General features: G+C 36.8%; 1 protein-coding gene and 1 long non-coding RNA gene across 2 annotated transcripts; one reads left to right on the top strand and one right to left on the bottom strand.

The window, feature by feature from the left end:
- The first annotated feature begins 25,328 nt into the window (after positions 1 to 25,328).
- LOC113066444 (uncharacterized) lies at positions 25,329 to 27,182 on the top strand. Its single transcript, XR_003279167.1, has 4 exons — positions 25,329 to 25,574; positions 25,661 to 25,816; positions 26,444 to 26,525; positions 26,629 to 27,182. It is a non-coding gene; the product is annotated as an uncharacterized LOC113066444 (long non-coding RNA).
- Positions 27,183 to 32,816: 5,634 nt separating this feature from the next.
- On the bottom strand, positions 32,817 to 102,660 carry LOC113066839 (leucine-rich repeat-containing protein 4C-like). Its single transcript, XM_026238903.1, is given in 4 exon segments — positions 32,817 to 36,976; positions 36,978 to 37,772; positions 58,478 to 58,547; positions 101,887 to 102,660. Coding segments are annotated over 2 exon segments (1,944 nt in total). The 5' UTR covers positions 37,719 to 37,772; positions 58,478 to 58,547; positions 101,887 to 102,660; the 3' UTR covers positions 32,817 to 35,773.
- Positions 102,661 to 144,179: the final 41,519 nt, after the last annotated feature.

The following is a 144,179-nucleotide window of genomic DNA, read 5'->3' as shown; positions in this document are numbered from 1 at the left end:
TGCTCAGAGAACATACCCTACTCCCCAAAAACATCATTTCCATCTGAGCGAAGATGCATATGAATTGATAACAGGATTCTGCGCCTCAAATAAGCACTTTATCTTCTTCAGTGCAGAACTCCAGCATACAGGAGAACATGGGAACATTCATTATTTCAACATCCAGCTTGCTAACACCTTTGATCCTTATTAATAATACGGGCTAAGAGAGTGCTATATTACAATCACCCTTCTCATCTCCACAGTCTGAGAGATGTAAACAGTAGGACACAGCGCAGATCTTTGAGATCTGTGCACATGAATAATAGAGAACCCAGAGCTGTATTTTCTGAAAGTATATGAATAAATCAGAAACTTTTAATGTGGCAGCTTTGTATTTTTCATACTTTAAAATGCCCAGAGTTGCCCTTCATTTGACTGTAGTTTACTTTCTTTGTGGATATAATAGCATAGCTCAAACATCTGCTCATTGTTTGGTCATTATAATTTCAAGCTTTTCGTTTTTTTTCTTACATTAATTTAGCGCCTCTGAATGCTTTTGCATTGCAATGCTTCATTAGCTAAATTATTGGCACCCAGGTATTTCAGCAGAATGTCCCCGTTTTTGAAGGTCAACAATATACAGTACAGGCTATTAAAAATAAATAAAAAAAAAAAAGTTCAAAATCAAACAGTTATTAACAAATATTTTTGACAATTACATAGGCTATAATTACTGGACACGATGCATGTTTACTCCAGTTACTTAATGATTCCTGTAATTCACTGAGCGTTTGGTCCATGATTGACAGCGGCAGTAAGAAAACGTGACAGAAGGCTTTAGCTAATTGCCATTTCCATGCATTCTGTGAACACAACGATATTGGTTTCACAAAATTTAAGTATTCAAAACTTCCTTCATTTTTAAAAGAACCTCACTAAAAATAACAAGCCACTCACTCTGGATCCAGGTCACTGGTAAAGGATTATCACATCAATTCCATGATTCTTTTTGAATGTTTAATTAAAAGAACCAACTCATAAGAGTCGTTTGTTCATTGGATCATTAAAAATAGATTGTTCCTGCATTTTGACTCTTCATTCAAATGGATTTTAGGCTACATCACGAACATTAGGAAATTTAGCTGATTAATAAATCAAAAGTAGGACTGTACAGTTAGTATTGGCAGCTTATATGCATACTTTTTCTTTAAAGTGTTTTACGGATTTTACAAAATGCAGTTTCATAACAAGGTTCGGGAGGAGCACGTCAGATACTTAGCCTAATTAGCACAGGTGGAGCCACTTAAGATAATCAGCCTTATGGTATAAATACAGCTGAATTAGCCTACCTGTCTCCATTGACGGTTTATCAGCATCCCTCCTCCACCCCATCTCCTCCACTAGAGTTCATTTTACATTTTTACATATACGGGGGGGTACTCTAGGTTCGGGCCATTCCCGAGCTCGGAGCACCTTCCCCGGACAGCACGCCAAATATACATTATAATACTTCAGCTAATTATATGTAAGTGTGAACTCGTGAATTTGTATATTACATTTTAATTATAACTTTTCTTGGAAATAGTTTTAAAAAAATGTTGCTCTTTTTTTCGTTGCATTCATATTGCTTTAACCAATTCTCAAAGTATATAGGAATGATATCAAATTATTTGAAACAAGCAAATCATTTTTGTGAAGCAATTGGTTCAGTTGATTCCCACAAAACTTATTTTCCGTCAGTGCTGCATCTGTAACCGCATTCTCTCTGAGTAGATATAGGCATAATTACTTTGCGATTGGTAACATGGGTGCTTTTTTATTTATTTTTTCTTATGTAATCAGTGTACTTTTTTTATGAATACTATGAATTCGAACACATTACTCTGTTGACATATGCTAGTGTTTTTTGCCTATATATAAGGGAAATAAGCTAATTCGGATGCAGCCGTTATGTACTGGATGCTAGCATAGCATGCATGTATAGCTCTAGTACCCTTATGGAGTCCATGGTGTAATCTATCACGCTTGGGGGAGACAAACAAAATACACTACTCATGCAAATTAAAATCGCAAGAGCTCTGGGCAAATCACTTTATTCTCTTATTCATTTATGTTTTTCCAGCCTATCATGGAAATCTCTTCCTCACTTCGCCGCCCATAATAAGCCAAGGGAAGATGCTGATTCAATGCTTTGCAATGAAGATTAGATCAGACATGCTTTGATATTCCCTCTGAAATATATCGACTTTTATGGCCCCCTCTGAGTGAATTCCATGCCATCTGGTAAATGCAGTTGAAGCATGTCGGTCAGTGTATTCTGTCGCCAACAAGGCAATAAAAGCACCACTCAGAGTCATGTAATGTGATGTATGAAGTGCAATAAGTCATCTTCCTGTCTCACGTGGCTCTGAGCTGCTGTGAAGCTCATCTTGATAGGTGTAATAGGCTAAAATGTGACTTAGATTACATACTTAAATAGTTTGCTTGTTTCTTTACAACAGTAAAATCTGCATTTGCCTAAATGTTGCAAGATGGGGAGAAGTAAAGAAATTGAGATTGAGTTATGTTAAGCTGTTTAAATCTTGATAATTATTATAATTTTTGTTAGTAACATATTCATACAAGCTGTATCCAAGCTGTTGCCTGTTTTTGTCTGATCCATAGGTTTAAAAAAAAAAAAAAACTCCAAGAGATGCACAGCATGTTGGAAGCCTTTCTAAAAGTGATTTTGTTTGGTTAAACAGTTCGATTCAGAAGATCACATATCTTTATTAAATACAAAAAATAATTAATAAAAGAGAGAGAGAGAGAGAGAGAGAGAGAGAGAGAGAGAGAGAGAGAGAGAGAGAATTTGAATTTTAACACACCTTTATTACAACTACCCTAAACTAATACAATCAGTTCCTACCTACAGGAGTACAAAATACATACACATTCAAATATATCAAATATACAAAAAAAATCCATAAAAAAACTCATTCCAAAATACATGCAAACTGTAAACTCTCATTAATTATTTCACACAGAGCCCCCTTATAACACCAAATCAATTCAAAAGACATAAGATCCCCCATAGCATTATAATACCGAAAATCTATTAAAATTCTGGATTTTACTAGGTTAAGAAACACAATTTGCAAATTAACACTTGAGTTACGTTCAATTCTTATTTTTCTAGTGTCATATATTGCCTTCTTCGCTTGACCCAATAAAAAGTTCAGTAATTGACAACAAACTCGGCGTCTCCGGATGTATTTAAATCCACAAATAAACATTTCCATAGAAAAAATCTCGTCAAAGCGACCAAATAAATTCTCTAAAACCTGAAACAATGGTACAAGCCTGATACAATGCACAAAAGCATGAAAAATGTTCTCCTTTTGAAAACAAAAAGGGCATTCATCGCTAGTATCATGGTTTATAACTGAAACAAAAGCGTTCACAGCAATCGCTCCATGAAGGATCCTCCATTGTAAGTCACCCACTTTTTTTGACACAGGTGATTTATATAATGCTCGCCATTCTGGCTTGACATCCTCCCCTAGATGGAGGGCAGAACGCCAAGGCGTATCAATTCTTTTATGCAAAAACTTCTTATTCAGAGTTTTGACACAGTTTTTGTAGTACATTTTTCCAGACACTGGATTAGGACCATTTAACATCATCAAACTGGGTTGTAAGAAAACACCTTCACATTCTTCAAAATCAGTCAACAGATACAAATCAGGAAAAGGGTCATTACAATCTGGAGTAATTGACCCTTCAGAATAATCTTCCAACAGTTTAACTTCTTCCGACGTAAGTGCTAACTTCCATTTTTCAAGTAATTTGGCTGTTATGCGTTTCGATTTTAACCCCAAATGTCTGACGACTGCATCAACATTCTCAAAGTCCAGTCCAGCCAGTTTAAATAAATGTCCAAGTGTTAAAACTCCAGCATTAAGAAGAATATCACAAATTCCAGGGAGTATTTTTTCATCTGATATGTCCAAGCGCGATCCATAAACCAGAGGTTCTTGTAGCAGCCAATGAAGAGAAGTCACAGAGCTGGGTCTCTGCACCTTGAACAAAGTCCAAACTTTAAATAGGTTCCGATAAAAAATTGGCAACTTAGACAAGTCCATCTTATGCGGATTTAACCAGAACAAAGATCTCTCAAAGTTTAGACCTCTGAAATCTCGCAAAATAACACAAGCAGCTTGTTTCCAGTTTGAGTCCACTGGTCCAGTCAACAACCTTTGAGCAAACTGAAGTCTAAAGGCTGCTATTCTGCTTTGTATGTGCATTAAACCATGTCCTCCTTCTTCTTTGGGTAAATATAGAACGGATTTCGGCACCCAATGCATCCTATCCCAAAAAAAATCAACTAAAATAGATTGTAATCTTGGCAGTAAATCTCGGGGAGGATCCACACAATTAAAACGATGCCATAGAGCAGATGCAATTAAATTGTTTATGATCAATACTCGACCTTTATATGACGTTTTAGGGAGCAAAAATTTCCATTTATTAAGGCGACCTTTAAACTTCTCCACAATCCCTTCAAAATTATTTTTCATAAACATTTCATCCCCTAAAAACACTCCCAAATATTGTAAACCTTCCTTGGTCCAGGATAAACCTTCTGGAAGTTTTGGTTCCATATTGACCCAGCTTCCAACCAATATTGCTTTACTCTTGGACCAATTTACTTTGGTAGCAGAAATGTTTTGAAACTTTTTCAGGATCTCCAACAGCACATTTACATCTCTCTGTCCATTAACTAAAATAGCAACGTCATCAGCATATGCTGATAACTTAAAATCATTTTTACAACATGGGACATGTACTCCAGACACTTGTGCTCTTAATTTATTTAAGAGGGGCTCTATAGCCAAAGTATACAGCATTCCAGACAAAGCACAGCCTTGCCTGATACCTCTCAACACTTTAAAAGGGGCACACAAATTTCCATTAATTTTTAGAATACTCTCAACATCATTGTACAACACTTTTATCAAAGAAATAAAATCATTACTAAAACCAAAAGCTGTTAAAACATTCCATAAGTACAAGTGTTCCACTCTGTCAAATGCTTTTTCTTGGTCGATGGACACAAGGCCAAAGTTAAGTTTTAGGTTTTTACCTATATCTAAAATATCCCTAATAAAGGAAATATTTTGAAAAATTTGTCTCCCTGGAACACAGTACGTCTGATCAGGATGAATAATTTGACTTATAACTTCACTTAATCTACTAGCCAAAACTTTGGAAAGTAATTTATAATCTGTACATAACAAGCTCACAGGTCTCCAATTTTTTATCTCATTTAGATCACCTTTCTTTGGCAATAATGTGAGAATACTTCTTCTACAACTTAAAGGTAGTTGTCCATTGACCAAACTATCATTTATTACGTGCAATAAATCTGGGCTTACCTCGGTCCAAAACGCCTTATAGAATTCTACTGGTAGCCCATCTATTCCAGGTACTTTACCACCTTCCATACTTTGAAGCGCCTTTTCTAGTTCCTCTAAAGTGACAGCTTTACTAAGTTCAACATTTACTTCTTCAGATACTTGAGGCAGATTTTCAAAAAAATTATCATCCTGCATTTCATCAAGTATTAAGTCACTCTCATATAATTTTCCATAAAAACTAACTGCCCGGTTTCTGATTTCAATAGGATCTGACAACACATCTCCGGTGTCGGAACGTAAAGTATGTATAAGCCTTTTTTGCCCATTTTTCTTTTCTAAATTGAAGAAGAACTTGGAAGGTGCATCCATCAACTCAATATTCTGAAATCTTGACCTGACGAGAGCTCCTTGTGCAGATACATCTAACAAGTCATTTAAAACATTCTTTTTCTCTTTAAAACTCTTGATAGCGGTCAACTCTCCAGTGACGTCAGCAAGTTCTTGTAACTCTTTTAGTTCTTTTTCTAACATTTCAATTGCACCTTTTCTTTCACGTGTGGCATTAAAGGTGTAATGCTGGCATAACTGTCTCACTTGGGTTTTTGCAAAATCCCACCACTGCTGTACAGATTGAAAGGAAGTTTTTTTTGATCTGAAATCAATCCAGAAATCTTTAAAAATACCTTTAAAAAAAAGATCACATAACAGATTTTTATTCAAGTGCCAATAAGCACTTTTTGGCTTAATAGACCCCACTGTCACATCACATTTTACTAGACTATGGTCAGAAAAACCAATTGGGATAATAGAACATCCCCTAAAAAGATTAAGTTGGTGTTTATATCCATAGAATCTATCCAACCTCGCTAGAGATACCAGATTATCTCGAACGTGTGTCCAAGTATACTGCTTTTGGGTAGAATGAAAATTTTTCCACACATCAACAATCTCATTAGACTTCATCAATTCAATGAGTCTCTTTCGTGATGGCATATGAGGCTCTACATGATTTCTATCTGTGAAGTTTTCCGTGCAATTAAAATCCCCCCCCAAAATTAAAACATCCTCTGTGTTACAATTAGCTAATACATGACTCAAAGTGTCTAAAAAACACATTCTTTCAATTGCTCTGGTAGGAACATACACAGAAATAAATACAAAAAAACAATTCTCAAACTGGGCTCTGACTTTTAGCAGTCTACCCTTTAAAACCTCTTCTACTTGATATGAACAAGGAATAAAACTATTTGAAAATAAAATAGCAACCCCTCCACTGGTAGAACTCAAATGACTTAAAATAGTCAATCCATCAAACTCTCTTGCCCAATCACTCTCATTTATCTCATCACTATGAGTCTCTTGAGCAAATAAAACATGCACATTTTTCTGTCTAATTGTTTCAAAAAGATGAAACCGCTTTTTCCCTTCTCTTGCCCCATTCATATTCAGAGAAGCAATACATATTTCTCCCATAAATGAGGAAAGAAAAAAACTAATTAGACTAAAACACAAAGCCCCATAAATGTACTTTTCATTTTTCATTACAACTATTGGACTCTGGTTGGGCATTAAGCTTGGCAAGTATTTTCTTCAGACGATATATTTCTTGGTTGTTAAAACAACCTTCACTCCTATATATTTTTGCTTTTTCAATGAACTGCAACACATCTGGAAAATGCTCTTCAATACGAACTTTTCTCGCATTCTTAGTTGCTTTCAAAAAAGATTTAATGTCATCTGAACTATAACTTTTATTGGAAAAGCCACTTAGCGGAACACTGCACTCCACACTACATTCCGAGAAATCACTTTCACTTTCTGTGTCCGTTTGACTTACATCGCAAACTAACCCTTTTTTCGCTTGCTGATCAGAAGGACGCTGCTCTAGCCTTCGCTTCAGTGGCGTTTTAAAAGCACAATCGTCTAACTCGGTCTCCGTCACACTTTCAAGAATAACAGGAGGTTTGTCTACAGTGTCCACAACACAGCCTCTATTCTCCACCTCCTTATCTTCACCCACAGTAACCATCATCCCATCATCTTCCTCAGAACTAACTGCCCGCTCCTCGTCCACTGTTACTGTGACAGCCGCTGCCACCACTGTCTGCACTGAACTCGGTCCAGGCACCTCAGCATCCGCGACTAACACAGCGGCATTCCGATTTACATTTTCATTTACCATGTTCCCGTCCTTTAAAACATGTGAAGGTCTCTCATTTGACTTATCCTGTCTACCTGGACACGCACGGACCATATGCCCAAAAATGCCGCAATTAAAACACTTCATGTTATTTGTAGTGGCAAAAATGACGTAATTAAATTCCTCATGTCGAAAACTTAAGGACAAATCCAGTTCATCAATATTATCTTGCAGGATCATATAAACATAACGTCTAAATGACACTACATGTTTCAAAAGAGGAGACTTGGTGCCAATCGGAATCATCTTTATAGGTGAAACTGTTTTGCCATAACGAGCAAGTAATCCAATCAACACTTCATTTGGAATAAATGGGGGCACATTTGATAACGTCACCTTTTTAGAAGGTGTAGACAAGGGAAGCACTGGTATAAAAATACCATTAATTACTATACCGTTTTCTACTAACTGATTGGCTAAATCCACTGTTTTCATAAATACAACAACAGCGCTGTTCATACGGGAGGCTGATACAATATTCTCGTGTCCGACCGCTTCACCCACCGCTAAACTGCATTCCTCCACACCAGCGACTGAGTCTATCTTTACACCATGACGCCTTGTCAGAGAATTAAAACTCCCGCCGCTGCCTGGGGTGGCCATGCTCCCAGCACGTGGAAGCCGACACCCCGTCTGACACAACACTCACTTCCCTCCTTCACAAATTAATTATACAAAATAGAAACGAATAAACAACTAACCAAAATCAAACAACAGAAAAAACAGTAAGAAAAAGATAGAGAAGTATAGACCACTCGTACCTCACACAGCAGCCAAACGCTCGCTCACAATCGCTCCGCCCACTCAACCGGCACATGCGCACAGAGAGAGAGAGAGAGAGAGAGAGAGAGAGAGAGTCCAAGTGTTACAATCATTTTAGCATTGTTTGGCATGACGCCGAGTAAGACAACAGTTTAATTATTCATAATAGTAATACAGATTATTAGCCCGAGTGTGGTATGTATCTGTATTTAAACAATTTATATACTTGGTGAAACTTGATGACTTAAGTTAAGTAACCTTGCCTGGTATTTCTCCAAAGAGACTCAAAGAGCTCTTCCAAAAAATATATACAAGATCACTGAACAAATGTTGGCCTTTCGAGTATAATGGGGCACGTTGCTACTCTGGGAATCCCATTGTAACGGTGTAGAGTCAGAGACGTTCAGATCCAATTGCAGCATTTATTAAACAGAATGGTCAGACAGGCAGAAACCAGGAATGACGTCATTTGTGTCAGGGATAACCAGAATCGAGACCAGAAAAAAGCAGAGATCGGGGCAGGCAGCAGAGAATCAGAGTCGGAATACACAGTCCAAAGGTCGAACATGGGAATAACAAACATAGGGAAAACACTCGGAAATGTTAGACGGGGCTAAACAAGACTTTGCAGTGAGTGAGAGTAGGGCTGTAGCTATCGAATATTTTAGTAATCGAGTATTCTACCAAAAATTCCATCAATTAATCAAGTTGTTACGACCGCAGCCATAACACACGAGAGGACATAGACAACACAGCTCGTACAATAGGGAATTTATTAACAAAATGGCAGACATAACAATAGGAAAATTAAGGGGAATAAGGACACGACAATAAGGCACACAGAGCCGCCGCCGAACACCTCGCCTGCCGCACAGATCTGGCTGCTCGAACTTCTTATGCCAAACATACAGCATCCACAGGTGCCGGCAATCAGTCCCTAATAAAACAAAGACAGAACACACTCGCCCTCTAGAGGACAAACAGATCAAAACTTAAAACAAATCACAAATACATGAATATGTAACACAAGTAATCTGATAAAATGTGTTTTTGCTTAAAGTGCAATATTAATTTTGCAAGAGCAAATAAGACTCCTGGGTCTCTTAAAATTAACAACTAAGTTTCCTTTTTTAGAAAAAAAAAAAATCTTATTTTTTAAATGCACAGAATGCAATGCATACACCAAAAATAAACATTTAATTAGTATCCATTGTTCCTCTGTCTGTACTTGTACTGTGAACAATGACAATAAAGTTGACAGATGAATTTAGTGCATTTAAGTGCCATTCAGTTGGGGTTTTAAATAAAGCATTTTCTGAGATGCACATTAAACACATAAAACATTAATTTAATTTCTCTTTTAATTATTGAAATCTGAACTTTTTGGTAAACTAAGGGGATTTACGATTAAAAATAAAACATGGAAGAAATATTGTGTGATTAAACCTTAAAAAAAAAAAATTATGTTTGATTTTATTTATTTTTTTGTAGTAGTAGTAGGCTATGTACATTCTGCTGAACAATAGTCTTTAACCGGACTTTTATTTTGACGGGTTGACGTACCTTTACAGTTTTGAGTACGAGATGTGACACTAGTTTTACTCAAATCAAATGGTCAAATGCTCATGAAGTGACTGTCAGAGCACTTCTGGAGATGTTGTTCATTTGTTCACATCCTTATTTAGTTCACATCCTTATTTAGTGAGACGCTGAAATCACCGGAGTGTCACGTGCGCTTCAGTGTTTATAATAAAGGAAGACGTGCTTCTGCTCCATTCATTAACAGAGACACGTAGAACATACAGGATTCCTATTTAAATAGACTGTTCTGGCTTAATATTTACAGATATTAGTCCATATCGTGATTTGATGCAATTCCAATGACCTATTTTGGATTAATTCATTAAAAATTTGGCAAATTCCGTGCCATTCCACGTTAAACTGTAAATTCTGTTTTTATGACTGGATTCCACGATTCTGTCCGCGTTTTCTGCATCACGGAAATCATAGGGCTCTAGTTGTGGTATGCCAGCTCTATCTTGCAATGGACACACACCACAACATATTTTTTTACGTTTGCCGGCACCCTCAAATCAAAACACTGCTAACTCCTTGCAGTTTGTGATTTCGGACGCAGAGCTTGTGTCTCCTTACGCTTTGTGGGTGACGTACACGCATTGTGTCACATTAAAAAAAATAAATAAATCATCGCAAAAGAACCTGACGTGAGATTTAAAATAAATAAAAAAGAGGCTTCGAGGCAGAGGAATTTGCCTCAATCATTTTTTGTAATCGAGTTACTCAAGGAATCGTTTCAACCCTAAGTGAGAGCGATTGTGCTGCTTGTATGTGTGTGTAAGTAAGGTGCAGGTGTAGCAAGGAAATTGGCTGATGAATGAGGTGCAGGTGTGGCAAGGTGATTGTGATGCAGTGACTCATGGGAAATGTAGTTCAGGTGTGGTGCAAAAGAATGAAAGGTGCTAGTGTCCAAGTGATGATATGGTGACATCTGGTGGTTGATGTAAATTGAAGATGCCAGAGTCCTTAGTGGACTGCCCTCTGTAGGAGTTAATGGGCACTCCAGCTGATGATCGTAACACCCATATTGTCAACGATTTGAGAAACAAAAAAAAATAAATAAATAAATGAATTCTCTTTTGAGATAGGTCAAGTATCTAATTGTAAACAAAAACATAGTCTGATTATATGACCTTATTCATTCCACATTGTGTGTGTGTCTGTGTGTTTGTATGTGCATAAGCAATTCATGAAGGAGTATTTGTGTAACTGTATTCTGGACTCAAAACCTGGTCATCAAATGCAGCTCCTGTATCCTTATATAGTAAGACTGTTGAGTTAACTTGACTGCACTGAGCCATGATTTTCAAATATATGGATGGTGTCTGCTGTCACATGAATTCTCTCAAGAGACTAACAAAATATATCTACCTCTATATCTGTTTATTTTGCAGATGCTGTTTATCTTGTGCACACAGTGAGAAATATTTACAGTCAAGATAATGTCTGGAGCATGCAGATAGAAATGTAAGCAGAACAAATAACTTTTCATAACACAGCATATGCATACATATCAATCATAGAGTTGATTTGTTTGTTTTTTATTTTTATTTTTTTATGTTGCTAAAATATTTGAAAGCGTGCTGCATACGGCTGTTTTTGTTTCCTCATGCTGTGTGTGTCATTGTCAGCATTGAACGTATGTAAAAGGTTATGATATGACCCCTGGCCTAGAGTTTTGAGTTGTGTGAATAAATAATGTAAATCCTTTAGGAGTAACAAAGGGGGAAGATACATGACAAAGTTCTGCTTGCTCACCTCCAAAATTTCACATATGGTGTCTCACCAAGAAATATGCTGAAATGGACAATGAATTAGTAAATAATGTGCTTGTTTTCTTGGGATGAATCAAAGATATTGCATCACATGGAATCACAACAGTTTTTGCAGCTGGGGACCATCTTTTCAGCTGTAGCCCAGACCAAAAAAATCTGGGCAAATAGAGCAAATAGAAAACAAAGTATCATGGGAAATTATCAAAGTACACAAACAGCAGACTTTATACAATAATAATGATGGAGAAACGATACAGGATTAGGCATGGAAAATAAATGTACTGTATTTTCTTTTTCTTTTCTTTTTTCTTTTTATAAAAATGGGATTATAGACATGCAAATGTGGTTTATTTCTTTATATATTTATTTATTAATTACAAAAAAGATAAGATATCGAATTTGAATGAACATAAATAAATGAAATTAATATACAGGATTGGCTTGATTATTATTATTTTTATTTTTCATTTAAATGATGAAATATGAAATATATTACATGGGATGATTTATTTATTTAAAGATAAAATATGAGATTAGACATGTTAAATACATGTATTTATTTATTTAACTAAAGATGGAATTACAAGCTTGGAATTTTGGTTTATTTCTTTACATTTATTAATTATTAATAATACAAATTTATTATACGGAATTGTATATTATATGAGATTGAATTATTTATTTCTTTAAATATATGCTACAGTATTATATTGGCATGAAAACCTAATGCCTATATGACTAAATTAAATAGACCTAACTAAATAGACTTTACCGTATATATATATATTATAGTTTTTATGTAATTTTATAAATAAATAAACCGATACAGGGTTAGGCATGAAAAACTAACACTTATTTTATATATTTATTTATTTATTTATTTATTTATTTATTTATTTATTTAGTGAGTGAGTGAGTGAGTGGTTTGTTGTAAGATTAAACAGACAAATTCACACATCATTTTGACTTGACATGTTCAATTGCCAATCTATCATGTCACTGGATAAACCGAGTCTCCTGTCAGTCAAAACTGGCCCTCTCTCTCTCCACATCTTTTTGGCAGCCAGACAGACATCTCAATTCTCCAAAAGTTATATAATAGATAATTTGTGTATACAAATGTCAAAATGTCAATAGATGTAATCCTTTCAAGAGGTGCTGGGGTATGTCCATTGACTTTTTGGCTGCTTTCCTTAATCCAATACCAGCTGAGTGTTTTTCACAAGCTGCTGTGAGGAAAGGGAGGGCTCTGTTCTGTGGAGATGGCTTTTCTGATGGGATTTCTCATCCCTGGTGGAACTGATAGCGTTCCAATGTGGATATCATATCAAGTGGACGCTGACATTTAGCCATTTCCTATGAAAACCTTAGATGGCTCATGAACTATTATCATTTCATTTCATTTCATTTATCTATCAAAATCTAAAGAAAATACATTCACTACTAACTGTGTGACGTCTGTAAAGTGTTATTTTTTATTATTATTTTGGAAAGAAATTTTTTGTTTTTTTCAGCAATGATGCATAAATTTGAAAAAAAAATATTTTAGATGGATTACATTTGAGAATTAAATGGATTGACTGAACTGACACTGAACTAACACGTTTTATAAAATCTCTGTATAAGTATGCATTATAAAAAGCAAGATGTCAGTTATGTAATGTATTATGTATATTGTATAATGCATTATGTATTTTAGAAAGAGGTTTGCTTACATTCAAAAACAACTAACAAAGTTTTACAGAAGAAAAAGTGTGTGGTTCTGGCACGCTGCTGTGGGTGTTTGCCAGCGCACTGCTATCTGCTTGCTAAGGTGTTCTGGTAGGTCGCATACTGGCCAAAGTCAAAAAGAGTCCACCCCCAAGAATCTTTGATATTTTGAATTTAGTTCACCGTAAGTCAGTGGGATTTCTTTCTCCCATTTGATCAGCTTTCAGGCAAAAATCTAAAAAGTATTAGCAGATTGCATTGCATTACAACTGATGTTGATAAATGATGATGATGATGATAATTATTATTATCATGTGACAGTTTGAAAGGTTCAAGAATAATACTTAAACTACAACAAAACTCTATTGTGAACATTTATTTTTAAATACAAATAGTGATTTAGGATTCATTTCAGACATAACCGAGAAAAAAAAGAAAAAAAAGAAAAGAAAACACCTCACAGCAGGGATGCAGCCAGTTGCAAACTCCATAACGAGTTTGAATCATTGAATCTCATTTAAACATATGCTAACTTACAAACGAGTTCAAGTTTAGTGAATCATATCGTTTTACTCAATAAAAACCTGGCTCATAACACCGGATGCATCAGTTTGAGGCTGTCTACCCTGAACGTGACAAAGCGACCACTGCAAATCATTTGAATTTTGTGTCAGCACGTCATAAATAGAAGGATGCATCAGTTTACTGTTGGAGATTTGACGTGTCGTGTCATGTTGCACCACGCTGCATCCAGTGTCAGCAGCATCACTGATTATAATGGGTTCTATAGTATTTTGTCAAGAGTCATTTGTTTGCAAACAATCATGACTCGCGCCATTTGGAACATCGCCGGCACATTCAATTCAATTCAATTCAATTCAAGTTTATTTGTATAGCGCTTTTTACAAAACAAATCGTTACAAAGCAACTTTACAGAAAATTATGTTTCTACAATATTTAGTAGTAGCTAGTAGTTTGTGCACATTTGACAGGATTTTAGAAAAAATAAATAAAAATAAAATAATAATAATACAAGACGTAGTCAGCTAGACGATGAACTATCAATATTATTAATTAAGTTATTATATGATTCAGTCACACATTTAGCAATAATTGTTAGTTCTGTTTGTTGATTCAGGGTTAGCATCATCTGAGGTCCTCTGAGGGTCAGCATCATCTCTTCTCAGGTGTTCTGGATCCAGACTGGAGCTTGTGTAAATCCTAGTTACCACGGGATGGCGAAACATAGAAACAGAATACAGACATCATTAGCATAGCTGCTGATCCATCAAAGTAAGATTAGTTTAACCCAAGCTAATGAATAAAAATGCACCTTTGATCAGATGCAACTACACTCACAATTAAAAAGATACATTATTCGAATGCTTGGCGAAAGAGATGTGTTTTTAATCTAGATTTAAACAGAGACAGTGTGTCTGAACCCCGAACATTATCAGGAAGGCTATTCCAGAGTTTGGGAGCCAAATGTGAGAAAGCTCTACCTCCTTTAGTGGACTTTGCTATCCTAGGAACGACCAAAAGTCCAGCGTTTTGTGACCTTAGGGTGCGTGATGGGTTGTAGCGTGGTAGAAGGCTAGTTAGGTACGCAGGAGCTAAACCATTTAGGGCCTTATAGGTAAGTAATGATAATTTGTAACTGATACGGAACTTAATAGGCAGCCAGTGCAGAGACTGTAAAATTGGGGTAGTATGATCATATTTTCTTGACCTGGTAAGGACTCTAGCTGCTGCATTTTGGACTACCTGTAGCTTGTTTATTGACGAAGCAGGACAACCACCTAGAAGTGCATTACAATAGTCCAGTCTAGAGGTCATAAATGCATGAACTAGCTTTTCTGCATCAGAAACAGATAACATGTTTCGTAGCTTGGCAATGTTTCTAAGATGGAAGAATGCAGTTTTTGTAACATTGGAAATATGATTTTCAAAAGACAAATTGCTGTCTAATATAACACCCAGATTTCTGACTGTAGAGGAAGTAACAGTACATCCGTCTAGTTGCAGATTGTAATCTACAAGATTCTGTGTAGTGTTTTTTGGTCCAATAATTAGTATCTCTGTCTTATCTGAATTTAATTGGAGAAAATTATTTGTCATCCAATCTTTTACATTTTTAACACACTCTGTTAGCTTAGATAATTGGGAAGTTTCATCTGGTCTCGTTGAGATATATAGCTGAGTATCATCAGCATAACAGTGGAAGCTAATTCCGTATTTTCTAATAATATTACCAAGGGGCAACATGTATATTGAAAATAGAAGGGGACCTAGGACGGATCCTTGTGGCACTCCATATTTTACTGGTGATAAATGAGATGACTCCCCATTTAAGTAAACAAAATGGTAGCGATCGTACAGGTAGGATCTAAACCATCTTAGAGCCTGCCCTTGAATACCTGTATAGTTTTGTAATCGATCTATGAGTATGTCATGATCTATGGTGTCGAACGCAGCACTAAGATCAAGTAAGACTAGAAATGAGATGCAGCCTTGGTCTGACGCAAGGAGCAGGTCATTTGTAATTTTAACAAGTGCAGTTTCTGTGCTATGGTGCGGCCTAAAACCTGACTGAAATTCTTCATACAGATCATTTTTATGCAGGAAGGTGCTCAATTGAGCAGACACAACTTTTTCTAAAATTTTAGACATAAATGGAAGATTTGAAATAGGCCTATAATTTGCCAGTACACTAGGATCTAGTTTTGGTTTCTTAATAAGAGGCTTGATAACCGCCAGCTTGAATGGTTTTGGGACGTGACCTAAAGATAACGACGAGTTAATGATATTGAGAAGCGGTTCTTCTGCTACAGGTAACAGCTCTTTCAGTAATTTACTGGGTACAGGATCTAATAAACATGTTGTTGGTTTAGATACAGTGATAAGTTTATTTAGTTCTTCCTGTCCTATGGTTGTAAAGCACTGCAGTTTATCTTTGGGTGCGATGGATGAAACTGAAGTATTAGATGCTGTAGAATCTACATTCGCTATTGTATTTCTAATGTTATCTATTTTATCAGTGAAGAAATTCATAAAGTCATTACTATTTACCGTTGGTGGAATATTTGAATCAGGTGGCATCTGGTAATTTGTTAACTTAGCCACTGTGCTAAATAAAAACCTTGGATTGTTTTGGTTATTTTCAATGAGTTTGTGTATATGCTCTGCCCTAGCAGTTTTTAGAGCCTGTCTATAGCTGGACATACTGTTTTTCCATGCAATTCTAAAAACTTCTAAGTTAGTTTTTCTCCATTTGCGTTCAAGACTACGAGTTACTTTCTTGAGAGAGTGAGTATTACTGTTATACCATGGTACAGTACGTTTTTCTCTAACTTTTTTCAATTTGATCGGGGCAACAGCTTCTAATGTATTAGAGAAAATAGTGCCCATGTTGTCAGTAATTTTGTCTAATTCATGTGTATTTTTGGGTACAAATAGCAGTTGAGATAAATCAGGCAGGTTATTTGCGAATCTTTCTTTAGTGGCTGGAACAATAGTTCTGCCCAGACGGTAACGCTGAGACATATAGTTAATATCAGTTATACGCAGCATGCACGATACAAGGAAATGGTCTGTAATATCATCACTTTGAGGTACAATATCTATAGCAGTAAGATCGATTCCATGCGATATAATTAAATCTAGTGTATGATTAAAACGATGAGTGGGCCCGGTGACATTTTGCTTGACTCCAAAGGAGTTTATTAGGTCAGTAAACGCAAGTCCTAATGTATCATTTGCATTATCAACGTGAATATTAAAATCTCCCATGATTAGCGCCTTATCAACTGTAACTAGAAGGTCTGAGAGGAAATCTGCAAATTCTTTTAGGAATTCTGTATACGGCCCTGGTGGTCTATACACAGTAGCCAGAGCAAGAGATACATTAGATTTCTTTTGCATGTCTGACAGTGTAACATTAAGCAGAAGTATTTCAAAAGAGTTAAACCTGTATCCTGTTTTCTGGGTAACATTGAGAATATCACTATATATTGTTGCAACACCTCCGCCACGACCAGTCTGACGGGGCTCATGCTTGTAACAGTAGTTTGGTGGAGTAGACTCATTTAGACCAAAATAATCATTCGGTTTTAGCCAGGTTTCAGTCAAGCAGAGTAAATCAAAACTATTATCTGTGATCATTTCATTTACAATAACTGCTTTTGGTGTGAGTGATCTAATATTTATGAGCCCAAACTTTACAAAAATTGTTTTTGTTCATTTACTTTACATTTTTCTGGTTTAATTACGATAAGATTTTTTCTAGATCCTACATTATATTTATATTTTGACCTCACTATTCGGGGAACAGACACAGTCTTAATAGTTTTTACAGCGCAAGTACTTTTATCATTTATGCGGGTGGAACAAAACTCATCATAATGGTTATTTGAGAATTGTCTTACTAGTCACATGGAGCGAAGTGTCCTGGAGATGTTGTCAGACAGAAGATCCGCTCCGACTCTACTGGGGTGTAATCCATCAGCGCGAAACAGTCTAGCACGCTCCCAGAAAAGATTCCAGTTGTTAACAAATAGCAGTTTCTGTTCTTTACACCATGACAACAACCATTCATTTAAAGCAAAAAGTCTACTGAACCTTTCGTGTCCTCGTCGGTACGTGGGCAGTGGTCCTGACACGACGATCGTCGCCGCGGGCGTCGTGCTGCGAACCGTCTCGATCAGGCTCCTGAAGTCCCTCTTCAGCGTCTCCGTCTGCCGCAGCGTGGTGTCGTTAACCCCGGCGTGAAGCACGACCGCTCTGGGGCTCTCATCGGCCTTCAGGATCGCGGGTATCTGCGCAGAAACATCGAGAACACGAGCACCAGGCAAACAATGAGTGTGCACTTTACCTTCGGCTAACGTAGCACTTACGTGTCGGACGATGGAGTCTCCGATGATCACAGCGTCGCGTCCTGTCTCGCGGAGGGGAGCGAAGCGGTTCTGGATGGAGATCTCGAAGGCAGGAGGGGGAGAAGCCGTCGCCCGGGACCCGGCTCGTGTCCTCCGCTGTGGATGCACCCAGGGTCCGTGGTGTCCCGGCGTCGCAGTGAAGGACATCTGGGAAGATCGCGTCCTGGGTGCACCGGGCCTGCGCAGAGAAACACACGGATGCAGGTTATACATGCAGGTTTAACAAGATATCTGACAAAACCGCATTTTATAGAGTTTCACGACTGCTATGGCATCTAGATCTTAAATTAGACTTTAATTTATTTTATTTGTTTGCCACATTGTCTCAACTAATTATTTTAGAAGAGCAATAAACAAATGAGACTTATGCAAGTTATGCAAGCAGACTAATTGCTCTTTGCATGACTGTACAAGATGTTCTGTTGACAAATCAATAAACGTGGTGTTGAACGAGGTCAAATGGAGCTTGAAATAATTATGTCATGAGTCATGATCCCTTTCTTCAGATGTCCAACGATTATGTTCAAAGAATTGCTCACTTCCTGTTTGCCCAATGGAGTTATTGATTGAATTTAATTGCTCAGCGATCTCATCAGCTGCCGAGGCTAGGTGGTGACATTTAGTTGTTTATTTTTTTGATTGTTCATGATGCTTTCAAAGAGCTTACCATTTATCATAAGCCACCAATCAAGCTTGTTTTGCATTGATTTTGATTCTGATTAATTTCGCACTGCTTCTCAGTGGACACCAGACACAGATCAATACATGTGGCGTTATCTGAAACAGATGCAGCCAGAGATGATTAAACGGCATGATGTTCTAAATCTCGCTGATGGTGTTTAATATAATGGCGCGCTTCCTGTTTTTCCCTCTGCTGATATCGATTAAGTTTAATATACAGGACGCGAAGTAACAGGAAGACCTTAGGGGTCAATGGCAGGAAGTCTCCAACTTAAACACTTGAAAACCAAGCATTTACCTATGATAGCATGATAGCAAAGTAGTTATATATGATATAGTTATATTTACATTTTTAGACATAGTTTTCATCCTCATGTTGATTATTAATTTGATTCCAGGTGTGTCTTCTTAGTCCCTCATGATCCTGTGTTTAAAAGCCAGTCCTTTCAGTTAGTGTTTGTTGGTTCTAAAACGTCATTCTTCAGTTAGTTGGTATCTCTTTGTGTTAAAAGTGATTAATGCCGTATATTGTAAGTCAATTATTTTAAAGTCACACAATTTCTTTGTGTGAGAATAAGGCTTAAATTATTCACTAGTTACCATCCTTTGATAATTGACAACTCAGTTTATTTCTTTATTGCCAAAAGATTGAGTATTTTGTTTGTTGGCAGTCATCAATGTTTTGAAATACAAGTCTTCTATTCCATTTGAGTGGCCTTTTTGATAAATCATCATGTGGTGGCTTTTTTGTGTTTTTACCATTTACTATTTGGGTTTAACCTTTCCACTTACATAATTGATTTTTAAGAAGTGGATGTATACCTTTGGCCTTAAAAACACTTGATGAAATTGAATGCAATTGAATTAGGGGAAATGCAATTTTCCTAACAAAAGATCTTCAGACTGATTGGCAGGGGAAACATAAGGCCAATATGAGCTCAGATAAAGGAGTAACGTCTACAGCATCAGTAATTTAGGACTGATACTGCAAGAACTTTGTCCAAAAGAGCATGTTTTTCAAAGTGGGTTAAGTGTAAATACTCTTCTAATTTTTGGAAATGAGTAACAGCGATTTCAATGTACAGTATGACAGACTGAAAATTAAAATATGAGGATATCAGAAACTGATGCCAAAAAAAAAAAAAAAAAAAAAAGAAAAACTGTGAACTGTATCTTCAATGAACTCTGGACGGAATGTTCCTAAAACAATTATTTGCTTCCCCCATGAGGTTCAAAACAAATGCTGTAAGGAGGTTGAAGTAGACAGAAAAGAGACACATATGGATTTAGAGAGAGAAATGTTGTTGTGATTGTGGTATTGTTACACAACCGTTTTTTTTTTTTTTTTCTGACTGACTGACTGGAGAGCAAGTACATGCTAAATACATCTTGCATGGCTAATTTTCAACTATTCCTTTAAAATTTAAGCATTATATAAAACTGAGGTTTTCATTCATCATTCATTCAAGTTTTCCAGTAGTACAGTAAAAAGGATCAGGGGAGGTGTTGCCTCTCTTGACATCCTAATCATGTGCAAAGCTAAAGCTGTCACACAATTTACACCAAACACAGATAAGGCAAAAAATATTGCAGCAGTTATCTTCTGAAAGTGGCTCACATGGGCCTGCAGAAATCTATACGTACAGTCTTTTAAAATTCATTGCAACTGAAACTTTTGTGATATATCCATAAAATGGCCCTAAATCCAGTTACAGGCTACATGCGGTGGAGTCAGCTCTTCTCCCGGCATCTCCAGCACTGCAGCTCGATCTTGCAAGGGATATTAATCTAGCAACAGGGTCCTTGTGCCCAACCACTGCTGTCCCCCTGTCTACGATGACTAAATGCTCTTGTGTCGCTAACAGCGGGACCCCCGACATTAGGCCCCAGCACACACCACACACTAATGGAAACTCAAACACTCACCTTGAGAGGAGACTAAGGAGGCTTAAAGTGATAGTTCACCTAAAACTCTGTATTCTGACATAACTCATTCCAAATCTATGTTTTCTTTTCTTCCATTGAAGCACTGTCTAGAAAAAATAGCGAAATGTATTCAGCAAACAATCATGATAAGACATGATCATTGATATGTTAATGATAAGACATGTAGATTATATTCATATAAGAAAAATGCATAGAAAAATTAAAAAAGGTTAAATAAAAGTTATTATATATATATATATATATATATATATATATATATATATATATATATATATATATATATTTGAATCAGTTCAATACATTACATACACATACATTTGAATACACTGAAAAATGCAGTTAAAGAACGCACTCAAAATGCACACCGCAACTCACTAGTATGACTTCATCATGTAACTTTACATTAGCCTAGATGCAGGGCCGGCTCTAGGTTATTTGGTGCCCAAGGCGAAAGAGCACTTTTGCACTGCTACGAACTCACGAACTGATTCAAATGATTCGCGATCCCGCTCCGAACTCCCGAACTGTCTCAAATGATTCACGATCCCCAAACTGATTCAAATAATTCGCGAACCCGCTTTGAACTCCCGAAATGACTCAAATGATTCGCGAACCCGCTCCGAACCCCCGAACTGACTCAAATGATTCGCGATCCCGCTCCGAACTCCCAAACTGACTCAAATGATTCGCGATCCCCAAACTGACTCAAATGATTCGCGATCCCGCTCCGAGCTCCCGAACAGACTCAAATGATTCGCGAACCCGTTCCGAACTTCCGTACAAATTAAAATGATTCACGCTCCGAGCTCCCGAACTGACTCAAATGATTCTCAATCCCCAATCTGACTCAAATGATTCGCGAACCCCAAACTGACTGAAATGATTCGCGATCCCGCTCCGAACTCCCAAACTGACTCAAATGATTCGCGAACCCGCTCCGAAATCCCGAACTGACTCAAATGATTCGCGAACCCGCTCCGAACTCTCGAACTGATTCAAATGATCCGCTAACCCGCTCCGAACTCCCAGACTGACTCAAATGATTCGCGATCCCGCTCCGAGCTCCAGAACAGACTCAAATGATTCGCGAACCCGCTCCGAACTCAAATGATTCACACTCTGAACTTCCAAACTGACTCAAATGATTCATGCTCCAAACTCCCAAACTACAGTATATGTGGTGATTAATACATAAAATTTGCTAAAATATATCAAATAAGACAAAATTGCACAAATACATAAAATTAGATAAAAATCAAATAAGGTTAAACACAAATGTGTTCCCGAGGATTACATTGCAGTGATAAATATTTTATATATAAATATATATGGAGATTTTACCTAAAATATATTGTGCAGTTTTTATATATAACAATAAAAAAGTGCTTTACTGATGATTGCAATGCAGCGAACAATTGATTTTTGACTTATTTTCAACCTTATAAGTTAGTATGCAACAGTTTTATATTTTATACATAAAAAAGAAATTGTATATATATATATATATATATATATATATATATATATATATATATATATATATATATATATATATGTATATATGTATGTGTGTGTGTGTGTGTGTGTGTGTGTAAATGGCCGCTAGCTTTTCATGTAAATATCTGTCTTTAGGGCTCAAACAAAGCCTCTTTACCATTATTTGATTATTTCGTCTTGTAAATTAAACTGACAAATGCTTTTTCCCCCTCATCATGTCTCCATGATCATTTGTCTTCAGGCCCTAGAAGTCACAAATAGTGCAGGACATTCCTCAGAGCCATGCACAGAAGTTCTTCTTCTAATTTAATCACAACGTATAGTCGCTGATATTCAGATCATAGGCGCGCTGGCAAATGTAACTGACATTTGCACTCCACTAGAGGTCTGTTGCTATGTCAGGTTTCACCGGAGAGCAGATGGCCGCAGATGGTTTGTGGAAGCTCTCTCTTGTGCCCTTGAATTTCCTCTTGATCTGCTCGGCTCCAGGATGGAATCGAGCAGCACATAAACCAGATTAAACAAATGTGCATCTGTGTTGCAGGAAATTGTTAATCTGAAATCAAGTATCCCTTCAGAACGTGATTCTGGATGTTGTTTTTTACAGTCACAGCTTAAACATGGCATGTCGGTTTCACTACAGTCTACAGCAGAGTTATATTTCACAGATGTGTCCATAAATTTGTAAAACCTGCATTTCCCTCTTCATTTGTTGGCACAGTTTTCCCAGAAATTCACACATCTGTGCTCACAAATTGCTTTTGTTACTGCCATTATTACAAGTAGCGAATACATTGAAGCGGGATCTGAAGTGGAACCACAAATTTATGACCACGTGACATCCTCAAAGTGAACGCTTTGGGGAATGTGTCACAGTGTATGGAGGCAATAGATTATTTACTGTAGAAGTCATTAAACATGCTCAAAAGCGCTGGTTTTGCCTCATAAAAAGGACATTTATGAAAACCGCTTTGTATTTCCCAGTCGCCTACTTACTAAGTATTATTAACTGGATTCATAAGTTGACACCGAGTTGTCTGGAGAGCTTCAAAGGAGCCATAAAAAGCAGACGTCCTGCTGGTGTGTCATTAAAGAGGTTTGTCTAACAGTGGATACATTGTTCATAGTTAACCCTGTATTGCTCATTGCCTCAGAGTAACAAAGCCATTTTATTACCTTTGTAAGCATGATAAACGATGGCAATAACATTTTTTACAATTAATAAATTAATAAAAAGATATATCTTGCTCTAGATGCACTTTTGTTATTTATTTATTCATTCATTCATAAGTACATACAGTGTTGCTTACAGGTAAAATGCATTAAATGATCGCAAATATTATTATTATTATTATTATTATTATTATTATTATTATTATATTATTTCTTCTTTCCATGTTTTTTTCAAAGTAGGTAGTTCTTGGCCATAATTGAAAGTTTCAGTGTGGACCAGATTTCATTCCGATTCTTAAGTTTATGGATGCCAGACTAGAGTGAATGAAATGTTTTATAAAATTTTGAAGAAACTGAAAATTTCTTTCATGTGTGTGTGTGTGTGTGTGTGAAACTATCTGTTCTGTAGTGTGTGTTCTGGCAATTGCAGAGGCGTGGTGATGCTCTAAATCGGCCAATTGCATTCATTCATCCCTCGTTCATCACTCTGTTTGTCTGTCGAATGTTTGCTGATGGATCAGATCCATGGATCCATTCCAGCACTTTTCCACATGCACTGTAAAAAGTGAACATGGGTCTAAGTTGGATTACTAGAACTATTTGAGTCTATTTACTTCGTATTTCTGCTTTCCTAATCGTAATGGATTATTGTACACTCATTCAACTTGAGCGCATAGAAAATCACAAATACTCAAATATCTCACTTTCACCCAAAGTATAATTTCCCTTTAAAAGAATCTCCGCGTCAGACGTTTTTTTCTGACGTCATGACGCACGAGCCCGATTTCAACTTCTGTTTCTCAACTGACAGCCGCCATTTTTTTCTCTCCGGACTCGGTTGAAAAAGGTAGGTTGGAAGTTTATTTTAATTAATATACGCGACAATTAAACTTTTGGACGTGTGTTTTAGTTGTTTATGAGTTTATCGATGTTGTTTGTGAACATGAATACGAACGTACACTTAATTAACTGAATTTTTGAACATACGTTTGCGATATAGCGTTGCTGAACATGTTCTATGTATACCATATGTTGCATTTACTCGTTTGTTTTATACAAATGTGATCAGTTTGGATCCTTTGAGTGTGTGTATAAAATTATTTTTTTAATTGATGCCTCCTTAAGTTAATGTTAACCGTCTTTGCGCGCAAGATATTGGAAATGCGTTGGGCGGGAAGTGCTTGGAGAGCGGGATAAAATGCTCGAATTTGATTTCCTGCATTAAAGTATTGAGTATGATTTTAATGTAATGTTTGTCTGTTCTTTTATTTTTTCTTTAAAAACGTTAGCTCTGATTCATTCTTCTATACATTTTTTTCGCCCAGAAATATGATGATGAAAGTCATTGGGTTAGGGCGACCATACGGGACTCGTCCCAGCCATGATTTTAATAATGCCTAAAACATCCAGAGCAGTTTGACAAATAACATGCAGGTATTGTACATAATCGACCAATCGTGGTGCTGCGTGTGAGAAGGTGAGATCCAGAGGGGACGTTCAAAGCAATTAAAATATGCGTTTGTTCGTTCTATTGACTTGAAGCGTCGCTGCGAACAAATCCCCCCCCCAAAAAAAACACAGTGCTTCAAGTCAAACGAACGAATAAACACGTGAAAGCGATTAGAAACCATAAGTAGCCGTCTGCTCTGCTCGTTGAAGCTCTCATGTATGTTACACAACGATCAGTCTGCACAGTACAAATAGCCAAAACCTGGATATTTTAGGCAATATTAAAATACTGGATAAAATCCCGGGAGTTAGCCCATTTACTGATTCCCTGATCAGTGCCCTGACTGAAAAAAGGAAAAATGAAAGTGTTGTCAAGGAGAAAATGTCTCTCACGTTTGCTTACAGATGACAGGAGGTAACGTTAATGAACCAGGAGCTCAGTGTCAGGAATTTCAGGGCGAGGTGGCCTGCGCTTTTCAGACATTACGAGGTATTGAAATAAGTTAAAATTCTATAATACAATTTTGCATTTGCAGTTTGACTGTTGTTGACCTTTTTTTTTTTTTTTTTTTTTAGATCAATGCAGAGCTACATAGGCTTATGGATGTTCCACTGGAAGACATGTTCTTTGCACAGTTGGATGTATACATGAGTCAACTAATCAGAGTAATCCGTTCCAAAGGAGGAGCAACCCCTGAGAAGACTGCTGCAATTTTTCACATATTGGATCAGGTACGTCTGTGTTTTTTACATTAATATCAACTACACAATCTTATTTTAGTCACAGTATGTTTTACAGTAACATTTAGTTGTTAAATACTTGTTGCATAGCATGGAAATTTGAAATTGTCATCACCACCCCATCAAAATGGATAATTTAAAAGTGATCGTTCACTCATAAAATAAAAAATGTCTGTTAATTTACCATCCAAGATGTAGGTGACTTTTTTTTCTTCAGTAGAACAGTAAAGTTTTTATTTATTTATTTATTTTTATTTAATTAATTCAAGTAAAAAAAAAAAAAAAAGTAAAACATACAGGCAAAACAAAATTAATACCTGTGGGTCCTGACAATTTATTGAGGTTTTATGAAGTGAAACGATTCGGTCTATGCAAGAATTTTTTTTTTTTTTTTACTCTCAAAGTGACTAGCCATTGACTTGCATTATATAAATCACAGTGGACTACGGTTTCAGCAAAAAAAACTGTTATAATGAAGAAAAAGTCTACATACATCTTGGATGGCCTCTAAATTAACAGCAAATTAGAATGTTTGGGTGAATTACTGTGTCCCTTTAATCAAGAATGATTAAATATATTAGGGTGTAAATCTAATTGTTATCGATTGCTTTATCACAGACTGAAAACATTCACGTGAAAAGAGAGTGTGTCCTGAAGGCCCTCATCGTTTTCCTGGGGGGAAATCCTTAAGGAGTATCTTGTGAGTTGAAAGTACAAATTGTATTTAGATTTTTCAAAAAGTACAAAATGTGTTTTGTAGTTATGAATGAAAAATGTAGTAATAATAATGTCCACTACTTTAGGAGAACCAGCAGATGATTGCGAGGGTGAGCTGGAGCAGCTCACCATGGCGGTGTATGTTATTCGGAAGGAGGAGGGAGAACATCACGAACCACCGGCTGACATGGGTGTCGTCATCAAGGGTGTTAAAGTTCTTAATGAACTGTCTTCGTCCACATCAGCTTGTGCCTTGCTTCACCGGAATGATATACATCATCAATCTGGCTTATCAAAAACCACTTTTTACATTCGAGGTATTCCAGAAAGTTCTCTTGCAGCTCGATCAGCACAAGATGACACCAAAATTTCAAAGTCTTTTCGGGAGACTACAGTTAACTTGCAGTAATGTTTGAATGTGCATGTGTTTGAAACAATGTCTCTATTTTAGTTGAATGGCATGTATTCTTATTGTAAGACTATCTATTTGTTCATTCATATGTCTAGTGTGTAGCTGTTCAAATCTGTAGTTGATTTGTTCCTTTTACATTGGTGAAAGGCTAATTACCTATAACTCTAAGCTGTCAAAACATTTTCCATGAGCTGTTTAAGGTTTTATATATATGTATATGTATGTGTGTGTGTGTATATATATATATATATATATATATATATATATATATATATATATATATAGAAAATATTAGGGCTGCACAATATTGGGAAAAAATTACATTGCGATATTTTATTTTTCTGCGATATATATTGCGATATGAAATCTAATAAAAAATTTTCTTACAAACAAAAATGGGGTGAGCACACTTTCATTCTCATTTTAAATGATTTACACATCGACAACATCGTGTCAATTGATTAATATGCGCGAGGGAGAGAGAGCAAGACGGCGCTCGTGTTGTTTGAAGATGGTGAGCGTGCGGCCGGGGCTCTCGCGCTCTGTCTCTCTCTGTCCTGTTAAACTCACAGGACTTAACATTTTAAAACTGCTGTGAAATTAATCCGCCAATCACATTCGTCAAGGGACATAGAGTTAATGAATAACGGATCAACTACGACAGCCTACATCGCACATCCTGCAATGTGACTATTGTGAATTCGTACATTGCGATATCGATGCTTAAACGACACATCGTGCAGCCCTAATATTATATATATATATATATATATATAAACATGGCTCAGTTTAGGGCACTACCTGTAAGCTGTTCTAAAGCACTTATAAATACACTTATGTGGTTCTATTTTAAGAATATTAAAGGGATAGTTCACCCAAAAATGGTTTAAGTTTTTCCAAACCTGTATGAGTTTCTTTCTTATGCTGAACACAAAAGATGTTGGCAACCAGACAGTTGACTGTACCCATTGACTTTCAATCTTTTATTTTCCTGCTGGAAGTTGATGGGTACGGTTAACTGTCTGGTTACCAACATTTTTCAACACATCATGTTCAGCAGAAGAGAGAAACTCATACAGGTTTGGAACAACTTGAAAATTTTTTGATTGAACAATCCCTTTAATTGTTTTTAGGTGGCTCATTTAAGGGCATAACCACTTTTTATATTTATTTTTATAAAAATATGCAGTGCAAAGACAACGGTTATGGATGTAAAGTGTGGCAGTAAATGAAATGATTTCTCAAAGTTTGTAATATGGAAAACACTGTTAGCGTATAAATGAATTAATGGTAATAAATATCTCCAAAGCAATTTGAGTCTTGTGTGATTGACCTAAATTAAGTTGAGAAAATATAATTATTTAAGTTGAGGAAACATAATTTTTTTAGGTGTTACCAATTGAAGTATTTTTTTTAAGTTGATCTAACTGAAGTAAAAATTAAAATATTTAAGTTGGAATTCAGTGAAATTAAGTTAGACTAATGTAAATAATAGGATTGAATGAACTCAAATAACGTAAGTGTGATTAACCTATTGAAATTAAGTTGATAAAACATGATAATTTAAGTTGAGAAAACTTAATTTCTTTAGGTGTTACCAATTGAAGTAATTTTTTTAAGTTGATCCAACTGTTCACTTTTTACAGTGTGATTAGATGGAACTAATTATTCTCACATCTCACGCTCAGTCTGGAATAAACTAATTACCTTGTCTCTGCTAGAATTCCTGCAAACACCTTTCAAATTCGCTAACATCTACAAATAGAAGTTAATTGGAAGTCCAGAAGATTGAAAAAAACAAAACAAACCTGTAATAACCAATAAAGAAAAAAAGGCATACAAGTTAAATAAATGTGGTGTGAGACATTTGTTTTACCTTAGGGAGCAACACATTGCTGTTAATTGCTCGCTTGATTAATAGATCTGGTTAACCGAGAGCAGTGATTAACGTTTGTGACCAGGGGAGAGGAAGCTCATATTATTATTACACAAATCATTAATGTAAATATGAAAACAGGATTATGTCGGTCATCTAATGGACCAACCAACAACACATATTTAAATATTTTTAATTGTCTACAAACTGTGACCTGCCATATTAAAGCGTTCCTATATATTGTACATTTGCAAAAGCCAGCAAAAATTATAATGTGATAAATACAAAATATAATAATAATAATAATAATAATAATAATAATGTTAAGCATTTATAATTATTAAAATGTATTTTAAATTTACGCCACATATTTAATATTTATATACAAATCTAATATATATTATATAATTAAAAGATAAATGTACATAAAAATGTTTGTGCATATATAAAATATAATAATGCTAAAAAAATGAATCTAATCTATTTTATGTTATATTTTGATTGATAAATGTTACATTTAAATAAAATAAAATATTACACACACACACACACACACACACACACACACACACACACACACACACACACACACACACACACATATATATATATATATATATATATATATATATAGAATAAATATTAAATCTGAATGAAACGGTTTAATTTCTTCCATGTATTTGTATTACATATACATTCATAGTTCATACAATATAATATATATATATATATATATATATATATATATATATATATATATACACATATATATATACACATATATATATATATATATATATACAGTACAGACCAAAAGTTTGGACACACCTTCTCATTCAAAGACTTTTCTTTATTTTCATGACTATGAAAATTGTAGATTCACACTGAAGGCATCAAAACTATAAATTAACACATGTGGAATTATATATATAACAAAAAAGTGTGAAACAACTGAAAATATGTCATATTCTAGGTTCTTCAAAGTAGCCACCTTTTGATTTGATTACTGCTTTGCACACTCTTGGCATTCTCTTGATGAGCTTCAAGAGGTAGTCACCTGAAATGGTCTTCCAACAGTCTTGAAGGAGTTCCCCGAGAGATGCTTAGCACTTGTTGGCCCTCTTGCCTTCTGTCTGCGGTCCAGCTCACCCCTAAACCATCTGGATTGGGTTCAGGTCCGGTGACTGTGGAGGCCAGGTCATCTGCCACAGCTCCCCATCACTCTCCTTCTTGGTCAAATAGCCCTTGATGCCTTCAGTGTGAATCTACAATTTTCATAGTCATGAAAATAAAGAAAACTCTTTGAATGAGAAGATGTGTCCAAACTTTTGGTCTGTACTGTATGTGTGTATATATTGTCACGGGAGGAGCACAAGACAGACACAGTTGGCGTGGCGTCAGGCCTCGGAGAGGCTTTTATTAACAGAAATCATAAATAACACAGGGGATAAAAGTGGCCAAAGGGGGAAAGTGTCCAAAATAACAGGGAATCTGGTGTCCTCGTCGTGCTGCAGGGTTCGTGTGGGTTGGGCAGTGTTCATCGAGGAAGGGTCCAGGTAAGGGGCGGAGTCCGGTGGCCGCACGCGCTCCCCTCTTCGGTCAGGGGCGCGAGGGGCGGCGGCTTCCTCTAGCGGCCGCATCACTCTCATTGGCCGCGGCGCTGGCAGGGGATGGACGGCCCGGCATCCTGGCCCGTCGGCCGTGTAAACGGGTGAGGTTCTCTTCCGGATCGCGGGTCCGGCAGCTCACGTCTCTTGTGGCGCGGGAGTCCCTCAACGCACCCTTCCTGGACCCACGAGGACACCAGCGTGCATGCACGGGGAAGAGACCGGTCTCCCGAGGAGAGGCGCGTTGGGCTTTTAAACAGCGGCGGTGATGAGGCTCCATTCCCTTCAGGTGTGCCCCATCACACGCCGCCAGCCCTGACTCGTCCAGCGCCCCTCCTCTCACACACCCACTCCAGTCGGGAGCCTGGTGAAGGGCGGCGATTTAGGACGGGATGCCGGTGACAATCAGGGAGGAGGCAGCTGACTCGTCACAATATATATATATATATATATATATATATATATATATATTTTTTTTTTTTTAAATTGAACATATCAATTAAATGCAATATAAATAAGGACAATCTCAGTACTCCCTCTAGCCAGTCCACTCGCAATGGGGGCAAAACAGACCTGTCCAGCCTTCAGATCAGCCACCAAAGATCTGGGGCAGTTCTGTCAGGCTGACAAGGGCATGCTGGTAATGTGGTCATAGGCTGTAGGGGCCAAATGTTGCTCACTTTGCCTGGACATATGCGTCCTTCTTTAATCAGCACACATACATAACTGTGACCCACAGACCCAGAGTTATTATTTTTATTATTAAGTGCTACTGTAAGCTATTCACTCCCTGGAGCGTTTTTAAACCACTTTGAGCAAATACAAACAGACATTTTCCATGAGAGGTATCGTGGGACATCCGGTTTCCTTTTTTTTTTTTTTTTTAATGCAGCTATTCAGCATAAAGCTGTGTTCAGGACACAATAGGGAGATGCAGAGCTGAAGTTCACAGACAGGGCTGATAGCGAGCAAGAGAGACAGAAAACTCAAGGGAAGTGTTCAGAGAACAATAACATGCAACGTATGCAGCACTACAAAGGACGCACAGCAGATTTTAATCAAAACAAAAACGCGCGGTTAATTGCTGCCGACTGAATTGTGCAGCTCTGAGTGAATGTGCCTGTTGTCTTTGCAAACATGGCTTTGCTCTCATCAGCCGCTTGACATTGTTAATGAAATGCAAAGATTTGAATGCAAAAATGTGTCAGTCCTTTGCTAGAGTCAATAAACCTTTGAGCCGAACAACAACCCAGGGAATAACGATTAAGTAAGAAACTGCCCAAAACATCTTTCTCTCTCTCTCTCTCTTAAAGCAAAGAAATGTACTCACCCTCATGACGTTCCAAATGCGAATGACCTTTTTTCTTCTGTGGAACACAAAAGCATAACTTTAAGGATATTCAAGAATTAAACACAAACATTGGTATTCAATCTAAACAGTGATTTTGCTTACTTTTCTAAAATGCAGCATTATAAATGGTAGAAACAGACATTTTGGCCTTCTGCTCCATAATTAGGTCAGTTCAGCAGGACATGAGCAATGTGAAGCAGGAAAAAAACAACAACACGTTCCTCAAAAAGGGCTGCAAAATACAGGCCCAAAGCCATATCCAAAAATGTCCTTCCACACTTAAAAAGTCTCTGCTCTGCATTAAACTTACATCCAAGCTTTTCAAGTTTATTCCCAAAACTGGCTATTGCAACATTGCTAATGTTGTTGACTCATGTATAACAAAAACATTATCTGCTAAATGATTAAATACAAAAGTGATTTAATGCTACTTTATTTTAGTGATAAATGTTTGATAAATACTATAATAAAACACTGATAAAATAAATATGAGTAAAATATGTCTGTTTTTGATGTCGATCCAAACAGATATTCCTTCTCTGCTTTTAAATATCGCAATTATATTCATTAAAACAGTCAGGCATGACTAAAATGAGTAGAGCTTCATCTCTTAGGTATTTGTCTCTGAGCACAGCACTGGAAAACAGCACCGTGGTGCTCATCGACGAACACAATGAGGCAGTCAGTGAAATTTATTCATACTGCAACATGCACTACATCCAGCTGCTTTAGATCAGCAAGGAGGAAACATTTCATCTGTCTTTTCTCAATTCACCCATTTCTAATACTGTCTAAAACTAAAAACAACTGGTGGAGCCAGTCACACACTACATACGGCCTATCAATGAAAAACATCCATTCACTCACCGCATGATGTGGTTGTTTCGAAGCACTAAAACATTCACAAATATGTTTTTCCAAAGCTGAAATGTGGAATATAAAATACAAGACAGTGTTATTAATATTGACAGTTATCATTCTCATTTTGACACAATAAACCTTAGTGAAAGAAAACTAATGAGACGATAAAGAAAAGACAATGTTTATTTGTAACCTTATTTCGTGTATGAACTACAAACTCTGATATCTATAATCGATCTCCATCTTTTTTAAAGGTCATGAAATAATGTTTACATGAAAATCAACCCAGTTTTATTTTAAAGCATATCTCGCTCTCTCTCTCGGTCTTGTCTTTTTTTTTTTTTTTTTTTTCATTAGAACAGGTTGGCACATGTAAAATTAAAATTTAAAAAGTTTTTGTTTGTTTTTTTTTAGTTTTATTTTCAAAATTTATTTTTGTAGAAATCTACCACTAGAACAGCATTCCCTCTCAGAGACGAACAGAAAGTATTTACGTGAAACAGAGAGAAAAGCATCTCATTCACTCCTAAACTGAAACCCAAAACACAGATGCATGATGGGACTGAACAAACATACAGAAAAAATAAATAAAATCACAGTAAGTTGAAAAATAACAAAAACTATAATAAAAATTGATAATATTATAAAAAAAACGACACGGACCTTTTCCAAAAATAATGACAGTAAGAGAATGAATAAATTTCTTAAAATAAATAGAATGCAACTTAAAAAAAAAAAAAAACAATGACTTGGTTTACTTTTGTGCTAAACTCCATTTTTCGCTATATGTTGAGGTTGATATCAATTTCAGTTATAATGCAAAATAAATTCAGAAAGACAAGGAAATTAATTAAAATTCGAAAGAGCAGCATATTCAGATGAAGAACAGTCTTTTTTGCACACTTTTATAATTATCTTGATTAGAGAATGTACCAGATGGCCTTTGCTTCTAGTGGGCAGGAGGTACCCTCAAAAACTTTTTTGTAATGATCTGAAATAGCAAAGCTGACAAGCATAATTGCATCAGATCTTTAAAAAAATTAGAGTGCATCTGCTGTGTGATCAAAATATGATACGGAAAAGTTCACCAAATGCCACATGGTATCAGTCGGCATCTGTATTAAGACCAGAAATGCAAGAGAAAAATCTCCTTGACAGTCCCCTGTGTGATTTGCATGAATTATGAACGGCCAAAACAAAATGCAATGAATCTGAATAAAATGTCACAGGTTTATTGGTTTATTTCATATTACCTATAGACCTCTAGACTGCTTAATATTTAAAATGATGCACTTTAAATGAATCTACTTTGGCTCTTTCACCCAGACTCACTCTACTCATATATTTAAAGTGTCAAGCCAATGTCTGTCGTCTACCCCCTGCCCGCACCCCCCACCCTGTCCAAGGTCATTAGTTGCTATAGTGACCGTCTCCGTCCATTCTGATTTCATAAATTAATTCATAATATCAAGTCATTCCCCCTGCAGCCGAAGGCTACTGCGTGTGTAAAGCCAAAGATGGATGCATCATCCTCTGTCTGTAACGAAAATAAACTAAAGTGACTGAATATGATTTAAAAGTTTTATAAGAATTGCATAACTGCCTAAAAAGATTGACAGTGCAGAATGATGGAAGATAGAACATGAAAGAAATCCAGCAAAAAAAGAGAAATAGTGAGAGGGGAAAAACACAATCGGTTCACAATCTATAAAGACACACCTGTGGCATCTTTGGAAGCTTTAGATTTGAGCTGCACCGACTTTGCCCACTTATTTAGGGTTCAATGCCCAGCTTTTAGACCATTCCAGAATGAATTCAGTCAACTGTATCCATGGTGAGCGCCAAGACAAATGGATTGAAATGGAAATGGTGCTACGTAAGTACCAGCTCTATGCTTTTGACACATTTCCACTCTGTCAGCTTTCAAATAAATGACTACAATCTTCATCCCCCTGCCCTTATAGAATAGGATGGCATAGAATGAGTGTGCTGCATCTGCATTATGTGTGCTGCATCTGCATCTGCATCATGAGTATTGGGAAACTTTAGTACGGTATCAAGGATGAAATGCCACAGGAACACACAATGTTATGTTAAATGAGAATGAAAATGAAAATGCAGGAAAAGAAAGAAGAAAAAAACTGTTTTAAGAACAGTTTTGCAATGCCTCAACATGTATTTAAGAGCATGTGGGCCATCCCAAAATGCTAACTTTATCCATAAATCTTCTGGTCCAAGCAAATAAATTATTTGAAATTGCCCTGCATGCATCAAATAGTCAAGTGTTCTTGACATTTGGCCCGGTTTTAAATGGGGACATGTTTCCAGGGCTCCTTGTTCTAAATTTTAGGGTGGGGAAGCCAGGTATACATCTGCATCTAATTTGTAATCCCTGTTAAAAAAGTTCAGTTAAAGTACTCAAAACCACTCTAAAATCAGCCAACAGATGGACCTGACCAGGCTGGGAGGCCTACTATGACCAGAAAACTGGCCTGATATGATTTAAAATCCTCATTTTCAGCAATGATAACTAAATAATTTTATATTGCCTTATACCAGTAATTGAGGAGAGTCAAGAAATTAATTATTTTTGAATGAACATGGTCAATTTAAACAATTATTGCGTGGAAGTTTTCTAATATGACAATCTGTAACCTAAGATTTTAAAAGTATCACCGTTAAATGGGAATCTTGAGATTTCAGAAAGATTGAAAGTTTCATCTGAAAATGACTTGGGTCCTCACATACAGAGCAACAGATTTAAACAGAGTTCAAAAACATATTAGTAAACCAACAACCCTTAAAATAACATTAAAAAACATGGAGAAATAATAGCTGGAAAAAATAATAATTGCAGATTACATCTTTTCTTGATTAAACCACAATAGTTATTTTCCTTAAATAAATAACTTCTGTTATGTAAAGACACTTTTGAAACTGTTGCCGTACACTCAACTCCCAATGTCTTTTTCTACCTGTCCACATCCTTCTCATACGTCTTGCATGGGGCTACTGTGTCTTTGTTTTTGACAATCTTCAAAATCGATATGTCACTTACTGTTCCTTAAGAGTTTTAGAAGTTTTTTTTTTTTTTCTTTGTTTAATCCCCATTATGAAAAACAGTTCAGATCTGGGTTTCTTGTACATTGTCTTTTGAGCTAGCCCGAATTAGTAAAGGTTCGTGGGCAGAGCTGTGTATAGAATTGATGGTGGAGGCATGGCTGTATGCAGTCTTGTAGGCGTTGTAATGATTCAGGTGCTCATGCTCCAGTGGGGCAAGGGTGAGGTGGCCCTCCATTGTAGGTCCACCCGTTACACAATCTTCATCCACGTTGATAATCTCGATGGTTCGTGCCGGTGCATGGTGGTTCTGCTGGTGATGCTGTTTGCGCATTTTATAAAATATGATCAGCATGACAGCCGCCATCAGGGTGATTGCCACAAAGCAACCTATGATGATCTTTGTAGTCTTCATGACTTCATCCAAGGTGTTGAGTGAGCCATCAATCAGGGCTGTGACAGGGATTGTGTAGGTCTTGTCAGTAGCCTTGGTGGACAGTGGTGTCCGTGCTGTTGTGGTGGTGGTGGTGAAGGAAGGTGGTAAAGTGTCCCATATTCCAGAAGAAGGAGTAGGGCCACCCTTTGGTTGTACCGTAGGGTGGCCCTCATCATGTGCCGCTTCTGTGGTCTCCACAGTAACTGTAGTGAAGTAACTGAAGCTGCTGTTCTCTGTTGAGGACACGTTGAGTGTAGCCGAGGCTGTCGTGTTGCCTGCAGAATTGCTCACCATGCAAGTGTAGGTTCCCATGTCCTGCATTGTGACGTTGGTAAAGTTTAAAGTCCCATCATTGAGCACGGATATGCGTACCTTGTACGCCCCGTGCGTCATGATGGACCCATTGGGTGTGATCCAGCTGACTGAGGTCAAAGAATTTGCTCTACATTTGAGTTCTGCTGCCATGCCCTCAGTCACGTTCAGGTCTGCTGGTGGCTCCACGATCACCGGTGCATAACAATGGAAATAGTTCTGGTCGAGTTCGCCAATGTAGCGCCCTTTGTGGCTGGTAGGTGATGCACAGCGGGCACAGCAACTGGTATTGGCAGGTACCATTTCCTTTAGCCACCAACTGAGCCAGAGGATGTCACAGTTGCAGTTCCAGGGGTTGTGATGCAAGTGCACCCTCTCCAAGTGGTGTAGTGGTGTGAAGAGGTCATGGGGCAGAAGGGTAAGGTTATTGTGGGCCAAATTGAGCTCCACAAGGGACTGAAGATCATCAAAGGCATTTCTTTCAATCGTCTGGATCTGCGCATGCATCATCCACAGTTTTTTGTAAGTGGACGAGGCCTTTGAAAGACCCTGGCCTAACTATAGACAGCTGGTTTCCTGACATCTCCAACTCATCCAAACGAACAAGTGGAATGAGGTTGGGGATCTCCTTCAAGTTGCACATGCCCAGGTTCAGGTACCGCAGGTTGCTGAGGCCTTCAAAGGCACCTTCTGAGATATACGTGAGCCTTTTCAGCTCACCCAAGTCCAGCCTTCGCAGAGATGGTACGCGGTTGAAGGCATAAGAGGGTATACTCTCAATAGGGTTATTCCTCAACCAAAGTTCTTTAAGTTTGGACAGGTACTCGAAAGCCCCATTGGGGATTGTGGTTAGACGATTTTCGAAGAGTTCTAGAGTGTTGAGGTTGGCCAGCCCATTGAAAGCGCCGATTTCAATGTTGCGGATGTGGTTCTTGCTGAGCTGCAGGATCTCCAAGTGCCTTAGATGTTTGAAGCTGTCAACCTTGATCACCTGGATGAGGTTCTCCTGAAGGTTCAGGTACCTTGTGTTGGTGGAAATACCATCGGGTACATCTCGAAGGCCACGTCGCGTACAAATTACCTTGCTGAACTGGTTGCTACAAGAGCAGACAGAGGGGCATGTCTGCGCTCGCACCAGGCCAGCCACCACCAGAAGCTGCAGGGCCAGCGACAGCACAAACAATGGGTCGGACAGGGCCCGATTCCACCTAGGACCTCTCATCGTCTGCTGCATCAGGGAGGAGGTCATCTTGTTTATCATTCATAATTCGCTGAGAGGTTCTCCACTCTTTGAGAAGGGTTTTAATAGGCCAAACTGCACAAACAAAAAGAAAGAGAGAGAGAGAGAACCATGTAAGGTTTGGAGTAATACTGTAGACGATACTTTGACTAACACAAATCAATGCTGAAACGTATAGATACAATAGATAATACACACTAAAATGTCATATATATTAAATAGTACTGATTTTCTATTGCTTATTTGCAGATGCTCTTCAGTGCCTGATTCACTAAACAAATTATTCAAATTAGGTAATGCAACAAACACTGCAATAACAGCTGCACTGCAATCGATTTACATGGTGACCTTGGAAGAATTTTTCATATCCATTTATGTATTCATTTATTTATTTTTTGAGTGTGTTAGTCGTCTGTGTGTTCATGTCTTTGCAAGCACAGCAATCTCAATCTAAGTCACATAAAGCTGCACCTCAATACTGGGTTTGGTTTCTCGGTTTCTTCCTCTCCTCAGTCAGGGAGATAAGAACTGCCTTGTCTGTCTGTGTCGGTTTATTTATTCTTGCAGAGGAGGCATGAATAAAAGCACAGCTTCCCACCCACCGATTCTTCAATAAACCCCACATATCAAGTGCGTTCGGCTCTTAAAGGCATGTGTGTGACCAGATTGAGAAAGAAACCTGGGACAGGAAGAGTGTGGACAGACACGTTAGTTTTAGCTTTAGCAGGTCTAATATGAATTTACATATGCATTTATGCATATGACACACGTTTTTATTTAAGAAAATACATTTTACCTAAAACGCAATGTCTATGTAGATTCTTTCAGTTCTTCAATTTCCAAATAATTAGAGCAAGGTCCTTAGCATTTATAGCAGCATGCTAGTATAAAAACACTTCTTTTTTTTCTGAGAGTTTTAGCATGCTGCCAGTTTGTTTTATAAATTTGTATTGAGACCTTTTTGCACTCTGTCCTAACATTTTAAATACAAGAACGAGTCTTTTCTAAACCGCCCCCTACAGAAATCTAGTGTAGTAAACATGAATCAAAATCTCAATTATATAATGCTTCCTCAAGAACGACAAGTCATTTAGACAACTCACTGACAAATTGATTATGAAAATGTGCTGCAAATAAACAGTTCACTTTCTCCTTAGACACTCTGAGCACTAGAAACTTGCAGGATGTGTAGGTGAGATGTGGGCATTAAAACACCACGTTGAAAGCACTGCTAAACTGCTTGCACAACTTTTTCCTCTCTGGTTTGCCTCTCCTCTTCCTCTCGGCAGGGTGCCGGTCTTAATCTAATAGTGACTGCCTTAACAATCAATTCTTTTATAGCAAATCTACTTGAATTGCTGCCCTGAAGTCTTCTTGACTGCTGGTGAGAATCACACAGGAAACATATCAACCGTGTTATCACTAAATGTTTTGAAGGAGAACGAATCAAGGTAGTTAAACGATATGCCCATTTTTACTTCATTTAATTGAATTTCAAGCAGAGATAATTACAATATATATCTTGAGTGTAAATGATCAATTACAAGGAAAGATAAAGCTTTAACAAAAACGGACAATCCCTAATGGTTTCAAGTGAGGGGTCTGGTTTATCTTCTCTGATTTGATTTTACACTAATAAATTTGCATAACACAATCTAGGTTGCTCCAAGACGAGAGAGAGAAAAAGAGGGGAGCAAACAAAAAAGCACTCCACAGAAATCCTGCTGCCTCTCAAACAATGAGCCTGGCAAAATTGGATTTTGTGTGGGAAGGGAATTAGATGAAAAAATGATAAACAAAATATAAGATTATGAAATGAATAGATTTTTAAACTTCTCCCCAGTAAGAGATGATGAAGCAGGCGGTAAACGCTTCAGCAGGGAGGGAGCTAAAGAAGAGGATCAAGCGACGGAGGCCTTGAGATGCGTAAGGTGTAACGAGGTGAAATAATTTTTTCAGATAAGATGAAAGGGAATGCCATTGCTGCTGACAACAAAGTGGTTGTGTGCTTCCCAGTACAGTGCGAGCTCGAAACGCTTCTGTACTTTCTGTCACACGGCGAGGAGAGCAGGGTGAGGTGATTTATATAATAATAATATAAATAATAATTCATTACATTTATATACCGCTTTTCTAAGCACTCAAAGCGCTCTACATTGTGAGGGGGTATCTCCTCTTCCACCACCAGTTCGCAGCATCCACATGGATGATGTGACGGCAGCTATAGTGTGCCAGAACGTTAGGAGGCCATTATGGCCAGAGGCTAATAGTCAAATTTGGCCAGGATGCCGAGGTTGCACCTCTACTCTTTTTGAAAGACATCCTGGGATTTTTAATGACCACAGAGAGTCAGGACCTCAGTTTAACATCTCAGCCAAAGGACGGTGCTTTTTGACAGTATAGTGTCTACAGCATTAGGACCCACACAGACCACAGGGTGAACAACGGAACAGAAGATGAAATGGCAGGGAAAAGGAAGTAGTAGTAAACAGGAAGGGTGAGAAGTGAAGTGGAAGAAGAGAGAAAGAGGAAAGAAAAGGGAAGGGAGTCAGGAAGATAAGGTAGAAAGAAGATTAAGGAAAGAATGAGGGAAGGAGAAAGAAAACAGAATGGGAAGTGAAGAGGAGGAAGAGGAAGTAGAAGGGAAAAGAGCAAATTAAAGAGGAAAGAACTGAAAAGGAAGGAAAGGACAAGACCCAAGAGATAAAAAGGGAATAAGGAAGAAGAGAAGAAGATGGAGTATGAAGATGGAGATGGAGATGAACAAGAGGAAAGGAAGTAGGAGGGAAGAGGAAGGAAAAGAGAAAAGGAGGAAGCAAAGGAGTAGAAAGGAAGTGGGAGAAAATTAAAAGGGAAGAGAAGTAGAAGGGAAGAGGAAGAGGAAAAGAAAGCAAAATTAAAAGAAATTGGAGAGGAAGTCAAAAGGATGCAGAAAATAAGGCAGAAGAGAAGCAGAGTAAGGAAAGTAGGAAGGAAGAGGATAAAAGGATTATCAGTATTTTGCCAAAAAAAAAAAAAAAAAAAAAACTTGCTCAAAGTTAATTCTCCTGTTTTTTTTTCTTTGCTTCTTCAAGCTCCATGTTGCACTTAATCTACTGAATAGTAGGCTACAGCGTGCACAGCAGGTGTGATGCGTCAAAAAAAACTAAGATATAGGGGTATATACTATTTCGTATAATAAATCAATATCACACAAAGAGTGCAGTTTTTTCCTTCAAAAATCAGCATGATTACATACAGTAAAAAGCAAAAAAAAAAAAATAATTAAGTAACTTGTGTTTTAGACACCAGATTGCCGGTTTCGACAACAGAAATAATTCCAAACACAGCCACCACAGCACAGTTTTGTATCTCTGCAGGGTTCCTACAGGTTTCCTCAAGTAAAATTCAAGTCTTTTTAAGACCTTTTTAAGACCATTTATATAAAAAAAATTAATACCTATTTCACGTCCCCACCAGAAAAGAAAAACAAAATCATTGAACATGTTTTCATTTATTTTTCAAATGTGGAATCGGTTAAAGATAAGCCAAGCAGGTGTGAAAAATGAAAACATTTCAGTAGGCCACAAAACAGTTTGCCGAACAATGTTACGTTTTTTTTAACATTAGCTAGCTACTTATTCCATGCTGGGAATATGGGGAACTGAGAGACCCCTGAACAATAAACATTGAAAATGAGAACTCAACAACACATTAAATTAAGAAACAGAGTCAACTCCTTAGCTCTTCACTCAGGACAGCAATCTCTTTATCAATGACAGCCAGTTCCGTCAACTTCTCCTTTATCGTGACCGCAAGTAAATATTTAGCGATGTCGGAGTCAGGGAACATGCATTTGAAAAGCTCTGAGATACCCTCATTTCCATTGTAGGACTGGTGTTTAGCGATTGTGTTAAGAGTCCACAACACCTTGGCTTTCATTGTTGGCGAGGACCCAAAAGCTGTGTGCAGATCCAGAAATAACGAACTTGAGTGCGCAAAAGACGCGATATGTGAACGGCCCTTAACACTAGTTGGTTGAAACACGCAAGCGATGGAAGGAGTTTGTTTTTGTCCATTGCTTGGACAAAATTGCATTGTGCTTGGATGACTTGGCATTAGACTCTGTAATGCCTTCATTCCCCTTTGTACCTAGCTGAATCCTTTTTTTGCATAAGGTGCAAAAATCCTCAAAAACATTGCTGTCCAATGACGAAAATAGTTTTTATCCAGCCACGCTTCATTAAATTTAGATTTCCCCATAACCTCAGAATGAAATTGGTAACGTTATCTAGTTAACGTAAAAACAAACTTTAAAAATATAACGGCGTCAGTCAACCTTTTCCTGTGGAATGCTGAGATTTTCTTTGATTTTTCTCGCTTTTCCTTTGCTTGTTGCAGTCTATGGTTGTGGTGCTGTAGCACATGATCTCCATTTATTGAATGCATCACATGTTCGCAGTATTTTGTACTGTGACCCGTGGCTGCGTTGCGTTCTGAATTATTGATTCCGCCACTCTTTATTTATGCTACGTCATTTAATCAAAATAATCGTGGTTGACAAATGAAACTTTTGAGGAAAATTACAATACATAGAAGTTACATACAGCACAATTTTTAAGACCCAGGCATCAAAATTCAAGACTTTTTAAAGTCTTTTTAAGGTATTATTTCCAAATTAACAAATTCAATGCTTTTAAGGCTTTTTAATGCCCCAGCAGGAACCCTGTCTCTGAGCAATGAGGATGTTTCATTCCTGAAAGAGTTCAACTGTTTGAATGATTCAATCACAATGACTCACTTATTAACAGTGACTTGCTGACACCTACTGGCAGTTTTAATTTCACAGTATCTTTTTTTTTTCAAATTGGTATTCAACACTTTATGTCTTATATATCAAAACATTGTTTCTGCATTTGTCACTGCAAGTTAAATGCATTCATTTCCTGCATTAGCCAGTGTGTAAATGCATCTTAATGCCACTTCAGTTGAAGCCTCTGAGTTTCCTCTGCTTTGCAAAGATGAGTTTGACTTTTTTTCAGGCAGCGTTTTTACATGAAGGCAACTCATGAAAAGATTTCTGAGGCAGCGTAACGTTTCAATGATCTACAACAAAATAGAAAGAGTTTTGGTGATGACTAAACAAACATTTAATTACAGATTTCTCACTAGAATTAACATCAAGAGTGCAAAAGGTTAGTCAGAAAGATATTCTTAAGCACAAACTGACCACCAAACGCAACTTTCAGACGCCATCTTTTTTTTTTTTTTAGCTCAACCATCACGGAATGGAACGCACAGGATTGTGGGATATCAAAGGCAGCGAAGGATACATCTTCACATGCCTTCAAAATACGATCAGAAGAAGGTACCTCCAGAGACAGTAAGTAAAGCAGAATTGGAATTTGAATGTGCCTTGATGCCTTCCTGCCTTGGAATGTTGCCTCCGAAGTCAGCAATTTAGAGTTTTCAGATGCAGCTGCAGTTTTCAAATAAGCCTAAATGATTAGATTAGCTGTGTTTAATTAGGGTTATCTCTAAACTGTGCAGGGCTGTGGCCCTTCAGGAACTGAGTTTGACACTCTTGGCCTATCTTATTTTTGCCTCCCTCCAAATGTAACTTAGCAATTTTTACTCTGAGCTAATTTTAAACGAGCTAATTTTTACTTTAACGAGTTAATTTTTAGACTTTTACTTGTACTTAAATAAAATGTCATTAATGTAATGGTACTTTTACTTGAGAAGAATATTTATGTACTCTTTCCACCTCTGCATGCAGATGACACACATGCTACAGATGCCAGTGATGCTGACAGAAATGGATAATGAGTTGTGAGTAATGCTGTCATTTTACAAACATGGCATAACATAAACTGCTCTATTCAAAAACTTAAGCTATTGAGAAAAATAGATGTTTTCAACACCGTCAGAGACGGAGCGAGGCCCTGAGCCAGGTTTCATTTATCTGCAGGCCTGCAACAGCACAATTCATAGGTATGCTGGAAAGCATCAATAAACTATGATAGTTTAGCCACTGGTTTACAAGACTGGGGATTGCTATATATAAAAGAAAGCAGGATTGGAAGTTCTCAACAGTGTCATCCATCTACAGCCAAATGAACAGCTTATGGGCTGTAGAATCACCAAGTTACCTGCAACAGCTGTGGTAACCTTCAGATATTACGATATAACGTAATATACAAGCCAGAGTACTCTTCCTAATATTTAGTAACTTACATTTTTGTCACAACATCACTAGTTACTTTGTCTATATTTTGCTTCACCTGAGAAAAAACACTGCGGAACCAACCAAATTAATCACATTTTTTTTTTTCACAGTGCTTCAATGACTCACTCTTAGTGTCATTTGCTTCATCCTTCAATCAATGTTTTGAACAAATTGGATGAGTGAATGCATCAGTGACACACTCACAGCCATTTACTTCATTCATTCAGTCATTGACTGAGAATGATTCAATAACTTATAAAGTTGTCCCTTCATTTATTCCTAAATTAATCAGTGTTTTTGAATTAATAATGTGATTGAACGTTTCAGTGGCTCATTTATAAAGAGTCATTTGCTTCATTCCATCAATGTTTTGAACAAACTGGCTGAGAATGATTCAAAGACTCTTAATTTCTGAATGGATCAGAGTTATGATGCAATGACTCACCCAATAAGAGTCATTTACATGCTTTTTGAATGAATTAGTGTTTCGAACATAATTCGGGTGATAATTACTCATTCACAAAAGTCACTTGTTTCATTCCTGAATGAATCAGTGTTTTGGGTGAATTCGTTAATTTCTAAAGCCTTTTTACCACCTAATGGTGTAACAATGCAATTTCAATCACAGACCGATATCAGTGATTTTGAAACAAGGACCAGATTCCAGAACCGTGTTAATGTACACAATAAGCATTTTTTACAAGGTAGTTTATTTCCCATTCTTAGAAAGAAAGCTCTAAATAAGCATCCACCAAGTAAAGAGAGCTTCTCCCGAGGACTCTCAGTAATACTGTGAGTTTTGCAGAGAGAAAGATCTTGGTTCCACTTAAAAACAAAAACAAAAAAAAAACATGAAAAGGAAAAGTCATGCCATGTCAGTAAAAGGCAACTGTTTTATTTGTAGGGCACTACGAAACCGCAGCTCTTTCGAAAATCATGGTGGAAAGGCAGAAAAATGGGGGGAAGGGGTAACTGCATCCATCACTGTACATCATACTTGGGAATGATACAGAATAAAGTATGTTGGCTCTGTCAGACGGTTGCAACTGGAGGTTATGGCAAGGAAATGGGTTTTGGCAACGGCAAAAACAAAAGCAGGCTAGCACCACGCAAGTCCAGACCCCTGCGGCGGTGGCAGGTGGAGATGCACTGGCAGAGAGAGTGGTGGAAAGGCCCCCACAGAGAAAGACGAGGCAAGCACTGTCAGAAAAGCTCGCCTGATGAGTCTGCGACAGAGGAAATGGAAAGAGGTGTCTGGATGGACACAATGACAACAAGGAAATACGTGAAGGCTTTAAAGATAAGGGTGATATAAATACTGGAGCGGGACACAAGCAGGTCAGCTGCATTTTTTTACAGCATGGAAATGAAGGGGAGAACAGTGTGCAATTAAATGGTCGAGATGCCATTAAGCTGGATTCTCTCTCTTCAACATCATTCCCAAGCTGAGCATATCCAGTGCCACAGCGGGATAAAGTACAGCACAGGAAAGCAGATGGATTCTTCTAGGGCTAACGAATGAATATTCATTCAATAACAGCCATGTTTAAGCACAGGTGAATGATGTTAGATTAAGACCAACAGCAAAAAAAAAAAAAAAAGAATACAATTATTTTCAATAAATGTTTCTGGGGTGTCATAAATGAACGTACAAGCAATTTCTTTTTACAATTTAATATTTACAATAACAATTAATATAATTAAAATGTGATTTTCTTTAAAAATAATAAAAAAAAGCTTAACAAAATTTGATAGAGGGAACAGAACAGCTTGAAATTGAAAAATCATCAAGAGAAAAAGAAAGAAGGAAAGAAAAGCTTAGTAAGACTTTAAATGTTTTTAAAGAAGACTCTTATGATCATCAAGGTTGCATTTAGTTGACAAAAAAAAAAAAAAAAATATCAGTAAACTTGCAAATTGTTATTACAATAAAAATACTGGTTTCTATTTTAATATCCTTTAAAATATTATAAATTTCTGTGATGCAAAGCTGAATTTCCATCAGCCATTACTCCAGTATAAAGTGACACATGAACCGTATGAAATTATTCTATTATGCTGATTTATTATTAGAATTATCAATGTTGGCAACAGTTGTGCAGCCAATTTTTATTATTATTATTTTTTTTTTTTTAAACTGTGATACTTTTTACTTTGCTATCACTTCTTGTCGATTTAACACATAGTTGCTGAATAAAAGTTTTTTAAAAAAAAGAATGAATTGAATTGCAAACTTTTGAATTGTAGTGTATATTGTCTGAAAATATTTCCATTTTAAATAAATGCTAATTTGTAACTTTTTATTCATCAAATAATCCTGAAAAAAAAACTATCACAGTTTCCAAAAAGAAAAAAAAAAATATATATATTAAGCAGCACAATCATTCAGCACTGATGATAAATCCTAATATTAGACTGATTTCTGAAGGATCATGTGACACTGAAGACTGGAGGAATGATGCTGAAAATTCAGCTTTGGATTAACAGGGATAAATTAGATTTTAATGTATATTAAAATAGAAAAATGTTATTTTACATCATAATATTTGACAATATAACTTTTCCTGTATTTATGATCAAATAAATGCAGCCTCGATAAACAAAAGAAACTCCTGTAAAAAAAAAAAAAAAAAACAGGTAAAAAAAAAAAAAAAAAAAAAAAAAACTACAAAATTGTTCTGATCCAAATTTTTGACCGGTAGTGTATATAATATGAATAATAATATAATAAATAAATAAATTATATATATATATATATATATATATATATATATATATATATATATATATATATATATATATATATATATATATATATATATATATATATAATTAATTTTATATGGTTTAATTTATTTCATTTTCATTTCATTACAATTTCTGTATTTTTGTTCTTAGGAACAGAATAGCTTTGGGATTTTTGGAAACTCTTTTTGTGTCCCAAGTGAATACTCTGTAAGCAAAAATCTGCAAGTTGTAAGCAACATCACTTTATAAACTTTATAAAAATATATGTTGATGGTGCAAACACAACTAGACTTATCAATTAATGCCCCGTAAAACGTAATTATCAAAGAAGCAAATACATGCTCAAGTAGGGCATTTCTTCTATCAATAGCTTTGTTGGTTCTGGAACAACATCCTTACCAAGATTTTAATAAATTGTGCGCTTGGATTTGAGGCTATGTTGTTGCAGGACCAACACAAGATGCTGACCTAAGATCATGTCAAATTTGAGTAAATCATGTTACGAGATGACTGTTTAAAACTGCAGATTATGTAAACGAAACCGTCAACCTCTATTCCCACTGGCCTTGAAGACACACAACCTCACTAGATGTCTAACAACTTTTGCCTTCATGTTTCCAGCTCAAAACTTGCTAATTGAATTAAGTTCCTATTTTCCAATCGGCACGACTTAGACTGAAGCATCGTAATTCTGCAACAGAACAAGCACTTCAAAAGTAACAAGTGGCCATCTGGCATATTCTGTATTCCAGAACTCCTTTTAGAAACCACACTTTATGCAAATTAGTTATTTAGTCTAATAAGCATCTCTGCAATACATCACTTCCCTGAACACGCCCCCTTATTGCTAGCCCCTCCCCTTTCCCAGGTGCCAGATATCCTTCCCACTTTTTTTAAAAGTTTCAGCTCAATGTCTCCTTGGTGACCACTTTTTCAGCTGGCACTGATTTACTTCCTGTCCTTGGTTGCCATGCAAACTATTGCCGGAGGCGCCTTCACTACAGATGCATGATGGAGACAAACTGTGATCAGAATCATCTCAATAAATAGCAAAATACATCATGACATGAAACAGTGACTAGACATGAATCTAAAATATTTAATGTAGAATAAAAAGACATTGAGCTTAACACATTTCAGATCTATGAATAGAAACTCTTCACATATATTTCTTGCTAGACTCAGATGAAAATACACTTAGGATGGATTTGCATTTTCCTCTCCAAACTTACTCTATTCCTGACACCGAATGGAACGATTCACACCACTAAAGCCCCTTTCACACTGCCATTAAGGCAAATACACGGGTAAAGTTTTCTGGCAATTGTTCCCAGGTCGCTAGATTTTGCACTTTCACACTGCAAGTGATTACCAGGGATATGTGCGTGCTTTCACACACAACCCGTAAAGATCCCGTAACGACACGTGACATCAGGGTGTGAGTGTAAAGTACGAGTCGAAAACGTATACGTTATACTTTCACTGAAGCAAGCGAACGATCTTGGCGTCAGCACGAAAAGTGAGGAACTAACTGATCTCTGCTTCATTAGAGTTTGCACAGATTTTTTCGTCACGAACGTTGATCTTTCTTCAAAACAGCTGTTAAAAGAGTCGTGCAATAACGCGCGTCATCACTTCAACACGGCATTAGATCTGGCTTTTGTTCACACACCGCTCGTCCCGGGTTGAATCTGGCAATGTTACTAGGTCCCCGACCCCGTTCAATGCCGGAATCAATCCCGGGAAATGGTTGCTTTCACACAGAAGGTGACCCGGCAATGTCCCGGCAATATGCCGGGTCCGACGTGCAGTGTGAAAGGGGCTTAAGAGTTTTGCATTGTTAATGTCTTCACAATAAGACACACTGAATGCGTCTCTTCATTGGGCTTTATTAAAATGTCAATAAGAGTACCAATCTTCTCTCTGCCAATCCAACAAACAGACAAAACTCATTGTCTGCTGTGAGACTCCGAGTAAACAACAACTGTTGTGATTGGCTGACATCTTTGCATTTGAAATGCGTATTACATGTGGAACCCCTATCAAATATATATATTTTACTATTACAGCTGTCGAGATTAACGAATCGTGGAAGTGTTGATTATATAATAATTTTTTCGATCTTTTCCCATCACATGAAAGGCTGCAGTGATGAGCATTGAGTAGACAGAGTCTGTTAATCGCGTGAATGCATTGATCTCGTCATTATTGCAACACGTTTTCTCTAACAAAATGCTTTCACCACAACTAACAGCAAAATCATGAATACACCACATGAATAAAGTAAGAGCTCTGTTGTGCAGCATAACAGCGTCATTCATTGTAACGGCAGTTTGGGCAAGTGTGCAGATATACTTGCGATGTGTAACAGCTCCGAAAAAAAGAGAGCGTTCTTTGATCGCTCTCTGTAGTTAAATCACAATTTAAATAACAGATTTGTTTCATGCTACTAAGAGAAACAACGTGAAGTTGATCGTTTAGTCACTGGCTTGATTCACTGATGCATAAACAGTATTAAACGATTTAGAAAGAAAGTCTGTGTGAACTTGAATGATTAGCTACCCATCAGAAATCACGGATCACAGATCAGGCATTAATGAACACTGTTACTCACTGTTTGTGCCGGTGCTGTCGAATCCATATCATAAAAGTCTGTTTGTAACGCCTGTGCTGACATTGCAACTGAATTATATGTAAATATTTGGGCGGGCAAAGCAGAGAAAGGTAACATTTCTCCTTATAACGTCACAACGAGGAGATTCAAGATCAGCCCGTTTGAGCTTCCATTTTCTCTAAGGCAGAGAAAGAGAGGAAAATCTCAATTTACACCGATTAAAAATTCTAGAAACTTGGGGACCATATACAGGCCAGGGGAACTCATTATAATGTTAAAAAACCCCAGAAAGTGAAATTTTCATGTCATAGGACCTTTAAATAAACAGATTCACCACAAATGCCACATGGCCTTTGTTGTTAGCGGAAGAGGGATTTTTTAAGAGACATTAATGTCAGCATTTTGCGCTGCTGAAATGGCTGAGGGATATTTTGGGGATGAATTTCTGTGCTTGTTGGAGCAATAAAGTAGAAGAGAAAGAAAGAGTGTTAAAGAGAACCGGCGCACACACAGCGGGATTGTATGATGTAAGCTGTTCTTATGTAAAAATGCTCCCTAAAAGTTAATTCATGTAAATTGGATAGTAGAGAGCGGCACGTCGTTCATCCATTTGCAGGAATTATCGTGATTATACAAATGGCAGGTCTGTGGGGAGACATTGCTCTGGGACTAAGTATGATATGATTATGCTTTCAAAGAATATTATTATTATTAATAATATTTTATATATAATATATAAAACCCACTGGATGAAGTTGTTTAATAAATAAAGCTTAAAACAGATAATTAAAAAAAACATTGAAAATGGGGTGAAAAATATGTAAAATAATTATCAATTAATTATTAATCACACACACACATATATATATATATATATATATATATATATATATATATATATATATATATATATAGCCAAAGGATATCAATTCAAGATATATTTACACCAAATATATAACTCATTTTAAGGTTTTCCCAACTGAAGTATATTTGAATTGCTTTAAAATTAAGTTCACATATTTTAATTAGAATATAAATTATTCATGTTACTTAGGGTGACCATAAGTCCTCTATTTATGACCTTAAAATGCATCTGGCCAAAAATGTCTGCAATTTAAAAATTTACATTTATTATTTATTTATAATTTAAATAGAATAAAAATAAATATAAACGTGGCACGTTTAAATTACAGCGATTCTTAAGTTTACAGTTTATTCATGTTACTTATTAATTACAAAAATAATTAAGAATTATAATTTGGAATAATATATATAATATTTATATAAATAATCTTTTTTTTTTTGCATATGAACAAATCCGATTCTATACACAGAAAAAAGAAAATTGAATAAACAGCACTGACTAACTCCAGCATTGTTTCCAATTGACTACAACATTATTAAAGTGCTGTATTCTTCAAAAGGTCACATGTTTACATGATACGGTGTAAATCAATCCTGACCCTTTGACCTGCTTATGAACAGCAAGCTGTGAGTAGATGTGTGCATTTAACCATGAGTGGCTGACCAATGCATCCGCAGGCCATCACATTCACAAAATAGTCCAGTCTAAATTATTTCCATGGACTGCTCGGAAGATGGAGAGGGGCATGGGTGGGGGTGCGAGGCCAGGCCTAAGGCAACTCATTCTCCAGACAAATGAGCCGTGCAAATTCTGACTCGCCTCTTCAGACTGCGCTGTTGCACCCCGAACACGTTTTGGACCAGTGGTCCTTCAACTGCAAGCTCGCACATACTTATATATCCAAACAGAGGCTTGGCTAGTGGAGTTGCATATGACACAATATCGTTATTTCACATTTTGATTCAATTGTCTAAGGTTAAGTAACCATTTTAAACAATAAGTCATGAAGAGATGCTTAAACATGTAGATGAAAAAACCCCATTTCACTTTCATAAGGTGTCATATTTCTAATTGAAACGAATACAAGAGTTGATTCACTTGATTAATTTTAATTATTTAAAAGATTTTATGTGGTTCATGTTTGAAGCAAGGTAAAACAGAACTTGGGATAAATATTAAAAATAAAACTATGACATACTGCCTGAAAACAAAAATTTCTTAAGTTTGTCCAACATTTTGAATATTATATGTTTATGTTAGGCTACTCAGTCAGGCGTTCGCTCACTCAGTATGCGCTGAAGGCTCGTTGCAAAATGGCCAATGCGTTTAACAGACCAGAAATAGAAAATCCTCCAATAATCAACATTGGGTTCACTTTGGATACACTGTAAGCTATCCATATAAAAGTTACATCTTTGTATTTGCTCATAACTACTACAACAATATAACATTTTCATTTTTTTTTTTAATAAGGAGCTGTTTTTGTTTTATACAGTATGCTGCTAACAAAACCACATAGAAGATGGATAAAGAATAGCTCCATCAGTTAAATGTAAAAAAAAAAAAAAAAAAAAAAAAAAAAAAAAACCTTTTTAGTTTTAATAAATAAAACATTTTTTAAAAATAAAGGAAATTTATCTGCCAATTTTTTCTTTTTGCTGTATCTAAAACGTACCGAACTGTACCGAACCGAACCGTGACACCAGTGTATCATATTGAACCGAACCGTGAATTTTGTGAATATATATATATATTAGGGCTGTCAAATGATAAAAATTTTAATCAAATTAATCAGAATTTTCAGTGGATTAATCAGGATTAATCACTATTTGCAATTACACCTGAATCCTAACCATTTTTTTTTTCTGAAATGCATACCAAAAGATAAATAACAGGGCACAGATACATAATTTTCATGTATTGATTCATCAATATGTGGTTGTTATTTTTTTCTGAATTTCAAAAGTTTAACATTTACTTAGATCAAATTTACCTAAGCACTATATCAAACCATGCCATTTAACTACAGATAGTGTAAGAGTTTTGGGTGAACCAGTGGTTAAATATAGCCACATATCTATGAAATTATGCATAGAGAAAGTCGAAAGAATGAACTCAGAAACAAACATGCGCCACCATCACATAAGCAGCACTCTGGGCACTCTTGTTTTTGGGAGGTGTTCATTTGCTCTGCCACAATACTTTAGGATCTATATTTTCACGTTCTGAAGGCTTCAAGTGCCAGTAAAGCCAATTAAAAATGAATATGCTTTTCCAAACAGCTGTAATTTTCGCTGCATTGCATGTAGGCGTTCTGCGCATGCGCAGTGTGAAACACAGGACGCTATAACATGAAGAAGCACCAGCGTATCAACTACCAAAGTCGTCTCTGTTTATCGAGCTTGGCATGAATGTATTTGAGAGTAACTGGGGTAAAACCTTAAGCTTCTTTTGTGTTTTTGTCGCGGCGCTCGCCGCTGTTTTTTACTATCTTGAGAATTCAGAGATCGACGAGACTTTCCTGACCTGAATAATTTGTCACACTGCGCAATGCGCATGCGTGAAATGCGTTAAAAAAATTTACATAATTAACAACAAACAACTAATTAACACGCTATTTTTGACAGCCCTAAAATATATATATATATATATATATATATATATATATATATATATATATATATATATATATAATTAAACTATTAATTATTAACATTAAATATTTAAATGTATTAATAATATATCTGTGGTGAGTTGAAAATACATATTTTTTTAAGTTTCTTACAACAGTAGCCTAAAATATTTAAATTATTAATACTTCATACACACACCCACACACACACACATATATATATATATATATATATATATATATATATATATATATATATCCCACTTTGACATCCCTCTCTCTCTATTTCTAAAACAATTACACATTCGGATCCACATATCCCATGAAAACTTGACTAGAAATCGTTAACGCAGATAATCTCCTCACAAATACATACAGACATGATGTTATCTCCTACATTGCTGCCACCTGCTTTGATGTATATCTGTAATTAGGCAGAACTGTGTCTGACACACAGATGCCGTATCGATCGGATCGGGAACGGACGCCGCTGATCTACAGAGCATTATTCGTGCTACTGTACGTATACTTCTTTGCAAGAAATCACATGATGTGCCATCTGTGTGCATGTAACTACGCTTGATTTCTCCAGCCTTGGGTGGTAGGTTGTCTTATTGAGGAAGTATTGATGTATGATGAAGTTTAACCTCTGGTGAAGGCATCTGTGCGTTCGCGACCGATGTTCCTTTCACAGCTGCGTCTGTTCGGCATCAAGGATGGCGGCCGACTGCCAACACATGGCTCGGAGGTACAGGCCACGTCTGGTGGCACATCGTGAGGCACAGCTGTACACCGTCAGAGCTCATCAGGAAGAAAGTTGCCTGGGCAGCACTTAAGGAAATCCACGAAAAAAAAAAAGCTATTGGTTCCTGTCTTCATTTCGAAGATGCCTACAACAAAGCTATATCACCCAAGGTTCTACGTCATCCTGACAACCTGTTCGCACCCTTCAATAATAATAATGGCCTCCCCGGAGTGTCTCTGCTAATGATACCACATTTGTCTTTGTTCCCTGTCATGTTACAAGGTTGTCAAGTGAATGTAGAAGGAGGAATATCTCTTTCAGGATCATAAAGTCAAACGGCAATTCTGAGCCTCTTCAGTCAGTTCATATATATTATTTCTCAACAATTTTATCTTAGATTTTTTTTTGTGCATGTTAAACAAAACTGATGTCCCAATAATGATATCACAAATTACAAATATTTTTTTTAATTTATTTACAATAACTACGTTTACTGAGTGATACTAGCCCACCACTTATTATTATTATTATTATTATTATTATTATTGTTGTTGTTGTTATTATTATCATCACTTGTCTCCCTCTGTCTCTATTAAATAATAAAAAGAAAACAAAATAACCAATACAATATCATATTTTTACATTAATATATGATATGTACTCAGCATAAACTTATTATTCTTAAATTTAGTTTTCGCTTTAAAGGATAATATAATATAATATAATATAATATAATATAATATAATATAATATAATATAATATAATATAATATAAAATAAAGTTAAAAGAAGTGTCTGAATAAGTGTGTTTTTTGTACAACGTTCAGCAAGAATAACAGTGAAAAAGAATAATAAATTAAGGAAGGGATTAAAGATTGGATGTCTGATCTTAAAGCCAGTCTGTCTACCGCATCAAAAGCACGAACTGTAAATGTAGCACTAAAACCCCGTGGTAGCAGGAGATGCAGATCGCACTCGAAATCCCTGCAGGCGTTTCGAGACAAGATATTCTCCTGTTACACTACATTTGTTGAATTACTAACAGATCATTTAGCTGCAGGTGCAGGCACACACTGTGCTCCCCGTGTTAAACCCAGCATCCGGGGTCTCCTCTCAGCAGATCTGTCACTGAACGGACTCCTCGATCAGAATAATAAAGCTGCTACTACACAATCTGTTACTGAGCTTCCCCACTGAAAACAGCACATCTGGGTGTCCTCGACAGGCGTCCGTACTTGGGGTCCCTAGGCGAGTAGGTCTTATTTACTGAGAGCTTTGTACTTTGCCCTACATAGCGTCCGGACAACAACAAAATATGATATGAGACCCAAAAATTATATTATCATTTGCTCTTCATGCCTTTCAAAATCCCCATATGACTTTCTTTTTTTGCGGAACACTGAAGGAGATATGTTGCAGAATGTGCTGGCAGTAAAAGCAGGGGCTGTCTAGAATTTCCGATAAATGAATAAATATATAAAAAAAAATTGTGTTACTTGTTGTTCCTTGGTAATTATTTGTGAAATCAACTAGCAATTTCTGAGTTAAATTTTCTGTACAGAATTATTTCCGTCTACTAGGGATGCGCGGGTCCGCTTTTTTTCCAACCCATGGGTCCCACTTTTCTGAAATTACCTGTAAATTTTATTAGTAAAATTTCTTGAGCCGCCTCGACTCGCCCTGCGCATCGGAGGACATCTCGGAAGTTACGTTGTTGCTTAGAGCTTCGTATTGTGACCTTATCAAAGAACCTAATAAAATATTAAAATAAATATTCCAAATAGTTAATATAGACTATAGGGAATTACACCAGTGATGGTTTGTACATGAACTAATATTTTAGGTGAATGAATCGTTCTCGTTCACCGAATCCATTGACACAGATTTCTCGTTCACTGAAGTTCCTTCCTCCACAGCAGCGTGCGAGCAGCTCGTGAACAGCTCTGTGAACAGTTTCATCCTGTCAAAGAGTTACTCAAGCTGTGACGGAGCATGTGATTTGTTGAATTTAGTGAACGAATACGATCTTCTCGTAGGTGAACGAGTTGAATAAACTGATACATCTCATTCGAGAACAAAATGAATGAGAGTATAGAGGGTCAGTCGGCCAAGCATGTAAATCTCAATCAGCAATCAGCAGATACAAAGCACAGTTATAGGTGCACATACGCTCATTTTCGTATTTAGCATACAGAACATAACTCCAACTTTAATCACCGATTTATTAATGTGAATATATAATATATGAACTGTCTGAAAATGTTTAATTATGCAAGAAAACCTTGTGCTTTGTTCATCGGAACAACTTATTTAGACTATTTATTTAATGCGATCATTCACGCACTTTAATCAAGCCAAATCAGTTTTTGTCACAAGTAAATACGTTCGTTGACTTAAGACATGACACAAGACACTCTTTTTCACGACCTGCTGTGTCGTATTTGTGTAATATGAAGAAATGGTCGCTGAACAAATCAGTGAACAAATCTGAACAAATCATTTTGGTGAACGAACTGAAAATAAACAAATCTCTTGAAAGAATCTAAATTTCCAACACTAAATTCCATGCAACATAAATTGCCCCGCAAATAAAGTGGCAATTTCTTAACCCGCCCTGACCCGCGGGTTATGAGACGACCCGCGCATCACTACCGTCTACAACTACAAAAAAAAGGACCAAAAAGACATATGAGTAAATTAATTTAAGATTTTCATGAAAAATTTAAAAATTAAGAAAACTTATTTTACTTGACATTTATTTGTAATTATTTGTGAAATTCACCAGCAATTTCTGAGTGAAAACTGCTTTAAAATAGAATATTTTCAGTATATTAGAATCCCAAAACAATGACTTGTAATTAAAAATGTAAAATTACATTGTAAGTAAAAATGTAATTAATTGCAAAAAATTTACCAAGAGCACAATGAAGTTTGAGAAAACAAGATGTGGTATCTGAATGAACACAAACCTTTTCAGTACTATCCTTTTAAGAAAGGGTCCATTTTCATTTCCTCTTGTTTTTAAACCACTTCAAAACTTATCAGCCCAGTTCAACTATCGTTCAGGACAATCCAACCAAAGCTTCTGCCACGTGTCGTGTACAAACAAACGCACTCACACAGTCATCCCTTCAATAAAATTTCTCCTGATCAAATGTCGATTTGCATGAGTCAGGACGGCCTTTCTGAAGGAGGCAGGCTCGTGCTTGATGCTTCGGACGCCGTGGGCCTAATAAGTGGTGTTTAATTTAACAAAGCAACAGAAAAGGCTGAGACAACTAAGGCTAGGGAGCAGTTGCCTTCCAATGACACCATCTGTTATTTATACAGTTACCCCCTCCTTCGGGAGACAGCAAAAGGCCACATATTGCAGAAAAAAAACATAAATCTATCACTTCAACTCATTATCTTTTTAATCAGCTGACCCAGGCTCCCTTCTCAGGGGAACGACACAGTCGGGGTATGTTTAGGACAGACCCATAACTCACCAAACACTCCCCTATCCAAAGTAAAAAATAAAAAAAATAAAAGTGTTACAGTGAATGTGAGTGTGAATAATATGAAGTGCACTGGAGAAATGGTATAGAAAAACAATTTGCAAGTCTGGACTGTTAATGCAGGTTTTGATAGCACATACTATATCCATCTTTGTCTGAAAAGGTTATAGATTTATTTATTTATTTTTTTCTCTATTTAGTTCCATTCATACTACTTACAATTTGATTTACATAATGGTCAAGATTTTTAATCTTTTAATCTTTATTAATAGAGTTATTTCAGAACTCTGCGTCGACTTAAATGCTGCATTTATTTAATTCAACATATAATCAAAAACAGTAATACTGTGAAATATTATTCCAGCTTAAAATAACTTTCTACTGTTCATGTGATACTTTTTTTTTCAAGATTCTTTGATGAATAGATTTTATTGTAATATATTGAAAAATTAATTAATGTGGTGGCAAATCTGATGTTTCAGCAACCATAGAACATAATTTCATATTTTATTTTATTAAAATATTATTTAATATTTTTGTGGAAACCATGATAATGGTGACTCCCCCTCAACCTAAATTATTGCTGAGCAGTAAGGTCATAAAACAGAATTTATAATAAAAAAAAATAAAAAAAATAAAAAAAACATTTTATCACATTAAATATATTTACCGTACTGTCATTTTTTTTATGCATTATTTAATGCATCCTTGATTAATAAAAGTGTTATTTATATAAAAATATTATTTCTGACCACAAACTGTTGAATGGCAGTGTCATCAAAATATGTTTTTACGAAATCTAAAACGTTTGAAAAGATCTAATATTATTTTCAAAGAAAATATTTAACATGAGTAAAACATTTCATGCACACAGTTACCATCAAAGGAGATCTCAACTGTTTTGAAAAATATTTTACTCACTCACCAAACTTTTTGTTTTTTTTTCATGTGTTGTTGATCTGCTCTGTTTTGCAAGCCCTACAAACCACTGCATCAGAAAATCTGCATAAATATTTCATGAAAACAATTCCACATGATACGCGCAATTTCACTGCTGATTGGAATCTGAAATTACACTGGTGAAAACGGTGGAGCTTCGCAAACTAAAGTCATAACTAGTCTATTTTTGGTGATTTCAGCACACGACTGGTAAAACAAAAGCAGAATTGAGTACAAAAAGTGTATCTTAACTCAAAATATGCTTAAGGAAATGTTTGAGATGGTTAATATATAAAGATTAGCTTGATAATTAAACTGTTAATTATTTTCCAGACAAAGAAATTAATAAACGCTGGACACATGGAGTAATTGTAAATCAGTCCTGTTTGATCTCATCCATCTTCCTCTCCAATGAGACGGTTCCTACATCAGCTTGTGTATGTCACATAAGATCCCATCTTCAGACAGGGCTCAGTGCCTGATCTCCAATCAGCCAAAGTGTGTAACTCACAACCTGTTCCTGTACACTCACCTGCCAAGTCTTCCACAGTGCCAGCAGCTTCTGGACATCTTCATGCTCGGTCTCGCTAGCTGGCTTCGCCCTGCGCACAAAAATAAATAAATAAATAAATAAAGAGAGAAGAACAGCCAAATTACAATTACAAACCACTTGGATCCTGTTGCTTTCTCCGGCTCCAAATGTTAAAAAATGGAACCTCAGGAAGACAAAGTTTTGTTTGCAAATGCATTAAACTAGAGGCCAAACTGTTCTCTACCTGGTTCTGAATAATAGATGTGATGTGCTTAATAAAAACGCTAATATAAGAAATCCCCACTTGGACTTGGAGTGTTTCCAGAGTAGAGGAGATGACTCAGACGCACAGAACTGCTGCTAAACAAGCAGAGGCATTTCTGTTTGATGCTAACATTTCTGATGTCTAATTGGTTTTGGTACTGTAAGTGTATAGTGTTTTTATTTATTTATTTATTTTTTATTTTTTCTGTATAGTTTGCAAAGAGATATTTTGAGAAACAGAATAAGCTGACCTGATGGTTAAGTTGTATTAACAAAGCTTAAAAAAATGCGGGAAAGACCATTTTAAAAAGCAGTTTTGCTATAGTAAATTAAAGGGACAGTTAAAAAAAAAAAATCTATCTATCTATCTTTGACTAGGACTTTGATGCAATTGTTGCCAAATGCTGATGCTTCTCACATCTCTCATAACCGAACATGTACCAGTTTAAAAATTCAGATTTTTTTTTTTTTTGTCCAGATAATGACATAATCTTATTTTTAGGTGAACTATGGCTTCTATTCAAGTTGGTAGTTCGCTTTAAATTGCCAGAAATCATAATCTTCATCAAATGTAACCACTCACGGTGTGCAGTTTTAGACCCAACAGTAGTGCATGTTCTGCACTCAACTCAAACTGGCTTCACATCAATATGATCAATATGATTATTTTATTGAACATTCTTAGATCAATATAAATTACAGGCAGTTGATCATGAGCACGAATCTGATTCCAGACACATTTGCAACCGCTATGACTATTATTATGCAAACAAATTTAAAGGAAACTAAATATAATGCATAATGCTCTCCTCTTCAAATATAGGTGGGCTTTTTTCTGTCTAAAGTGCAGTAGAATATGTGCTCATCTCCACTAATGTTCCGCTCCTCCTGTCCCGGAAAATGAGGAGGCGTGTCACGAGCTACACTAGATGCTTTTCAGGAAGTCTTATATAATACAGAGAGACTGAGACTAATAATATGGAGAGAAAGAGACGTGATATACACAAATGCACACATAAGCATTACAGGGCATTGTGTTACACTGAATCTCCCATGAGTGCTGCATCTCTCTGCAGTCTTCAGAGAGCGCGGTTCCTCATATTAATGCAACCAAAAGACAACCTACAATCCATTCATTGACCATCGAATGCATATTTAACATAAAACCAGCTGGGACTTTCACAAATCAGCAAGCTCTAATCCGATTGGATGGCATGAAACCACTTATGTGATCTACAGTGGATCGGATTTTAGTGGTCTGATGGGAAATAAAGTTCTTTTTACAAGGTACCCACAGCTAAAATGAGATCTGAGATACCATTTCAGACTCTAACCTCTAAATGTGCCAATCAAAATATCTCTTTCTCTCTAAATAGGCGAGAGCTGCAAAACGGATCAGATTTTAGTCAGTTAGAGACTTTGATGTCATGCATTCTTCCAATAACTCTCCAGATCCTCTCAGCAAATTAATGTGATACCATAAGCATGCATATATACAGTACAAAGCAGCTTGAGTCTTTTTTATGTGCAGCTCTTGCTGAATGCTTTTGTTTCACTGACCCCAGACTGCACTTCCCATGTTCCTGCAGCACTGATGCTAAAAAGAAAAGTGATCCGTATTCCAGCTCCTGCTAATGCTTAGACTCATCATAGCCATCGTGAGCGCCACAGTCCATTCACAGATTCCGCTTTCCCTTGACAGTGCACTATATCGGCTTTTTACTTTTTCCCACCTCATTTGAAAAAGCCACATCTTCCAGGCAGGAAAGTGGCTGACAAATAGGAACAGCCATATTATCATCATAAAGGGCAATCTGAGAAATTGTATTATCACAAATAGTGCTGTGCAAATCGATTCATCGCATTCAAATAATAGTTTGTGTTTATGTATTATATGTGATATATACACACACACACACACACACACATTCTCTGATAGTAATATATAATTTTTAGGTTTTATTTTAAATTATGGGAAATTTATCATAGATTTATAATATTCATATATCTGTATAACCTTCATATGTGGATTTCTGGAGAAAAGGATAAATATACCATGCATATTTTGAATTGGGATAGAGCTTTGAGTTCTCAAAACTACATCAGCCTATTTTTCAAGTACACAATATTTTTTATTTATTTTTTTTTATCTCAAAAGATCTGATGAAATGACCCCTTTAACACCAACTCTGAATAAAAGACACATATCTGATCGATGTTAGCAGAGTCAAACAAATATACAGTTGAGTTGTGATGCACAATGTGTCGGTCTACATCCCACAATCCACCTTCCCTGCCCACACATCCTCTGCCTGCTACCGGCAGCATCAACCCTGACCCGACAATCTATAAATATGTTTCCCATCACGCTCCCGAGGCTGGTTTTTGACGCACTCCACTTTGGAGCCCTTTTATCTTTAAACTGCCGCTATGCGTAGATCAAAACACCAACCGTGCTTGTGAGAATGCAAATGCAGCAGCGTATTTCTGTTGCACCATGGTCAACTTGTTTGATCACCTCTGTTGTCTTGCCCCCCCCCCACCTTTTTTTTTTGTTTGCTCTTTGTTGTTCAGTGTAACCTAGACCCATCCTTTTTTCCCTGAAGCGTAAATCAGCTTTGATTCAAACCCAAGGGTTAGGATGTATCATCCTCGATGAGAAAAAAAAAACAACACATAAATGCATAAGGCCCTCTTCTAGAAACGAATGCCGAGAGAAGCTTGCACTCATACAGGATTGCTGAAACCAGCAAGGTTGTCTGGTCCATTTGTCTTCTTTGAATGGTAAATCTATCTGTGTCTGAACAGGGTCCCACAACGCATGGGAAAAATAATGATGACCCTACGGGAGACATAATGAGGCATCACGTAAAGGTAGAGAAGAGACAGCGTGAGATTGAGAGAGAAGTAAGGCCAACCATAAATCATACCTCAGATCATAGGCTACCTTGACTTCAATATAAATGTACTCTGTAATGCATACTTTTTATAACATTTGCGAATTTTACTGAAACGGGATATTCAACAATGAAAAAGTAGTACACGTTTAGTCAATGCATTATATTTTGCTTACAGTAAGTTGATCAAAAGTGAGAGTAAAACCATTTATATTGTTGCAAAAAAATATATATATATTAAGCAGAAAAGTGTTTTCAGCACTGACAATAATAAGAAATGTTTCTTCTGATGGCTGCTGAAAATTCTTCTCTGCCTCACAGAAATAAACTACAAATATATAATTTTATTCACAATATCAATGTTTTTACTGTATTTTTGATTAATGTATAACAAACCCTGGCCGCAACATTTTACTTCCTTCATCTGACGTATCATTCTGAGTGAAACTGGGCATTCAATGAGAAAAAAAAAAAAAGTTGAAAAAAAAAAAACAAAAGTCTTTTTCATCCATCACTATTGACTGGATCATAAAACGTGGGTGTTACATTCCAGAATCGAGACAGATGGTTGAAGGCTGAAAAAAGAAAAAAAAAAAAAAAAAAAAAACACAAGGAGGGCTTGGTAATGTCAGCCAAAAAGGAAAGTCGTTTCAGAGAAGGAGCAAGTTGTTACATTTTGATAAAATATTGATTCATGCAATCAGTACACTGATAAGTCTTCCTATAAGACTTATCAGTGTCTTATTCCTATAAATCAGTATGAAGTCATTTTTTCTACTTTGTTGTACCAAAAAAAGTATAGCTACATCAGAAACATCAGAAGTTAAATTTAGGGCAGTTTTCCACCCTGTCTTTCGGCTTTCCTGAGCTAAATTGATTTCATTCTTTTTTTCTTTTTCTTTTTTTTCTTTTTTTATTTGGGCTGTTAATGTACTGATACAGCATGCTGATCATTAAAGAATATTAAAAGGGAATTACTGGAAAGCACCCCAGCCATTTTCAATTTGGTCCAACCACATTCATGCTGTGAGGATTTGAGATTCTAATTAATCTATATTCAAATTTATTTTATTAAGGGTGCAGTAATTGTAATTAATGTAATATCACACATGCTGTCCTAACCTGTTACTAGAAGTGCTCTGGATTGCTAATTCCATGTCAGTTTGTACATCGGCAAGAGTGTGTGGCAAAACAACAGTTCAGGCTGTTATAATATGTAATATAAGGGTCTCTCTCTCTCTCTCTCTCTCTCTCTCTCTCTCTCTCTCTATATATATATATATATATATATATATATATATATGCTTTTCAGGAAAATATATTATTTTAACCTTCATATATTTGAAATTTTAAAATATTCTATCGATTCAAAACTATTATTAAATAAAATGACAAAAAAAGATTGAAACCACATTCTAATATTAAAATCATTAAAACAATAATTATCTGAATAAAAATTTAATATTTAATATTTAAAAGAATAATAATACCAATAGTATTATTAATAACACTCACTTAGTTAATATCAAGAAAAAGCAAGGTAAATAAAATGTTTTTTTTTTTTGTTGTTGTTTTTTTGTATAGGTAATTTACAAATCAAACTGCAATTTGGAATTAATTATGCATAAAGAGTAAAAAATGTAGTCTTTTCTGCAAGAGAGTACATAATTTAACTTGTGGGGAAATTACATTTATAAATATATAGAATTAAAAAGTGAAATAGTTATAATGTATGTACTGCATACTGTATATTACATATCATTTTGAATGAAATCAATACTTTATACAGAAAGGACTAATTAAATTGATCAAAAGTTAAAGTGAATACTTAACAGAATATTTATATTTGTAAATGTGTATATATATATATATATATATATATATATATATATATATATATATATATATATATATATATATATATATATATATATATATTAGGGGTGTAAAGGTACGCAAAAATCACGGTTCGGTACATACCTCTGTTTTAAAGTCACGGTTTGGTTCATTTTCGGTACAGTAAGGGAAAGAAATGCAAACATTAAACTGCAGGTTGTTTATTACTATAAACTTTTTCAACAATTTGTTTACACTTTTTAAAAATATTTTTTCATAATATATATATAAAATAAAAAAAAAGGAATAAGAAATAAAATACTGCTGTTCTCCACTAAATAAAATACTCTCAGTCTCAAACCAATATCATATAATAAAATATAATGAAAAATATAAATAAATAACTATGATTACAGTGCAGCATTACCAATACCAGCTTGTAGGCCTGCTCATATTTTAATATATATATATATATAACTTTTCCAAAGTGTGAAGTGCAGCATCAGCAGTTTCAGTTTTGAGACCTGCTCAGATTTCGTTATTGCGTTGGACCGATCAGAATTAAGAGCAAAGGTCTGTTTAAATGCTGACGGGAGCTGCGTTTGAATAACAATCGTTTTTTCCTAGTTGTAGTGATGTTCACACTCGCGTGATGCCTTTTGAAAACCTTAGGCCGGTGACACACTGGCATATTGCACTTGTCAAACATAGTCTATTTTGCCGTCAATACTGTTGACGGTGTCCTTTATCAGTAGGCTTTATATTTATGCTCAACAAGAAGTATAGATATTGTTGTCATGAAAACAAGATCCTGGTCTGTTGGTGGTCTCCCTCTATGTCACCTACAGCAACAGCAGTGTGCCGTCGCCACGTCAGACACGATTCTGGTGTGTTAAGACACAGAAAACGCAAGGCAGCCGACACGCAGAAGAAACGCCACGCTGAAAGCCCTGTACCGAAACGGTCTGGTACGAATACACGTACCGTTACACCCCTAATATATATATTATATATTATATTATATATATATATCAGTTGTGGGCCGTTATCGGCGTTAACGTGCTGCGTTAACGTGAGACTCTTATCGGCCGATAAAAAATATCGCCGTTAATCTATTCTCAAAGTTGGGTTGGGAGCTGGGTCTATACTACGTGAGCTATGATGACTTTCACCTTGATATTTTAGCTCGGATGTATACCTAGCCCTATCTGTAGAGGATAGAACGAGTCTTTAAACCTGTGTGTATGCCTAATGTGAAATCACCACATCAAACGTGACATGCTAACATGGATGCAACTAAGATGCTGCCAGGTTTGCTTCAGGGAATTTTTTTTTTTTTTAAAGAAGCTTCCCAATGGAAACCTCGACAAGACGCACGCCTGTTTCACACATAATCTGTTTGCAGTGTGTATGCAGTCCGTGTGCTTTACGTATGTGGTGCAGAAGCAGCACGGACTCGATGTGCTTTCACAGAGGACACGTTTTGCAGTCTGCACTGCTGCAGTCGCACCGCTCCTGGAACGCACTGACGGACCGCAACCGCGTGAACGCTGGAATCCGTTAACATGGGTGCGTAAAATAATACGCAACGCATACGCACTGCAGACAGATTATGTGTGAAACAGGCGTAAGGTTGTTTGCACCTTGTGCAATGTGGAATTAGTTTATGGCTTTCTCAAGCAGTTTGTGATGCATTTTGGAAACAGGAGATGAGCCCCTGGTCTAATGCACCACCTAGCTTGAGAAACCCATTCTAAAAGACTTACTTTTAGTCATTATTTTATTTGGGAAGCACACATATTCTGAATGCCTTCGGCAGAATTCAAATGAGCCATTTTAATCTAGACTAATCTAGATTAATTCCAAGATTACAGTGAGATTAATCTAGATTTAAAAAATATATCTATGCCCACCACTATTATATATATATATATATATATATATATGTATATGTATATATGTGTGTGTGTGTGTGTGTGTTTACTGTATGATCAGCTAATAAACAGTCTTGAAAGCATTTTTATTTTTATTTTTTTCTGAAAAGCATCTATACTCATTAATGTATGCATAAATTATCATCTCAAAATAGCACCAATTAGATACCACCACTGCTGGATGCAAAGTGAAGGTTAAAGGCAAAGCAACAGCAACCAAAAACTAAAACAAACAAAAAAACAAAGCAATATCTGGTTCTTTATAGTGAAATACACCTTCCTTTAGTACCTCCCTATGAAAGATCACAAAACGGTTTCCAAAATCAGCAAAAAAAAAAAAAGAAGTGTCTTTCCAATGACATGGCATCACAGTAATGGCCTTGACAGATGGTGTGTGAATACCCTGATCAATACCATTCCAGACCTCTTAACCTTCAGTAGCGCAAAGCAAGACTTGAAGAAAATGAGGCTATTGATCAGGGCAATAGAGTGGAAGGATGCGTGCAGCATGCTAGCAACACGCTAACTGCTGCATTTGTACTTCCACTGATATACTAAATCACAACCAATGTGTATCGAAGCAAACTCTGTAATGGAATTAAAAGTGTATGTTTTATATCCACACCACCTACAGGAAAATAACAACTCATGCAATTATATCAGTAGAGCTAGTGTTAACCCCACCAACAAGTTATTTTAATTTTATTTTATTTTTTATTTTTTCTTCTGGCTGTTTAGTCTTGATGCTTGTTCACCAGTTCACCTAAAAATTACAATTTGTCCATTCAATATGTAGATGAGTTTGTTTCTTAATCAGATATAAATATATATATATATATCAGGTGTTGCTCAGATTTTGGGATTCTGGTTTACTTAAGGCTGTATTACTTATTACTATAGCTACAGAGGAAGGAGATACATAATGCCAATGAATACGGTTTGAATTTGGATCTGTACCTCACACCAAGCATCACGTGGATACAGGATTTAAATAAAGATTAAATACTTTCATGATCATTTTATTTAATGCTTGTGCATGACAGCATGCTAATAAAAATGATGCGTCCCCACTCTCTATTATAGATCAGTGTGTGCCCCATGGTAAACCAATAAATATTACATGATAATGGTTAAATGATCTCTCTCTCTCTCACTCTCTCTCTCTCTCTCTCTCTCTCTCTCTCTCTCTTCATGTAAGGATTCTAAGATTATTTGTACCAAGAATAATAATAGGTAATGTTATAAAATTATAATTAAGTGCAGTTTAATGCACTTGACTGATTAGATTAATTTTGAAATGATAATGTTTCATTCTGTTTTGACTTGCGATTTCAAAGACTACATTTTAACAATACTACACTTCATTAAAATGTATGTGATCATTTAACTATTATCATGCACAAAGAAATGTGCACAAAGCATTGTTTACAATTGAAAACAGTCCAAAACAGTTCTTAACAAATATATGAGTGGATTTTTATGTGAGAGAACATCAGGGGATGGACTTTTTCACTGGATGGAGAGTTTTTACTGTATGGGTTATGGACAATTTAAAGTTAAAACATATTAATGTTGGATTTGTTTCTAACAAACGCGCAGCTTGCCACTTCACAAAATGTTAATTGATGGAGTGGAGTGTTGTGGATAACTTGAGGGTTATTGTGATGTTTTTATCAGCTGTTTGGATTCTCTTTCTGACAGCACTTATTCACTGCAGAGGATCCATGTGCGCAAGATATGTAATGGCAAATCTGTTCAATGAACAAACAAGCTTGGATGCCCTGAGGGTGAATACATTTTCAAAAAAGATATATTTTTGGGCATAACCATGTTTGTGTTTACTCTACCTCTAAGATCTGTCCTTGATCTACTAGCAAAAAGTCTCTGGATCCAGACTTCCCACTGCGGTGGGAGCTGATCAGTGCCGTAGTCCGAGAGATTAGCGGCTCCTAGAGCATGTAAGCTTCTATAACCACACAACTGACACAGAACAACAAACACTGAAGTGACTCACTCCACATGCTCAACCAAGGTATTGCACAAAATCAGAAAGCTGGCTCCTCCGAATAAGAGAGAATTCTGTGTATGTGCAAAACCGTCGCTACAACTCGATTTTCTTAAGAGGATTTGGGATATCAGCTAAAAGCAGCGCGCTTATACAGGTATCTGTAGAGTTGATGGCTGGGTTAAGTCGAGTCGTGCTGATGTTGTGCCAAGAAGCAAAATCTACACACTACAATATATCACGAGTAATGCGGTTTGGCTGAATCAAATGTGTTAAGTGTCAGATAAATGTTTGCGCTTGCAAATCTTACATAAATGCAACGCTAGATTGATTGTAGATCATTGCAAGCATTTTAGTAGGTGTTGCTGTTACATTCTGATTTGAAACCAATTTAGATGCTTTCAGTATTGGAAACTGAGATGAGAAAGAACGGAATTGAGAATGTAAAGGTATAGTTCGACCAAAATTGAAAACTCTGTCATCGTTTACTCATTCTCATGTCGTTTTAAGCCTTTATAACTTTCTATCTTCTGTGGAAAAATAACAAAGCTTTATAAAAATAGCATCGGTCTCATACACCGTTTAGTTATTGTTAACTAAAAAAAAGAGTCAGATGAACTGGTGATTTGCAATGACCCAATGAGAGTAGCATTTAGCATAAGCACAGCTGCAACAACTGCGAATACGCCTTAAAGGAAACTAAAGACTAAATAAAAAAAAATTATAAAATATATGAAAACCCATTATCCATTTAACTTAATTATCGCAGTGTAGACTACAACTATCATATATATATATTTTTTTAAATACAATAATGTAGTTACTTTAACAATGACTATAAACTACTAGACAAACTGACACTTGCGTTCTGCCTCGACAATCATGGCCACTTTCCGACCGAAGATTTCAGAGTCAGTCAAGCTAAGCTTCTAGCATTAGCCTGACTCCCACAGCGAGAGCTTCCACATCGGCCAATCACAAAGCCATCAGAGCAGTAAAGCTTCATGACAACACTGATACCATGACAACCCAGAGACCATCCCCTCCATCTGTAAACATAGTCCAAGTCCACTATCACCTGCGCATGAGTTCACAAACAAGCCGCCGGCCGCACTTCGGGCGATAAAAGAGCAGCGGGAAGATGCAGCAATTCCGTTATGGTTCCTGATGGAGACAAAACAAAAGGTGCAGTCTATTCAAGTTAAATTTGCTGGGTTCTTCTGTGTTTGCCCGAGAGTTAATCTGATATATGGCCATAGGCTGAATCTATTTGCGTAAGGTCCTCTGCCCTTGGCTCATAGATCAGTCAAGCAGCCCTTGCTTGCTCTGTACCTTCTGTAATGAATGACTGCAGAAAGAAGCAATGCAGGTGCACCTTAAGAAACCCTAAGCTGGGGAACAAGCCACGGCAGGGAAGTTAGGCCATCAGGCAGGTTATAAATATTTGCTCAGGCCATTCTTCTTTTTCTAGTATCAAAGAGCACCTCCAGCCGGGTTGAGGAAAAATTAGATGCATTCAAATATGAAACATGAGGAAGTGTATTCTTAAAGGGATAGTGTCCTTATATAGCTCTATATCAGATGATGTTTTGTTTTTTTATGCAATTTTATTTTGCAATTCTTGTAAAAATGTGAAAATATGTCATACTTTTTTTAGTTTTAATAATATTACATAGTTCTAAAAGAAACCCAAGAATCTTTTGAGTGTCTTTAATCAGCTCTGACTCTAGCACTCACGTACTCTGGTCTGAACCAGCACAAACACACAGCGGCGAACTCACTACACCTGACAGTTTACAGCCTGTGCTGGAACACATGACAAAACTAGCCTTCCCAATCTTGACGTCCAGCATGTGTCTGGAAAAGAAAGATGGGTTGTGTGTGAGCGACTCTAGATGAGAGCGAGAGCAGGGCTGATACAGATGGAGAGTGATAGTGGTGTACAGGCAAGCAAGGTGGCGGACACCTAGTGAAAGAGAGCAGGTCTTTTTTGTGGCAGCTTTCAGTGCGAGAAGAGGCCTGTCTGAAGAGGTTATTTATTTCCCATCTAGAAATGGAAGGTTGCTGGAATTACACTGGAGACTATAAAGGCGCTGGAGTCTCGCGCTCTCGGCCGTCTTGAGCTTGAGGAGGGAACCGTTGCTCGATGTCTCTCTCAGAGGCTCCTCAATAGGTGTCCTCCTTCTCATTTCCAACTCCATTATAGCAGCAGTGAAAGCATAGTGCTCCATAATCAATCCACAGTCCCATCAGGACTCAGGAACGTGCACTCCGTGGGATGGCTCATTAAGGGCCCACTAGTACACTTTGCCTTATTATGGAAAACCTAGTTTACGTTGCATCCTGCATGGCTCGGTCTCACAGAGCAAAATCTAGCACTTTTCCTGCTTAGTCTCAGTAGTTACTGCTACTTCTGTTTTGAATTAGTAAGGTAAAACAGTGAGGACTTCTGTTGCTCCAAAGTAGACTGAATTCTGCATATTCTACTACGACACATTTCTTCCCTTTTTTGTTACATGAAGATCAAGTCTTTATCTTTTTTTATTTGTTATGTCTTTCAGGTACATATTTGTATTTATTTATTTGTTTGTTTGTTGTGTGCTCTAATCTCAAAATACGATACTGCTCACCAAACATATTTATTAATTATTAAAAGGATTAAAACTATATTCTGCTATAATTTAATTTTTTTTTACAAATTGAAAATCATAATCATTTGAATAAAGAGTGAATTGTACTCAGTTCAGTAAATAAAATATAAATAAAATTAAGTATGAAAATATAGATTAAAATGACTGTCCCTCAGTTGTAAAAAATAAGGAAAATCCAAGGCAAATTTAATTTAAACTCACTTATTTCACAAAAAAAAAAAAAAAAAAAAAAAAAAAAAACAATACATGGTGTGGTGTGAAAAAATTATTATTATTATTATTATTATTATTAATAATAATAATAATAATAATAATAATAATAATAATAATAATAATAATAATAATAATATTGTTGGTGTTTAGGATAATAAAAAGCTAGCAATTAAAAAAATTAGCCTAGCAACATAATACATAAATTGACTTCAGGTTAAAATTACATATATTCAGAACAAAAGTGAAATAATTACCATGTGATGTACATATATAGACTGGCAATCAATAGTTTTACTAAGCTCATTAAGTTTATACATATATATATATTCTTGACTGACGACATCAGCATATTACAATACTTTCTGAAGGATCACGTGACACTGAAAACTGGAAAACAGTTACTTTAAAATGTAATTTTATGTTCTACAAGTCCACAGGATCAAAACTAGAAGAGTAGAAGAAACTCTCCAAAACAAATGGGAAGTCCACTGAATGACACCAGTGGGCTTAACTAGCTTGGTGTCTTTACTCACTACTTTTAATGAGCAAAAATGTCAAATTCTTTTGCAGCAAAGATCTCATCGGGGAGGTTCTGGAGAGTGTCGTAAAAAGTAATATGCTAAAAATAAGCGCCGCTGCACTACCCAGCACAGAGGAACTTTCCCTGTAGTAATCAAGCAAGTTCCGAGCTTAAGTTTACCGAGGGAGAATAATTAAGGTGACACCAGTGCTGCTTTGGTGCATCCTCTTACAAACTCTCACCTGATGATGGTGTTGGGTCCTTTGCTTTCTGAAGGCGATCGTGCCGAATGTACGTCAACACTCAGTTCCCTGTGCACGTAGCCGCCGGAGCCGAGGGGACTCGATATGTAACATGGCCTATTTTTTCTCGTTCGGCAGAGGCTGTGTGGTGCTACACCATGAGGAGCACAGAGCGGGCGGCCTTGATTATTTCCTCAAATAGAAACACGTCCACTGGCCGCGAATCTCCTCGACAGAGCCAGAGCTGGTGTAGGCATTCAGCCCGTGACAATGGAAGTGGGCAAAATCACATTTTCACACCTCTTTTATTCCCTCCTTTCTCTTCCCCACACACTCCTTTTCAAGGAATATTCTGGCTGTAGTACAACTTAAGCTTAATTGACCACTTGTACTGTACCTTCTTTTCTTCAAAAATAAATAAGTACATGTACAATGGAAATCAATGGGGGAAATTTGTCAAGTCAAGAATTATTAATATGCAGTTATTGCATTTATTAATATTTTGAATGATATTTTATTTTTTATGTTTTTGTATATTTCATTTTATATAATTTAGTTTACATTTGTTATTTAATTTTAGTACATTGTTTTTTTTTCATTTTTCATATTTATTTACTTTTAGTTCATTTTAAATGTAAAATTATATGACTTAAGTTAAAAATATTATGTATTTATTTATGTATTCATTTATTTGTTTTAGTTCAGTTAGTAGAGGCATTATTTCAAATTATTTTTTTTTCTTTTAAAATGTATATTTAATTAAAGCCTTACTTCCATTTCATGGAAATCAGTTAAAACATTTTAAAACAGTGTTGCAATTGGTTAAATACTCAGTTTCAATTGTATAGCCATCATATTGAAACAATATGCATGGCAACATGATTTTAGTGCTGAGTTTTATAAAAAAATAAACAACTTCATTACCATGACACCATAGGGCCATAATCATGAAACAAATTAATGAATGAATGAATGCAAGATTTAAACAACTTTACAGCTCATATATATATATATATATATATATATATATATATATATATATATATATATATATATATATATATATATATATATATATATATACTGTAAATATGGTTTTTAGAATAACCCCACCTCACCCTAACTTCTATTTCAACACAAGAGACACATTTATGTATTTATTTACTTTTGTGGTAAGCAATATTATGACACAAATGCTGATGACTGAGCTTGATTTGTACTGAACCTAGAATATAACTTTAATCATCTCTCCACCTGCCGCCACCATCCTCTGTCCAGTGGGCTGAGAAAGGGAACTGCTGAAGAAGCAGTCCATGGCAATTAAGCCTTTGAGTGCACATTACTTTGGTCCTTACTGCCAAATTAGGTTATATAATAAATGAGAAAGAAAGAGTGAGAGAGAGAGAAACAGAAAAATGCCCGATAGAGAACAGATGAAGTCTAAATTTAAACCCCACTCAACGTGAGTCACTGCCCCCAATGCTTTGGGCTAGCCGGGTCTCGCTGCTGTCTTAAAGTTGTTGCAGTGAATGCACTCTCGCCGACACTCACCATAAGTCACACCATACACCATCTCACCTCAGACCACATCTCTGAAAAAATGGGAATTCAGCATTGAGAACGGCTAGATTTAATGTTTTTTTTTGTTTTGTTTTTTTTTTTCTGCCAACAGATGCACAAATGGATCTCAGCTCTACACAACACTTCTAAAAAGGTGTAGAAAAGCCTTCACTAAATAACCACAACATTAACTGAAACCTTTAAAGGTGTGAGCGAAAGGCCACAGGCAGAAAAGAGTTTGATGCAAGCAAGAAAGACTTGATTATATACAAAGCTGTATTCTGATGCACAGTGTATAATACCATGCTTAACACTGCTCTGAATATGTTTCACCCAGCCCATATTTATTTAAATGGAAATTTAATTTTACCATTAACAATTATGCAATGTAAGTAACTTTTGAAGTAAGTTCATAACTTCTTAATAACTTATTGTTGAATTTGATTATTGCATTTACATACTTTAAGAAAGGCTTATCATCAAGTAGGAAGTTCTACCTGAAGAACAAATGATGCAACCAAATAAAGTACAGAATAACTAGCAGCTAAGCCCCTGAACACATCAAAGTTTCATTTTTATGTTAGAGGCTTGTTTAAATCCCAACACTATGTTTGAGCAATAGTAGAAGTGACGCTTGCCTTAGCAAACACCACTAATAAATAAATATTGCAAAGTAAAAGTCATGATGGTTGATTCTAATGAAACTAGAATGTTAACTGAAATGATATGCATCTGGTTCTGGCAGAAAATGAGTTAAACATGGAAATGCATGAAGATAAAATTCAGCTTTACTTTCAAATCAGAGACCTGGCCATGGTGCATTCTGAACTCGGCAGAACCAAATCTTGAATTGGATTTTAATAGATTTTGTGTTTGTTTCCCAGCACTGCAGCATTTTCAATCTCTCCCGTATTTCCCTTCAACCCCTCTATCTCAGTATCGCACAGGTTTGGCCTCTCTATGATGCTTTGGACATTTTATTTAAGACAATAGCAGTCACCCCAACACACTTCCCCCTCATATATAAGCACTCACTTTTACATAACTGTTTTAATAATGGAGCAGATAATCTTGTGCTATGCTTCTCCAATCACCCTGTCAGTCCTGCGTGTGACATCGAAACAATAATAAGCAGGTTTGTGGGGTTATTTTTAGAAATCAGGGGAAGTGGGAGAGGGGATATAAACGAGTCAGAGATGCACACTGCCTCTCCACATGGCTGTATCCAAGAATGGCACGGCCTAAATCCTTGTTATAGTCTTATCGAAAGTTTGCATTTGAATCTCGCACAGGCTAATGAAATGGAAAAGCAGAGCGAATAAACCATCAAATCAGAATATTACTCTTTAAAGTTTGTCCTTTAAACATACGTAATCCTCAGCATCAGAGAAGATAATCCGAGTACGTTTTGTCAGCTAATTAGACAGACCGAGTTAGGCACTACTATTGCAAGAATAAAATAGCTAGACAAGCTGTACATGTTTGGAATCTGTTAGTCTCTACCCTGATCAACAGCCTGAAACCTTAGCAGAAACATATGCTACACAAGAAAGCATGTACAAATACTAACAACACAACAACAAAAAGTTACAGGAACACTTCCTATTATGTGGAATTGCATTGTTATCCACAGTGCAGTTATTCATGCATCATAAACCGAACTATAATAGTGATTTACCCCTAAATTATACATATTAGTACATTAAAAGTTAAAGAAGGTACATATTAGTACTTAAGAACTGAATACTGGCATCTAAAGGTACATATTACTTACAGATATATATATTTCTAATTGTATATATATATATTGTATATAATTCAAATTGTGCCTAGGATAGCAAACGTCAACATCAAAAATTAACATCCAAGCTAATGATATAGCATTTTGGGACTTTAGAAGCTAGTGTAAAAACAACTTTCTACAACATTTTAAAAGTTGGCATAATAACAACATAAGGTATGGTCACTAATGTTTATGTTCAAAATCCAGTCATTTTAATAGGGATCCACACGATTGGGAATTTTGCATGAGGGCGAAACCTTGTGCAAGTTGAAGTTTTCATCACAGAAAAAAAAAAAATAATAATAATAATTTAAAAAAAGAATAATAAATAAATAAAAATTAACAGAACCTATAATTTAACACTTGGTTTATTTCTAGCAAAAATAAACAGGATTTGTTTCCTACAAATAGATTTTTATATTCAATCATTTAGTATAATAAAATATAATAATAATACATTACAAAAAATGTTTTAATATATACTATTGTTAAAATATTTAACTATTTATTATATTAATATAATTAAAAATTTTTTTAATATCAAAATAGTTATTAATTTTAATTGATTGCAATTCATTAATATGATTACATTTTATATGTTTCTTTTTAAAGAGGGATATGTTACCATTTGATTACCAATGAAAAATCTGAGACTTGAAGCAAAACAAGTTGAGATCCTCTGAACTTTTGAAAGTTTTGTAGACTTTTGGTTTGTCTGCACTTGATTTTAAAAGAAAGGAATAAGTAAGTGAGGGATTAACCTGACTATGTATTAGTGTCATTTTCAAGTTGGCACTGCCACTCACAAACAGTTTTTAGCATGATGCCATCATCCGCCTGAGAGGTTGCACTGATCCATGACACCTCTCCCTCATCAAGCAGCCTGTTTGAAAACTAAAAGCGCAGCGCCTCCATTTCACAAATAAAACCTCAGCATCTGCCTCTCAAGTGTTCCAAAAAATCCCTACCCACCTTTCATGCTTATGTTACTCATAAGCGTTCGTTTGCTGGTGTCTCCATCTGTTGAAGCTGCAGTCCTCTGAGACAAGCGCCACCTTTTGCACAACACAAGAGATGCCTGCAGAAGCTGCGGCCAGTGAGCGAGACATCCGTCAATGCTGGGCCAATTCCCCATATGCATGCATATAAATTACAGGAGGCATGAGGATGGAGGAGAGAGATAGAGAGTGCTTATCTTAATGAAAATGGTTGAAAACTGCCCTGACTATTGCTGCACCGAGTGGCCTGAGAAAGGCAGAGGGAAGAGGAAGCAGACAGGATGATTGCACAGGAGGTTCTCGGCCATCCTGTCAGTGGTTTTGTCAAGGGGGTACTTAAGAGTGAGGAATGAATCGTTGTTTTGAGTTGAATCTTTTTAATGAATCAGTTTAAGGAATTCAGAACAGTCTGAAGTAATAGTAGTAGTTAGTAACTCCAGGGCTCACCAACAATAATTGCAGGGACAGTTAATGGAATAGTTTATAGAACAAGAAATCGTACTCGGTTACGAACGTAACCTCGGTTCCCTGAGATACGGAACGAGTACTGCGTATGGGGACCAGAGGATAAGTGAGAGGGCCGGAGCCATCGAACCCTTGACGCTACACAGCTGAGAGGGAGCTAGCTGTCTGAGGTCTAAGATGGGTCTGAGACCGCCATCTTTCTTGGGGACAAGGAAATAACGGCTGTAGAACCCCGACCCGCTGTCTGAGGGAGGAACTATCTCTATGGCTCCCTTCCTTAACAGCGTCATCACTTCGGTGCGGAGGACCTGAGCATCGTCCGGCTCTACCGAGGTGGGAATCACTCCGCGAAAACGCGGGGGTCTTCGGGCGAACTGCAGTGAGTATCCGTGTTTTATTATCCCCAACACCCACTTGGACACTCCGGGGATGGCCTGCCAGGCCTCGGCCCGCGTGACAAGGGGCTGGATAGTGTCGGATGGCAGACCGCTGATCAGGGGCCTGAACACTGACGAGTGTGGAAGAGGAAAATTGCTCTCTTTTTGAAAATGTGAAATATTTATTGTGTTCGCCATAACAACGGCGCTTTGCGTGGACGCAACAACAGTGGGCCCAGTGGAGCGCTTGGGCAGGAAGTGTCGCATGGCTTGGGACGACTTCTGTGCTGCAGTGAAGCGTTCTGTAAACCCTTCTACCGCTGGTCCGAAGAGGCCGCATGGAGAGACTGGGGCATCGAGAAAGGCCACTTTGTCGCTCTCCTTAATCTCTGTTAGGTTGAGCCAGAGGTGGCGCTCCAGCACAACCAGGTTGGCCATGGATCGTCCGATGGCCTGGGCCGTGGCTTTCGTGGCGCGCAGAGCCAAATCAGTGGCGCTGCGGAGGTCACGGAAAGCAGGTTCACTAGAGCTAGACTCATCCAGGGAACGGAGAAGCTTTGCCTGGAACACCTGCAATATGGCCATGGTGTGCAGAGATGAAGCGGCTTGGCCCGCAGAAGTGTAGGCCCTGCCAGCCATGGCAGAGGTCGTCCTGCAGGGCTTGGAAGGAAGGGCTCTCTTATTTTTCCACCCCACAGCCGCGGGGGGACAGAGGTGAGCAGCCACGGCCTCATCCAGGGGCGGCAATTGCTCATAGCCCTTCTCCTGAGAGCCATCTACTGAGCTGAGAGCTGCAGAGGAAGTGCGTAGGCGGGCCGAGTAGGGGGCGCGCCACGACTTTGTCAGCTCGTCATGAACCTCAGGGAAGAATGGGGCAGGTCGCTGGCGGGGGGCCTGGCGGCGTCCTGGCAGGTACCACTCGTCCAGCCTGCTGCGTGTCGGCTCTTCAGGGGGGGCCCACTCCAAATGGAGTTCCTCAACGGCCTTGGAGAGGATGCGGAGAAGCTCGGCATCCATCCCAGCTCTGGCGTCGATGGGCTCCAGTGACGGCAGGTGGGCGGGATCAGAATCGCCGGCCCAGTCCTCCGTTTCAGAAGCCGCGAGTGACATGGAGTCGTCAAGCAGCTCGTCCTCCGATCCGCCAAAAGAGACGAGGTCGCTCGCTTCAGCCGAGGGACGCTGCTCTGGGCGTGAGAAGAGGACAGGGGACGGCTCTCTCATTGGAGAGGGTGAGGCACGCGGGCGCTGAGCCGGCGTGAGCTCACCCAAAACCGGGCGCTGGGCCGCTCTTCCCCGCTGTCTTTTCCTGGCCGGCTCGCGGGAGGAAAAAGACGGGAGGGCGCGAGGGGCGGGATTACTTTCATTAAAGAAAGCAATCCGCGAGCGCAGAGAGGCGAGACTCATGCTTTCACAAAAGCAGCATGAAGTCTCAGTGAGTGCAGCCTCAGCATGGGGTTTACCCAGGCAGAAAACACACTCACCATGGCCGTCGTCCTCATGCAGAGGGGCTCTGCATGTGCCACAGCTGTGGCGCGGCATGGCCGTCGCCGTTAAAACGGCGTTAGAAACGCTCTTTTAGAGCGGTGAAAACCGCTGGAAAAAGCTCTTTTAGGATCGCCGGATGGCGGCAGGAGATCGCTGAGAAGCGGCCGGAAGCGGGCGGCCCGAGATCGGCGCTGAGAGCGGCTGTCTGCGAGTATGCCGGCGCTGCAGGCGGTCGGCGGTCTCAGCTGGTCCGCTGCGGTGCCTCTTCGACGGCGAGAGCTCGTTCCAGGCGAAGGCGTTCAGCAGAGATCCAACGAAGTGAAGTCGTCGCTGAAGGAGTAAGATCTGATTGCCTCTGGCGATTGCCTGCTTATATAGCCATTCGCCCCGCCCCGCTACGCAGCGCTGTCATTGGTTTAAAAAAGTTTACAGATTAAACCAATGGCAGTGCAGTTGCACTGCGTTATTGAAAAAAGGCTTCAGTATCGAGGAAAAAAGGAGCTTTTCCCCATACGCAGTATGAGTGAAGTATCGAAAGGGAACTTATACATACATTATATTACATACAATATTTTGATGATAAATCAGCATAATTTGCTGATGTCAAAATGTATATTTGTTTTATATAAGGCTTTATATATGTATGAATATAATGTATACATAATATAAATACAATGCTGTTGAAAAGTTTGTGGTCAGTAAGATTTATTTATTGACTGATTAATTGATTGACTGAAAAATAATGTATCTTTTATTCAGAAAGGAGGAATTAAACTGATCAAAAGTGACATTAAAGACATTTATGTTACAGGATTTTTTTTTTTTTTTTTTTTTGTAATTGAAAAATTTATCACAGGTTTCACAAAAATATATAGCATACAATTTTAACATTGATAACAATAGGAAGAACCAAGCCAGATAAGCATATTAGAATGATTTCTGAAGGATCATGTGAGACTGAAGATTGAAGACTGTTAATTGGTTTCCAGGTGTGCCTAGTTTCTTCCCCATGTGTTCCATGTCCTCGTCAATTTAGTCATTCCATACACCTGTGTTTCCCCAATTATCCAAAATTTTAAATCCCCAGTCTATTTGTCTACATGTTTTGTAAGTGTGCGTGTGTGTGTGTGTGTGTGCTCTTGTTTTTGTGACATCAGGACACAACTCTGTATAACGACATGGGTATGGCACAGGTATTACAAGGAGAGGGTGACTTATGAGGACATAACCTATGTACACATTTTTCAAAACGCTTATAAATCATACAAAATGAGTTTTTTTGAGAAAGTAAAAATGCACAAAGTTTAATGTGAGGGTTAGGTTTAGGGGTAGGGTTGGTGAAGGGCCATATAATATACAGTTTTTACATTATAAAAACCATTACGCCTATGGGATGTCCCCACTTTTCACAAAAACAAACGTATGTGTGTGTGTGTGTGTCCGTGTCCTGGGCCCGTTTACCCCTTTGGATTACTGAAATTAAAAGAAGGGTTTTGTGCATTCCGTGTTTCTTTGTTTCTCAGAACAACCATATTGTGACTAAATGTGTTTTTTTTTGTTTTTTTTTACGTTAAACACTTAAAAAAATCGTACTGTATGTATATATATATATATATATATATATATAAATATATATATTAGGGGTGTAACGATACACGTATTCGTATTGAACCGTTCGGTACGAGGCTTTCGGTTCGGTACGCGGTACGCATTATGTATACCGAACGGTTCGTTGGACTAATTAATTCTATTTGAAAAAAAAAAAAGTGAAATATAATGATATGCGTTCAACAAGGTAGCCCAATAACCCAAACGACGTAACAGGCAACGCCCCTGACACCCCTGAAGAAGAAAAAAACACCAACTTATATGTTTATGTTAGGCTACTCAGTCAGGCGCTCGCTCACTCAGTACGCGCTAAATGTTAAATGCATTAGACATTTTGCAACGAGCCTTCAGCGCGTGCTGAATGAGCGAGCGCCTTGGGGGCCGTTCACATATCCTGCCTAAAAACGCGTGGAGAACGCTAGTCGGGCCGCTTTCTCCTCCTTTCCAAAACGCTCGGGCTGAAGCGCTCATGAGTCTGTTTTGGCGAAGCAACAATGACGTGCTCTCTCCATGAGACGCGGAAATTTCAGCAAAGGATAAATGGATTTGCAGCTCTAAAAATCGCTTGCAGTAGCTCTGCTACTAAATTTATTTCAAAATTGCAATCCATATTCAACTATGATCAGCTGTTCCTTCATCTTGGCTGAGCTTTCAACATTGTTACGGGAAAGGATGAAGCTGATTGGTTAGTTCTTGTCACATGACCCGCGGTGCGCTTGCGGCTTTCTGAAAAGTTGAGATGTTTTTACATTTTGCTGTATCTAAAACGTACCGTACCGAACCGAACCGAACCGTGACATCAGTGTATCGTATCGAACCGAACCGTGAATTTTGTGAACCGTTACACCCCTAATATATATATATATATATATATATATATATATATATATAATACAATACATTGTGACATTTAAAAAAAAAATCAACCATAAAAAGATATTAAAAAGTTTATCAAACTTATGAACCTAAAATAAACAAGTAAATACTGGACTCGCGTGGAGTACTTTTATTATACTTTTGCATTATTTTTGAAGCTTTACAGCTCTAGCTCTCTTCTATTGTAAAGAGCGGCCAGCACAGTCTTCAAAATGTTCTATAGAAGAAAGTTTAGAAAGACATGAATGTGAGTAAACAATGACCAAATCTCCATTTTTATGTAAACTAATTCTTAACCCCCCTGCCATTTTGATTCTAACAGTGCAATTTTGTGTTGTTGTTGTTTTTTTTTTTCCTCCATAAAGGGTAATGTTGCCATATGGCAAAACTGCACAAACAGGGTTAAAAAGACGGCGGTCTGTTGTGCTCTGACAGTGCACAGCTGCGATGAGATTCTTCGTTGTTGGGCTGAAGTCCTGGCAGACTGATTAGCCCAAAAGATCTTTATATAGACAGCAAAGTAGGGTGGTACAGGGAGAGATAGAGAGAGAGATGGAGGGGGCAAGGAGGGGTCTTAATTTCGGTCCACAGAGACACTTTACCTCACCGCATCCGAGGAGTGAGCGAGCATTTAGCAATCTGTCTCATAATTAATCATGCACCCTAATCAGTCATGGCTGCCGGATCTGCACGTCATAGATTTTATACCCGAGTCCCTCATCAGTGTCTCTGGAAGAAGAAAAAAAATGCTCAAACTCTGCCATGCTGCTATCCTCGCTCACTCGTCCTCTCCTTTTCCATGTCATTATGTCTAACAGTTTGGAATCTGATTCTGGTTACTATCTTTGTGGATGCTGATCTAATCTGATTAAAAGTAGGGAGATTAAAAGCCGCAATACTTTTGCCGCTGTTTTAAAGATGTCCATGACGTTGCAGTGTAAAAATGTATTACTTATCTACCCTGGGGAATGAGATGATATATACAAGATCTAGTCTTTGGGGTCTGTTTTGGGAGTCTGGTGTGATTTAGTCCTGTTGAGATTATATAGGTACTTATCAGATCCTACAATGTCAAGTATAAAAGTACATGAATCCGATTAGCTATCCTGAATAGGGATAAGCATGAGGACGGAACTTGAAAGTAACAACATGACTAACAGTTCACCCCTAAAAAAGAAATTTCTGTCATTTTTTACTCACCCTCATGATGTTCAAAGCTTGAGACTTTCTATTTACTGCAGAGAACAACAACAAAACATATTTAGACAAATGTACTAGCTGTTTTTTTCCACTGAATAAAAATCAGTTGGACCCAAATATTTAAGGCTACAGAAAAGACATGTAATTACTTGGAATCACTTCAAATCAAAACATACCATCTGAACGAACCAATTCACTGAAATGAATCATATCTGTAATAAATGTATGAGAAAAAAAGAAATCATGCAAGAGCATGTGAAACATCTGCACTGTTCACGCTACACAGCTTCTTCTTGGAAGTGTTACACAATTAACAGAAAAAACAAAACAAAAAAACATCATGAATAGCATCACGCAGTTGCTGCAGATTTGTCGGCTACACATCCATGATGCGAATCTCCCGTTCAACCACATCCCAAATCTGCACTATTGGATTGAGATCTGGTGTCTGTGGAGGCCATTTGGGTAAAGTGAACTCATTGTCATGTTCAAGTAACCAGTCTGAGAAGATTTGAGCTTTGTGACATTGTGTATTATCCTGCTGGAAGTATCCATCCGTAGATGGGTACACTGTAGTAATAAAGGGATGGACATGGTCAGCAACAATACTCAGGTAGGCTATGGAATTTAAACGATGTTCAGTTGGTACTAACGGACCCAAAGTGTGCCAAGAAAATAATCCCTACACCATTACACCACCACCACCAGCCTGAACCGTTGAGACAAGGCAGGATAGATCCATGCTTTCATGTTCTTTACACTAAATTCTGACCCTACTGTCTGAATGTTGCAGCAGAAATTGAGACTCATCAGACCAGGCAACATTTTTTTTTTATCTTCAATTGTCCAATTTTGGTGAGCCTGTGTGAATTGTAGCCTCTGTTTCCTGTTCTTATCTGACAGGAGCGGCACCCGTTGTGGTCTTCAGCTGCTGTAGCCCACCTGCTTCAGGGTTCGATGTGTTGTACTTTCAGAGATGGTATTCTGCATACCTTGGTTATATCGAGTGGTTATTTGAGTTACTGTTGCCTTTCTATAATCTCTAACCAGTCTGCCAATTCTCCTCTGACCTCTAACATCAACAAGCCATTTTCGTCCACACAACTGCCGCTAATAATGCATTCAAAAGTAATGTATGGTGCACTTTTTTCATTTAAAAGTAGGCCAACTGCTATATGAACAAAAGTGTAATAACATTTGGTTTGCAAACACTTTAAACAAATAAGGTGCTTTTTTACAGCAGTGTTCCTTTTACATAGTAGCAGTTAAGATATTTATTATCTTATTATAAGATATTTATTATTAACTTGCCCACCCCTAATATAAATATATACATACAGTATATGATATAGGCTACTTATTTTTCTACACTGGCCAAAGTCCAAATGTGAGGGGAAACAGAGATACACAAGTCAAAAATAAAGCCAAAAATGTCATATGAGAGGAAGAAGTAGCGTCACTGTGACTGGCTGATTAACCCGTCAAAGCAATAATTAGCTGCCTCCCTGTTTTCCATATGTAAAACATAGTGCACATGTCACAATATGCAAAAAAGCAGCCGAAGATGTTGATGTATATCTGTGTAGCATCCGATCAATTGAAACAGCATCCCTAATCTTAAATATCAGCATTAGTAACCTTACCACTGAAGCAAACCAAGTTTATCTGGCACAAAACAAGGAGGATCTCAATTAGTACAACATTAAGCTTGAACAGACGATATAGAATCAAGAAAAAACATAATTTCTATAAAACATCAGGAGAGGCAAACATCAACAACAAACGTCAAAAAAACATCAAGAGAGGCACTGAATAATATTTCACTGCCAAATATCTTCTGCACAGGGATGAATCAAATGATTTTGGGAATCACTTCAAATGATCTTATCCGAACGAACAAACACACCAAAATGAAGCAGATTCCCAACACTAAACATATGACGAAAATGAAGACAGTTTAAAAGAGCATATACAGCATCGTTCTTCACATTACAGCTTCTTGTCAAAATGTTGTGCTCGTTACTGGAAAAGCTACACTTCTATGAAACTAACAAGCTGAATCTAACAAACTAACAAGCTAACACTACAAAAAATCTAGATAAGTTCACTACTTCTAGTTACTCAATCACTTTTTTGAGCGTATGTCTACCTATCAGTGCACATGCGTCTAAATATGTGTATATGAATGTTTTTGTCAGTCTATAATTCTGCTTTCCTCTCATCTCACGCTGCATGAGGGACAGAGTAGAGGAACCGAGCGAAACGGGACTTTAATAGAACAGGAACTGTGCTGAGGAGCAAAAAGACCGCCTCACAGGGGGAAGAGTGATGTGCAGACAGAAAAAAAATACAGCTTTGTACAGCCAATTACATGACATCCAACACAAGACACACAGATTACAGACCAGAATATAGCACTGAAGGGGGTAAAAACTGAATACAATTAGACAATGTGAAAAGGAGAAAGAAAGAAAGAAAGAAAGAAAGATTTTCGGAATGGCATATTAATGACATGCTGTTTTTATATGAAAGTAGTATGAAGTATGCATATTTTCGGGAAGCATAGAATACCAAGTGACCTACTACATTTGACACACTGTGTAGATACTATATTCCACAATGCAAAGCACACAACTTCCATAATGTACAAACTGGAAGCCAAATCATTGCTGTGGCACACTGACAGATAGATAGATAGATAGATAGATAGATAGATAGATAGATAGATAGATAGATAGATAGATAGATAGATAGATAGATAGATAGATAGATAGATAGATAGATAGATAGATAGACAGACAGACAGACAGACAGACAGATAGTGTAAATATACATACTACTAATAAAGAAACATATAATTTATAATTATATATAAATATAACTTATATATTTTATTATTAGAAAATATTTATAAAAATAAACCAAATAAAAACAAATAAACAAAAACAAATATTTATAAACATTAAATCTAAAATAAATATTTAAATAAATACTTATAATATTCTAATTATTAAATAATTCTGAATATAAAGAAATACTTATAAATACAATTTATACAATTAGTATTTCAGTAATATAAAAGTTAATAACAAATACAGAAAAAAATCAGTATTTCCAAATTAATTATATTACATACCTGAATACACACAAAATAAATAAATAAAAATGTATTGTACATATAAAAACACATATACTTAATAAACAAATTATAATATTTATAAAAAATACAAATAAAATAGCAAAATAAATATTTATATATCAATAAATATTAAATAATACAGTGAATAAATACATAAATGGGGGGTGGTGCGCAGTGGATAAGACACATGCCTTTGGTGTGAGAGACTCAGGTTCGAATCCACTGTGAAACACCAATGTGTCCCTGACACTTAACCCCTATTTTCTCCAGAGGCGTGCAACCTCTGACATATATAGCAATTGTGAGTCACTTTGGATAAAAGTGTCAGCTAAATAAATAAATGTAAATGTAAATAAATATTTTTTGTTTCCCCCAAGATAACTGGAATTCGCGCAAATATATGAGTACGTGTTACAACAGTGTAGCCTACTACTAATATATAAAACATGAACTGTAACTGTGTACAGGGTACGATTTCACATATAACAACTCACATAATATACATATTTAGCTTTCCATTCCATTGTCAGAAACTGAGAACAAAAAGCAACTGAAAGAGAAAAAGCACAAAGCTGCCACGTCTTTAAGGTCTGGCACTGAGGAAAGAACAGGGATCCTTCCCTTGGCCTGGTCTGAGGTGGCCCAGCATGAAGGCGTGTGTTTGCCTGAGTCTAGCAGAGACCCTGAGGTGAGCGTTACCCTGCACTGGCCTCTCAGACTCGCAGTGGTCCTCTACAGGGAGGTCTTTGAATAGAGAGCCTGCCATTTCCCTCAGTACAAGGGGGTCTTTGATAATGGCACTACGGAAGCCTATAGGGGCCCAAAGGACAAACAGAAACACATGCCAATTATACTCGTTCATTGACTACAAATGAGACCGGTCAGACTACACTCTGTGCTCGTGTATTCAGACTCGCAAAAAAAGAAAATAGAAAAAAAAACGGACTCCCCAAAGGTGGAAAGCCATGCATGAGAGAAGCTAAACATGCTGTTTTTGTAATAGTGTTTCCTGAAAAACGTAATGTGCCTTTTGAGAACGACTGATGAAGCAGCAACAAAGAGCCTTAGGGACGTACAACTTTGTAGCGTTATTGATGCGAAGAAAGACTGCGCGCCTTAGCATCAGATAAAGAACGCTGCTGCATGCCGTACTGAGCGAGGTTCACTATGTGGCCTTACTATGAGAATACAATTGTTTCTGAATGTTTGCCAGAGAAAGACCCACCATAGTTCTGTCGACTCATCGTCTCTGAAGGCAAAGGGCTGTATGGTTTTGGCTTTAACCTCAACCTCCAGAAAAACAACACAACTTTTCCAGCTGACGTAGCAGGATGCGGCCATGCTATAATGCCACTGTAAATCGATATTCAATAGAGCTGCATGATTACTATATGCATCACAATTTGAATGATGAATATTTATCAAATTTTGACAAGCAAGGTTCACCCACCTCAACCTTCATCTTCAATAAGTTGCTTATAGGTGCATTTGTTTCCCAGCATGCATTATAGCTACTGGTTTTGTAATTAGTTTTCTTTTAATGAATAGTGAATATTATATATTAGGGCTGGGCAAGTTAATGCGCTATTATCGCGCCAATGCATTAACTGATTAATGCAGACAATTATTTTATCAGGCATTAATGCAGTTTTTTATTATTATGAAAGTCTGTCGTTTACTGGCTCTGAATATACATACATGCAAACCATGGGTCAGAGGAGGGGTGGAATATTGATCAGTACTGACTTGGGATGGGTGTCATCACACGTCCTCAACTAATGAGAGCATTTGAGGTGTGCCTAAGACAGCAGCGCTCAAATGAAAATTATTTAGGCTAAGCATCAACATTCACAAACCACTGGTATTTTTAACAGAACATAATGCAATGAGCTCATAATCATGGCTTCATAAGTGGAAAATTGGAAGTTTCCGATAGTGCATGAAGACAGCAGAGAAGCGCTATCACTCAGCATAGTGTAGTTCATCGTTTTGTTAACTTTGTGATTTATTATTTTGAGTGGTTTGGGACGCAGTAAGACACGGCCCTCTGACAATAAATTCCTTTACAGATCTATCACTTTTTGACACTCAGAAATGTTAACGCAATCATGCTGCATGTATCAGAAGTTCCACGCTCCAGCGCAGTTAGCGCTCACACTCTCTGATCTATATATAACTGAACTACGATCTGAATCACCTCTTCCAACCAATCCAGGGACAGCTAAATGAACCGGGCTCAAAACGCCTAGTGGGAGCACACCATTATTCTCCCGCATCCCGCACACACACTAGTCTCTACCCGCCAGCACCTGCACTCATCTATCATGTGTTGTTCCACGCCGCACTCAGCCGGTCTCTACTCGGAAGGTGCCTGTTATAATTATATGTTATGATAATGTTATGATCGAGGCTCTGGACTCTGAGCATAACTTGTACAAACTATTAAATATTTTCTATAAAAACGTTATTGCACTGGCAGTGGCAGGGGCAGATAGCTTTGGATTTATATTTAATTTGATTACATTAATGTTAAAGTTGAGATTTACAATACATATTTTGACTGCTACTCTGTAAAGGGAATACCGCTGTAAAAAGCACCTTATTTGTTTAAAGTGTTTGCAAACCAAATGTTATTACACTTTTGTTCATATAGCAGTACTTGAAAAAAGTGAATGAAAAAAGTGCACAATAAACTCCTTTTGAATTTTTTGATGAATTTTGTGCATACCAGTGTGATTAATTGTGATTAATTGCAGAAACTCTCAAAAATTTGAATCATTGCCCAGAACTTTATCACTGCATACTGTATATGTTTCTCACCAAATTAAGTTTAAAAAATTTACACAACCTTGTACTCACAATAGGCTGTGACTACCTTAAAAACTTTGTCCCTACAGTCAAATTCAACACACTTTCTCATGTGATTCTGCTTTAGAATCTTTGACCATTCTGGTATGTCGAATACAGTGTAAGTGAATCCAAAACCACTGGCCCATTTTCCGTCTTCATCAAGTCTTCATCTGCTAACCAATCACAGCCCCCAGACAGCTTCTCCTGCCTGCTTAAATGCATCATTTGCTTCTCTTGGAGATAAAACCGTTTGGGTTAGTCACCAAATTGAGAAAGCGGAAGCAAGTGAGCAAACCGAGATTACAGAACAACAGGGGCGAAGTGGGTTGGCTTGTGTGTTAAAAACAGTTCTGGTATCAGTGAGCCAGATGTTAGCACTCTGTTTGAATAGGTTTTCTTTAATGGTTTGTGTGGTAATTTGTGCAGAGGACCATTCATTTTGCACATAGCCTAGCTTCAGACAGGTGCTTCAGACAGTCCTTTTTTTTCCATTTTCAATATGCAGCCATTATGAATAATTGATCCGTAGTTTAACTGCTTTTGCTTAAGGACCCATATTTAACATTAGGCATCAAGTGCCCTTATAAAAGGGGATAGTTCATTCAAAAATGTATTCAAAAATGTATAATGTGTCATGTTGTTCCAAACCTGTAATTTTTTCTTCTCTGGAGCACAACGGAAGATATTTCGCAGAAAGTTTCAATTATCCAAATAATGAAAGTCATTGAGGTCTAAAACAACACACATTGGACCCCATTGACTTTCATTGTATGGAAGATAATGTGTTAAGTGTTTTACATTTACATTTATGTATTTAGCAGACACTTTTATCCAAAGCGACTTACAGTGAAGTCAGGGTATAATTTTCCCTTGGAATTGAACCCATGACCTTTTGCATTGCTAACACAATGTTACAGGATATATTACAGAGTGTTTTACAGGTTAAATAAAGCCATATAGGTTTGGAATGATAAGTAGGTGATAATGAACTATCCCCTTAAAATTCATTAATCATATTTTTTTGGAGGGTTGCACACCTCAGTAAAATATTTATTTTATTTGTGTACCATCACTTTCAAATGAAGTATTAATTCTAAGAATGCTCTGTTCGTCCTGTCTCTCCTGACCCAGGAAAAATCCAGCCATAAATAGATACCTCTATTCTTATTAATATTTCATCTCAAAATAACTGTCACTCATAGCTCATTATAGTCTATGGGTATGGCCTACATTCAGGATGAGTACAAGATCTCACACTGATCATAGACTGCGCTCGCATCAGAATCAAAATTGGGGTCATTTGCATATAAGGAACATGAATCTAGGAATCGCTCTTTATGCATAAATGTCTCCTTAGCCTCTGTCTTCCCACCTGCAAATTAATTTTATCAAACTGTACAGTCTCAGAGACTGATACACTCAGAATCAGTGAGATGTAAGCCGAGTGCACGTTGCAAGACAAGCTACAGTATTCGCTCTTTCATGTTTTAATTCTGAGGACCAAAAAACCAGACACGGATGCTCTTGTATCGCAGATGCTATGACATATTCCAAACTATGAAGTAAGGTTAACCAGCGTGTGATACGTGCGCTATCATGGAAAAGAGCAGTAGTGAGCAAGAACCGATGAAATCGTGAGAATAATGAAAATGAAGGGCAAGGTAACCAAAATGTTTCCTAGCCCACATCCCACATTCATAATTTTAGGCTGTTTTTCCTGCTCTGTCTATCTTCAATTAGTGAAGCTGACTAGTTTATCAAGATGCTTTCTTATTTAAATTTTGTAAACTGATATTTTTTTTTGCAGAGGTACTTCAGTTACCATGCTAACTCTGTGTAGCACTTCAGTAGTTTGCACAATAAAATATTTTCAGAAGAATAGTACACGCAATCTTTATCTTCCATACTGCAATTGGTCAACTGGTTGTTCAGGCAATCCACTAACTATTCATTGTGTACGCTGTGCTTCATGACATTGATAACATGGCAAGAAAATTTTACTAAACACATCTACGCTGACCAACAAGCTTATTCTAGTCTGCACTTAAAAGTCCTTTTAGGACAAGATGGTTCACTCCAACGCTATCTCACGACCAATTCGTACGTATTTTACGAGGTGGCTTATTCGTACGAATTTGTATTTTATACGATTTGTCTAAACCCCAGTGACGGTTAGGTTTAGGGGCGGGGTTAGGTGTAGGTCATTCGTACAAATTCATACGAATTGTGCAACTCGTAAAATATGTACGATTTGGCAACAATCGTATTAATTTGTACGAGTGTGGTTGTACGAATTCGTACAAATAAGCCACCTTGTGAAAAATGTATGAATTGCAGTGAGATCGGGTTGTTCACTCAGTGGTTTCACCTTCAGGAACCCTTATGAAAAGTAGCCATTGTTTTCCAACAAAAAAACAAAAACAAACAAACAACAACAACAACAAAACATGGTTAAAATAGTTAAACCATGGTAACCACAGGGGTATCTATTTTCTACATAGGTAATACAATTACTTCAGTAGTTAAGTTGGTAAGTCTTTGAAATAAAATAGTCATCCTTTGAGTTTGAGATTTTAAATTAATCTGTGAATAATTTATTGACACATTCACACGTTCACATTTCTCTAGTAATGTTGATGTTTTAAACTGTTTAAACCCTCAAGCTTTTATTTTGTGAGAACTCTGTGTTTAGTTGACAATAAACAAGTAAAATGCTAAAAAAAAATGTATATCAACATAAAATGTTGAAAAGTAAGTAAATGACATTAACCAAGCTTCTTGAGTCACTAAAAACATTTTAAACTACACGTGCAATTGACAGCATTGCCATTACACTGGACTAAATTCCAGCCTTTCCCATTTAAGTATTAATTGTATCAAATTTAACTTCTATAGCTGAAATACTTCTAAAATGTCCACAAGTGCACATTCATAATGTTTCTGGTGCACTAGGCTTTAGTCTAATTTTAATCTACCAACCAAAACATTAATTTTCATATCACTAATATCCCTCACATCATGTAAAACAATTGTGTCCCCCTGAGCTGAAAGGTCTGGCGTGCATCGCAGGGTACACTCCAACATATGCTAACACCTTGGCATCATCCACCCAGACTTTCACCCCCTTCAAACAACTTCATACATCCCAGCCCAGATAGTAGGTATGATGGTGGACAGTGGTAGAAAATGGAACAGAACCTCGAGAGATGTGCCAACAAGGAATCATGGGACAGTCGAAAACAAAGACTGCAGGGTAACGATAAAGAGGGAAACGTGATGAGCAATGACAGGCCAAACCAGGTGAGAGGGAGGAGAAGTGAGGGAGGAAATGTGAAAGACAGAAAGGGAGAGAGAGTGTCAAGGTGAGAACGAAAGAGAATTGGACACAGCGGAGTGTGTCCATAGTTGTAACACATCATATCTCACTCTACATCTCAACAGTTTTTCTCAGACCCAGGGGTACTGAGCCAAAGAGGTGTGTGGTGGGCTTTATTACAGAAAGAGAGAGAGAGCGGGACAGATACTGGACCCTCATACAATGGAGTGGCCAGCTGTTCCTGTAGGAGTGAATGGGTGGTTAAAGGCTGTGCAGATTAGTGAAGGAGAGGATTCTGGATAACAAAATTAGAAGGGTAAAGGAATATCTTACCCAAACATGAAAAATTGCTAAATATGTAATCACTTTCAGGCCATCCAAGATGCAGATGAGTTTGTTGCTTTATCAAAACAGATTTAGACAAATTAGAATTGCATCACTTGCTCACCATTGGATCCTCTGCAGTGAATGGGTGCCGTCAAAATGAGAGTTCAAAAAGCTGATAAAAACATCACAATAATCCACAAGTAACAGACATGTGTTTGGTCCATCAATCTTGAAAAGTGAAAAGCTACATGTTTTTATTAAAACAAATCCATCATTAAAGCATTTTAACTTTTTAATATGTTGCTTCCGGCAATCCATAATAGCGCTTCCTTTCAGCAAAATGTTCATCTATTCTTGTCCTTTTATATCAAAATCCACCAACATATTTGCTTGTTTAACTGATTTGGACTGTTTTCACTTATAAATGGTGCTTGATCAATGCATATTTCTCTCCTGATAAAGACAAGATTGCTTTTTTTTTTTATTTATTTTTTTACTGAATAATGCTATAAAGGTCTTATTTTTAAGACATATTTTAATTTATTTTTTATTTATTACAAACATGCAGCTTTTTGCTTCACAAATAATTACTTGATAGACTGGACTGGTGTTGATAACTTGTGGATTATTGTGATGTTTTTTATCAGCTGTTTGGACTCTCATTCTGACGGCACCCATTCAGTGCAGAGGACCCATTTGTGAACAAGTTATGTGATGCTACATTTCTCCAAATCTGTTCTGATAAAGAGATAAACTTATCTACATTACATCTTGGATGGCCTGAGGGTGAGTAAATGTTTTGAGTGATATTGGAAAAATGAATAATAACAGTAAAAAAAAAAAAAAAAAAAAAAAAAAAAAAAAAATATGATATATATATATAATAGCTTGTTGGCTAATAGTTACAATTTCCTCCCGAGGTGGAACACGCCTGGTCTTTTTCTTCTTTTTAAATAAACTACACTGATGAATTGTGCAAAATGACAGTGTTTCTATTCAAGTCTCTAAGTCTCTAATGACATTCAGAAATAAACTAGATCATGTGACAAAAAAAAAAAAAAAAAGATTAATGACTGGTCTTTACATGTACATGCACAGACTCACGCTTCAGCACAAAACCATTGCACATGCTCGTCTCTCTTACTCCACGACCACCAGGAGAACAAGACTCCAGAGAAGAAGAAATTAGATTAGATTAAATTAGATAGCTATCTATTAAACTGGGACAAATACAGTGCTATTATAAAAGACCTGTTTTATGTATGCTAACCCACTAGAGCTATCATTACATCATAATCTAGCATATACACAACTGACTGGGTCTTTTTAGATCAATTTTATGCTTTGCTTACGAGTTTATCTGATGCATACCAATCAGTCAGAAGAGCAGATTTTGGCAACAGACTGTTTTCCCTTTCAAATTTCTACTTGGGAACTTTTGCCAATTAGCATTCATACGTGAGTACCTAATGCAGCATGCAGCAGATGATGTATGCTAGGCTAATGTTAACATCTGAATATTGAAACGAGCTTTGCTGTGCTTCCGAGTGATGAAGCACTGTGGCTAAAGGGGCTCGCTGTTGTTCTAACTCTATAAAATGTGAAGGGAATCGTCCTTTCCCAGTCTAAACGACTCCAGCTGTGCTTTAATGGACCCGAATGGACACATCTCAGGTGTGGTGGGATACTGTTATTGCCTGGAGCTATGTTTCTCGCTGGATGGATGCCTTTATCTTTAAGCCCATATAAAAACATCGGGGGGAGAAAGTAATCGTATTGTGGCATCAGGAGGATAGCCTGAAAGTTTAAGTCAATGTAATTCAATCAAAATGTCATGAACCTTCCATACTGTATATTGTATCTCTGAGCGGTGAGGAAATGGAATCACCCTTTTCTCAAAAGACTAGTGGTTGACAGATATGGTTTTTGCCAGTAGACGTAAGGTATTTTCTGTGAATGTCTGACTTCTGAATAATAAGCCTCTATAGATAAATAACCAGAAGTAAAAAATATTACATTACAAACCGTTTTGCAGTATCTAGAAGCATAATTGACCAATTTTGTACAGATAAAATGACTAGAAGGTAATAACAATAAAAGCCTTATTAAATATAAAATTACAAATTTAATTCAGCAATGAAATCTTATCCATTTGCAAAATCATTTTTGAATATGAGTCTTTTGTTTATCAATTAACCAAAGAGAAATGGTAATCAGTCAAGGCAAAAAATTCATAAATACTGCTCAATGCTACAAACGTAAACTGTGTATGTTTACAAAAGCAAACTTTTGCTCAAAGTCTCATGATTTGTAGAGACCTGATGTGCACTCACTTGACTCAGCACCCAATTGTTAGAAAATAACTGTGTTCATCAGAGCAGGAGTCCCGAGTTGCCTTCTTGCTGCTTACGATTCGGTTTACAACAGAAACTATTCTCTGAACTCAACCAAACAAACTGTGCACAGAAACATACTGCAGTTTATCTATCTATCTATCTAGTTAAAAAGGTCAAATAACTTATACTTCCTTAAATTCCCATTTGCAACGATTGCTTCAACTCAGATTCAGGAACTCTATTGGAAATCAGAAGCCATTCTCACTTCAGTGCTGAATGGTTTTAGGTCACTTTGTCATTTGACATCTCTCTGACTGTGTGAACGTCCTTTAACACTGGTAGCTGTTCGGGAAGAGACACTTACTCCACTCTATTAAGAATCCCCTTTCGATCGATTGCACAGCCAAACCTTGAAGTGCGACAACCAGGGCGTTTACAACTCTCAGGCGGAATGATGTACTCACAATTAAAGTGTATCAAAACCAAGACAGGCTAGGCGGTGTCCGTAAGAGCCTCTCTATATGTAAATAACTGAAGCCGGCATCGGAGAACGGCAGCAAAAAACCCTTGTCTTCTTCAGCGGTGTAAGGCTGCACAGGCTGATCCAGTCATTATTTGAGCCAAAGAGCTTTTCTGCGCAAGCCTTTTGTGGGAGGAAATTGCGTTAATGAACTCTGATAAGAACAATCAACTCCAGCGGCTCTTATTTTATTCTACTCTCTCAAATAACCTATTAAATGTAGATTCTCCCAAGCTTCACCATTAAAAATGCTCTCTCTCTCTCTCTTTCTTTCTCCTATGACAGGAGGACAACTGAACCTCACCTCAGTTAAACAGGTGCTTTAGTACCAGAGGAACCAGGTGAGCGGCAGTCCGTCACCTCCTCGGCTGCTAGCTTTAACCTTTCAATTTAGCAGCAAAATTAATATGGCCAGTTCCGCACTGCCTTGAACAGATGTCTCACAGGTGCAACCCAGAAAGGGAGAACGTCTCGGGCACAGTTTTCACACACATACACAGACACACCTGTAGGTCACGTTATTGGTAACATGCACGGCTTGTCTCTGCCCAGCTGCAGGCCTCCACAGAGGTCGACTGACGTCAGCCCAGCCGTGACTCGAGTTGCAGGCTGATTCAGGTCATTTTCTTTTAGCTGAGCTTGAATCTGGGTTGGGTGGGGGAGTTTACCCCTCATTAAGTCATTAAGTCATTGGCCAATTTTGCTTAATTATATGAAAAATGATTGTTATTGTTAAAATTAATATCTCTGTGTATACATTTTTGTCTGGCATATTTACATTATTTCAGATGTATAAACCTGAAGAGAAATCGAAAACTAGTTAACAGTAAAATCTAATAATTGTGATTAATTTAAGTATATTTCTTTTTTCTTTTTTTTTTTTTTTAAGGCAAACCGACTATGAACATGAAATTGGCCAGTCATGACTTACATGTAGAATATATAATAAATAAATAAATAAATAAAGAAGAAAGATCTAATTTGGAGATATGTGGTATAAAAAGTATGAAAAATCTATGTTTAGTTATTATATATTATAATTTTGCCCATTTTACCCATGCAGCTAAGGGTGGGGGTAACGGTGTTTATCCAGCACGTCAAGATGGCCATTTTATGATGTTGGCTAGATTATTTCCGGAAGACTGATGTGGCGAGGCAAAGCGTTGATTGATTAAGGCATCGACTGGAGAAATGTGCTGCACTCATCCCATGGGTCTGTGGATGAGGGACCACATGAGAAAAACACACACTCACACTTCGAGACACTCAGGTCAAAGAGAGGGAGATTTATGAAAGGTCAGTGTGAGTGTGTGTGAAAGGGGCTGGGGTGAAACGTGAAACACACCTGAACTATAGAACAGTTTCAAATGAACACTTAACCAAAAAATGTAAAACAAAATAAAAATAAAACAGTCATCATTAACTCACCCTTGTTCAAAACTCTGTGGAACACAATATATATATATATATATATATATATATATATATATATATATATATATATATATATATTGTAAACAAATTATAAAAGTTGTCCATATTAATCCCTCTTCTAAAGCCATATGATTGCTTAGTGGATACTCACTGAATATCTTAGTTTACTTAGAATTGGAGCAGGGAAGGCTATGTTGTAATGTCTAATTGGTGAACAAATCATTACTGTCAGATATTGAACCAATCAATAAATTTGAATGACTAGGCTATTGTCTAACTTCAGAAGACTTTAAATCTAGTTATATTGACAACATTTGTGGTGTTTTAGCGTGTATTTTTAAGCTTGAAAGTTTTAGTACACATACAGTCTTGTTCAAAATAATAGCAGTACAATGTGACTAACCAGAATAATCAAGGTTTTTAGTATATTTTTTATTGCTACGTGGCAAACAAGTTACCAGTAGGTTCAGTAGATTGTCAGAAAACAAACAAGACCCAGCATTCATGATATGCACGCTCTTAAGGCTGTGCAATTGGGCAATTAGTTGAAAGGGGTGTGTTCAAAAAAATAGCAGTGTCTACCTTTGACTGTACAAACTCAAAACTATTTTGTACAAACATTTTTTTTTCTGGGATTTAGCAATCCTGTGAATCACTAAACTAATATTTAGTTGTATGACCACAGTTTTTTAAAACTGCTTGACATCTGTGTGGCATGGAGTCAACCAACTTGTGGCACCTCTCAGCTGTTATTCCACTCCATGATTCTTTAACAACATTCCACAATTCATTCACATTTCTTGGTTTTGCTTCAGAAACAGCATTTTTGATATCACCCCACAAGTTCTCAATTGGATTAAGGTCTGGAGATTGGGCTGGCCACTCCATAACATTAATTTTGTTGGTTTGGAACCAAGACTTTGCCCGTTTACTAGTGTGTTTTGGGTCATTGTCTTGTTGAAACAACCATTTCAAGGGCATGTCCTCTTCAGCATAGGGCAACATGACCTCTTCAAGTATTTTAACATATGCAAACTGATCCATGATCCCTGGTATGCGATAAATAGGCCCAACACCATAGTAGGAGAAACATGCCCATATCATGATGCTTGCACCTCCATGCTTCACTGTCTTCACTGTGTACTGTGGCTTGAATTCAGAGTTTGGGGGTCGTCTCACAAACTGCCTGTGGCCCTTGGACCCAAAAAGAACAATTTTACTCTCATCAGTCCACAAAATGTTCCTCCATTTCTCTTTAGGCCAGTTGATGTGTTCTTTGGCAAATTGTAACCTCTTCTGCACATGCCTTTTTTTTAACAGAGGGACTTTGCGGGGGATTCTTGAAAATAGATTAGCTTCACACAGACGTCTTCTAACTGTCACAGTACTTACAGGTAACTCCAGACTGTCTTTGATCATCCTGGAGGTGATCATTGGCTGAGCCTTTGCCATTCTGGTTATTCTTCTATCCATTTTGATGGTTGTCTTCCGTTTTCTTCCACGTCTCTCTGGTTTTGCTCTCCATTTTAAGGCATTGGAGATCATTTTAGCTGAACAGCCTATCATTTTTTGCACCTCTTTATAGGTTTTCCCCTCTCTAATCAACTTTTTAATCAAAGTACGCTGTTTTTCTGAACAATGTCTTGAACGACCCATTTTCCTCAGCTTTCAAATGCATGTTCAACAAGTGTTGGCTTCATCCTTAAATAGGGGCCACCTGATTCACACCCGTTTCTTCACAAAATTGATGAACTCAGTGATTGAATGCCACACTGCTATTTTTTTGAACACACCCCTTTCAACTAATTCAACTAATTGCCCAATTGCACAGCCTTAAGAGCGTGCATATCATGAATGCTGGGTCTCATTTGTTTTCTGAGAATCTACTGAACCTACTGGTAACTTGTTTGCCACGTAGCAATAAAAAAAATATACGGAAAACCTTGATTATTCTGGTTAGTCACATTGTACTGCTATTATTTTGAACAAGACTGTACATACATGTAATGGTGTCTTATTGGTGAATGAATCATTCTTTTGAGTGAATTCTTCGACTGATCCATTTAAATGACTTAAATCACACTGATCTGGACTCAGAGATCTGGTTCAGTTTTGGTTTGTTCCTCACACAAAGTTTTTTGCCTAACTCCAGAGAACATGGAATATAGTCAGCTATTATTTTATCTAGCATTTATTTTGAAGCTTGAAAGTTTTAGTCCCTGTTCAGTGTAAATACTTGGAAAGGATCTACGAGCCTCACATTCAAAATCTCTCCATTTACGTTCCACGGAAGCTAAAAAGTAATACAATGAAGGATGAAGTCTTTTTTGGATGAACCATCTTTTTAACAATGACCGCATCATAGATATTAACATCTGGTTCATGTCTAAAATGCAGCTAAAGATCTTGAATAGAGTGTTTCACAAGACATCAAATGATTGTTTAAAAGCTCTGAGATGTATTATCGTGTTATATATCGTCATACACTCTCTCTGAAGAAAGGTCGACCGGCCCATTTCCTCACACCAGTGCAGTGAATACAAAATACACAGCATTTGCTGACGGCTGAATTCTGACATAGAAAAAATACACTTGCTTTAAGACAGAAAAAAAAAAGAGACAAAAACTTAAATTCAATGTCATCCTCACCACAACTCCAGCCCATTAATCAATACACACTACCTACATAACCTCCCGGACGTGGCCTTGTAGTTTGACTCCAGGGAGAGAAATCTCTATGCTGTGACATGGAAGATTTAGACAATAGAGTGAGGTTGCTTGACAAGCCGGGTTCTCTCACTTTTTAATCTGCCGTTCACTCTGAACCAAATCCCCCTGAGTGAAACTGTACCTCGGGACAAAAAAAAAAAAAACATTGACACACAGGTTGCGTTTTTGATAACAGTCTCCAGCAGTTTAAGAAATGAATACTAACTCACGCCCAAGCTGGGTTTTACACAAGCTAATCTGCCTGATTTGAAAGTGTTTATTATGTATAGAATGGGGTGTAAATTGCAGAACTGACAGATTTAGCTTGGGAATCACATGGTGGAGAAATACTGTACATACTGCAGATGGGCAAATTCAAAATTAATAACTGGCTTCCTTTTAAGTTCAAGAGTTTGCAAAAAAAACTAAGGAAAATTATTTGGATGGATTAAGTGTTCTTCCACCCTGGAAAATAAAAGTTTCAGCAGTGACACATTTAATTGATCAAAAGTAACGTTTAATTAAATAAGTTCAATTCATAATCTTGAAAATTCCACTTTGCCATCACAGGGACAAATTCAAATTTGAAATATAGAAAGTTCTACAGTTCTATGATTTTTTAAAAAATCCACTTACACTGTTATATTCAAATTCACATAATGTGCACATAATGTATGTTACATCTCTAGAGCTTTATTTATTAATTTTATTTATTGCTGGAGTTATGTTCATCTTCCCACGAAGGTGATTCTCAATGGAAAAGGACAAAAGAAGACTTGATTTACACCTTAAAGAAGTGGCTTTATTTTAACTGTGATTAATTGCTGTTCATGCCCACATAAGCTCACTTTGTAGAAGCCACTCGAGAGGCTCATGGGACTGTCACACTCGAACAGTAAAATAAACCAGCCCTAAGTTGCTTGTGTTTCCAGAAATCCATCAGTATGCCCCATAAATACTACGAATATGAAACCCAGATTTTGCTTTGTGCTTGAAAAACAATGTCGTTCATCAATTATGAGGCATTGAAGACAACATAACCATTTCAGTAAATCTCAAAAATCTCACCAGAGGCAATTCCACAAATCATTTACGATGTGAACCTCAATCCTAATGCTGGACAATAAATGTATTGACATTTATATTTTATGACCGAATTGGACGTTCTGCCTTTCCCAGTTGTTTGTGCCGGGCTGAACATGTAGAAAATTTTGGAATATGCACAGAGTGAGATATGGAGCATCTTCGCAGAAACATGAATCACGCTGCATCATTCACCAACAAACAAATGTCATCCCTCTACCCAACCCGGCATCTTCATCATGCTAAAGCTCCTGACAGCAAAGGAACATAAAATGAGCGGCCCAATTCATCTCCCCAAGGCTACATCACTCCATCATTCCTCTGCTTCTTTTCCTCCCTTCATCGAGTGCCTGGAAGAGAGCGAAGATTAAAAAAAAATCCTTCGTTCACCTCGGGGAATAGGGGCCGGTGCTTTAAGGTATGAATGTGATGAAGGCTTTGTTTCTATTCGGTTGTTAACAAGACAAACGTCAGTACTGTTTATGGCAACTTACTCTTCTTATTTCCTGTATCAATATTTGGTTTGACGCTCAAGATCCGGAATAATCTAAATATAGTTCTGCATGTATTCATTTGCAATTTCCTTGCACTTGTACTAATCTGAACAAAGTCTGAAACTTTGTATTACCAGCACTTACTGTGATGCATTGCTTGTTGTAGTCTTCAATTCTAGTTCGCTTTGGATAAAAAAACTTCTGCCAAATGAATAAGTGTAAATGGAAATTATGACAAAATGTTTTTTTTTTTTTTTTGGTGAACTATCCTTTTAATGTCTAACATCCTGTAAACATATAACATCTCTCTAAAGGGGTCTTGTGGTATCGTAGGCCTCTAAGCTTCAGATCGGGCGTCAGGCCAACAGGAAGCTCTCCCAAAGGGTGACGGAGAGTGGGCGGCCATGCACTGGCTGCTTCGAAGGAACAAAATGGAGTTCGTCAGACAGATGGACATTACTCAGTCATTACACACACTCAGACACTGCCTCTGATTCATCCACTCGGCTTTCAGAACAATAACATTACTATGCTGTACTTCACCTTGTGACCTCAAAACGTCAAGCAGAGCAAGAGCTTCACGTTCTTGATCTTAAAAAGGAAAGGAAAGATGAAAGGAAAGTCTAGATTGTTTATTCTGAATAAAACACACTTTCAGAGGAGATTTTCTTTAGAAGAAAAACTGAGGTTTGAAAATGCTCTATGCACTATGAGCCAGTGTCTTCAGAACAAGTAAGCACAAAGACTGTCTGACTTCTGCTTTAAAGGTCAATCTGGTCAACTTCTTCAGATCACACATTAACAAGGCATACGCTGTTGGCTGCAGCCTCATTTATCACTTCCTTTTCAAACCAATACACATCAACCGGGATCCTGTGAATGCAAAACATCCAGAACTGATCTGAATAAAAAAGGTTTACCAGATCGCATTAGCCATCAGAAATTAAAAAGTAAAAGGCCAACTTCTCTGCCAATGTTTTATTGACTTCTGACACACGGCAATGAAGTCAAAAAGAAAACCGCTGGTACCAGTGATACAAAGCCACAGATAATCGCTTTCCTCGAGTAGAGAGAACAGTTAATTATGACTGACAGCTATGACCTCAGAATATGCGGCATGGTTAATCTAGGCATGTTTGTTCAAGTCTATCCTCTTATTATCCTGATGTAGATCCTCCTTTCCTGTGAGAATGTAATCCAGTCTTTAATATTGTTGGCTTGGATTGTACGGTTAGCTATAAAAAAATTATACTTTGCCACCTCATACGCTGGATGTTCACAAGGCAGAGCAGCATAAGGCAGTGGGAAGTAAAGAAACACAAACAGCAGTGCAGTTCTGCTGTTTTCAGGCAGGGATTTCAGGACCACGGACAGCTACCGGAGCAAGTCCAAACTCTGCCAGCCTTAAAGCATATCGTGTCTATACTATGGCCTGCTTATTAAACACCACAAATTCTGCTGCAAATTCATTATAAAAGTTGAAAAGTGAACATTATTTATTGGAATTTAGTTACTTTTATATTAATATCAGGCTTAGTAGCAATAGTAACATTAGCAATTTGTCGATTATATATTGTCTGCATATTTAATATGTTTATATCCAAGAACTATGTGTGTGTCTGTGTGTGTGTGTGTGTGTGTGTGTGTATTAGGTCATGTGATTTTTTTATGCATATAAAATCATAAATATAGGGGTCTGACCAATCAAACAAGCAACAGCCTGCATCTCTGCCTCCAGCAGTACAACCCGCATTCTAACCAAATCTAAACTGATAACATCTGAATAACTGCTCATTTTTATTCTTACATAATAAATTGTGTAAAAATATGACGAACCGAATCATGCCATATCACACTGAGACTGAATGAATGAAAGAATGAATGGAAGAAAGATTCCACCGCAAAGATTGAACACTGTGCAGTTGTCAATAGCGCACACATTTATCAAACACGCGCGCGCACACACACACACACGCGCGCGCGCTCGAGAAAGAGACAGATAAAGACTGTGACAAAAAAAAAATATTAAAAAGGCTCACAGACGGTTAGAGAACGCTTCAGTTGATATGTGTACGAATATATAGCCTACTGTACGACATTTCAAATTACACAAGTGATTGTGCTGTGACCTTTTTAATAACTACTGTTGTAAGTGCCATTAGACGTTAAGGGCGCAATATCTAGTAAGCTTTTACCACAAAAGACATCTTTGGTAAACAGATGCATTAGGTGTCAGAAAGATGTCAACGTGTCCAGTGATGCCAATATCAAACCATGAATTACTTACTTTCTCAATCTGTGAGGTTCAAATTGGAGGCAAAATAACCGTTCCGTTCGCTTCCAAAGCACGAAAATCCATCTGCAATTCTCAAGCAGTGAAGCGCGATGCCAATAAAATGTTCTTCAGCGTTTACTTTGGGCTATCGAAGCTATCCAAGAGCAGTTTTGCATTCACAAGCTTCTATGAGAAGAAATTTGCTCCTGTATATCCATTCGGTCTTCCTGTCAGTGCCATCATATGGACGAGTGCCCCTAGAGCAGATATCTCGATGCTTTCTTGCCCCGCATCATCAAAACCCGGTGTACCAAGTCTTGTTCCTGCTGATAAATCAATTAATTCGACGTCTTCCTGGTTTTGCCATTTATTATTGGCGTTTAACAACAGAGAATTGGGGTTTCACATTCAGCCAATACGCATCTAGATGGGTTTTATTCCTGAGATGGATCCTTCGCTGCATCTTCTTCTACATCCCAATCTTCAGCAGACCATAAACGCAGACCGGTGATGTCCTTATTCCTCAGGCATGGTTTAAAACGGAACTTTTCTTCCTCCTTTACCCACCCGATCTGATTAGATTTCTACTCACAGCCCAGTGCGGATTTCAAGATGCTTATTTCCTTGAAATGTGATTATGTCCGACGGAATGCCTTGAGAGGTGAGCCTCTTGCGTTGGCATATCACATCCTATCCAAGACCACCAGAATCATTTGGAAAGGGGAAAAAAGGACAAAATCCTCCAGGGTTCTTTTTTTTTCTGTTTTCAGGAATGTGGATGGAAATGCGCCAAATGTGAGACAAAATCTTAATTCTTTTATTTTCTTTTTTCTTTCTTTTTTTTTTAAATGGCAGATAAATATACTAACCACAGTCGTAGTTCCTTTTCAAATGCGTATAAACGTGTTATAAAAGAGATATTCTTCAAAAGCTACATCCCAGCAGATACTCAATACAGTTCAACTCAACTCCGACAAAAAGCAATCCAGTGACGCGACGAAAATCCACGAGAATGATGCTGCGCTCCGCGCCAAGCCGTGGAATTGCGCAGCGCGCGACAGCCGAACAGAGAACAGCCACAAGTGAGTCACTCCGCGAGCAGGAACATCTAAAGAGATGAGACCCGTCGAATTCGTCGAGATCTTGTCGTGAATGAAGTTCTAGTGTGAAGTATCTAGCGTGGTAACCAATGACGCGCGGCTCTCCGAGGGTATCGGCTCAGTGCGCTCCTCTGGTGACACCAAAAATCTTATAAAACGTATTGATGTTGCCCTCAGCCCAAAGTCTCACTCTTCTCACTGTCCTCACTTGGCGTCTTCTCGGATGCGTAAAAGTCAATGGTCCAATAATCTTTTTAATTCTTACCCATGATTGGTCGAGTGCAATAACCCTAAAAGCTATAGATTATATGACGAGGTATGTAGCGCCTGTTTGACGCACACATGTGCGTGTGTGATTGTGTATAGCCTGTGTACTGAGTATGAGTGTCTGATGCGCTGATTCTTCCTGTTTAGTGCAGAAGGGTTACGACTGCCATCTACCGGCGCTCCGTCCCCTGTCTAGACGCTCAACTCAGCCATACGACCACCCGAGCCTTTCGAAGAAAAAAACAAACAAAAAAAAACTCTTTTTTGTATTATAATTTTGTGCCCTATTAAGAGTGGGGAAAATATTCCCCATGCATTTTATTAGACCAAAATTAGGATTTGGATACCCCTGTTGAGTGCAAGATTAGCCTTGAATATTTTGGTCTGTTTCCCCAAAAGAGAAAGAATGACCATTTTAAATGCACATATCCTCTTTTAGAAGCAGCTGGTCTCAAAGTGAAAATACTACAACTAAAACTCATATTTTTGAAGGAATAGTTCATCCAGAAATGACATTTATTCACCCGCAGGTCATCATCAGAACAGATTTGGAGAAATTTAGCATCACATCACTTGCTCACCTAAGGATTCTTTGCAGTGAAGGGGTGCCGTCAGAATGAGAGTCCAAACAGCTGATAAAAACATCCCAATAAACCACAAGTAGTCCACAAAACCCAGTCCATCAACTACCATCTTGTGAAAATAAAAGCTGTTTATAAGAATAAATCCATCATTAAAGGGGGGGTGAAATGCTATTACATGCATACTGAGTTTTTTACACTGTTAAAAGAGTTGGATTCCCATGCTAAACATGGACAAAGTTTCAAAAATTAAGTTGTACGTTTGAAAGAGTATTTTTGTTCCAAAAAAACCTCTTCCGGTTTGTCACAAGTTTCGGAAAGTTTTTTTCGAGTATGGCTCTGTATGACGTTAGATGGAGCGGAATTTCCTTATATGGGTCCTAAGGGCACTTCTGCCGGAAGAGCGCGCGCTCCCGTATAGCGAGGCTGAGCACAAACATTTCACTGATCAGAGCGATTCACTGATCAGAGCGAGAGCGTCGCGAAAAGTCACAAAAGAAGTGTGTTTTTGGTTGCCAGGGCAAGACAACCCTGCACAGATTACCAAAAGAGAAACAGCATTAAGGGACCAGTGGATGGAGTTTATTTTTACAGAGCATCAACGGAGTTGTGCAAGTGTTTTTGTTTGTTCCCTGCATTTCGAAGATGCTTGTTTTACAAACAAGGCCCAGTTTGACGCCGGATTTGCACATCGTTTATTTCTTAAGGATAATGCAGTCCCAACGAAAAAGGGTCACGATCGTGTGTTGGAACCACAGGCGGTGAGTAAAACAGCTTCAAATATCTCTGTGTTGTTCACTTAGCTATCGGCGTGTAAGCACATCAAGTAAACAACATGCAATGTTGTCATCAAACTGCACTTTCCACATGTACAGCTTAAAAAAAAAGACGACATAAAGTGGAACTTAGTCATTTTCCAAAACCGCTAAGCAAATATATACAGTTTCAGTACATACCACATAGAGACGTCGTTGCTGATGCTGCTCTTGTTAAATTTCAGCCTCTGGATCTGTGTCACAGCTTCCAAACGCTCTCAACGCAAACTCAACGCTCTCTACTGGCGCTCGGGATTCTTTAGCTCCGCCCACACGTCACGCCTCCAGTCGGTCGTGTTTTTCCGGGAAAAATTGGTACAGACTATCTTTCTCTTATAAATATAATAAAAATAAAGACTTTTTGGAGTTATGAAGGATGCAGTACTACTCTATAGGTACTCAAGATTAACAGGATATTGAGTGAAAACGAGCATTTCACCCCCCCTTTAAAATATTTTTACTTTAAACTGTTTAATCTAAACAACATTTGAGTCCATAATCCATAATAATGCTTCCTCCCATCAAAAAGTACATTCCCAGCTGTCCTCTCACATATGCAAAACATAATTATAACCGAAAGTAACAGTTTGAAGTTATAATGTCTTAATGATGGATCTGTTTCTTACAAACACGCAGCGTTTCACTACATAAAACATTAATCAATAGACTGGATTCATGTGGATAATTGTAATGTTTTATCAGCTGTTTGGACTCTCATTCTGATGGCACCCATTCACTGCAAAGGATCCAGTGGTGAGCAAGTGGAACGCTACATTTCTCCAAATCTGATCTGATGAAATAAACTCATCTACATGTTGGATGACCTGAGGTACAGTACATTTTCAGTACAGTACATTGAATGAACTATTCCTTCATGCATTTATTTCAAAAAGGTTCTTCTTTTTGACTCAGTAAATCCTGATTTACATGCCAAAAAACACTTCCAAATTTTTGAGTGAAATTTCACAAAAGCGTTTTCTCATTGCTTCAGCGGAGTATGCTTGTCAGCATCTCGTCACATCCTCACGCTTCATGGGCATCTTGTCATTTTTCTGTCCGCGCCTGTCCATCCGCCCATCAAGTGTAGCCAAATCAGCTGAATATGGGCGAAGATCAGCTCCTCCTCTCCTGCTGTCTGATTGAGTCATTCTAATTGTTTAACACACAGGTGTGCTTCTTTGACTGACAGTCCAGTCTTAATTACAGTCTACTCACACACAAGCTCCAGACATGCAAATGCATTTGCCCCTTAAACACAGGGCCCACTTAACAATAGCTTTAACAAATAAATACATTATTTGAAAGCTCCAGGTTAACTTATATGCCTACAGCATCGTGAATTCTTGATGGCAAGGTAGCCTTGTTATGACAGCCTTATCTAATGGTCCAAATTTAAAGCTTTCATTTTACAGCCCTCCGATGATTCTCCTGCAACCACTACATTTCACTTAGAATGTTATTTGCTCTGTGGGAACCATCTGAATGACCATAACATCTATCTTAATGCAACCATTCATTTCTCTACAGGGACGCCAGAGGAAGAGGTGATTGACGGAACATTTCTATAGCAAAATGCTTTCATTTTACATCCAAGCAGGTTGAGCTCAAAAGCGAAGACACTGAATTAAATTAAAGCATGCATTTACCTCACACTGGCTATAATGTGAACGTAGACAGACTGTCAATGGTCTACTGTATTTGAACATACTTTAACAACTTTAAACTGTCTTGGCAGCATAAATTCAATAGAATAATTAATTAAAACAATGAAACATTAAATAATAGATACTAAACAACTTAAAATGTGGCAAGGTATTAAATTAATTGGACAGTTGCAAAAATACTACAAAATTCGCAATGTGAATTTTTATCTATACATTGTTAGATGAACAACTGAGTCCACAACTATAGCCTAGACTGATTCACTTAACTTGTGTTCGATTCACTAAAATGAGCAGGCTCATAAGAATCACTCGCTCTGGAATTGATCTGATTACTGGTCATGCCAACGCTATCTCACGGCCAATTCGTACGTATTTTACGAGGTGGCTTATTCGTACGAATTTGTACGACCTCACTCGTACAATTTTATACAATTTGTCTAAACCCCCGTGACGGTTAGGTTTAGGGGCGGGGTTAGGAGTAGGTAATTTGTACAAATTCATACGAATTGTGCAACTCGTAAAATACGTACGATTTGGCAACAATCTTATGAATTTGTACGAGTGTGGTCGTACGAATTCGTACGAATAAGCCACCTTGTGAAAAATGTAAGAAATTGCCGTGAGTTCGGGTTGGTCAATGCTCTATGTCTGACTAACAAGTAACAATTGCTTTTAAACAAATAAAAATGCGGTGAGGTAGTATTAAATTTGTCAATTTAACACTTAAATTAAATGCTACAAAATTCACTATATTGTTAACTACGCATTATCAGATGACTAGAATAACTAGTCCACAGCTACACTGATTTAATTGGCTCATTTTGATTCACTAAAAAGAACAGGCTCATAAGAATCATGCAAGTGGGAATCGATCGGACTAAACTGGTCTGTATGTGTTTGAGTCACAATAATTTTCAGAACAAGAGTCATTCGTTCAGGAATCAGACTACACTGGTCATGCAGTTTTTGTTTGATTCACTAAAAATAAATAAATCAAAAAATAAATCAAAACCTTTATACTATATAAAAATGAAATAAACATGCATTATTTATTTTTCTCTTCTTACTGCTGTCTTTGTATTTTTTGTTTCTTCTTCGGAAATGTCACAGAAATACACCAGTGCATTTTCTTTTTGCAGCTGAAAGAAATGGGAATTAAATAATAAAATAAATCTACAGTCTCCCTTGTATCTCTAAAGAAGTCCGTGTTCCCCTGCTATAGTTTACTACAATTTTACCTGTTCTCAGTTTTCACCCCTAAGTAAGGGTTTATTCAAATCCCTAAGTCTAAGTAATATACTAGTAATACTGATACATGCTTCAGCAAACACATCTAATGATCTAGTAGACCATAACAGGCGACAATGACCTTAAAAACAACTCTTCGGTGGGAATATGCAAAGAGGAAACCTCAAAATTAAACACATCCCAAGACCTCCAGCAATGCTGCCTCTAAAAACCTTTCTATTTGTGCTGGCTAATGTTGCTGTGTCCTTCAGAAAAAGACCAAAGAGTACCTTCAACTCTCCATGTGAGAGAATAAATCTTTGTCGCCCTTCAGTCCTTACGTCCTTTCTATCTTCTGGGAGTTTCCAACTAAGAGGTGGGGGAGGGGGTCAAACATCACACCAAAACAATCGCTATACAGCATAACATATTGAGCACAGGGTAGGAGTTCAACATTACAGAGCCTGCAGGACACCTCATTGTTATTGCCTGACCGAGGAAACATCTGGTTGCATTTTACATGCAGCAGACTAATCTCTGCACTTAGACCAAAACAGAAAATACAGATACGAGGATGAGAGCAGCTGTGGTTTTTCTGTCCTGGGGTGAAAATGCTGCTAGCAGCTGAATTAAACATGTGAGGGAAGTGGGATAATGCAATATCCATGCAGCATGCTTCAAGACGGACATATTTCCTTTATACAGCAAACACCACTGATACCAGGTCTCTGTCATTGCCTTTCTCGAGGTTGTAAGAACACATCACCATTACTTGCTGAAGCAGACAGCTTACTTGAAAAAAAAGAAAAAAAAGAAGCAGGATCATATTGAATCAGCATGGAGAAAATCGCATAAAACATGAACGCATATCATTCACACATGCTTTGCCCCTTGTGTGTTTATTAAATATTTATCTAAATATAGTAGCTTGCCAACAGTATCTATTAAATGATAGGGGTATACAAAAATGGCAACAACCTCTAAAAGATCTGTACATGAGTGCAGGACTAAGCCACATTCATCCATATTTCCATATATATATATATTCATCACGTCATGGCTCGATTACTGCAATTCTCTCTTTGTTGGTTTACCAGCAAGTTCCGTTAAAAGACTACAATATATTCAAAACTTATACATACATCCTCACGTCATCACATTACCCCAGTGCTCCAGGAACTTCACTGGCTCCCGGTTTAATCACGTATTGATTTTAAAACTCTGATTTTAACACATAAAGGAGTACATGGGCTGGCTCCAGATTACATTTGTGACTTGGTAACTCTTCCCACACCTTCTTGTTCTTCTCGTTCTTGTTTTTCCTTGTATCAGCCTTGTTGTAAATTAAAAACCATGGGGGGAGGGCATTTTCCTATAATGCGCCTAAGTTATGGAATACATTACCTATGTTTATTAGAAATGCTGCTTCACTAGATTGTTTAAAAAAAAAAAAAAAAAAAAAAAAAACTTCTAGAGCAAACTTTTTTTTACTGAAGCTTTTAATTTATGACTGGTACTATGGTTTTATCTTTGATATTTTAATTGTGGTTGACTTGTTATTTTGTTTGTACATTATTTATGTATATTAAGAGAGGCGCATTACAAATAAAATGTATTATTATTTTATAATTTATGAATAAATATACTGTAGTCTTTGGAAAATGTAACTAGATAGATAGATAGATAGATAGATAGAATCATTTTTGCTGAAAAATCTGTGCTGAAAAAAAAAAAAAAAGTGTTTGTGCCGGTTCATTAGTACCATTTTTTTTTTTTAATCATATTATTCAAGATTCATTGTCATCACAGCTGTGAAACGGCACATTACTGATCACGGTTACTAATCTCTCCAAAAAACCCTGACTCACAAAAGCATGTGTCATAAATAATAATTCACCATTTCTCCTAATTAAGACGAAGGCTTCTCACACCTCTCACCACTTCTGTGTGATTTTAGGCTTCCTGGAAATGAGGGGTAAAAAAGAAATTGAATGATAAGAACACCTCGACGGCATCCATGATATTTGCACCAATTCAGCAAATTTCACAGACTTGCTAATTAGAAGCATTGATGTGTTTGCCGTCCTGTTTAATCTCCACTTTGATCCAGTCTAATCTCTCATCGTGCTAATTATCCAAGAGTTCTTCTGGCCCAGAGGGTCTGTGATCGAAGAGCACACTTCTGATTTACAGCACAGACTGGCAGCCGACTTCATTTCTCTATTACGACCCTTCATCAAGCTAAATTTGAATAATCGTATGGGTTTTTCTGTCCTACACTGGGGTCACTAGGGGTGAAAAGACAGACAAGGACATTACTGAGAGCTTTTACCCCAAAATAGTTCATACCCAAATTAAAATTCGGCCAATCGTGTTGTAATGAGGAAACACAATAAAAAATAAATACTCTTTATTTGCAATTTTGGTTATTTTTAAGAATGCATTGTGAACGTTAATCTACAGAACCTTTTTCCGCTATAAATAACTTTTTTTGCGGAATGGAAAGGATCATCATGGGACCTCCAGTAACAAAGAAGTGAACAGAGAAGTAAACAGATTTTCAATAGTTTAAATAGTACATTACATATACGATGTTGTGTGTAAACATGATATTAGTAATAATAATAATAATAATAATAATAATAAAAACTATTAGCCTTTTCTGTGTAATTATTTACAAAAATAAAAATAAAAATATAGGATTTACTTTGAAATATGTTCACTCAGAAATCAGTCTATAAAAAAAAAAAAAACCGGTAACACATTGATTTAAACATAGGGTTGCTGAGAGGTGGACAATTTCCAGTAATTTTCAGAAACATTCAAGAAATTTCGGACATTTTTCAGCATTTCAACAAAAATGTTGACCAAAGGGCTGCATATTAAAAAAACAACACATAAAAAAAAGAGAATTTCAAACAGCAAAGTAAAGTACACACAGCACATCTATGTACAGATGTGGTGAGGGAAGACTCTGCTTTAGTGTTAAAGGTTCTCTCCTGCTGGGCGATGACATTCTAAGTTGCATCTTAATTAGTATTATGAACCTGCACAGTAGTATACACAGCAGAGAAATGAAAAGCCAACACAACATGCCTCTTTGAATCTTGTCACTGCTAAGGATCTTGGGGATTAAGGAGGACTTTTTCTACTTAAGTTTGGAGTAGGGGTGTAAAGCCAGTTGTTTTCTGCTAAGAAAAACACACACACACACATAATGCACTATAAGAGCTTCCAGGCGCATTTTCAACTGCATAATGGTTGAACATTGCAGGCACGCTGTACATTTCAAAGGTTGCCAAATGAAAAATAAATAAATAAATAAATGCTGAAGATAATCAAGCACTCAGTTTTGCATAAATCCCAATGGATGGATGGATTGATGGATAGATTCTAATAATATATAAATATTTTAGATTAATAATACATATTTTAATGTTTTAGATGTTTTAGCAAATATATATTTTAATAAAGATTCAGGATTTGGCATTGTAACATCAAAGCAAATACATATGGCCATGTTGCATTGCATTGAGTTATCTGTGCAATATTCAAAGTAACACGTAGCCAGGGGCGTAGCAACCGGGGGGGACGGGGGGGACACGTCCCCCGCACTTTTAGAAACAGGTGATTCTGACCCCTGCTAATTTTTTTTTTTTTTTTTTAGGATCCAGCGTGAATATTTCCTGTAGTGTTCTCTGATTTGTTACTTAGATTTGAGTGAAGTAACATTCAGCCAATCACAGAGCGAATCATCTCCTGGGCGCGTCTGCTATGAGCTTCAAATCTCTTGTTGCTCTTCTGAATTTTCGTTAGTGATGGGAAGTTCGATTCTTTTCCGCGAACCGGTTCTTTCGGACGGTTCGATTCAATAAACCGGTTGAAAAAACCGGTTCATCGGTTCTTTCACGCTCGACGTAATGACGTCATTGGCGATGACGTAATGGCGTCACGTCTATCAAACATTCAAATATATAAAGTCAGTAATCATAACTTTAGTCAGTTAAAACCTCATAATCATGAAAAGTTTACATTTGAGTTTTGCAACAACACCTAAATACAGTAACAGCAATAATGTGCATATGAGGATTTAAGTCTTCAAGATATAAAGTAAATAAATTAGGTGTCATCAGCGCAGAAACCATGATCCACTTACTAAACATAATCCATTGCGATGTATTTGTTATTAAATGAACTTACGTTTCGCCAGATTGCCCTTCATCCAAGCCCTCGAAATACCCGCGCTCATAATATTACTAGTACAGAATCAGAATAAATCACCAAAAGAATCCCTTCGGTTCAGATATGCTGTGAGTCAGTTGGCTTCACGCTGAATCGCGCATGCGCAGTATCATCAGTTCATCGGTTCTCAATTCGGACGCGTCCGACAGAAACGATTCTCGGTTGAGTGTACTGATGATCCGAAAACCGATGCAACCGGTTCTTGACTCGAGAACGAGAATCGCTCTAACCGGCATGTGCTGCAGTTCAGTGTCATCAGCTGCTCTACTCCTGTTCATGTTCTGTTTACTACAAACTCAATTTGTGAATGTCATCATTAACTATAAATACAGTACAGATATCTCATAAATCATCCCTTATTCCTATTAAACATAAGAGTCTTTAGAGTCTTAATTATTGTCCAACTTCCCTAAAAACCCATTTGGCCTATACATTATATACAATATACAGATTGGAAACATTAATCTAAAAAAAATAATAATAAAAAAAATCAAAATAAAATATAGTTATTTTATCACACTTTCCGATGTTTAACAAAATACTTACAAAATTACACGCATGCGCAATATCATCAGTTCATCGGTTCTCAATTCGGACGCGTCCGACAGAAACGATTCTCGGTTGAGTGTACTGGTGATCCGAAAACCGAAGCAACCGGTTGACTCGAGAACGAGAATCAGCTCATCGGTTCTCAAATCGGACGCGTCCGACAGAAACGATTCTCGGTTGAGTGTACTGGTGATCCGAACACCGAAGCAACCGGTTCTTGACTCGAGAACGAGAACTGCTCCAGCAGTGGGCGTGTTTGTTCTTTATCTGGCTCGGCTCGGTGTTCATCTTCAGTTCGGTCTTCACAGCATTTCATTCAGTGTACTGTTTGAGTAAATGGATTACCCCGGGATATTGGTTTATTCTGACTCAGAGGGAGTGTCAGTCACGTTAAAAAAGTTAACAGCTTAAGTAATTTGTGGATTTATGCTTATTGGAGACGTGAACCGTTTCAAACGATTCAGTTCGATTTGGTGAACTGGTTCAACCGATTCACTAAGAAGAACCGGTTAAATTGAACGATTCGTTCACGAATCGGCCATCACTAATTTTCGTTCGTTCGTTTGTTCACTTTGCTATTAGGCCGTCTGGGATAAAATGCACCCCAGAAAAAAGCAAAGGACGATTACATCCTTTTTTCAAACACACACTGTAAGTATGTTACAGTATGTCGCGATGACACGAATCGCGCGATAAAGTTTTCATGTTATGATTTAACCTATTGAACCCGTATGGACCTCGTCACGTCGCGCCGGATTCAGTGTGTTAAATGCTCTCCTAATTGTCGCGTTGGATAAAAGCGTCTGCTAAATAAAAGACGTAATATTATTGGTTTCTGCAGTCTTTTGTTTGTCTACGTGCTGCTCGCGGAGTAAAATTATCATTTCACAATAAATCATATTTGTTTTGCAACGAATATCTTAAAATACTTTATCAAATTTTATTCTTTTAATTCATAACTGTTACTTTATGTCCTAACTGGTCTGTAGGAAAGGCAGGCTGTGACGTCACTGGCAGAGAGAGGGGGCAGTTGCTCAACCTCTCCAGAATGTGTACAGGTGAGATTTGTATAAAAAAAAAAGCAGATTGACTATCTTAAAGCTGCGGTAGGGAACTTTTGACGCTCTAGCGGTTAATAAACTGAACTGCTTGCGTCTTGCGGAAGAACATCGTAGCCGGAACTACTTCTCTCTGTTTATGTCTATGAAGAATCACAAAGGTACTGGGTTACTCCGCCGCGGTATCCCCGAAGCAATCTAAAATAGTCCGAATATAAACACTTATTATAGGTGCACCCTAGTGATTCAGGACAAGCCAAAAACGCGGTTTGGAAAATGGATTCATGGTGTACTCGCTTATTATATACATTTTTCTACATTTTGAACACAAACAAAGTTACGGACCGCAGATCTGATTGGTTATTTTTTACCGGGAGTGATGTATTTCTGCAAATGGCAATAGGACCACTGGGAGGAGCCAGAGGAGCTTGATTTTTTTCACAGATTATCTGTCTCATATTTTTCATAAAATGTATGTTGTATAAAATTACTGTAGATGTAATCTGTATACTCATTTAACACCTGTTTTTGTCCAACTGTTAAAAAGAAAAGTTATTGTTCAAATGTAGCGCAACTGAAATATTGTAAATATCATAAAATATCTGTATTATCTTAAAAATAAAAAATAAAATTATAGATGGTCTCCCATTGGTCTCAAAGTCCTGCAGTATTTTTACATTTTGAGTATGATTTAACAAAAATAGGTTCCTGTAAGCTAGCATGTCATGTTCCCAAATTTGAAAAAGTAAAATGCCAATTGGTATTCTATTTAGAATTTATTATGAACATCAGCTTTGGGTCAAATCACCATACAGCTGTCCCCCCCACTTTCAAAATGGCTGCTACGCCCCTGCACGTAGCATCTGCTACAGTGGCTGACAGTGATTGTTGTGACAAAGACTAAGACAATAATGGCCAAGATGACCAAGTTTTATAGTTGAGTGCAAAGAGCATGAGATGAACCCTGTCCATGAAACCAACAAATGGATGGCAACACAGTCAACTGCTGCACCACACGACGTATAGGAGTCTCTGAGACAGCGCTCTTTAGGAATCTTCCTGTATTTTTATCACTCACTTGCACTAGAAAGCTCTTTAAAAGAGACCTACAGTCTACTGGACTCTGAGGTTGTTAGCAGGTGATATCAGTTTGATTTCAGCACCATTCAAGAAAAAGATAAAAAAAAAAAAAAAAAAACTGCACTGCCTATAATCCCGAAGAGAATGAGCCACCAATCAGAGCACAAGACTTCCAGTCTGAACTGCCTCTGTTAATAAAAAATAAAAGGAAAATGAAAGGAAACAACAGAGAATAATAAATATTTAACACAAACAGTTATGGATTCAGTTATACAGGATTTGTTCAGACAGGCAGCAAAAAAAATCTGATTATTAATTTAGTTGGCATACGAGTCTTAGATCTGTTTAGTTGTCTGTAGTATGAACAGCTAAGTAAATAAATAACTACATTAAGTTGCTGTTCATATTACAAACAAATAATGAATAAACAGAAACAGAAAAAAAATAATAATAAATAAATAAATCACATGTATACCAACCAACATCCATATATAATATTTAAAAAATAATAATATTACAATATGATTAAACACAGTAGATTTGCTCTGTATTTGGAACAATGTGTTTGAATAAATAAATTCAATTATATAATAAATTCAATTTAAAATAAAAAATAATAAATGTATGTATTTGGTTGCTGTTTAGACTACAAACAAATAATTAATAAATACAACAGAAAGAAAAAATACCAACTTAATCCAAATCGCATCCATTTGTAATTTAAATTCAAATATTGCAAAATAATAAAATACAGTAAAGTACAGACAAGGTAAAGCACTCTGACATTTAACATTGTAAACATTGTAAACTCACCTAATTTTCAGTTTAAAAAGATGCAGAAACCTGTTTAATGGACTTCATAAATAGATTATATATATCAATTTATAATTGTAGATAAAAGCAAAAAATGACTATACTCTTTCTTGACTTTTGTAATGGCTTATTTCAGGCAAACTTGATAACCGTCATCTCTCATATAACGTCTTGTTTGTTGCTCGGTGGCATTATGACGCTCGAATGTGAATCTGCCAGCACGGTTGGTAATTGAAGTCATATTTTCAGCACATTAGCTCAGTGGCTACAAATAAAGCGAGTGCCAAATTTGATGCGACCTCTCGATTAACCCCCAACAATTGTGTGTTAATGGAGAAAAACTGTTTTTAAAAAGAAGGCATATTTTAAGAATCAAGCAGATACTTAAATTATGCCTCAAACTGCAGAGCATAAAAATCAAACTGGGCTTGACTATTAACTTAACCTTGAATCCATATTTTAACCTGGGATCTGATTTTAACATACCGTATTGATACATTGTGTAACCTGCAACTGATCCAGCCAGCAATTTCTTATCTCCACATGCAAGCTGTATCTTAAAGGAGGAAGCCAGCTGAAGCTTATATGAAGATATATGAAAAGTATATATCTTTTTTTTTTTTTTTTTTTACTGTTTAAGGTACCTGCTGAGGCATACAGGAAACAGCAGGGTGAGAGGTCAAAGAACATGATGAAATGGTCAAAGGTCATGATAATGATTGAACATTTATTATAGTTCTTCCATCATGTTTTATTCGGAAGGGCACCTACAAATCGCAGAGCACGACCCCTGACCGCCCCTATGATCTTATATACCATCAAGTCTATTTTTTTTTTGCATTCGGGTTACCGAGGTTGTGCTTTCGGCAGGTGTTAGCCACTCTCAGAAGAACATAATAGCATCTTGTCCTCTATTTTTCAATGATGGATAGAAATGTTCTCCTGTTCGTCACTGTAGTCAATTTAATCTGTATTGCATTGTGTTTTAAGGCAGTATGTAATTATGAGATAGATATTAAGTCATATAAACAAAATTGTGTCGTACAGATTTTAATAAAACAGACCAAGATGAACAATAATTGGAGTCTTGGACGATTCATTCTTCAGTGGATGATATAAAAAACTAAAAGAAAGAAAAACAAGCACCTGTCTAACATCTAGGACGGTAATTAAACCTTGTACATTTCTCTTTTTCTAAAAGCATGTGTTTTACTGATCAATAATGTGAGTTTTAGTCTATTTAGAAGATAGGGATTTATTGTGTGTAATTCCATGGACTATATGTATAAAATAAATAATACACATTTTACATAACATAAGTAAATACAATGATTAGTTGTTGTAATTATTATTCTTATTATTAAAATAATGTATTATAAAAAGTACATATATATTATTGTATTAACTGCAATTATTCATGTGCGTGTATGCAGTGTGTGTGTGTGTGTGTGTGTATATATATATATATATATATATATATAATATAGTGGTACATATATCAGTTGTACATATAGAATTTTTGATGTATTATTAATATATAAATATTATCAGTTCTATTATTAATATTATAACCTATTATTATTACAACTGCTACTAGTAGTATTAGTAGTTATAATAATGATAAGAATTATCGTTATTATTATTACTTATTATCATTAAATAAATAAATAAATAAATAAATACATACATTTATTTGGTTGCTATTTAGAATACAAACAAATCATTAATAAATTAAAACAGAAGAAAAAGAAAATACCAGCTTAATCCAAATCGCATTTTGGATTGATTGATTGATTGATTGATTGATTTAAATATTTATTTAATTATCATATCCATAGACTCTTTGTTGGTCAAACTAAAGAAAAGTAAAAAAAAAAGAAAAGAAAAAGGAAAACACTTATTTTTTTTTTATTTTTTTATTTTCCCCAGGCAACTACATTCTATATAGTCATGCGGGGCCAGCTCCTAGCTACTTTACCAGGGAAAGACTTACATTTTAATTAAATATTCAAAATAGCATTAAAATCTGATAACAGTGTCACTTAGGTTGATTCTTCACCTCAAATCACACAAATCATACTGTCTCTCTATATTGTAATAAGCTTCTACAGTAAAACACAGATTAAAATATAACACAGTGTAAATTATGTTATTCATTTTAATTAACACCCAGCCAAAATAAATAATTTCCCTGTGTATAAAGGCCTCAAGGTAACAGACAAAACAATCCATCTAGTGAGCAATCCCAAGCCACAGCCCCTGTAGTCATAATGAGCGAATAACTGCACTGTCAATTTGACAACACCGGAATAGCAAATTGAAGGCAGCAAAAAAGGGTGTTTTGGCATACAGGAAAAATGGCCAGATGGGTGACTAGATGAACTGCTTGTTAAATAAGAAATTCCACAGAGTGGCATTATTTTAAAAGGCTCGTAACAACCTCACTGTATAATCTGTAAAAAACAATCTTTGCGGAGCGCGCTCCATTCGTGACGGCTCTCTGTATGGCATCGTCTCTTTAGCCAAGGTTTGTCCCATCATAAAATAATTCTCCAGAGCCATCAAGGACTCTCCTCTCCTCGCGTCCTTTTGCAATTAAATTGTGAGTTGGACTGTTATCGATCCAGTCCCTATGACGGGGCCATAAAATGTTGTGTACGACTGAACTTGTGCACGAACAGAAGGTTTTGTCAAGCGAAAACATATATTACAATCCAGAGAGCCGTCGCAAGGGGTAGCAACCCTTCAAAGCTTAAAGAACAAGTGAAATCTTCACGTTTACATCGGCCAGTGTGGCAGCACGTGACGGCATCTATACAAACACATGAAATCCTGTTTGAAAAATACAGTACAGCAACAACTACACGAGGGACTGGCATACATGCACAAGGGTTGGAAACGCAGAAATAGCTGGAAGGCATATTCTCTATTTGAGTCAGCGTAAGAGGTTCCTTCTCTGCACTATGAGAATATAAATAACAGCAGAGAGGAAATACACACACACACACACACACACACACACAAAACCTGCTGGCAAAAAGGCCCTTGATCTCTGCCAGTGCATGGTATAAATACACAAACTAGCGCTAAAAAAAGAGAAATGTAGCTAAGAAGCTGTTTTTTCAGTGCTTTTTGTTCAATGGAACAGGAGATTAGATGTGGTCAGGCCGACTGAGGAAAAATGCTGTGAAAATGCATTTTGTGGAGAACAGAGTGTAAATCGAGCAGGTGGGGAAGAGAGTTGGTAAATTGACCCTGTTGGCCATTAAGCCGTTTTAGCCGCATTTGAAGTCCGGTGTGATTTAAAGCAATGGTTTCGCCAGCTGCCGCCACTGGTTTCCTTGAAACACCAGTGTGTCATTCATTCCAGGGTTGAGTGGAGACAAACGAGCAAACGATGAAGCAGTTAACCTTGATTTGGGTGTAAACACACCAGATTTGGAATATGGAACATTCCCAGAAATGCCTCCATTGTGTGGGGAAATTGTGTTTGCAGAAGACCATTGCTGGAGGCTGAGTGTGAAATTGACAGTTACTTTCAAGGGGTTTGTTTTACTTCAATACAGTACGAGAAAATACTATTTCAGTTTTTTCTACACTGAAAAGAAAAATGGTGTGGAAACCATTCATACTCCGAAATGAATAGTGCATTTCACAAAAAAATTTCAAAGAAATGGCAGGGAACATGCTGCTTTATTTAAAACTTTCTACACTGTACATCAAAATGTCACATTTTATTTATTGCCTTACTGGCCCCACTTTATATTAGGTGGCCTTAACTACTATGTAGTTACATAAAAAAATAAGTACAATGTACTTATTGTGTTCATATTGTATTGTAAAACACTTTTGCTGCTATTGAGGTGGGATAGGGGTAAGGTTAGGGAGAGGATTGGAGGTATGGGTAAGTTTAAGGGTGGGTTGAGGTGTAAAGTATGGGTCAACAGTGTAATTATAAATGTAATTACAGAAATTAAATACAGATGTAATTACATGTCGTTTTTTTTATAATATAAGTACAATGTAAAAACATGTATGTACACAATAAGTACATTGTACTAAATTATTAATTAAAATGTAAGTACATAGTAGTTAAGGCCACTTAATATAAAGTGGGTCCGCATTACTTAATTGTCATTTCTTTGTAATTCCAAACAACTATTAAACAAAATTTTGTAGCAAAAGACCTTTATAGTATTTTCTTAGAGTATTTTCTTGTGTGTGTGTGTGTGTGTGTATGTGTATATATATATATATATATATATGTGTGTGTGTGTGTGTGTTTCAGTGATAAATGGAAGGGGTTTAGAAAAATTCCTATCAAATCATTGTATATATATATATATATATATATATATATATATATATATATATATATATATATATATATATATATATACTACAGTGATATTTCAATGTCCAATATTGCTGTGGAAAGAATAACACTTTTTGGGGTTATTCATGATCTGTAGAAAGTATCTTGCTTAAGCTTTTACACTTTTTAATGTCATATTTAATTATTGCGTTCAAAGAGCGAGCCTTTCACTGAGCGTTTACAGCTTAATTGAAATTACACCCATCATATTCGCAAGGATCATGGGGCATAGCAAATAAGGTGGATAAACTACAATAAATTTACAGATTACACATATAGCATATTTTCTTTCAAGCTAAATGCACAGTCAATAAGCGTACGCTATAGTACATTACAAATGGCCTCTACTAAGAAAAGGTACAAATTTGACAGCATCCAGGTTGTAGTTTCAAGCAACTGTCATTGAGTTAAATGGGAATGCTAAGAAATATCTGTTTCCTAGACCTCCTGTTCAAACTTTAATTCACACTCAAACAGGAGGATATCATTTTAAGATGTTTGTGTGAGACTGGAAAATCACTGCAGGTTCATCAACTTTGAGTCATGAACAAAGCCTGCTAAATTAGCTGAAATCTGATAGAATCCTTCTCTGGACACATTTAGTGATTTATGCGCTTTTAATGTACTGATGCAGAAAAGGTGCTCACTGGAATTTTTAGATTGGCAGAAAAGATTAATCTTCAAGCCGAGCTCGAGTCAGGATGTGCGTGCATTAGCATTACTTAATTGAGATTTGCGAACAAACCCTGTCAAAGGAGTCAGAAATCCAGGTTATTTTGGTCGAGACATTGTTTAGCTAATTGATTGATGTCTTTATTCCCGTCTTAAACAGCTCCGTAGAAGATCAAGCAGCATAATAAGGCTGGTACAACCTTGGTGCTTTTGTGTCGCAGTATAATGTGGCTCAATCGTGAGTGCTGGTTTCCCGGGAGTGATTTTATCAGAGTGAAATCGAATGAGACTTGGAGGTGTTCAATCTCAGCAGAATGAGATCAAGGGGTGGAGACAGGAAGGTGTCTGTGACCATGTCAGCGTGTGCGATGAAGCTGCTCTCCGGAATGCGAACGTTTGCTGTTGTGTTCCGGAAAGATGTCAGTGTGACATGCGGCTGCACACATTACAAAATGCAGAATTATTACATTTTTTAAAATACAAATACACTTACTTTGATACATTATTGCTCTGGCGTCCATTGTGTTCGGGAGAAAATAATGCAACACACAATTCTAAATCACGGAGGAAGGAACCTAATTATTCTGATGGCTTGGCCAATTATTATTATTTTTTTTCTTTTACTACTCACAATTTATTTTTCCTATTTTTTACCCAATATAGGAGGAATGGTTTTATTGAGCGCTATAAACACGTTATGTCTATTTCATTCATCCTGGAATCCAGAGGGCGCCCTAGTGCAGAAACTCCACATATGCATCACAGAAGCAATAGAACTCATGACACGCAAGGAAATCCCTAATATGGACAAAGGCCTCTTTAACTAAATAAAAAGAAGATAGAAACTTTTGAATATGTGACATAAAGATAACAAACAGTCAGCTTCGACAATACATCATTTATCAGTGTTCTTCAAGCCATCTCAGGGATTTTCATCATAGTTAAGTATAGCCTGTTTGTAATCCATTTACAATTGTGTACAGATAAAATACAATTGTTAAAGTTTAAAAAAAGCTTTAAATTTCACAACAGTAGATATTTGCCTACAAGTAAATGGTGTGAACTGCATCAGCTCATGTCTTACATCAGGGCATCCAAATCTTATTATCTTATTATAACTGTCAATGCTTGCACATTACATCAACACAGAAGTACTCCAGCAGTGTCGCATCCCCTTACTTACATACTCGCTTCTAGGAGGCCATACACATTCACAGACTTCATGAACTCCATGCAAACTTTAGCGAGCAGTTGCCTGCAGCTCGGAAATTATAAAGCTAATTTAGATGCTTAATCCTTGTCTACAGTACCTGATGTTGAAGCTGTAGCTCCTGGTTTTCAATAATCCTCCCTGGTTTCCTCAGAGTCGCCGAGCTGGATCCTTTAACCCAGCAGGGATCAACACACTTTATCCACTTTACTCTCAATGTGGACCCAGTGGGACCCCATCTTGCATTAACCTCTTGCAGATGAACGGCTTAAGGCTTCAAGATTCCATCTGTATGTCCTAATGTTCACATGCGAAACATCTCTTTCAGTATGCTGTACCTCTAAAACTAAAGAACCTTCTGTCAAACTTTCTACCCTAGCAAGGATTTCCAATATGAAGAGAATGTTATTTCACATAGCGCACATAAACCTTTTGTTGAATTGCAATTGAACCTATATGTTCTTTCATTTATTGTATTTTTTTTCCCTGCGTTTCTCTCAAATTGACATTGGCTCTGTTGCAGTCTGGAAATTGCAGGGTTTGTCTAGGTTGTCTGCTTGCCACAAAGCACAAAGCACACTGATAAAAACAAAGTTCACGGGAAGCTCTCAGTACTTTTCCCAGCACTCAGGAGGAGAACAACTTGAGGAGAGTTTTTACCTTTATAAACTGCATACGCAATTGCAGATTTTCGGTTGCCGACTTTGTGTTATATTCTTTCAGGTATTGCTTAGAAACAGTCTCCTTTGTTTAAACAGTCTCCTTTGTTTTTTAAGAAAAAGTCTGTAGATCTCAGAGAGATCATTCTCCAACCCTAGAGGCCTAGTGTTCCACCAGCAGGGTCAATGTTTTTGTTGAAAAAGGTTCTGACTGGCTGTCGTAGTAAGTCAATTGTGATGAGTGTTTATTTTGTTTTTTTGTTTTTTCTGTTCTGGTTTATAAATGGATGGGAAAGATAAATAAACCATGAAATTAATCACCCACGTTTTCAACCCCTACAGCAAGTTCCCATCCAGCCACACTTTCTGAGGGATTATGGGTACTGAATATGCCCCCCCCCCCTCCATATATATATATATATATATATATATATATATATATATATATATATATATATATATATATATATATATATATATATATAAGAAAGAAAGAAAAAGAGAAAAAGAAAAAACACTGCCCCTGCCATCTCATCCGATTAAAATCACAAACTGTACTACATGGTTCATCACTCCTTGGGAAAGTTGCTGATCTGTGATGGGCACTGAACATTCACACTGTCTTTGGTTGGGTTAAATGGGAACATTTTGTACAGTTCTGAACCTTAGACTTTGAAAGACTTCATACAACAAAAGTGACGAATGCTATTTCCAATCCAAAGCAAAACAAGAAATTCTCATTATGAACAGATTCACAATAAACAAATATATTGTACATATAAAATGAGCTGTTGTTGGTATGCATGGAAACAGCTGTTCTGACACAATATTGCCTGATATTGTGACATTGTGTATAAAAGTAAAAAAAAAAAAAAAAAAAGAAGTTGAGTTACTTACATTTTAGACACCATATTCACGGTTATTTATTCTCTGTCATTGAAAATATGAATGATCGCATGTCTCCAAACAACACAACATTGGCATTCTGAATTAATCAGTGATTTTGAACGTATAAGTTAAGTAAATGATTCAACGACTGGTTTCGTTATTGAACGAATCATGAGTTTTTTACAATTCGGTTGAATAAACGATTCAAGGATTCAGTGATTCATTCATAAAATCACTTGTTGTCACCTACAGGTATTATGATATAACAGAGAAAACTGCAATCACAAATGCATAAATGGCATGGAAGATTGTAAACAAGACAAATTTTTCGATTTCAGTTTTCAGTGGGGTTCGACAGAGTACAGTGATATATATATATATTTTTTTTTAATCCAAAACATGCTAATTTATTTAACAAAGTAAGGAAAACTATTTTGCTGTTGATGCCATTAATCAAGGCAGGCATTATTTGAGAATTTAGTGATTTTTTATTTATTTATTTATTATTATTATTCTTTTTTTTATCAGACCTTTACATTACAATTTACCTTTACTTTACTTTACATTAACCAATTTAGCAAGATTTATTTATTTATTTTTTTTTTTTTCATTATAATCATGCTCTTAAGTCTAATTACAAATACAGATTAGTGGTTTTCTATCAAATGGCAGTGCCCGACAGGGAGAGGTTTGCAACGTACAGTATTCATGTGGGTTAAGTGTTTCTGCTGCGGGCAAAAGGCAATAGCTGGAGATTACAGTAAAAGTGCTGTAAGAATTATAATTATTTATTATAATTGTATATTTCTGCATGTTATCAAACCCAATTTTAAAGTAATAGAACACTAAAATAAAACTTTATCATCAATTACTCACCCTCATGTCTTTCTAGACCTTCAGAAATTAATAATTTTGGAGCATAGCCTTCAAGCCTCGAAAATGACCATAAACTAGCGAAGCTTAAACAAATTTCTATTAGCATAGTACATTGCCATACTCTTCTGCCAAACTAGCACTAGCATGGAAATTCATGCAGGTCTAAGCAGTTACAGAGTTAAAATTATTTGAGAGAAACAAGACAGCCTAGACATCAGCTTATAATAGCACTCGGAAAACTGTCAGACAAATCAAACAAGTGAATGAATAACAGCGCTGAGCTTAATTAAAATGCCCGGGGTGAACTGTGGCAACCATTGCTCAGAATCTGTCCTGATTTAGAAGGTGTGAAGTATGTGTGAGGTGCATTCGGAGGAGTCATCGCTGGCCTGTATAACACTCAGATAACCTACCGGAGAGGGATTGGTCATGGGCCATGAGTCCTTATCAAACGTAGCATAAATATCAGGCTTGAGTTTCCTAAAAGCCTCTTTGAGTTGAAAGGAGCTCAAGGTCACAGATTTTTTCCCAGCACTGGTGTAGCCATTCAGCTGACTGAAAAGATAAGGAGCATTTCAAGTTACAAACTGTCAGATACTTCACTAAGAGACTAACAATTCTGATACTGATATTACCTTGATTCTGGGATTCTTCTTTTTTTATCTCCTGTCAAAAGTTAATAATTATAATAGTTAATAATAGTTAAATAGTCAAACAGATTTTTTTATGTTTTTGAAAGAAGTTTTTTGTGCTCAGAATGAATACATATAGCCTATTTAAGCAAAAATATAGTAAAATTAATAAAATTATTTTCAACAACAATAACACAGGGAACCAGGGAACCATGCTACATTTTGTTTTTTTCAGGATTCTCTGATGAATAGAAAGTTCAATAAAGCATTCAGCATTTCTTTGATGTTTAGGTTAAACCTCAAATTATTAATCCTGTAAAAGCTTTTCAAAAAGCTAATTACAATTGAAGCATATAATACAAATTAACAAAAAGGGATATGAGATGACCTGGATTTGTGACAAAAGACTCAGAGTTTATACTTCACTAGGACTCCGCATCAGAGAATTTTGAACATGTCTGGGCGAAGAGTACCCGTTTTCCATCATAGCCTTGGGAGCAAAATAATGAAAAGAACTGAAATAACACAGAGGCTTACCAGCTGGCCATATATATATATATATATATTATTTTTTTTTGTTGTAAGAATGACAAGCTGAAATTGGTCTGAAAATCTATGTACCTGTCTTAAATTAAATAACTCCTTTGGACGTCTTCGGAATAATTAATAACTAATAGAAGATGTTGTTGTGATGGTGCATTTGATAGACATGCACTGTCGAAACATCCACCTACACACATGTGAATATGCATACACTGCTTCATACATTAGGGTTTTTGTGGTTTGTTTACATTTATTTTGCCCTTCTCAGAGTTTCCTGTTTATGCTGAGGGGAAAGGGGAATGATGATTCCGACAGATAATGACTTGATGGCCTGAGGCGTTCTCACAAAACAGGCACAAAGCGTATGTATGTGTATGTACGTGCGTGTTTGTGTGGGATCTGAAGTCTGGCCACACAAATCAATACCATCAAATGGCAGCCTGCAGATCTCTGATAATTACAGAGCAGGATGTGAAAAGGAGAGCTTAAAGGAATAGTTCAACCCAAAAAAAAAACAAAACAAAACAACAACAACAAAAAACGCTTTATTATTTGATTACCCTTGTGTCGTTCCGAACCTGTGTGACTTTTCTTTGGCCTTGAAACACAAACAAGGAATTTCTAAAGAATATAAGCTAAAATTAAAAGTTCTAATCTTCTTAAGTTATATGATAGCTTTGTGTAATTAATGAATGGCATTTTTTTTTGTGAACTAACCATTTAAAGGTCTGCTATTATATGTTTTTCTTCACCACTCTTCTGTTTTGTTGCCAGAATCCATCTTCGACTCCTCGCCCTTTTAAAGCTGACATATCCAGTTCACGTCAAGGCTGTGGTGGGTGAGAAACACTCTCAGGTTCTCTTCTACTGTAATACCTGTGAGCAGCTACTCCCTCCTCGACTCAGTAGACTGAATTTCTTTCCAGTGAGCGAACACCGACTCATCTTTGCAATACTAAAGTTTACCTAGGGTGAGAGACAACAACATGTGAATACTTGTTTATTTTCACCCTTCCCCTGAATTTGCTGCAATGCCTGCTCTCAACTTTATTTCAGTTTATTTTCTCCCAAGATTCCAGGAGGAAGCATGAATAAAAATAATGTTAAGGACACAAAAGAAGATACAATGAAGGCAGGAGGTCTATAAACAAAAGAATCGCTTGAATCGATTGAATCAATGAAGTCGTTAGTCTGAGCAATCATAGATCATGCAGATTGGCACCGAACGGGCAGGGTTTAGTCAGAAGTACTATTCAAATTTCAATAAATATGGGAATTTCATCACTGCAGTCTTTCAACCATTGAAAGTAAAGCAGAAGGTTTATATTTGCTTGCTCCGATTGAGAAAAAAAAGAGAAAGAAAGAGAGGGAGATGAAAGCGAATCTTGCATTTGTAACACTTTCATCTATTCGCACAATAATGCCCTTTAGAGTAAATGAGCTCCATGTTTCAAACGTGACAAGCCTCTCTTGAACTGATGAACAGTCAGATTATACTTTCTGCCCACAGTGGCTGCAAATGTATGAACACACAGTTCAATATAGAAACATGGACAAATGAAGAGGAACTCGACATTTTCTTATGATGAAAATGAAAACATTGTTATATTCTTCTTAAGATTTTTAATTTAGATTTTATTTTGTATTAAATTCAGCGTTGCGTCACATGAATAAATTGCATAGAAAACAATGAGTTGAAACTGTAATAATGTTTCACAAAGTTCCTGTTTTTACTATATTTTTGACCAAACAAATGCAGTTTTGGTGAGTAGGAGATACATAATGCACACACACATTATTAAATGCACAAATAAGAAGCTAAAAGTGACTGAAAAATCAAGGAGAGACACATCCCTGCATCCCTGAGAGCACACTTGCACATATAATAAATGCCATAAGCAAACTCTGCCACGGCTGTGACAATATTGTTCTATTTTTATTCATCCTGTCTTACAGGTCCAGAATTAGTACAATGGTTCAAGCCTGATCATTGTTAGGTCTATAAATGTGTGTTTGTCACTGTTAATCCAATCTTTTCCAATCTATGCCAACTATAGCTCTCCCTTAAATACAGAAATGTACACTAGACACTTATTTAATATAATGTGCACAGCTTATATAAAATAATACTCTGCAGTGTGTGCATTGCACCTGATTTTCCAAATTGCACAGAGCCACAATTTTTTTTTTTTAATGAAGAAAATGTTAATAACAATGAGAGAGGAGAACATATATCAGCATTTGTAGAATTACTTTTCTTTTCTGGAAGTGGAAGAACAGAGTAAGAGAGAGAGAGGGAAAGACACTAGGAGAGCCATTAGAGCTGGCCTGTGAGATCTCATTAATGCGAGTGTTGAAAAGGCATTTATAAAGGTCCTCGGCCAGTCCTAACCCAACTGTACTTCTGTAAGTAATGCTTCTATCTCCATACTCCCCAAAGGACAGAGAGACTCTTATTACTGCATCAGACTGGTAATGAGTCTGCTTCCAGTACACGGCCGCTTCACGTGGCATGCATGTGGTCCTCTTTAATCACAGCCACTTGTAATGACAAACACGAAGGTCAGGATCTGGATGTGGGACTCTTGAACATGACCAAGACTCTGTTCGCCTGTCTTTTTTAACTGCTTACCTATCTGTCTATCCATCTGTCAATTGAACAATACATTTCTCTTTCCAGTTTATTTGTCTTTTAACTGTTTATCAGTCAATTTTCCAATCTATCATATTTTAATTGATCTACTTGTATATCTTTCCTTGTGTCCATCTACAGTACCTATACATTTATCTATCGATCCATCCATTTCTATCCATACAGTTGTCCATCTTGTCGATCTGTGCAATTCGTATATCTATCCTTATGTCTATCTACCTGTCAAGTTCACTATCCATCTCACTATCTATTCCATCTCTCCATCTACATATCTTTTATTCTGTCTGTCTATCCATCTGTCAATTAATATGTCCATCCGTATTTCAGTTTGTCTATGCAATGCATGTCTATCCATGCATCTATCTACCTATTAATTAGTATATACATCCATCTGTCTACCCATCTGTTCTGTCTATTCATATGTCTACATACATATCAATCTGTCTATCCATTCTTCTGTATATGTATCGAGGGTACACTGTTCAAATACTAGCTTCATTTAAAATGTTTTTATCACTGTACTGTAGTTTTATATTACACGTAACACATGACAGTGTTATGTGTGTATGTGCGTGTGTGTGTATGTACCTGTACCTGATATCCCCTATGTTATTTGGTCCCCATGAGTAAACAAGCTAATAAATAACACATAATTATCTTTTTTGAAAATCAAATCTTGTGTAAACCATTTATGTGTGATAAATAATACTGTGATATGAGCCAAAACTATGCTTAAAAACAGCCAAAGGCAACAAACCAGACTCGCAGCTCTCAGTTTCTGATATATCATTAAGTTGCTCAACAGAGGCTGGTGGAACTCATGGGACATGTCCCAGACGTTCATTGGACCTGGTGGGACACTTTAGGGAGTTGGTTGCGACTGTCTTCAACAGGACTTTGACAAGCAATTAGCAATTTTATCTTTAGATTAGACAACACATATTACTCTACAACTCTTGACCTTGAATGTCGTCATTTATCAATTGTAAAAACAGTGCTATGTCTGCAATATAGCCACTTTGGCAGGTAAGAGTATTAAAATTCATGGATGTCAAAAATCTCTCTAACTTAGTCTCTCGCAAGACTTTTCATCCCTGCCTCTGCATTCACTGTCCAGCTGCGTGATAAACTCTTAATCAGTGTAAAACACCCTTGCCGTGTCTACTGATTGGCTTACAAAAACTAGCCTGTCCGCTGTCACTTCTCATTGCCGGAATGGAATGCTCTTGAGCTGTCCGACGAAAGGCAGATTTGATTCACCCAACAACCAGTGAGCGGCTGTCACTTTTCACAAGGAATGAACGAGGGCAGTGTGCACAAGAGGACTTAGTGGTCTCTGATTTCTGATTGTCAGGGCCACAGGAAGCCACAATTTTTCGTGTTTGATTTGTTGACATTCAAAATGGATGCACATTTTTTTTTTTTTTTTTTTTTTGCAAAATGAATAATATTTAATATGGATTCAAAAAAGTCAACATGCACCAATCCATTATACTACTGTATTCTAACATATTTCTAAATGAAACCAAATATCCAGTTGGTTTGTGAAGATAATATTGTAATAACAGACGAAAGCAAGAGATTTTGTTTGATATTCTTTAAGCAGCTGGATTATGCGTTTCTGCAAATGTCACCTTGCTCTTTTTGTAGCCCTACACGTCAGACTGATGAACAAATGGAGGTCTCCTTCAGCCCCTGATGGTAATTGGTCTGACATCTCCAGGGGTTTCTTCCCGCAAGTCTCTCAACTTGTAAAGACACCTTATATCATCACAGCCCTTGATCAGCTCTCTCCATTAGAAGCTTAAGAATTATAAAAGATTAAAGGCTATGAATTATGGCTATGTAATGACTTTGATCAGAGCAATATGTGAAACCCAAGTCACTAATGATGTACACCCCCTAAACGCAGTTCCAATTACACAGATTCGCATTATGAGTTTATTTGTATGAATTACTGAGCCAAACAATCCATACATATAGTCTATATGTATACTAATGAAATACGGCATTGGTAAATTCAAAGCTCTGAGCAACTTATCCACTATATAAACTGAAGGCAACAACAGTATGAGTACAATGAATATTGAACAAGTAATTCAATTATTAATAATCACAGTAAACAATGTTTTCACAAAGCAATATTGTTCATTAGACAAACCATGGACTGTTTATGGCTGCCAAGCAACTTGTTGCATTAATATAGAATTAATTTGATATGCAACTGTGTGATGCGTGTATAATATATGGGCAAGTGCCTAGCCTTGTTCTAATTAACATGTCTGACTATTCCAAACAGTTGTTTGAGGACAAATAAATAGATAGGTGGATGGATGGATGGAGCGATTGAGTGACTGATTGATTGAATGAATGAATGAATGAATGAATGAATGAATCAATGATTGATTGATGGGCTGCTTGGTGTCAATTAATCAACCTCTGGATAGGTTTGACGTGTTGCCTATTTAATTATCAGCCTGTTTGTTTGTTTATTTAATCTGTATGGCAAAAGCAGCAAAGAGGAGCAGATGGCATCTCAAAGAAAAATCTCATCAGGACGTTCAAAATCTCCAGGAAAAAAAATGGGGGAAAAGGGAAAATCCACGTGAGTTTTGGCAGAGACACACACAATGACCTTCTGTCCTGTCTGTCCGCCCATAGAGTAGCATGAGCACGAACCGTGGGGGAAGACAACGAGACGCAAGACTCTCCAGATCTCCCCGGCCTATTACTGCACTATTATGCTGTTATTAAGTTTCTCAGGCCTGTTTGACTGATGGTTGAATGAAACGGGGGTCAATTTATTAGGGGAGCCTGTTCTAAGGCAGAGGACAATGAAGGACAATGGTCAATTTGTCATCTTTTACATGCCACTACTGATTCAAGAAGTTGCTGCCATTGAAATTGGGGGCAAAACACAATGATTATAATGGCGGTCTCAATTAAGTATATCCAATAAACTATCAAGGTACGTGATCAGTTTGGTATTTAAAATGCTGCAATTGTACATTACTCTTTGATTTGAAGAATTGAATCACAAAAATAAATAAACTACCAAAAAAATCTACCAAACAATATTATTTAGTTTAACATACAACAAATGTCTTCCAAAGCTTTCTTCAACCTTGCAAAAAATAGTGCTAGTGTAACAGATGCAGCTAGTTAGAGCTGTGTAGGTTAACCTGACTCCCCTGATCTCAAGAGGCACACTGGTGACTGATCTCGGAGGTTGCGGTCTTTAGCGTCCTTGTTAGTGTGCTCGCCTCCCATGTGGAAAATGGTTTAAATTCCCCTCTGAGCGTGTGAGGCAAGTAGAAACGGAGGGGTCATATTGGTGCCGTGACCCGGATGGGATTGAGGTTTGAGAGGGTTGAGTATAATGGAGGCCAGCTAGTAAGAGCTATGCAGGTAAACCTCACTCCCCTGCATGTGCCTACCTTCCATGCCAGAAACTCTGATTCGATTCCCGCTCGGAGTGAGTGAGGTAAGTAGAACCGGAGGAGTTACACAAGCAGTGTCAAAGTCAGTTAAACGTGTGTATTAAATCAACATCTGCCAAAAAAATATGTATAATTTTTGGTTTCCTAAAACTGAAAATAAATAAATGGTATTCGTGGGTGACTGAAAGATACAACTAAAGCTTTTAATTTGTTCATGGTGTTGACAAGCTTCTATACTCTCAGTTTGCTTTAGGCTGGAGTACACAGAGATACAGAGATAAAGAGCACTGGTAAGTGAACTTGGGTCACTAGGCATTTGCTTTCGGTTTTACATTAGACCATGTCCAGCTTATTGTTGGCAGCCAATAGTATCCCTCATAGCTCCATTACAACATCTGGAGACTCGTCGTGACAGCAGTTCAACTTTAGACTGCTGTGCCTTACTGTCTTGGACACAATGGCTCACTAATGACTTGTGGGTAAAGATCAAGGACAATGTCTTTCTAGGACTGAGGCGGAGAAATTCAAGATGAATTTTGTTAAGCATTCTTGATGAGCCTGAAATTACCCACTAAAATTAATTTTCTTTATTTACAAACAAAATGTGAAAATGAAAAGATGAATGACAGGAGCTAAAATTTCCCAACCATTTTGTTTCTTTCTTTACAGACAAGATGTGACAACAGATGAATGATGGGAGCCTGAAATCCACCAACTTGAGCCCAAAAATGTTGACAAGATAATCAAGATTGGTCCATAATGCACATCCACACAAAACACAGTGGCTTTGCCAAAGGTATAATGGTAGTATATTTCTATGTAAACCAAGTGCAGTTTTGGGATTGACTCCATAGTCAGATTTCATTTAACACTTTCAGAAAAATTCACTCACTTTTTTTTTTTTTTAAAGGTACCTTTTATAAAACCTTTGGTTCACTCTGTGCGGAAAAAAATGAATCGAAGGCACTCTTAATCTGAGCATGTACATTAAGGCAAAAGCACATTTGGTTGAATTTTGCTTTTAGCAATCAAATGGATTATAACTGCTTGTTTTCCTCGCCGTATATTTGCACATTTCTGCCCTACATTTGAGGTAATTTCTATCCCACAGCCCCCCCACCACTCATTTTACTCTCTCTCTCTCTCTCTCTCTCTCAGCATGCTGGGCTGCACCAGATGGGGAGTCATTAACAGGCCCCCCAGATGATTGTGTTTGATTGGCTTGCCCTGACCCTCAGCTCTGTGCTTCAGAGAATGCCCCCGAGAAGAGCTCACACCTTTGACTGTCCGCCCGCGTGACTCTCCACTGTCCCACTTTGAACAGCAGATAGAGAAGCTTCTACTAAGAAGACTCATTTGGATAAGAAAGAATTCCTGGTGGTTTCACAGTGACGAGATTAAAGGACAAACGACAATGGTGGCAAGGCAATTAATCATATGTACAGAAATGTTACACAGTAAAAGTGGATGAGGACTTGGGTAGTCAAGGCTCAAAGTGACAAAAACAAAAATACATATTTGAAATTATGACCAATGCGTTGTCAAAAAATACTGATGTTAAGGTAAGGTTTTTTATTCTCTGTGTTAAAGATGAAAAATGGCATCAATTTGAATCTATATATGAAAAGACAACAAAAACAAAATGAGGAACAAGAAAATTCTGAATAAACTAATCCAACAATAGTTAATAATGACTGGGATTTTCACACTTTACACTAATATCAATTTGCCAAAATGTAACCGAATATTTATTATATTCATGAATATTATTATATTGAATTATAAAAACTGCTATCAAATTATATCAAATTGTTAAAACAAACTGTTAACAAAAACATGACAAGAAACAAAAAATAAATATTATAATATCAAAAATATTATTATATCAATAAATGGTTGATGTAATGATATAACTATTAATAGAGCTATTCATATAATTGTAAATCATTGTATGTGTGTGCATGCATATACATGTATATAATTTATTGATATTAAAACAAACACAATCTGTTTGTGGGGGAAAAAGTGCTGGCTAAATGGCACATGAGAGAAAAAATAACCATCAGTCTAGTCACGTCCTATATAGAAACAAGAATGTGAGCAAACCACCCTGGTCTTCATTTCCTCATCATACAATCAGTACAGTAGGACCCTGAGATTCGTGCCATGGGGGGCCAAATCTCTCCTGCCAAAAGGAAGTTTATTGAAGTGGGTTCAGGCCCCAGGGCTAGCCAAAGGCGACAGAGATATGGAGTCCCACTGCCCGAAGATAAACTTATCAGCAGCTTCGAAGGGATGCCTTCCTGTCAAAGTACAGATGCCGCCTGTCCAGGCTGGGGAAACAACTTAAGCGGGCCTGAAGGAAAACCAGAAGCCACTGAAAAAAAAAAAAAAAAACGAGCGGTAGCCTGCAGACAGGAGCCTGCTAAAAGACAAGAAACATATGTTCACCCACAGGTTGAGGTAAAAGTTGACGACAATTTCTGGTGCTGGTGCACTTCAAAGGTGCTGGATTTACCATTGATGGCGTTAATTATAAATAATTAGTGGTAAATAAGATTTTGTGACTATAATTAATGCTCTAAGTAATTAAATTATAATTAATCCTAGTTGTAAGTGGTTGAGGAAAAGGATGCGGCTGCATCTGGTTCATAGAGCTGGACACTAATTGCATTAGCCTATTGATTCATTCACATGCACAAAATCCATTAATTCATCCCGTATGCTTTCGTGAGACCCTCTTACAAGCTCACTGAGTACATGTATATACCGCCACGCAGCACATATTGAATACTGATGTCGGTCCTAATAGCAATTATACTGCTTTTATGGTACTACTGCAACACTGTACATGCATTTGTATATTTATTGGAGCATAAGCGCAGAGGAAGAGATAGAAAAGGGCAGGTATGGGGTAATGACATTCACAGATTTACAATTTGCTTCATTTAGATGTGAACCCATTGAGAACAAGATTTTACTTGAAAAGGCAAAACAGGATGAAATGTTGTCGTCATCAGAGTTGTGTGTTTTCACAACAGGACGATTAATTAGAAATTCTTTCATTGCTAATCTGTGAAAGCCTACACATCTCTAAAAGTGAAACCGTATGACCCAGGAAAGGAAGCAGAATATTAAAGTGCCCCTATTATGCCATTTTTACAGTTTCTAATATTGTTTTGGGAGTCTCCTACAATAAGATAACATGCACGCAAGGTCAAAAAACGCATTCGTTTTCTCAAAATATGCATGTAATATCACCTTATTTTCCAGCGATTCTCAAATGATTAGTTCAAAGTAGTTCAAAGATTCACTCTCTCTAAACCCCTCCTTTCAGTGAGCCTGCTCTGCTCTGATTGGTCAGATAGCCTAGTCTGTTGTAAATTGTCTATGTCGTACAGCGGTGTAACATGGAGTCAGAGACGTCCGGATCCATATGCAATGGTTTGTTATCAGAATGGTCAAACATGCAATGATCAAAGGACAGCGTCAGGTATGTCAAGGGATATCCAAAATTGAAAACAGACACAGGCAGAGGTCGGGGCAGGCAGCAGAGAATCACAGTCGGTATAAACAATTCAAAGTCAAACACGGAAGGAAAAAACACTAGGAAACTGCTCGGAAATGCCAGATAGAACTAAAAGACTTTGCACATATTGAGATTCCAAACACAGTTTATATAGGGGAGAGGTAATGGTTAACACCTGGTAGTTATTAGCCCTTAGCACGGGATTATGGGAAATGGAGTTGGGAATGGAAATACAAGAATGCCAGAGTCTTGAGTGGAGTGTCCTCTATTGGAGCTCATGGGCATTCCAGCTAATGATCGTGTCGGAGTCGGAAACGATACGCCTATTTCAAAAGTTTGTATTTTGAACGCATTATAGAAAATATGAACATATATTATTTATCATACTTACAGGTTGTGATTCAAAGAGCAGATGCTCCAAATAAACAGGGTACTGATCAATCTATATATCGTGCACTTTCAGCTTTACAACTTTGCAGATAGTTTACATTCACATACAGCTACATTACACACTACATGAAAGGCAATATTGGAAATGGGGCACTTTAAGGAAACTGCAACGGAACATGTTGTTTGATGTTTTAATACAAGGATTTAAGATTAAATTATTTACTAAAAACTATAATAATAATAATAAAAAGCAGAGATTGATGTAAAACAAACTGATATGTTGTTTACCTACAGACAAAATTGTATTTCTTGTTCATGGCTCGAGTTTTAATTTAGGTTTCAACATTTCAACAATGCTGAAAATTCAGCTTTGACATCACAGGACTAAAGTGCATTTTCAAAATATATTAAAACAGAAAACGTATATTTTAAATTGTCATCATATTTCATGATATTACTGTTTTTAGTGTATTTTGCATCAAATAAATGAAGCCTTGATGCATGAGACTTTTCAAAATTTTAGAAGTAGCCACATCTCTTTGATCATCTCATCTCTTACATCCAAACAAGACAAAAATATGTGTAAGAAAGTGTGAGCTGTCATTTCCCAACGCACTGCCTTATGGCGACTAAAGCACCTGCACATATGCTAACACCAGGTTGCCTCGGGAAGTATGATCCATGGCAGGTAATACCACGGTTAATGAAAGCCGAGGATGAAAACACACTGGCTGCCTGCCACCTTCATGCAGCTTTGAGTCTCAGAGTATCCATGGGAGATGACCTAACCCATCACATTGTTCTTCTCTCTCCAGCTGAGCCTATATAGCCCTCATCTCTGACTCTCTTTCTTCTCATCCTTCTCTCTCTTGTCGTAGTATGGCGCACGCTGAGTGCTAGTTAGCCTCCTTCGCAGTTCCTCTCCAGCATGCGCTCCATTTCCCTATTCAGAATGAGATTACACCATCCTCACGGGGTTAGCATTTGATGTGCAAAATAAAAAGTTGCTTTGTGTCCTTTTTGATATTATTATTCTGCTCCTTCCCACAATGCACCTGTCTTGACCATAGTTCTTAATAATTCTATTTTAACTGCGGTATCTGAAGTAAGACCATAGTAAACAGGTAAAACCAAGAATGGTTTCTCATTACCAGTACAATTATAGTTTCTTTAAAACCAAACTAGTGGTTTATAATATGATCAACCTTGGTTTGTAGAAATTCTACTTGCTTCCACTGACATGTAATGCACAATATTGGGTTACCTAAAACTAGCTTCTCAAGTTAAAGCTAATCCTCATTTAAAAGAGTTAAACTAAAGTCTACAACTGTAAAGGGCCATTTACACCAAGAACCCTAACTATATTAGCATCAATACCAATGCACAATAGCAATCTGTTTATTACAAGCTCACTTCAGTCATTGCTTTTTTTTTTTTATCAACTTGAAAAATAGTTTTGAAAGAGATTATATCATTCACCTGAGTGGTTAACATTACAGTTGTGATTTGGACTCCACAGTCTCATAGAATTATTATTATTATTAAAATGGTATAGTTGTCATTCTTGGTGTGAGTGTGTGAACTACAGTGAAAAAAAAAAATAGCATCACAAATGTTCTACTATTTTAAGCTCCCCAAGCAAATGTTCATATTCAAGAGATTAACAACAGTCAAGCTTAACAATGAAAAAAATGTTAGCTTTGCTAATGTCAATTTATCTTGAAACTGTATCTTCCTAAGAAAAAACGTTACTCCTCATTTAAAGTAGTTAAAGTACAGTTATAAACATTTGAAATAGCAACGTTTGCTGGCTGAACTGCAAACAACAACAACAACAACAAGCAACACAATAATTCTAAACATTTTTAAAAGTGTATTTCTCCAAGCTACAAGCTAATTATTTTAGTCAATCTTAATAGTTATTTAATCTTAAAACTTTCACGTTACACTTGTAAAAAAGAAGTAACCTTTGCATACTTGAATTTTGTATTTATTTAACTGAATAACAATTATTATGGAAACAATATTTTTATTGTATATAAAAATATACTTGCGCAAACTGAAATTCAATGTTTTAATGTTATTTGCAATTAACTGAAAGAGTATTACAGTATAAAATTATATGATATACAATTAGTTAAACTCAAACTTTTTTGGCAACTTAAATAGGACTTAAGTACATATTTTTAAGTAATTTCATAATTACTTCTATTGTTTTGGAATATGGCTAAAATGTACTGCTGAATATACTGACAAGCATTTATGTCATTTCTACTAATACAAAGAGTATTTTAAAAGCACTTTAGTGTGTTAAGAGACATGAGAGTCATTTAAGTGGACTGTCTTTAAATACACTTAAGTGGCCTTTTAGTTCATTAACATTTTATTATCTTCGTGTACAGGTTTATATATATATATATATATATATATATATATATATATATATATATATATATATATATATATTATGTACGTGCATGTGTGAAACAAGTTTTGGTACGTTAACCATAGTTTAACAACACACAAACACACACACACACACACACACACACACACACACACACACACACACACACACACACACACACACAATAATAAAACAATTCTGTTGAATACAAGTGTTGCTACGAGGAACAATAAACAAACTTTCTGTGAACACGGTTCAGAACAAGATACCTCAACTTTGTCATGAATTATACCTCAAAAGGTTTTAGCAATGCAACTTTCTCATGCATATTTACCCAAAGAGGGTCTAGAAATGCAATTTTTCATGCATAATACCTCAAAAGGGACACTTTCAGTGTTTTTTTAAATAGGCAGTACAGATCCACACACCACCCTCTGAGAACAAGACATAAAAAGAATCCCCCTTTTGTAGAGAATCATCAGTTATATCACCACTACACCTTATTTATGATTTGTCTCATCTTCATTAAGAAATGATTTATTTTGAACTGGAGCATTTCATGCTACCATGATCAGGAAGAAAAAGAGGGTTGCGTTACTCACATTGATGATTCAATGAGAGCTTCCCACAACAGTTGGAGTGGGACAACCACAGAGATGGTGTATGAATTATACAGGCATTAGAACAGCTTAGAAAAGTTGGGACTGTCTGCCTGCAAGTGATTTCACTGCCCCCCAAAAACCTGAAATAAGTAATTACCTGGAAACTGTTTTTCAGAAAATACTGATGTGAATTTTTTGAAAGTGAGCCTTTAAATCTTTAAATTAGAATTAGCATTAGCATACCATTAATAATACAGCTGTACTTACAGATAAAAATAAAAACAGAAGGACTCATATGTTGAATCTATGGTTCAATGATTAGCACATGTGCTGACACATTGAGGATTACAAATTTGAATCTCACACATCATATCCAATCATCTCAAGAGTTAAAAACATGCTTAAAATACTGCAAAAGCTTAGAGTTGGTAATTACTACTTGTATTCTGAAAGGAGGCGTTAAATTGATCAAAAGTGACAGTAAAGTAATTTATAATGTTACATATTCATAAAAAAAATTGTCAAAGAATCACAACTGTCATCATTGATAATAATGTTTCTTTGAGCAGAAAATCAGCATATTAGAATGATTTCTGAAGGATCATGTGACACTGAAGACTGAATAATGATGCTGAAAATTCAGTTTTAGAACACGGGAATTAATTATATTTTTTAAATATATTTAAATAGAACATATTGATTTTAAATTGTAATACTGTAATTGTAATCAAATTGTATTGCATCAAATAAACATAGCCTTGGAGAATATAAGTGACTTATTTACAGTAAGATGCACAGCTATTGTGAATTAACATAGAACAACAATTTCAACAGAATGTATTAATCTATCAGTGATTCACTTTCATGTCATCTTATGTCATTCTTCAGAATCAGTGCAATAACATTCATGACAAACTGACCGAATACCAAGCTATAGCTTATAATCATCATTCGCTTTCCTAAACTTCATTTCTTTTTTTTATGAAAGCAAATAATTCATTTTGTGAAATTTAGCTTTACATCATTTGCTCACCAATGGATCTTCTGCAGTGAATGGGTGCCATCAGAATGAGAGTCCAAACAGCTGATAAAAACATCACAATAATCCACATCAATCCAGTCGATCAAATCATGTCTTGTAAAGTGAAGATCTGCAGGTTTGCAATAAATCACTCATTTTTTTTTTTTGTCTGTGTGTTGTTGTCTCTGCGTACTGGAAGCTTATGTCACTAAAACAAATTCCTTGTATGCGTAAGCATACTTGGCAATAAAGCTTTTTCTGATTCTGATTAAATCATTTTTAACTTCAAACCACCGAAGTTCTCTATTCATGATATTGCTCTATCCACATTCATTAATTGACATTAGTTGATGGACTGTAGTGGTGTGGATTACTTGTGGGTTATTGCAATGTTTTCATCAATGTTTGGTCACTGTGATGGCACCCATTCACTGCAAAGGATCCACTGGTGAGCAAGTGACGTAATGCTATTTCTCCAAATCTGTTCCAGTGAAGAAGCTAACCCATCTTGGATGGGCTAAGTGTGGGTACATTTCCATCAGTTCATTGTCATGTTTGGGTGAACTATTCATTTAAAATCTCCTTTGGTGTTACAGAGAGCAAAAAAAAAAAAAAAATACTACAGAGTTGGCGTAGATTGACAAAATTGTCACTTTCCTTTAATGTTACATTTCTTTAATGAGAATATTATTAACACCGTTTTATATAAAGGCTGTCAATACTGCAGTTGTGGGCATAATTGCAGCCTGGGGACTTAAAAGGCCTGCATGGCAATTAGGTTTAAATTGCGGGTAGGCCAGAGGCGGAGAAAGTGAGAGAGGAAAAGGAACAGCTGTCCAGCTTCAGCTAGTCTCTTTCTTTCTCTCTCCACACACTGGAGCATTCCGTCTGTCTCTCTGTCTGTCAGAAGAGTGTATTTTAAATAATGTGGACAACATACCCATAAACATTAGTTGTGTTCTTCCTCTATCACATACACCTTACCATTAAAACAGGAAAAAAATAAATATATATAAAAAATTCTGCACACTAAAAGTCTAATCTGAGAGCTAAAGCCCGGTTGTGCATGGGTAATAACTTTTCGGGGGGCAGCACATAAAGCCTTTTGCTGACCGCATTCAACTTCTTTTATTATATATTTATTTGCATGTCAAGCCATTGCCAGCCTGTCGTTACAGCTTGACAGCGGCAGCATTTGGAGCGTGACAAGTCAAATTTAAATAAATGCGGGGAGGGACGTAAAAAGCAGGGCAATTTCCATGTCTTCGCAGATGTAATCGAATGGTGTCAGCAGCATAAACAAATGTGTTACGGAGGCGTTTTTTTTTAGATATGATAAAGTGTGTGTTCACGGATCCGCGCACGCTTGTCACTCAGCGTTTTCAAATGAGATAGCGAGGCCATTTTGCGATTATGGAGAACATTTGGCCACATGGGACTCATGGATGTTTGGTTTGTCTGAGCTTGTGTGCCTGAAGTATACAGCGCTAGCGTTGAAAATAAAACACTTATAGAGAAACAGCATTCCCGAAGGATTACTGCTTACTGCGGTTTGACAAGCTGACACTGTTTCTATAAGAAAAACAGCTTTTATTAACTAATCCAAGATGGTATGGACTAGTATTATATCATCTATAATGTCTATTAAACCAGTGTACTCTCCTGGTCTGTTGCTTTATGGTTAACACAAGTCAAGTATACTTGTAAACAAGTGCAATGCCATATAACAGTGTGTTTGGGTGATGCATACTAATGGATGTGTCATACAAAATGCCAACAAAACTATGAAAAGGTGGTGTGAATCTGTGTGAGTGTTGACCACTTATACAGGAATTGGATTGACTGTAATTTGCATAAATGAGAGAGAGAGAGAGAGAGAGAGAGAGAAGAATGTGTTGGTAAAATTTAAATATCAGATTTTTTTTTTTCTGCATGCGATTACAAACAATGCAGTTTAATCTTCAGTAATCTAGACAAACATAATCTGACTAAACTAATTACACACAGTTGTTCTTTTCAGAAACAGATTTGGGGGAAAGGAAGTTACAATATTCTTCAAAGGTCTAATAGACTTGGTAAAGGGGTTTTCTGCTTAAAGAGGATCTACAAGTTACTAAGTTCACTTACCTTCACTTACTCTCTTCACTCCATAATGCAAATCCAACGATACGACCATACAACCAATTCGTATGTATTTTACGAAGTGGCTTATTCATACGAATTTGTACGACCTCACTCGTACGATTTTATATGACCCCAGTGACGGTTAGGTTTAGGGGCGGGGTTAGGTGTAGGTAATTCGTACAAATTCATACGGATTGTGCAACTCGTAAAATATGTACGATTTGGCAAAAATCGTATGAATTTGTATGAGTGTGGTCGTACGTATTCGTACGAATAAGCCACCTTGTGAAAAATGTACGAATTGCCGTGAGATCGGGTTGTGCAAATCATTACTCAAGGCATTCAGTACAGTATACAGTTATTCGTTTGCATGTTATGAATTCAGCTAGATTGTGTTTATCTAATTTTAAGGTTAATAAATATCAGACCACACTTTATGAATAATAAATGCAGAAATCTATATATTTTCAAGGGGTAAACGAACATATTCGTGCCAGTGTGTATGTATGTTATAAAACAGAAGTTGGTAACACTTAACCGTTAACTTTCTTTAATTTCAATATATAATACCTTTTTAAAATCAAAACTTGTATCTGTTAAAGTGCCCCATTTTTAAGGTTGGTAATATTGTTTTGAGTCTCATACAATAGGTTTACTTGCATGCATTGTAAAAACTAACAAATATTAATGTTTTCTCAAAATATGCATTTAATATCAACTCATTTTCCAATGATTCTCAAATGATTTGTTCAAAGCATTCTGATTCAGTCTCTCTAAACCCCTTCTTTCCTTGAGACTACCATATGACTACCTATGATTCAGTGGAGCCAGCTGGTCTAAATTGTGTACTGAACCACCAAGCGTTTTGTGAATCCCACGTTGAACTCCCCGAGATTAGACGAGAACATAAAACAGATTGTAACATGTAACAAATGTTTCTATGTCTAGCAACTGTATCGCCACATTTCAGAACAAACAAAAATATAACTCATACAGTCTTCATACACTAAACTTCTTTAAAGTAAGATATCTGCGTAGGGTTGCACAGCTACCCGGCATTAATCAAGTAATGCACATCAGGGGAATCATTTATTTTTGAAACAAATCCAGGACAAGCAGAATCCAGCAATGATTCCTGCTTAATTGCTCCCTATGTGAGAGCAGCAAGTGCTCAGTAAAGAGAATTTACAGTTTATGCAATCAGATTTGATGTTGCTATCAGCAAACTGCAGATGACAAATAGCGAGTGAAATTTACTACATCAAGCAAGCCCTGCGTCAATAGCATACGTCGAAGATGCAAACCCCAGTTTTCATGCATATAAGAATGATAAATCAATACAAACACCTATACACTCTTAATAAATTGGATTTGTGCAGTTTACACAGTTTACTTTGTTCAAACGAGCTAATGCTATATATATATATATATATATATATATATATATATATATATATATATATATATATATATATATATTAGTGGTGGGCCGTTATCAGTGTTAATGTGCTGCGTTAACAGGAGACTATCATCGGGCGATAAAATAAATATCGCTGTTAATCTTTTATCAAAGTTGGGTTGAGAGCTGGGTCTATACTAGGCGAGCTATGATGACTTTCACCTTTATATTTTAGCGTGAATGTATGCCTAACCGAATTGCACTTTAGGGGGCGAGAACGAGTCTTCAAAACTGTGTGTATGCCTACTGTGAAATTAACACATCAAACGTGACCTGCTAACATGGATGCAGCTGTGTCACAGTGTCTGGTCTGTGTTTCCCTGGGTGTCCACTAGTGGTCTCACTTCTTCATAGGCACCCCACTGAAGGCACTACATTTTCCTACCTGTTAATTGCACTCAGCTGTCTCCACTTTCATCGTCTTCACCTATCTATATAAATCTGTTTTCTATCTGCATTATGGAGTCCTTGTTTACCGTAACCTGATTTACTCGTGTTCCCTTGTGTTTCCTTGTTTCTTGTTTCTGGACTGATTTTGTGTTATGACCTCTTGCCTGTTTTTGGATTATGATTTTTGGATTACCCTATTAAAACACTACTTTTGGATCTCTCGTTTCCGGTGTGCATTCGTTACCGATGAAGAGAAAAGGCTTTGTTGGTAATTTAGTGCCTGCAGTGGGGTGCCTATGGGGAAGTGAGACCACTAGTGGACACCCAGGGAAACACAGACCAGACAATGTTACAAGTTGAAACCGCCGGGTTTGCTTAAGGGATTTTTTTTTTTTTTTTTTTTTTTTAAGAATCTTCCCAATGGAAACCTTGAAAAGATGCATACCTGTTTCACACATAATCTGTCTGCAGTGCATATGCAGTCTGTGTGCGTTACGTATGTGGACCGCAACCGAGTGAACGCTAGAATCCATTAACATGGGTGTGTAAAAAATACGAAACGCATACACACTGCAGACGGATTGTGTGAAACATGCGTAAGGTTGTTTGCACCTTGTGCAATGTGGAATTCTTTACAGCATTACACTTTGTGATGCATTTTGGAAACAGCCCCTGGTCTAATGCACCACATGGCTTGAGAAACCCGTTCTCAAAGAGTTACTTTTAGTCATTATTTTATTTGGGTAGCACACATATTCTGAATGCCTTTGGCAGAATACATTATTAAAATTAAAAGTTTTAGCTGCAAACATTATTTAAATTCAATTCAACAATTTGACTATGCATGTGGACTTGAGCAGTTTATAATATTACCTGTAAATAAAGACTTAAACATTTTACAATTATACATAACAGTTGTTTAAAATATATAATATAATATAATATAATATAATATCAATTCTAAAGCATTTTATAAATTTCATGTTAAGTTCAACATTTATTGATAGATTATCAAATAGTTGTTTCTAACATTAACAAT

The sequence above is a fragment of the Carassius auratus genome, chromosome 50 (genome assembly GCF_003368295.1).
Source record: "Carassius auratus strain Wakin chromosome 50, ASM336829v1, whole genome shotgun sequence".
Classification (NCBI taxonomy): domain Eukaryota; kingdom Metazoa; phylum Chordata; class Actinopteri; order Cypriniformes; family Cyprinidae; genus Carassius; species Carassius auratus.
The sequence above is the reverse complement of the archived record's forward strand: the minus strand, read 5'-3'. Positions and strand labels throughout refer to the sequence as shown.